The 109,633-nt window shown below is 44.6% G+C and overlaps 5 protein-coding genes and 1 long non-coding RNA gene across 13 annotated transcripts; 2 read left to right on the top strand and 4 right to left on the bottom strand.

Moving 5' to 3' along the window:
- Positions 1-9,376: 9,376 nt before the first annotated feature.
- On the bottom strand, positions 9,377-10,333 carry LOC147316421 (uncharacterized). The gene is made up of 2 exons (XR_015124480.1): positions 10,303-10,333; positions 9,377-10,230 (listed from the first exon to the last, which is right to left on the bottom strand). It is a non-coding gene; the product is annotated as an uncharacterized LOC147316421 (long non-coding RNA).
- A 6,452-nt stretch (positions 10,334-16,785) lies between these two features.
- LOC147316422 (uncharacterized) lies at positions 16,786-20,807 on the top strand. Its single transcript, XM_086259927.1, has one exon. The coding sequence runs from the start codon at positions 17,307-17,309 to the stop codon at positions 18,531-18,533; it is 1,227 nt and encodes a 408-aa protein (XP_086116053.1). The 5' UTR covers positions 16,786-17,306; the 3' UTR covers positions 18,534-20,807.
- A 6,083-nt stretch (positions 20,808-26,890) lies between these two features.
- Positions 26,891-31,376, bottom strand: LOC147316423 (uncharacterized). The gene is made up of 5 exons (XM_086258159.1): positions 31,337-31,376; positions 28,847-29,167; positions 28,767-28,776; positions 27,864-28,039; positions 26,891-26,992 (listed from the first exon to the last, which is right to left on the bottom strand). Exons 1-5 carry the CDS (start codon positions 31,374-31,376, stop codon positions 26,898-26,900), a joined length of 642 nt encoding a protein of 213 aa, XP_086114285.1. The 3' UTR covers positions 26,891-26,897.
- A 9,756-nt stretch (positions 31,377-41,132) lies between these two features.
- Positions 41,133-50,907, bottom strand: LOC147316424 (clathrin heavy chain linker domain-containing protein 1-like). Of its 5 annotated transcripts, none has more exons than XM_086259934.1 (11): positions 50,497-50,900; positions 50,024-50,211; positions 49,741-49,829; positions 48,080-48,278; positions 46,759-46,874; positions 45,097-45,193; positions 44,904-45,010; positions 44,460-44,631; positions 44,192-44,394; positions 42,678-42,860; positions 41,150-41,852 (listed from the first exon to the last, which is right to left on the bottom strand). In XM_086259934.1, exons 1-11 carry the CDS (start codon positions 50,689-50,691, stop codon positions 41,656-41,658), a joined length of 1,746 nt encoding a protein of 581 aa, XP_086116060.1. In that variant the 5' UTR covers positions 50,692-50,900; the 3' UTR covers positions 41,150-41,655. The 5 variants fall into 5 exon arrangements, with proteins under 5 accessions (XP_086116063.1, XP_086116062.1, XP_086116060.1 ...); XM_086259935.1 differs by lacking the exon at positions 50,497-50,900 and adding an exon at positions 50,327-50,459; XM_086259938.1 differs by having other exon boundaries at positions 41,157-41,852; positions 50,524-50,706.
- Positions 50,908-50,993: 86 nt separating this feature from the next.
- On the top strand, positions 50,994-54,155 carry rps27a (ribosomal protein S27a). The gene is made up of 6 exons (XM_086259944.1): positions 50,994-51,081; positions 51,191-51,255; positions 51,643-51,697; positions 52,510-52,595; positions 53,756-53,887; positions 53,971-54,155. Exons 2-6 carry the CDS (start codon positions 51,208-51,210, stop codon positions 54,118-54,120), a joined length of 471 nt encoding a protein of 156 aa, XP_086116070.1. The 5' UTR covers positions 50,994-51,081; positions 51,191-51,207; the 3' UTR covers positions 54,121-54,155.
- Positions 54,156-55,326: 1,171 nt separating this feature from the next.
- Positions 55,327-96,924, bottom strand: LOC147316426 (bone morphogenetic protein receptor type-1A-like). Of its 4 annotated transcripts, XM_086259940.1 has the most exons (13): positions 96,669-96,924; positions 79,250-79,348; positions 65,908-66,201; positions 60,582-60,744; positions 60,393-60,495; positions 60,197-60,296; positions 60,003-60,090; positions 59,224-59,368; positions 58,693-58,885; positions 58,066-58,363; positions 57,814-57,989; positions 57,577-57,707; positions 55,327-57,221 (listed from the first exon to the last, which is right to left on the bottom strand). In XM_086259940.1, exons 3-13 carry the CDS (start codon positions 65,972-65,974, stop codon positions 57,096-57,098), a joined length of 1,590 nt encoding a protein of 529 aa, XP_086116066.1. In that variant the 5' UTR covers positions 65,975-66,201; positions 79,250-79,348; positions 96,669-96,924; the 3' UTR covers positions 55,327-57,095. The 4 variants fall into 4 exon arrangements, with proteins under 4 accessions (XP_086116066.1, XP_086116069.1, XP_086116067.1 ...); XM_086259943.1 differs by lacking the exons at positions 79,250-79,348; positions 96,669-96,924 and adding an exon at positions 68,805-68,957; XM_086259941.1 differs by lacking the exons at positions 79,250-79,348; positions 96,669-96,924 and adding an exon at positions 67,771-68,113.
- Positions 96,925-109,633: the final 12,709 nt, after the last annotated feature.

Genomic DNA, 109,633 nt, shown 5'->3' on the forward strand with positions numbered 1-109,633 from the left:
AAGACAAACAACACTTTATTTTTATAGAAATAAATACAGTGTAGGCTATAGCCGTCATTAGGTCATTAGTGTAAAAAGATGCATACAAATGGAGGCTCGTCTCCTATCCTGAGGAGGTGAGGAGATCAGACTTCTACCCAGGGGTCTCGAACACCAGTCCTTGAGGGCCGGTGTCCTGAAACTTTTCCATGTGTCCCTGTTGCAACACACCTGAATAAAATTTGTAGATCATTAGCAAGAGTATAGAACTTGACTGAATGCTGAAGTGGCAACCCCTTATCCTACTCAAGTAAATTTAAATAAATGTAAGTGTTTGGAAAAATGTACTTCTAAAATTACTTTTATTGCACTGTGTTCATTCACTCACAAGCTGCTGTAGCATGCATTCAAGTTCTATAGATTCTCGCTAATGACCTACTAATTGTACTCAGGTGTGTTGCAGCAGGGACGAATGGAAATGTTTCAGGACAGTGGCCTTCTAGGACTGGAGTTTGAGACCCCTGCTCCTGCTGGTCTCCTCTCTGCACAATCACACAGATTGTCCTGCCCAATATAACCTGCAGCTGTCGCTGTTGAGGCATTTTGAACAGAAGTTCAATAACGGTGATGCTTTCCAAAAAATAGAGGCTTTTTTAAAATAAATGAGACAGATGAGAATGGCCAGACTTCTTCAAGCTGATAGGAAGGTAACTCAATAACTACTGATTACTTCCAAGCGTCCTGCACCCCGAACCTTGAAGCAGATGGGCTTGTGCAGCAGAAGACCACACCAGGTGTCACTCCTGTCAGCTGGGAACATTTCTGCTTTCTTCTGGAGACCAAAGGAAAATCCTGGTATAAAATGTAATACTGCTCACGCAATACAATAAGTGGAAGAATGTCTGAAACACTTTCTGAGCAATGTGAAACTTATATTTTGAATTATTAAAACAGAAAATGGGACGTTAAACAGTGGGTGTGCTGACAATTTTACAGCAATTCAAGTAAGAAAGAGAACATATTTCTGTGAGGTATGAATAAATTACAGCAAGATATGAAAAAATAGCTTTTGGAGACACATTTACTATTAATCTCAGTGGTGTTTAAAATAAAGGGATCGGATCATATGAAGGAACAGGCAACCACAACAATGGACGACTTCTTGCACAGCAGAGGGATAGGGGAAGTTGCTGACACATCTCCGGGAGTGTATGTGTGAGAAAAGGGACACAAAAGACACATTGAAGGCAACAGTGGCATGACATTCGTGACTGCAGGCTGAATAAGCTGAAATCTATTGTGGTTCTTGTTCATACTGAGACATAGCAGCCTTTTAGTGGGGAATCAATTAGCTGTATCAGACTGTTTTGTTAATCCGTACAATAGTGGTCTACAATCAGTTTTTAAAATCGTTTATCTCTTTTATTTAATCTTTTGGCTCCTGTGGTGTTTGATTGTAAGCACTCAGTACCAGGGGAAAACATTATTGGGTTACCTTATTGACATTGCTTTGGCCTACACAGCTGAATCCTGCCCTCTTTAACAGCCAAATAAAATAGTTTCTTCTCATTAGTCTTCCAATAACATAATTAACCTCACTCGCCTGTCCTCGCCGAGAGATCACATAACTACCTCATATTACTTATTTATTCTTCCCCTCAGCTGTGGACTCTCCACTCTCTACAGACACCCCAGTCTCTCTGATATAAGTGAGAATGGTGTGAGAATATGAGAAAAATAAATTAATTTTATTTTGTAGCACAACCCACTATAGTCCTTGTGCCAGTCTCATGTCTGGATAAATGAGTAGGACTGTGTCAGGGACCCAGGAAAAGTTTTGGCCAAGTCTTTATGCAGCTCAGAATAATTCCATACCAGATTGGTCAAAGCTGGGATGGAGGCAAATCATCCGCTTTGGTGATCCCTTAAATGGAGCAGCCAAAAGAAGAATAGGAAGATACTGGCTCAGAGTGTGAATCATTGGAGCTCAGTTTAATTTAGATATAACTTTTTTTTTTAAACTTTTATTTAACTTTTTTTCCCCAACAAATATAAGACTGGTTCACATCCAAAATAATAACACTACACAGCACTAGAATATTACAACATTATGTCCATAACTGTTGTCCTCTAGGATCCAGTTTATAGGTTACTCCCAGTGCTTCCAGTGGTCTCTTCCATTTGTAAACAAAAATTCGGGAGCTCCCATCAATATAATGTCCCAGCCTGATCAAAGTCATAACTTCAATGATGAGCGACTTCCATAGGGAAATGGAGGGAGGCTCAGCCCCCACCCATCTCAACATAATGCTTTTCCTGGCCAACATTAACAGTGACTGAATTACATGCTCATGTTGTACCAGTGAGACAGGGATATATCCCAATATACACATTAATGGGTTTTCTGTCACCTGATGACCAATGGCTGTACTAATATTGGCGCAGACCTCTTTCCAAAATGACTGAATAATAGCACATTCCCACAAGCAGTGGAATCTAGTGCCCACTCTGACCTTACACTTGAGACAGTTTGGAGATATTCCCATATTATACTTACTATAAATATATGGAGAAATATACACATTGTGCAAAATTTTGTACTGCAGTTCTTTAAATCGGTTACAAACAGAGATTTTGGATGGAAGGAGCAAGATTTTGTCCCATGCCTGTATATCTATTTCACATTTAAGCAGCGTCCCCCAAGATTTTCTCAACCATGCCAGTTTATCCTCGATTAGGGCATAAATCTCGGAATAAAACTTTGATACAAAATGTTTATGCTCCCTATTATCCAAAAAAAATTTCTCCAACCGAAAAGAGGCAGTTGAGATTCGTAATGTTTTAGCATTTTTTAAACACATAATTTCTCAATTGCAAATACTTATAAAACTCAGTCTTTGACATAGAATACTGGGACTTCAAGGATTCAAATGATTTAAACTCACCATGTTTAAAGAGGTCATAAAACCTCTTTACACCTACTTTATGCCATCCCACAAAGCTTGACCCTATGTTTTGTGGCAGAAGGTCTGGATTATTTATAAACGTTGACAAGATATTAAACGGAAGACTACTGTTAAAAATTTTTCTCAGTTTTCCCCACGTCCACATAGCATTATATATCAGTGGGTTATGCTTTATTACGTGAGGTAAGTCATTTAGACGTTTCCCTAAGAAGTTAACAGGTGAGGATGGTTTACATAATACTTCCTCAATATTTAGCCATGGCAGATCAGAATGTTCATGTATCCAGGAAGAAAGAATCCTCGCTTGTATTGAGAGGACATAATTTTCTATGTTTGGCACTCCCCACCCACCCAGATCTTTCGGTAACTGTAGTGTCTCCAATTTAATTTTGGGTTTTCTTCCTGCCCAAATGAAATCCACCATAGCCTTGTTAATTACTTTAATATCTTCTGATTTCAAGATTGCAAACAACATGCCTGTGGGATATAATATTTTCGGTAGGATTACCATTTTAATGAGATTTATTCTTCCCAAAAATGATATCGGAAGTGATCTCCATCTTGTCAGCATCTCCCGAAGATCTTGAACCATTCCATTAATATTTTCTCTATATAAGTGTCCAACATTTGGTGTAACTTTAACTCCCAAATATACAAAACCTGATGGTGCCCAATGAAAGGGTTTAACATATAAAGGTTCATTATCCCCTCCACTACACAAAGTCATTATAACAGATTTATCAAAATTTACTTTGTATCCAGATATAAGACCAAAGTCCTTGATGCACCTAATAAGAACGGGTAAAGAGTTAACCGGGTCAGTCAGTGTCAGAAGAATATCGTCTGCATAAAGCAGAATTTTATGTTGTCTATCCCCAATTTTAACTCCAAGAACACTTGGATTTTGTCTAATGGCCATGGCCAAGGGCTCGATGGCCAAAGCAAATAATAGTGGTGACAATGGGCTACCTTGTGCTGTACCTCTGCTCAGTGAAAATGGGGAAGATAACAAGCCGTTAGTTAACACAGATGCTATTGGCGATTTGTATATAATTTTGATCCACCCCAGAAAGTTTTTTCCAAACCCAAATCTTCTCATTATTTCAAACATATATTCCCATTCAATTCTATCGAATGCCTTTTCGGCATCCATAGAAACAACAACCCCAGGGATCTGATGAAAATTTAAAAAATGAATAATATTAAATAGGCGTCGAGTATTATTATAAGAATTCCTCCCCTTAATAAAACCTGTCTGATCAGCATGCACGATAGAGCACATTACTTTTCTAGCCTAAGAGCCAGTATCTTTGAAAGTATCTTATTATCAGCACCAAGAAGGCTAATAGGCCTGTAAGATGAGCATGACTCTGGATTTTTATCTTTTTTAGCTATCAATGTTATATTAGCCTGGTACATAGATTCTGGGAGTTTCGATTCTTCAAATGCTTTATTAAAAACCCTTAATAATAAACTATTTAACTTCATTTTCATTACCTTAAAAAATTCTACTGGGAAACCATCTGCCCCAGGACATTTCCCTGACTGGAGTGCAGATATAGCTTTATCCACCTCTATCATTGTTATGGGTGACTCCAGCAGGCTTACCTGATCTTCAGAAAGCTGAGGGAATACTAAGTCGTTTAGGAAGAAGCCTGAGTTAAGCCTTGTTATGTCCATCTCAGATCGATATAGGTTTGTATAGAATTCTCTGAAGCACTCATTAATCTGACGGTTTCCTACTTGTCTTTCACCATTCACATCCACAATAGCTGTGATAAAGGAACTTGATGGAGTATTCCTTGCAAGACGAGCCAGAAAGCGGTTAGGCTTACTAGCTGATTCAAAAAGCCGTTGTCTGGCAAGAAGGACATCTCTTTCAGCCTTTCGCATTATCAAATTACGCAAAGATGTCCTGGCAATATTAAGCTCACTTAATGTTTCAGCTGATTTTGTTACATAGTATTGTTTCTCCAGCTTTTTGATATTATTCTCGATCTCTAACTGCCTTGTTAATCGTTGCTTCCTTTTATGACTTGTGTATGAAATAATCATCCCTCTCATGTAAGCCTTATAGCTATCCCATAAAGTTCTCGTGTCTATCTCCTCTTTATCATTTATTTCTAGGAATACTGTTGTTTGCTCTGTTATGAAATGTATAAATTTCTCATCCAAAAGAGACAGTGTGCTCATCTTCCAAGACCTAGAGCGCTCAATATGTCTCATGGGTTGAATGGTTAAGACAACAGGAGCATGGTCAGAGAGACCTATATGACCAATATTTACCTGCTGAACTAACTGACTGATACACTTGGACATAAAAATATAATCTATACGAGATGCTGACAAGTGAGGGTTAGAATGGAAAGTGTACTCCTTAGATAGTGGATTATAGTGTCGCCAAACATCTATAAGGTCAAGCTCATTTATAATTTGCCAAAGGGCTTTGGAGTTTTTGGTCAAGATAGATTGTGGGGGAAATTTATCCATTTTAGGGCATAAAGCACAGTTAAAGTCACCCGCTAATATTATATTAGCACAGTCCATGTCCACTAATTGACTAAATAATACCGTATAAAATTCGCCATCCTGTGCATTCGGCGCATATATATTACCTAGGAGAACAGTTTCCCCATGCAACATCCCTTTAACCAATATATATCTTCCTTCATTGTCCTTGTGAGTGGCTATAACGTTGAAGGGAAGATTTTTGTGTATAAGGGTAATAACCCCCCTTTTATTTGTGGAGTAGGATGAGAAAAAAATTTGACCAACCCATTCTCTACAGTATTTTCTGTGTTCATCATCTGTCAAATGGGTTTCTTGCAAAAAAGCAATGTGAGTCAAATCTTTCTTCAGAGAATTTAAAATGGACTTTTTTTTCACCACATTGTTGGACCCTTTAACATTCCAAGTACTTATCTTAACTGACATATAGGAAAAGTAATGTATATATTGTGCTGTTTACATATTTAACCAAATCTACATTTGACCAGTCTGAGCCTATTAACCAAAATAATTGAGCATAAAACAAGAACACTGGTTCCCAGCAAAACCTGAACACAAAGCCTGGAAACCTCAACCCTCCCCAACACAAATAACACAAAATAACAAAAAATAAATTACACATCTAGATGTACCCTACTCTAAAGTACAGCTGTGGGGGGCCACAAACGCGTAACATCCCTGCACTGGAGTCTATGTCAAAAATCAAAGTCTCTATACCTTAGCTCATTATCAATACTTTAATGCTGTAAGCCTCGAGTTTGTAACTTACGTTACAATGACGCTGTCGTGCACCAACAGTTTATTTAGGTCTTGGCAATTTGCTCACATAGTCCTTGACGTCCTGGGTGGTCGCGAGGGAGATGCTGGTGCCATCGGGGTTAAATATTTTAATGATGGCTGGATAAAGGAAGGAATATTTGATCCCCGCCTCTCGGAGAGCTTTACGCGCATTCGCCGACTCCTTTCTCTTTCGAGCCACCTCGGTGGAGAAATCCTGATAGAAGGATACTTTTCCTGCCTCTGTGTTTACGGTACCTTTAGCCCTGGCAGCCTGGAGAATCCTCTGTGTATCGGTGTAGTAATGAAGCCGGACCAGTACTGCACGCGGTCCCTCCGTGCCGGTAAGCTTCATAGGTGGTCCAGTGCGATGGGCTCTGTCGACTGTAATGGCACCCTGTTGAAGGCCCAGGACTTCTGGTATCCATTTTTTTAAAAAGTCCACTGGTGCTCTACCCTCCGCGCCTTCCTTTAACCCGACAATCCTCACGTTCTGCCGCCGGCTCTGATTCTCAAAGCTTTCCAGACGCTCCATGGCCTTCTTAAGCTGGGTCTCGAGAGCGGCAATACGTGGCTCATTTGTAGCCGTGACATCTTCCAAGTCCGAGACCCGCTGCTCCACTGTTTCCATTCTATCAGATTGTCGAATTTCTCAGTGAGCTCGTTTATTGGCTTTATGACTTCGGATATCTTGATATCCATATACTTAGATATGTTAGAAGTCACCTTGTCCACAATCACGTCATCCCGCAGTGTACTTAGTGCATCCTCAGCGTCGCACATGGTCTCCTTTTCGGGGCAATTGCTAGCTACCAGGTCACTGCTAGCTTTTGCTTTGACTCCACGTTTGCTCATTTCTCTCTTTTTGCTTGATCCAGGGTGTGCGAAAAACTCATCTAGAGACATTATATAGATATTCGAGGCAACTTGTTGGCAAAAATGAGCTAAAATACCAATATTTTACAGCTGTCCAGTGCAGAGCTCATAAACTCACGTCTGCTCAGCTCGACGCATCACGTGACCCCCTCAATGTTAGATTTTAAAATGGACAAAACTTTTAAATTCTGTCCTATAATTTTATCTTTTTTTTTCTTTTTATGTTATGGCTGTTGGGAGTTGGCCCAACTTAGAAGTGATGGAGTTGATCCATATCCAGGAATTCTCGGAGGGATTTTTTTGACATTGTGAAAGGGAACATCTCTGGGCATTTCATACTATATTTCCATAGATCATATTCTGATCTAGATCCTATCAATTTTATAGGGATAATAAATAATAAATGTTAACAATTATGTTTTTATTTGTGTTTCATTCATTTTATTATATTTTTACACATTTATGAACCTGATAAAAATGAGTACAGTTGTTTCATGAAGCTAATCCAAAAAATTGAACTCCAACCATGCAGCCCTGTAAGAAGGATCCTCAATGAAGCCCATGTTTTTAAAGAGCTTGTAGGACAGCACATTGTCCTCTTCTATGTAGCAGAACACCGGGTAACCCTCAGCATGGAGTTTCTTGGCCAAAGTGCTGATCACGATTTTGGCATAGCCTTTCCCTCTGTGCTCTGGCAGCGTATACAACATTCCCAGAGCACAGTAATCACATACGAGTATCCAGGACACGGGCTGACCCTGGCTGTCTGTGATGCAGCATGATGGGAAGTTACTGATTAGGTTTTCAATCTTCCTGTAACCCTTCTCGTCTCCTCCGAACTTCCAGGTTTTATTCACCAAGTCAACGTGGGAAAGATTAAGAGACGAAATCCTCGACTCAAGCTCACTTAAAAAAAAAGGAAAAGAAAAGTTAGATGTCGCCTTTCTCACAGTTGGGGCTGAAAGCCGACAGCTCGCTGATTCTGATCTGTCGGCGGGTCCGCGCTTTGTGTTCACGCCCTTTATGCGCTGATTCTAAAGCTGTTAGTTTGATCTCTCTCCAAACAATATTGACCGAACCAGCAGCAAAAGAAGATCCAAACGCTTCACATAAACATCGTCATGAATTCACTCTTTTACTGTTTTGCTTCCATTGCGATGCACAGCTCTCTCTCTCTCCCTCCCCCTCTCTCTCGAACAGTTTCGCTTTCTTCATTATTCGCTTGCTTGTTACGCACCAGTCTACTGTTGTTTACAGCGCTGTCAGCTGCTGTTTTTTCCTTTTACATTCTTCCGAAAAGAAAACCTCATTTCTGCCGTTCAATACTGAACAAATTGAAACTTTTTAAAATTATTCAAAATGCAAAATGCTTAGCCATGTCTCTAATAAAACCGCTGTAACGTCAGAGGTAATGTTGACTAATTAATGGTTTTCTTTCATTTTTGATGTACTGCAGAATATTTTTATAAAATCCCAGGCCAGGAAAATCACCTACATGTTTTTCTGTGTTTTATCTTCAGCTACTTTGACACAAAGGCATCTGCTGTGATGCTCACACCTTGGATAAAGTCTTGAGAGTGTCAGCTTCCTTTTTATAGATACAAAAATATGTAAATGTCCTGATCTGAATTATATCTCTGACTGTCAAAATTTCCCAGATTTAAATCGAATCGAATTAAATCGAATCGTGGATCGAATCGATTCGGGACCTTGTGAATCGGAATTGAATCGATTCTAGAAATCAGTGACGATACCCAGCCCTAGACAAAACGGCTCTTCCAATGTTTTCAGCTAAATCGCTGGACATGCTGGTAGGGAATAGTCGAAGCAGCTCATGGCAGTCAAAAGTGACCGTAAGAGGAGCGCAAACACAGAACCTGACCGCGACCGGCACACTAGCGCGGGAGGTTTTCTTGAAGCTTTTATTTTGGTATTTCCGTTGACCCGTACAATAAATTTGCATATTAGCTAAATATTTAGTTTCCCGTAACATTTAGATTTAACATTTAACATTTAGATTTATATATAACATTTAGATTTAACATTTAGATTTATATATAACATTTAGATTTAACATTTAACATTTAGATTTATATATAACATTTAGATTTAACATTTAACATTTAGATTTATATATAACATTTATGTAACACTGATGTAGCGCTAATGAGTTAATACAGGCTAGGGATTGAGTGTGATTATTATTAATCAGAAGATTTAGGAATGCCACTGGAGCTGATGGGCAGTAATTAAATACACACAACACAAAATGCTTTTGCAGGTACCATGTATTTAACCGAAAGCAAAGAAAATTAAGAAAAGAAAATGAAAGCTTAAATAATCATTCCTGCTGTAGCTATTTAATTAATAGAAAAACCCAGTGGGGGTGCACAAAAACAACTAAGCAAATTCTTCTGGCTTATACCAAGCAATATAGATTCTCAAAAAAAGTTCCCCATAAATAACACATGTTAACATCGAAAACACTGATCCACACTGAAGTCCATGAGTTTTATCTGAATATCCATGAGAGATGTCCAAGCGCCATTGTCCATAAACGGGGGAACTGGTGTGTATGATTGTGGAAATCAGTGTATTCGGAAATTACGGGACAGAGCGTCGCCTTTGATAGCTTCCTACCAGTCCAGTGGAAGCTTCAATGCAGAGTGAGTCCTGCTCCTAGCCGTTCATTGGCTCGCCATCCTTTTCCATACCCAAAAAAGGTTCACCTGGCCTGCATTAAATAAACAAGGCCAATAAGAAATCACAAGAACAACATACAAAAATGTCAGCCAATTAAGCTAAATACATTAAGTTGTTCTTGTTCCTGTGTACACAATTTATAAAAATAAACAAACAATATATTGGTTAAATATAATATTTCTAACCAATAAGGATTTAACTGAAAACATTTCAACTGCTACATACATACATACTATGTAGCTCCACAACATTTGTTATTCAACAACTATCAGTCAAATCAAAATCAAATTGTTTGGACAGGCAGCAGCCGATTAGCGTCAGCTGGTAGCAATACAAACAGTCAATTAAAAGTTCAAACTCACCAATTCCGTTCTGTTCAGTGCACAACAACATTATGGCTCTGGCTCACAGTAATCAGCATCTAAGTTGCATAAGTTAGTTGGTGTTAAAAAATGCATTAAAACGGGAAAAGCAAATGTTTGCCAATACACACCTGCAACAGCTCTGTCACCTGGCTTGCCTCCACGCATCTGACGGGAGGAAGCCGGGACAGGCTTACTATGACCTACATGCCATTCGATTGGCTGAGCAAAGTCATGTGGTTGGAGTCATGCATTTGTGATGCGTTCAATGGCAGGAAATAAGTGCAGGAAATTACTCTGGGTTACATTTAGATTTAACATTTAACATTTAGATTTATATATAATATTTAGATTTAACATTTAACATTTAGATTTATATATAATATTTAGATTTAACATTTAACATTTAGATTTATATATAACATTTAGATTTAACATTTAACATTTAGATTTATATATAATATTTACATTTAACATTTAGCATTTAGATTTAACATTTAAAATCCTGTTTTAAATATGAAAAGTTACAAATATTATACTAAATGTTGTAAAAAATGACTCGAAAAAACATGTTTTTGTAAGATTTAGAGCTAAATGTGGAAAAATGTTGCTGTTAATTTCGGCATGTTTCAGTTTACAAACGGCGCCCCATATTATCGTACTGTTGTTAAAAGTTCGTTAGTTTTGGAGCAATGGAATTATGAAACAAGTTAGTCCATTGAGGAGCCCTGTACAACACGTCTTCACATGGCTACCAGACACGCCCCCCGTCATTTTGTTATTATTCAATTCAGAACTGCCCAGACCAGACACAGTGACGTTTCACCAGAATCCCTTTGATCTCTGGTCTTCTTTATGACATCAGCACACGAAAACCTATAAATAGGGGAGAGGTTCTCACTCTTGGCAGTCTTTCAAAGAGAGTGGAAGAATTCACTAGGCAGGAAACTACTGGAAACTTGCGTTTCTGACACAGTTGACGGTATTTTTAAAAAATCTTTTAGTTGGTACAGAGATTTAGCATCAACTTCAATTTGAAATATGAGTCTGTCAAATCCTGTTGTATGCAACATGAGAGCCGAGAACGAAAAACTTAAACAGCAAATCAAAGAGCTGAAAAATGAGAATAAAACTCTCAAACAACAAAACTCTACCATACGTGACCTTAAAGTCGAGAACGCCGACCTTAAGGAGCAAAAAAGAGAGCTCATAAATGAGAACAAGATTCTCCAAAAAAACATTGAAGTTCTCTTCAAACGAAGTGGGTTCTCTAAAAACAAGAGGAAAAGAGACCTGCAACTAGAGAATGAAACAATTCACATCAGAATTCAAGAGCTGGAATATTGGAACCAAATTCTAAAGGATTTAAACAGCTCCAAAACCAAAGAGATCCAGCAACAGAAAGAGGTGATGCAGGAAATGGAGGCAGAAATCAGAGAGTTGCAAAGCAGCAAGACAGGCTTGGTTATAAAAGTGGGAGACATGGAAAAGGACAACCCGTCTTTAAGAGAGGAAAATGATGTGACGGTAAAACGCATGTGTGAGCTGAAAAGGGACTTTGAAAAGGAAAAAGATGACATGCAACAGGAAATACAGGCTGTTAAAACTGAGCTCCATCAGGCAAACACAGCCTTTAAAGAGTTACAAGAGAGTGAAGAAAGAAAAAGGATCATGAATGAGGAAAACAAAACAACGGACAGTGAACAGCTCAGACAGACCCTGGAACTCCAATGCTTTGCACATGAAATTGACATATTGAGGCATAACGAACTTCTTGAACAGGACCTCCAGGAGCTTTTCAAAAGGAGTGGTGATTCTCAAAAAGAACTGAAACCACACGATGAGGGTGTGAAAGGAGAATCACGGATCTCCAAAGCCACTGAGAAAGACTCCCAACATGATGTTAACGTGACCAACAGAGAAAAGGAGTTTTTGTACCATCAATTTGAGGCAGTGAAAAGAGAGCTCCTAATTGAGAACAAAATTCTCCAAAGAAACGCTGAAGTTCTCTTCAAACGACGTGGGTTCTCTAAAAACAAGAGGAAAAGAGACCTGCAACAGAAAGAGGTGATGCAGGAAATGGAGGCAGAAATCGGAGAGATGCAAAGCAGCAAGACAGGCTCGGTTATAAAAGTGGGAGACATGGAAAAGGACAACCAACATGATTTTAACAAGACCAACAGAGAAAAGGAGTTGTTGTGCCATGAATGTGAGGCACTGAAAAGAGAGCTTGTCAAGAAAAATCTGTGTAATGTACAGGAAGCCTTGAAAACAAGACATGGCGTTGGGAGTCTGAGCTTGGGTTTGCAAAGTTTCACAGGAAGCACATAACGATCTGATAAACAACTACGATGTCCAAGTTGACATACTCAAACAACAAAATAAGGCCTTAGAAAATAAGGTTAGTGACCTTACCAAAAAGATGTGGAATGGACGGGAAGCGATGAGACAAATGGAAAAGAACTTTCAAGAACAAAGGAAGCTACTCGAAAATCTCCGAGGAGAATTCGAGGAAATTTAGCACAACTACGACTTTGGCCCTCCCTATTAAAGCTGGTTAACGCAGGTTCAATAGGGCTATAACTTAGACAATGGAAGTTCATTTGATTTAATTGGCCCAAAATGAGTGACTGCACCCAGACACTCAGTAGCAAAAAAATTACAGAGATTCAAGAGAGAAAACTGTTTCTGCATAGACTCCTATAGTACTGCAAGTTGTGTCATCGCTTGGTGTCCTGCATAGAGTGCAGGTTTAAGGTATCTACGTATCTTTCAGAATTAGAAGCTATGCTGCGTCAGGGGTTATAACAGCTGTGCCCCCCCCCAACCGGTCGAGGCAGATGGCCGCCCCTCACTGAGCCTGGTTCTGCCGAAAGTTTCTTCCTGTTAAAAGGGAGTTTTTCTTTCCCACCGTCACCAATGGCCTCGATGACTGATAACCTTCACAGACACTGTCATCAAGGGTTTGCTCACAGGGGATCATCTGATTGTTGGGGGGTTTTCTCTCTTATATTGTATGGTCTTTACCTTACAATATAAACAGCCGAGAAGCGGCTATTTTTGCCATCCGGTGCTTTAGAAATACATCTTAGCTGAACTGAACTCCATAACATCTGGACCGAAATGCCTACACACAACGGTAGGCATTTCAATCAAGAGCTCTGTCCAAAACGTTCAATGACAAGCATCAGCACCAGGATTGTTTTTTAGCTCACCAACAGTTTTTTATTGTAACTGCAACTTTGTAAGACTGGGTTGGGAGATGTTCTTGTGGTGAGCTTTTATTCACATAATTGGTTTCTTTAATAGTGAAATAAAATAAATTTGTATAACTGGAAACAGCGTTCTCATGTGTGATTATCACATTGTATTCTTTAAACCATGTAACAGAATATATAATATATATAATTTACTCATAGTCATATTAATGTCTAATGTGATTGAGTTTCCTCATCTCTACTTATGTGCTGATGTGTTCACTGAGGCCATTGTATGGTCCATTTTGGCTGCATTTCCATGTTTTAAACATGAAATTTGCTTATTTAAAGGGTGTCTCATGTATCTCTTATGCAGAAATATGTGTTGCCTAGCTGGACAAATGTAGCACAGGTCTACTATTATTGGCCTAATGTATTTTAACAATCATTTCAGCATCCAGATAATCTCTTTCATACTCCCTTAGATGAATTTAGCCTGGTTGTCATGAAATAGGCATTTGAAACAATAACTACCAGTATCTTCGAATGTGTGTGATTGCACTAATCCTACACATTCTTTGCAAGACAACTGGGTGCTTTTATGTAAAGAATGATCTGAGAACACTGAGGCTAATGAAGTAACAAGAGAAACATAGTAAGTAGTCTTTCAGTTTGCATGATCAATTTTGATTATTGTTCATTTTCATTTACCATGTCAACATGTTTTAGAGCAACGTTTTCTGATTTTGAGCTCTTTTAGGTGTAAGTCATCGTCAGTGATCACCCTAAGCCCAAAGCAACACCAAACATGGGCAACCAAAATGCATCATTTTGTTAGCATGTAATTGTTCTCCCAATTCTTAGAAATCAGGAAACAACAAAAATAACAATTTTAACTTACAGACATGAAACACTCCCCCACCCTGGAAAAAAGTCCATTTTGCCTTTTACAAAAATATAAGGTTAGTGTAATGTTAGATTTTGCATTACTACCTATGACTGAGACCTCAAAGGTAATTCCTCGACTGCTTCAGTAACAGCCTGGTTGATTTTAACAAGTTAAGTAAATTTGCGGTCAATTTAGACTCAATTCAAAATCTCCTACTTGGGACGAACACTAAATGTAAATAGCTGACTTTCTAAATAAACCTATCCATCTTTGCAAGGTCAATTTTTGCTTTCACTAAATTCCAAATGTTTAGCCATAATTAGCTTAGCTGTCCTACTCTTGTTACTGCTCTTTCCTACTGCTGTTACAATCAAATGAACATCTCTGCAAAGATAAATTAGCTGAGACCTTAGGTTGATGGTAGTTACTAGCAAACACAGAAACGTACATACACTATATAGTACAGTTCTATGATACATCACCAAATAGAACAATTTGTGGCAATGCAGACAAGCAGAGAAACAGTTTAATTAGTTGAATTTGTTCACTTGATCGGAGGTGTGTTTCCTGCAGATATACAACATCGGATCTCAATGATTTTAAATGAGTAAAAACCCTTGTGCGTTTAACCGGATTATTTATACCTTTAACATTCCAGCTTATAAAACGAAGAGCAGATGCCTTTGCGAGCTTGCCATTCAGGTACCAAAATGCAGGTGCAGAAAAAATATGTCCCAACCTCTGGAATAATAAATCTTTCGTGCTTGAATCGATACGGTCCAATATCGTCTTTTCAGAGCTAGCAATAGCTCTCATAATCTCACTCATGTCATGGGGTGGTGCCTCCGGTCTGTCCTCAGCATGGTCCTGTCAGGATCTGACGGCGCCCTGACCGGTCGACCTGCCAGTGTGTGTGTATATCTGTGTGCGTGTGTATGTGTCTCTCCTATCGCCCTGTCTTCCCCTCCGGCTCCGCTGTGATGTGTTAGGAGGTAACCTAGCAACAGGCTACCTCCGACCCGGAAGTGCTGTCGCCCGGAGCTGCCGCACCTGCAGTCAATCCACCAGCTGCTGCCAATCAACTAGTAGCAGGGCTACTTAATGGTGTGGCTGAGCGACAGACAGCGCTGGAGTATTGCACTAAGCCTGGTAGTGTTTTTGAGTCGCTAACGTTATTGAAGTGCTGTCTGATAGTGATGGGCAGATGAAGCCCCATGAAGCACTGAAGCTTTTCATCCAATTGGTTCACCCCAACGCGAAGCTTCATGAAGCTTCATTTGCTCTAGCAGGACACCTACTGGACGTAAAAATAATAGCTGGCATGAATTTGAAGAGTGTGGCATTTTGCACACAGCCTGTAAATGTCAACAACAAAAGGAGTGTGTAAAACATGTATATTGTAGTGATGCAGTATACTGTGTATATTTATAGTGGCAGTATGGGAAATGATTATTTGGAAATGCTTGAAATGGAAATGATCATTTACTGTGAGGTGAGGTGTGGTTGGGGTGTGGACAGTAGTTGTGCTTTTGTAACGTTGAGGTATGGACAGCTACACACTGAGGCTTTGAGCCTCAGTCCTGCCTGTTCACATTTTATTCTGTAAAAACTAAATTTTCACTGCTTTTATGACCTTTTTAGTGGGGAGAACATAGCTGGGATTTAATGATTTAACAAATCTTTTGAATCCTTTGTCCTCCACAATGCTAAATGGCTGGGAGTCCTCAATCACCATGCTGACCAGGTCTTCATCTATTTGAGATTGTTCTCCTGAGGAAAGACAATAAAGACAAAGCACAAATATAAATATCACACACGTAACTTATAACAGTTGTATAATATTGTTATATCATTTAGTTACATTACTGCATGCTATATTATCATTGCATTTGATGGCTCACCTGGTCTTGCTCCACGATCGGTGTCCCCCTTATTCTCATGCAAAGCTCTGTAGTGCCTAAGCATGGATGAGGTGTTGTTGTTATATCCCAGCTCCCTGGCACATAGCAAACACTTCACCTTGTACAAAAGTCAAGACAGCTCAACATAAATTGTATTGCACCATCAGTATCAGGAAAATACATCTTCTGTAGAAATTTACATACCTTGTTGGGAGGAATAAGATCAAAATGTTCCCACACAGGGGAGGACATCCTCCTCTTCTTAGCTGGCTCCATTCTCTCCTGACTTTCTCTCCTCACTCTCATAAACCTCCAAACGGTCTCCAAACTCTCTCTAACAGCAACTCTCCATCAAACACCCACATTTTGAATGAAGTCTGAGGGGTTTATATCGCTGTCATATCTCGCGGCAAAGTTCGAACCACTTCATGAACCAGTCACGTGGTACAGCCGGGCAGCGAGGCTTCGGACGTCATCATTTTCAGCTCCTCCCATAAATGAAGCAAGCCTCGATACGCGCATCGTGGAAGGAGGGACGCACTATCACCATTGTTGCACATTTGAACTGTTGTCACCTTGCTGCACTGTAAATAAATGCACTGTCATTATTTCTGAGCTCCGCGCCTGAGTCCACTCTTTAACAACCGTGACAGGTCCGAGGCTTTTGCGGCCTGCTCTTTCCCCGATCTAGTTTTGCTCATATTTCGTACACCGTAGCCTTGAAGATGTAAAAAGTGCCTCAGAGCAGCACACGGGCGTGTTATCGTACTGTTGTTAAAAGTTCGTTAGTTTTGGAGCAATGGAATTATGAAACAAGTTAGTCCATTGAGGAGCCCTGTACAACACGTCTTCACATGGCTACCAGACACGCCCCCCGTCATTTTGTTATTATTCAATTCAGAACTGCCCAGACCAGACACAGTGACGTTTCACCAGAATCCCTTTGATCTCTGGTCTTCTTTATGACATCAGCACACGAAAACCTATAAATAGGGGAGAGGTTCTCACTCTTGGCAGTCTTTCAAAGAGAGTGGAAGAATTCACTAGGCAGGAAACTACTGGAAACTTGCGTTTCTGACACAGTTGACGGTATTTTTAAAAAATCTTTTAGTTGGTACAGAGATTTAGCATCAACTTCAATTTGAAATATGAGTCTGTCAAATCCTGTTGTATGCAACATGAGAGCCGAGAACGAAAAACTTAAACAGCAAATCAAAGAGCTGAAAAATGAGAATAAAACTCTCAAACAACAAAACTCTACCATACGTGACCTTAAAGTCGAGAACGCCGACCTTAAGGAGCAAAAAAGAGAGCTCATAAATGAGAACAAGATTCTCCAAAAAAACATTGAAGTTCTCTTCAAACGAAGTGGGTTCTCTAAAAACAAGAGGAAAAGAGACCTGCAACTAGAGAATGAAACAATTCACTTCAAAATTCAAGAGCTGGAATATTTGAATACAGTTCTACAGGATTCACAAAGCTTCAATAGCAAAGAAATTCAGCAACACAAAGAGGTGATGCAGGAAATGCAGGATGAAATCAGAGAGCTGCAAAGCAAAAAGGCAGGCTATGTTATAAAAGTGAAAGGCATGGAAAAGGACAACCAGTCTTTAAGAGAGGAAAATGATGTGATGATAAAACGCATGTGTGAGCTGAAAAGGGACTTTGAAAAGGAAAAAGATGACATGCAACAGGAAATACAGGCTGTTAAAACTGAGCTCCATCAGGCAAACACAGCCTTTAAAGAGTTACAAGAGAGTGAAGAAAGAAAAAGGATCATGAATGAGGAAAACAAAACAACGGACAGTGAACAGCTCAGACAGACCCTGGAACTCCAATGCTTTGCACATGAAATTGACATATTGAGGCGGCATAACGAACTTCTTGAACAGGACCTCCAGGAGCTTTCCAAAAGGAGTGGTGATTCTCAAAAAGAACTGAAACCACACGATGAGGGTGCGAAAGGAGAATCACGGATCTTCAAAGCCACTGAGAAAGACTCCCAACATGATGTTAACGTGACCAACAGAGAAAAGGAGTTGTTGTGCCATGAATTTGAGGAAAAGAAAAGAGAGCTTGAAGAGGTCAAGAAAAATCTGTATGATTCACAGGAAGCCTTGACAACAGAAGACATGGCGTTGCAAACCCAAGCTCAGACTCCCAAAGTTTCACAGGAAGCACATAACGATCTGATAAACAACTACGATGTCCAAGTTGACATACTCAAACAACAAAATAAGGCCTTAGAAAATAAGGTTAGTGACCTTACCAAAAAGATGTGGAATGGACGGGAAGCGATGAGACAAATGGAAAAGAACTTTCAAGAACAAAGGAAGCTACTCGAAAATCTCCGAGGAGAATTCGAGGAAATTTAGCACAACTAGGACTTTGGCCCTCCCTATTAAAGCTGGTTAACGCAGGTTCAATAGGGCTATAACTTAGACAATGGAAGTTCATTTGATTTAATTGGCCCAAAATGAGTGACTGCACCCAGACACTCAGTAGCAAAAAAATTACAGAGATTCAAGAGAGAAAACTGTTTCTGCATAGACTCCTATAGTACTGCAAGTTGTGTCATCGCTTGGTGTCCTGCATAGAGTGCAGGTTTAAGGTATCTACGTATCTTTCAGAATTAGAAGCTATGCTGCGTCAGGGGTTATAACAGCTGTGCCCCCCCCCAACCGGTCGAGGCAGATGGCCGCCCCTCACTGAGCCTGGTTCTGCCGAAAGTTTCTTCCTGTTAAAAGGGAGTTTTTCTTTCCCACCGTCACCAATGGCCTCGATGACTGATAACCTTCACAGACACTGTCATCAAGGGTTTGCTCACAGGGGATCATCTGATTGTTGGGGGGTTTTCTCTCTTATATTGTATGGTCTTTACCTTACAATATAAACAGCCGAGAAGCGGCTATTTTTGTGATCCGGTGCTTTAGAAATACATCTTAGCTGAACTGAACTCCATAACATCTGGACCGAAATGCCTACACACAACGGTAGGCATTTCAATCAAGAGCTCTGTCCAAAACGTTCAGTGACAAGCATCAGCACCAGGATTGTTTTTTAGCTCACCAACAGTTTTTTATTGTAACTGCAACTTTGTAAGACTGGGTTGGGAGATGTTCTTGTGGTGAGCTTTTATTCACATAATTGGTTTCTTTAATAGTGAAATAAAATAAATTTGTATAACTGGAAACAGCGTTCTCATGTGTGATTATCACATTGTATTCTTTAAACCATGTAACAGAATATATAATATATATAATTTACTCATAGTCATATTAATGTCTAATGTGATTGAGTTTCCTCATCTCTACTTATGTGCTGATGTGTTCACTGAGGCCATTGTATGGTCCATTTTGGCTGCATTTCCATGTTTTAAACATGAAATTTGCTTATTTAAAGGGTGTCTCATGTATCTCTTATGCAGAAATATGTGTTGCCTAGCTGGACAAATGTAGCACAGGTCTACTATTATTGGCCTAATGTATTTTAACAATCATTTCAGCATCCAGATAATCTCTTTCATACTCCCTTAGATGAATTTAGCCTGGTTGTCATGAAATAGGCATTTGAAACAATAACTACCAGTATCTTCGAATGTGTGTGATTGCACTAATCCTACACATTCTTTGCAAGACAACTGGGTGCTTTTATGTAAAGAATGATCTGAGAACACTGAGGCTAATGAAGTAACAAGAGAAACATAGTAAGTAGTCTTTCAGTTTGCATGATCAATTTGGATTATTGTTCATTTTCATTTACCATGTCAACATGTTTTAGAGCAACGTTTTCTGATTTTGAGCTCTTTTAGGTGTAAGTCATCGTCAGTGATCACCCTAAGCCCAAAGCAACACCAAACATGGGCAACCAAAATGCATCATTTTGTTAGCATGTAATTGTTCTCCCAATTCTTAGAAATCAGGAAACAACAAAAATAACAATTTTAACTTACAGACATGAAACACTCCCCCCACCCTGGAAAAAAGTCCATTTTGCCTTTTACAAAAATATAAGGTTAGTGTAATGTTAGATTTTGCATTACTACCTATGACTGAGACCTCAAAGGTAATTCCTCGACTGCTTCAGTAACAGCCTGGTTGATTTTAACAAGTTAAGTAAATTTGCGGTCAATTTAGACTCAATTCAAAATCTCCTACTTGGGACGAACACTAAATGTAAATAGCTGACTTTCTAAATAAACCTATCCATCTTTGCAAGGTCAATTTTTGCTTTCACTAAATTCCAAATGTTTAGCCATAATTAGCTTAGCTGTCCTACTCTTGTTACTGCTCTTTCCTACTGCTGTTACAATCAAATGAACATCTCTGCAAAGATAAATTAGCTGAGACCTTAGGTTGATGGTAGTTACTAGCAAACACAGAAACGTACATACACTATATAGTACAGTTCTATGATACATCACCAAATAGAACAATTTGTGGCAATGCAGACAAGCAGAGAAACAGTTTAATTCGTTGAATTTGTTCACTTGATCGGAGGTGTGTTTCCTGCAGATATACAACATCGGATCTCAATGATTTTAAATGAGTAAAAACCCTTGTGCGTTTAACCGGATTATTTATACCTTTAACATTCCAGCTTATAAAATGAAGAGCAGATGCCTTTGCCACTCCATACTATTCATTCACTCTCACATTCACACACTGGTGGAGGGAGCTACAGTTGTAGCCACAGCTGCTCTGGGGCAGACTGACAGAAGCCAGGCTGCCATATCGCGCCATCGGCCCCTCTGGCCAACACCAGTAGGGAAGTAGGGTAAAGTGTCTTCCCCAAGGACACAACGACCAGGACAGAGAGCCCAGGGATTGAACCGGCGACCTTCCGGTTATGGATGCAATTCCCAACCCCCTGAGCCACGGTCGCCCGTAATAAATAAATAATAAATAAAGGGAGAGTGGAGGATTATGGAGAAGCAGAGAGAGGACTGTGTTGTGAGACGGGCATTTGTGCTGTAAAGCTGGGCGTGTTGCCTGCTTGTCTATTTAACAGTGATGAAAATGATATTAAATAAATCTCTTAGTGTGTTAATACAGGAGGCTACGGACCTGGACCAACCGCCCACCACAGCGACCAGAGCAAAATGATAGTGATGGGAACCACACCCAGCAAGAATCAGCACCAGGAGAGAAGTAGAGGAGAAACTAAGAGAAGCTGTAACTCATAAAATCGGGTTGAAATTTGGGGCCAACGGACTTGTGGAGGTTGGGAAAGCGTCCGGAGCATCGCAACAAAAGGTGAAACAAAAACACACAAGCAGAGAAACGTGAGAGAAAAGCTCCTTTTAAGGAAACACCGGCAAGGTTAAAGCAGGGAAACTTAACCTACACCTGTTGTTAAATGATGAAGTTTATCCACTACTAACAAATAAACCCTCTGGGTTGCAGGACAACAACTTAACTTCAAAGAAAAAGAAAAGAAAGAGACTGGTATGACCAACCAGTGATGAGACAACAAATTCAGTGGTTAAGAGTCAAATTGTGAGATGTTTCCTGCTGATTGAACAACACAAGTGAGTTACTGACGGAAGGAAAATTCTCTTTTGTGCTTTTAAACATGATCTTAAGAATTTAAACATGTACCTGCGTTGTCCTGTCAGCTTGGTGGGCTATGAGTTGATTATATCGTGAGAAAAAAAACAAATAAAGGGGAGAGAAGGCTGACACGGCCTGGTCCGGTGTCTCTCCCCTCTCTTTGTGACACAGCCAACACAACATCATTTTCCTGTTCGTCTGTTTTTGTTTTGTTTTTTGTTTTTTCTCTGTATGTTTAATTACAGGCTGCTTTGCCGGCCCTGGAAGCCGAGGCTGACCTGGACTTCTGCTCTCCCCTCTACCATCTTTGACGTGACCCTGACCAAACGCTGCAGCAGCTGGACCCACAACAACAACCTGAAAATGTCAACAGTGCAGCAGGAAAAGGATCTCATGCAGCGGAGACGGAGAGCGCCAAACCTAAGGCCCGCTGTTACGTTCTTAGGCTACGTCCACACGTACACGGGTATTTTTGAAAACGGAGATTTTCCGTTTTCGTTTTAAAAAATAATCCCGTCCACACATAAAGGCAGGAATGAAGGAAAACGCTGCTATGAACATGCCAAAGCAGCAGGTGGCGCTAGATTCCTAACCGTGCAGAAATGTTGGCCAATCAGAAGTCTAGAAGCCTCGGTGGGAAAAAGTAAATAAAGCTGGGGCATAGAAGCAGAACCGAGTCGTATGTGTGGAGGGACAGTAACTGTGTGTATATGTAAGCATGTAAACACTGCAGAGAGTAGAATTAACAGTCTTGTAGAAATTCATTTCACCGAAACAATAACGTGGCGCACAGTGTGACGTCAAAAACTGCGCACACCTTTGACGCTGCGTTTTCTCCGTTTTTCTTGTCCACACGTAAATGCAAAAACGGAGTTTTCAAAAATCTTCGTTTTCAGTGACCAAAAACGCCGTTTACGTGTGGACAAAAGGTGCAAACACATAGAAAAATCTGCGTTTTCAAAAATACCCGGGTACGTGTGGACGTAGCCTTAGTCTAAGCGTGTATTGAACGCAACAAGAAATTGGCCCCACTCAGCACCACCCAAGAAAGAACACAAACAGTCGAATCTTTTAAAGTGCTAAGCAGCCATTTATTTGCTTCAGTGCCAAAAATAACAAACATAACTCCCTGATGGCCCCTACGCTTTCCTACACAAATGAAAACCAACCAAAATACAATTCACTTACCTAACTTTCTAACAAAAAACAGGAGAAAACGTAATTCTTCTCACGCCTACTAGGCTGCTGCAGTGAACAATATATACAAGGTGAACAAAATACACAATTGCTATTTTACAAATCTATTTACAAAACTAAGATACTAACACCAGTCACACACACGGCTATACTTGCAAATCAATAGGCAAACGCTGCCGATCTCCGACCTGTATTCCCATGTGATGTTATTGTTGTGTGTGTGGGGGGTTCTATTCCACTGCAGGGCAACCTGCATGTGGCCAATAAAGCCTTCATTCATTCATTCATTCATTCATTCATTCAAAGACACTATGAAACAACGACTCAAAAACACATGCTATTTGTTGGATGATGGCAGCGAGTAGAGAGAGGGGGCCAAGCAGCTGTCATCTGGTAGTTAAATACTGGAGGTGATTAGCCAATTATCCAATCCAAGGACAGGAAGAGACTCCACCCAGCTACTCAGCAGGCACGCCCAGGTGTCCGACTCCTAAAAGAGAAAGGGGGAAAAACCCACAGCCATCCTCTGGTGGGAGGAGTCACACATAAAACAAACACTGACAACATTGGATCATCTTGATCATCTTCGTTCGGCGAGATATATTGTAGACATTGACTTTGAGTGCAGAGGATGCAAACACGCTTACACACACATGGATTATGAGTAGAATAAGTCTCTGGGTCAGAGAGTCCTGAACATGATATTCTAAACCAAATTTGCATCACTAGAAGAACAATGGATAACAACATTAGATTATCAAAGCTAGGCAGAGAGGTGTTTTGGTTTTCTGTCTCTTACAGAGGAAGGAACAGACACCAGACGAGGTCACGGAGATACGAGGATCCTTCGCAGCAGACACAGACACAGAGATGGCCGAGACAGCAACTGGGGTCAAGTGTCATGGCGTTTGGGCTCCGGCTAGTCACCTCGAGAGGATGGATCCCATAAACACAGCAATAAACACGAAGGGGTTGGTGAAAAACCAGGAACAGCAGACCAACGAGGCTCGAGAGGCTCTTGGTAAAAAGGGGGACACGGCTGTGACCCCTGAATACACAGATCACTGTTTGAAATCAGGGCAGAAAAATCCCCTGATCTGTGCAACGACCGAAGGGTGGTCTAACCCCGGAGGTCGAAGAAAGAAGAGCAGAGAATCACCCCACTGGAAGACACTGGTAGCTGCAGCAATAAAGTGAAGGTTAAAAGCTCCTTGGACAGAGGTTCTAGACTGAGTACGTTTGAAAGGTACAAGGTGGCACCAAGATGGGGGTGGGAAACTGGAGTGCAAAATAAAGCTGTGGGAGAACTGGGGAGTGATGGGAGTGTCATCTGTACCTACTGTTGCTGTTGTAATCATAGTTTTTCTTACATCTGAACTGCGCAAACACAGAGGTCATCACACATATGCTCCACCCGTTAAAGGGGGACAGAGGGCCTCAGGGCAACACTGGATTATGAGGTGTAAGTGATCTCTTTAAAAAGAGATCAAAGGGGGAATTGTGAGATTATTATATTATCTTATGCCACGTTAGACCCCTAATTAAAGATTGTGAAATTGTTATGTAGTTTAGTTTGCATTATTCTCCTGAAGAGGTGATAACTATTACACTTATTAAACTGATTTTTATTACATCAGACTGCTGATTCATTGTGAATGAATGATGTTGTTTATGATGCACGATACAGCTGAGCTATAAGAAATCAGAGAGTCAGGACCTTATTTGTCTGATTAGAAGAGAACAGAGACCGGAGAGGTTTTCTGCCCCATGACTAGGCAGAGGGGGGCTGAAGCTAGAAGTATGTGAGAAACGCTCAGACACTTCGAGATCAGGCGGACACCCTCCCGCGCTCATCTCCCCTCCGGATGGTTTATGCTCAGAAGTGTTGGAATAAAATGATTGTTGACTGAGCATTTACACCGAGTGTTGTCCTTCCTTCAGCCCAAAGATCAAAAGAATTGGGAGGATTTAACACAATGCATTCTGGGCAGTTTGTTCAAAGTCTGACCATTCTGCACTCCAGATGGGTCGATTGCGTTAAAAAATTTTAATCGCGTTAATTGTGATTACGGCGCTAACGTGTTAACATTTACAGCTCTACAACAAACACAAAAACAGAGCACATCATGATAGAGACTTATAATTTGCACCGATGTATTTTCTATTTCTTGCTGTGTTGATTTGTCTGCTATTCTCAATGTATGAGAAATTATAATGGCTGATTGTTCGCCATTTGCATAGGGGAGGGGCCACAGAGGGGCCAAAGAACATGAAAAATACTAAATCAGAGAATATAAATGAGCAGGTCCAGTGATGATGGTAAATCTGCTCTCCTGCAAAGATGTCCAGTTTGTTCAGCTTCCATCTGTTACATTCACATAATCATTTTCCTCATCAGTGCTTTCAAATTCATCCTCTATGTTGACATAATTGTGATCGTCAGATTCCTCGTCTGACACGCCTGCTTGCTCTGCACATTTCCTTTTTATCTTCACCGGCTCAACATTCATGTAATCCCTCTCTTCCTCCTCCTCCTCCTCCTCGTCATCATCCTCCTCATATCTGTTTGTGGCAGCGACTGAAACACAAGCAGCAGAACTGAGTCAGTAAATATGAACAGAAAAACACAGAAAATGGTTTTCGTCATGAAACAAACAAATATTTGATTCCTTGTTGAATTCATAATGAGCAGTATGTGTCCGGTTTCATTATGAAAGACAAACAGCTGCAAATTCATGTGCATTTTACTGATTAACGGTTACCAAGCCAGCATTAACTACACCCGAAGCCCCAGCCTGACTTCAGCCTCACCACTGTGGGAAGCACAAAAGCCTGTGTGAGGATGTCGGGGACAGACTGCTGACCTCTGCTGTAGCTGGAGTGGGCTGCAGGAACATCAGCGAGCAGCTTGAAGACAAGATGAGACCTGTGTGTGAGATTATTCTCAAACGGATGGAACAGTGAGGGGTAACTCCAGAACTACACTGGAAGATCTCTTGAAGGATCTCCAAGCAGCTGGGACATTACCCTGCAGCACACACAGGTACTCCTGCTGAAGAGCTCACGTCCATGTGAAGTTTGTCAATGAACACATGAACGATTCTGATGAGACCAATCTGAGCTGTTTGAATGGAAAAGAACGAATTACTGCATCGCACTGAGGGAAAGACAGGAAATCTTAGGCAGGGAAAAGCCTCATGGACGAGTTTTGACCCAAAACATACGACTGAGGCTATCAAGAAGTGAGTCATGAAGAAACACATTACAGCCATGGAGCAGCCTGGTCAGTCTCTGACTTTAATCCAATAGAAAACCTCCAGAGAGCTCAAGTTTTTCTAGAAACCTTAAGGATCCTCTGCACGGATGAGAAGTTTAAAATCAGCTGAGACGTCCACAAATCTGGTGACCAGCTACAGGAAACATCTCACAGCTGAGCTTGTCAACAACAGTTAGTCCAAGAGGATCAAACACTTCGTTCCTTACGGGGCGATCGTGGCTCAAAAGTTGGGTGTTCGTCTTGTAATCGGAAGGTTGCCGGTTTGAGCCCCACCTCTGACAGTCTCGGTCGTTGTGTCCTTGGGCAAGACACTTCACCCGTTGCCTACTGGTGGTGGTCAGTGTCCGGCAGCCTCGCCTCTGTCAGTGTGACCCAGGGTAGCTGTGGCTACAATGTAGCTGCCATCACCAGTGTGTGAATGTGTGTGTGAATGGGTGGATGACTGGATGTGTAAAGCACTTTGGGGTCCTTAGGGACTAGTAAAGCGCTATACAAATGACCATTTCCCACTAAAATGCACATTTATTTGTAACTGGGACAGAATGTCTTCCACTGTTAAAATAAACCTGCTATAAAATGATCAATTATGAAATTATACACTGATCATTTATTTCTAAAAGGTTAAAATGGTGAATTCAACAGAGTGTCAGATACTTATTTCCACTGTATACTGTTTGTTCTCATGAGCACAGACTTTGGATCGGGATGTGGGATCAAACCGCCTGGCTCGTCGTCTTCTCCAGAGGACCAGACAGACCACCAGCAGGAGCACCAGGAACTGCTGACGCCACCAGCAGCCACCAAGGAACTACGAGAGAAAACGATTACAACATGTTTCTGGGAAATCTGCAACATGAAAAGTGATGCTGTATGAGCAGTTATGTCTGTGTAGGTTGTCATTCATCCAGGTAATGGTGGTCAATCATGTGACTCATCACATGAGCCAAGGTGAGAAAAAAGGCGTCTGGGGAGCATCTGAAAACTGGATTATAGGTGCCAGGTGTCCAAGCCCCGCCCTCTGTTCAAGGATCACAGTGGACTCCTCTTTCAAACCGCCTGTCTTCTCTGTCCAAAATATCCTCAAAGAGTGACCTTTGACCTTTAGATGCAGACGTACAGCTGAGTCTTGTCCTGTCGAGGTGGCTCTTCTATGTTGTGTGTTTATGAAGTGTTTGGTGTCTCCAGCGTAGAGGTCTGAGCGCTCCTCACTGCAGCTACATTGTTGAGTTTGTGTTTGTGATGAAGCAGTTTGTGTCTGAGTGTGTGGCTGAGTCTAAACTGGGACGTCGTGCTTGGAGGAGACTCTCCTGAGTTCCTCTGATAAACCTGCCACATAACGGAGGATGACGTCCTGTTTATCTAAGGACTTAGAAGTGAAGACGCCTCATGGATGAGAGGTGAAAAGTCTTTCACTTTCTTTCCAAGCTCTTTAGAAAATTTGAAGGTGCTTCGTGTCAGGTTGTTGAAAACTTCATATGTTCACATGTTGAATGGTTTAAAACGTCTTTCCATCAATTTTCAGATCTAAACAGGGTCGTAGAAGAGGAGCAGTCCTCACAGTGGACAGCAGAGTAACCCTGTAGTCACAAGTATCTATACATACATCTTTGTATTTATATGTAGAGCTGTTGAAACAACATGTATGTTCAATCTGGATTTGAGTCCTGTGCTCTACTCACATGTGATGATGAGATGAATTGGTGCCGACTCAGGAGAAGTGAATGTCCTTGATGGCAGCAGTAACTCATACACACAGCTGTAGTTGCCCTGGTGTTCATACTCAGCTGCAGGGAAACTAAAGCTGGCTGAGTGGTTGACTGCAGGCTCTGTGAGGTTCATGCCAGAGAAGAAGAGCCTGAAACGTCATCTACATCTGTAGCTACATCTGTAACAACATCTGTAACTACATCTGTAGCTACATCTGTAACTACATCTGTAACTACATCTGTAACAACATCTGTAACAACATCTGTAACTACATCTGTAACTACATCTGTAACTACATCTGTAACTACATCTGTAACAACATCTGTAACTACATCTGTAGCTACATCTGTAACTACATCTGTAACAACATCTGTAGCTACATCTGTAACTACATCTGTAACTACATCTGTAACTACATCTGTAACTACATCTGTAACAACATCTGTAACTACATCTGTAACAACACCTGTAACTACATCTGTAGCTACATCTGTAACTACATCTGTAACTACATCTGTAACTACATCTGTAACAACATCTGTAACTACATCTGTAACTACATCTGTAACAACACCTGTAACTACATCTGTAGCTACATCTGTAACTACATCTGTAACTACATCTGTAACTACATCTGTAGCTACATCTGTAGCTACATCTGTAACTACATCTGTAACTACATCTGTAACAACATCTGTAACAACATCTGTAACTACATCTGTAGCTACATCTGTAACTACATCTGTAACTACATCTGTAGCTACATCTGTAACTACATATGTAACTACATCTGTAGCTACATCTGTAACTACATCTGTAACTACATCTGTAACAACATTTATGCTACATTTAATTTCATCATTAAAGTAAAGAACACTTCTATAACTACAAGTACAAACACTCATTGTAAAGTTTAACCTCATGGATTCATGTTGTGACTGATGTTTCTATTCACATGTGATGATGAGATGAATTGGTGCTGACTCAGGAGAAGTGAATGTCCTTGATGACACATTTATCTCATACACACAGCTGTAGTTGCCCCGGTGTTCATACTCAGCTGCAGGGAAACTAAAGCTGGCTGAGTTTGTGACAGCAGGCTGTGTGCGCTTTTGGTTTGATCCAGAGAAGAAGAGCCTGAAACTCCCTGCAGTATAGTTGGAGTTAATGGAGCAGGTAAACTCAAAGCTGGAGCCTCCTGTGATCTCTGCACTTCCGTGTCCCTGCACGTGTCCTCCATCATATCTCAGGTGGATTCTGGGCCGCTGCAGTGACTCTGTAGTAAAACAGAACAAAATGAAGACCTGAAACCGTCTGCACCAGTTTGCCAGTGTGGACGTTAAACATTTCACGTTTATTCACGTCTTCCTCTGACTTTCTCACTGCATTACAGAATTTTAAACCATCACCTTCACCATCATCATCAAAAACTAACCCCTCCCTCTCAGCACAGCTTATGATCAGCTGATATGTTCCAGGTTTTACATGCATTATATACATTTCAGTTATTCATCCATCTTCAGACGCTGATCCAGATCACAGAGACTCAGCAGGAGGGTCTCCTCTCAGGTAGAGTTTCCTGAAACAGCTCACAGGAAGCTTCCTCGTTTGATGCCTAAATATTAAAATGTCTCAGTTTAAATGTTTCATTCACTTTCTGTGTTCTAATGTTAATAAAAGATGGATTATTTTAGACAGCATCTCAACTTAGGGCTCCAGGAGTGAGTGTGCGAGCACATTCATGGCCATAACTGTACAATGTGAGTCTGTGTGAAGAGACAAACCAGCATATTTATGGTGTTTGTAGAAACTGGTGTTGTAGTGCAGCTCATTATAGACAACCAGAGCATCATCTCAGACTGTTCTCCATCATTCACAGTATCTGACACACCATCACAACCAAACATCTCTCACCTGAACAGAGGACCCCAGCGTCCTCATGATGTCTACAGTAGGGCTGATATCTGTTGAGATCACACTCACTTAGAGACCTTTCATGTCCTGAACAGTTCACACGGCTCAGCCAGATCGGCCCGGTTCCTTCACCAAAGTGAGCTTTTGTAGTGGCTCTCAGTGCTGTTCCACAGTCTAACTGTCTGCAGACCACCTCAGCATCAGTTAAGTCCCAGTAGTAATCACCAGTGTTGGTCAAGTTACTTGAAAAAAGTCATCAGTAACTATTTACTGATTACTTCACCAAAAAAGTAATCCCGTTACTTTACTGATTACTTATTTTCAAAAGTAATTAATTACTTAGTTACTTAGTTACTTTTTAAAAACACGATTTACAACCTGAAGAGGTGATAGAGTGATAGATCTCTCAGCCCAATTCTACTTTTTCTGCATAATCCATCATACAAAATGTAATCAAATGGAAAATTCTTTTTTTTAAACTTGTTTTATTAGTTTTAATCTTTTAACTTTATGCATCAAGCAAAAATTTAATTATATGCAACATTCTCTGAGTTGAATAAATTAGTTTAACATTTAAACCTATTTTCTGCACATTCCAGCACATAAAATAAAATATTTCTGTGTTTACACTCAGTCTTTCAAATAGATGCAAGTAAAACACAGCAGAAAATAAATAAAGTCAAAACCTCAGCGGTCCTGTTGCTCTATTTTCACCTGTAAAGCAGGAGTGGGGTAGGCGGAGGTTTACCCTGGTGCAGGTGTGCCGCGGTCAGTGGAAGAATCCGCGAGTTTCTCTGTGAGTTTCCCATTACGTCGTAGCTACTCGGTGCTTGTTGGAAGTTTAGGGGTTTTTTCGCTGTAAAAAGAAGTTTTCTTCCCACGCACAGCGGACACTAATGTTTTTGTCACTTTTTATGGAATCAAACTCAAAGTAAGGTCAGTACTTCCACGCTTTAAACGCTGCACGCTCATACTCTCTCTGCACTCGATATGTGATCCATTGTTGATCTGCACACAGCTGTTGTCACAAACGTCGCACTCACTTACGTCACTGTCGTGAGACATTCTCGCAAAAAATCACGGTTTTAGTAACGCAGTAACGCAGCGTTCCTACGGGAAAGTAACAGTAATCTAATTACCATTTTTGTAATAGTAATCCCTTACTTTACTCATTACTTGAAAAAAGTAATCAGATTACAGTAACGCGTTACTGCCCATCTCTGGTAATCACAGATTGTTCCCCAGGAGCCACTGTGATAGATTTAAACTCTTCCAGAGCAGCGAGTCGACCCAGACCCAGCTAATCTGATCTGAGGCTCTAACAGAAGAGAGAAGAGCGTGCACAGCATTTATGTCATGTTATTTACACCAAACTTTATCATTTAGACTCATTTTGTCAAACACGACTGACCTGCAGCAGCTGACACACAAGAGACTGTAGAAAAGAGAAATAAGGCTGATTATTCTCTGGACTGTAAAGTGAAACATGCTGAGATAAGAAAACTACTCAGTGATGTCAAATGCATCTCACCTGTGGCCAAAAAGAAGAAGTTTGTCTGCTGTGTCCACATGGCTGAGACACACAAGAGTGAAATGAGCCGTCAGTGGCAGAAAGCTGCAGATAAGCCTGAGCACTGTGGCTTTAAGACACTTCCTGCTTTCTTATATGTTACCAATGAAAAACATACATCATGGTGTTCATGAACCTGTCATATTTAATGTCATATATGGAATAAAAAGAAGTCTGACTGGTAGGGCTGGGAGACACACCCTCAAAATTATATCATGAGATGTCAAAGAAGTGAACATACTAAACTAACTTCACCTTTAAACTCCTCAGAAGCTTCACAGCATCGTCTCGTAATCAAACTGAAAAATATTTTTTTCCTGTAACTGTTGTTGGCGTTTTGAAAACGTTTCTTAAAGCTCTGCTGTTCCCCCCGTTTGAGTTGACGTCATACACTTGGCTCAACGATGTATAACTGCATCAGTAACTTTCATCCAGCGTTTGCTTTCCCCGTCATACGATGTATCTAACAGTGAAATGATGCTTCACACGTGGTTGCTTTGCCCCCACTTCTCCCATTCTTTAATATTTAATATGTATAATGTTACATTTTGAGGTGTTGTGATGTTTCTGTTCAATCAAAGATTATTACTGGGAGTTCACAGGAAAACAAACTGCTTGTCTCAGTAAAACCACCAAACTGACGGAAAGAAGCAGAGAAACAAAGAGGAACCTGCAGATATTTCAGACCCAAACCTCAGAGTGTTACCGCGGACAGTCTGTCCAACATACTGCAGGGGTAATATCTTTAATTCATGTATTTATCAGCTCATTTATCAAGTTATGTTTAGGTACAAAAACATTTTATTCATGTGTCAGATACAGGTCACCTGTAACACATGAAACAATGAGACAAAGACAGATGCTGATCATTTATGGTTTGTAGAAACAGGAAGTCGGTGTCTCTAAATGCAGCTACAGCTGTGGCCACATGTTCAAATCCTCCCGTGAATGTCATGGTGATGTTGTGCTTTTAGAACGGCTCTTCTTCCAGGGTCGACTGTACAGCACACATCTCTAATAACTAAAAACAAGAGCCACACGTTTGATTTCAGGTTTTCTCTGCTCAGATACACATGCACTAATATTTGGTTAAATGTGCTTTAGCGAGCTGCACCTTGGTCGGACACTTGTGTATCACTCCCTCTGCCCCGATCCATCGTTGTCAACTTTCTTCAGTCAAGATGAAAGAGACAGTCCTGAAGGAAGCATGGTGTCGAAGCTCTCAGCACAGAATAAGCTCCTGTCCTGTGACCATGACTACACAGAAGCGGTGGTGCAACAAAGATGTGAGGAGCGCATTGAAAACCAAAGGCATCGGTTCCGTCTCCCTATACAAAGCTGTGGGTCCACTCAGACTTACAACACCCCAGGTGAGGCCGTCCGTGAGCTGCAGCACCGGGTTCGAGGTGGACGAGCCTCGGGATCGTGCTGGATTCAACACCGCAACACTCAACCAGCTGGATGACACATCACCATGGCAACGCGTCACTCAGCAAAACAAAGAGGAAGCTGTCAAACGTGTGCGCGAGCGGCTTCAGGATCTGAGGTCTGATCACACTGAGTTTTCTTCGCCTCTTCATTTGAGCTCGTATTTAATGTTTGTGCATCAGAGACATGAAAACAATGATCTGAGCTGTGCTACAAACTACAGTGTCATGGCTGTGCTGTGGCAGGCAGGATGATTACCCAAACGCGGGAATTTTAACTGAAAAGAGCAGCTTCATTGCTGCAAATAATTCTTCACAAATACAGGAAACAGAACCAAAAGCGAGGAACTAGAAATATGAAATCAAACCAAAACCCGGAAACAGAGAGCTAGAAAACTACGAGCAGCCCGGAGGAAAAACACACAGCAAAGAGGATTAACAACACGACAACAAGCAGGCAAAGACTGAGGACCAAAATACACAAGCAGGTAACAAGAGGATGGGGAACACGTGGAAACTATCCATCCATCTTCATCCGCTTTATCCGGGGCCGGGTCGCGGGGGCAGCAGCCTAAGCAGAGAGGCCCAGACCTCCCTCTCCCCAGCCACCTCCTCCAGCTTATCCGGGGGAACTCCAAGGCGTTCCCAGGCCAGCCGAGAGATATAATCTCTCCAGCGTGCCCTGGGTCTGCCCCGGGGCCTCCTCCCGGTGGGACATGCCCGGAACATCTCACCCAGGAGGCGCCCAGGAGGCATCCTTGTCAGATGCCTGTGGAAACTAATCAGACATAATGAGACACACTGCAGGACAGGGACTATCAAAGTAAAACAGGAAGCACGACATTCATAAAGATGCAGACGAGACACTGAGACGTGGAAACATGAAGCACAGAGACAAAAGTAACCAGACACAGGGAAGACGTAGTGACAGAGAACCAAGACAAGCATACAACACACGGAGACGAAAGGAAAACAAGATCACAGAACAAAAGCTTCCCTAGAGACACGACACCTGGAACACAGGGGAGGCTCAGAAACAGGAAACCAGAAACTCTCAAAACAACACAACAATCAAAGAATAAACCTTAAACCAAAAACACAGCAGACTGTGGCATATAGTCCAATATCTATTTGAACATTGATTAGAAGTTTTACATCTCAATTACTGCAAAAGGACCAGAAACATTTGTAACAGTTTTAACTGATGAAGATCAGTGCAGGTTTATTCAGGACAGACAAACTCCAGGAGACACAGGGAGAATCACACACAGCATGAGGGAGATCACAACGCTGACACAGAAACACTGGGCTTAAATACACTGGGAAATAACGAAGGGAATGAGACACAGCTGGGAGAAATCAGACATAACGAGACCCAAGGGAAGCAAAACTCAATACATTCACGTAGGACACAGACCTTCAAAGTAAAACAGGAAATGTAACATAGACGCAGACGTGACTAGGGAGACAGAGCAACTAAGAAACACAGAGAACAACAACAGGGAGACACGGAGGGCGGCTACGAAATACTCAGAGAACTAAAGAGAATACAAGAGACCCAAACTAAGACACCAGACTAAAGAATAAACTGGGGCAACAAAGAGAACTAAGATCATAATACAAAAACTCAGAGACACAAACTCAAAGCACTGGGTCACCGACTCAGGACCGTGACACACAAACTTAAAACTGCACTTCCGAGCTGCACCACTTACGCCCCTGTGCAGCTGGTGTGATAATGCTTATGTACGGTGGAAAGATGTAGAGACCTGCGGCTCTGGCTATAAAATTCAAGCAATATTGGGGAAGGGGAATTTGAACTCCTCACTTAAGAGTAAACTAGACCCTGTCACTGGGGTTAGGGTTAACCCTCTTTAGAAACATGGCTCTTTCTTGCTAAACAACTTAAACTGGAAAACTCTTAAAAGTTACTAAGGTGGATTGGCCTGGGCGATGGGCTCCGACCAGGGACACGTGACTCTGTATTTCAGGCCTGGATGAGAAAGGGTTCGACAGCCTTTTGTGTGAATAGAAACAATATGATGGGGAGTTTTCAGGACCTGAAAGACACATTTGGCCTTAAAATCATGACCTGTTTAGAAATCTCCAGTTAAGACATAAAGATGTAGACGGTGCAGAACTGAAACCAATAGTTGAAACAATATGTGGAGCTTGTCACCAAAGGAACACTAAGATGATCTCTAAACTATACCGCAGTCTGAGGGCTGCATCACTTTATGTAAAAGCAAAATGTGAACAAGAACTTGATGTCACTGTCACAGAAGAAGAACGGTATCAAGCCTGCGGTTCACTACAGACCTGCTCAAACTCTCTGCGGTGGACAGAACGTGACATTAGGTCCTTTATCACTCCACATGTGAAGAGCAAAGAGCCCACGATGGGGGATGCTACCTGACCACAGCTGTATCTGCATTTAGACACACTGACTTCCTGTTTCTACAAACCATAAATAACCAGTAACTAATTACTATTTTCAAGTAACTTGACTGACACTTTACGGCTGATGGTAAACTCAGTTGCCTTAGTAACACCTTGATATCTTTACCAGGCTATTATAAGTCGATGAAAGTTATCTTTGCTCTCATTGGTCGCTCCTTTAAACTTCAGTTTCACTCACATGCATCTTATCAGCAGCGCCTTGTACAAAAAGTCCTTCACACCTGGTCCTGACTCTGCGGTCAGAGTGAGAAGGCTTCAGCCTAAAACCAGTATACTTCATTTAAAAAAATAAAACAACACTTTATTATATTGTTGGATAACTGTTTCTGTACTTATCTATGGCACAACCAACATATGGCAAAGGCATCATTGTAGAAAACAATGCTGGCCGTCCGTGAACACACACAGAAGTAGATTCGTCCTCATCCTGAGAAGTCATCTCACACATCCTCATTCATAAATCATGTTCTGGAAATAACGGACACCAAACAAAATGCAAACACAATCATTAAATCGTACACACATCCTACTGTTCTTAGTCTTGGTAAATACAACATATTTTAAGACAATCATGTCACAGAAAATTCTTCTTTCACTCTTTGCCTCAGTCTGCTTTGGTCTGGTTAAATCCTTACAGCACAGGTGAGAGGATGCAGGGGTGTCTATAATTTGCATTATTTCTAATGACTGTCCAGCAGGGGGCGACTCCTCTGAATGCAGAAAGATGTTTGTGATCTCTGAGCTTAGTAAACACAGTCGCTAGTTTCAAAGCCTTAATAAATAATCCTGATGTTCCAGTTCTGTCTAAGGAGCAACAATATCACACACAGACTCAGCAAAATGCTTATTTTTTATTTTGTTATCATTACTATTTTTACTGATTTAGTAATAATTGTGCTTTAAGAAGTAAAACGGCGTCACCATGCTTTGGGTTCTTCATGTTTTTCTTTTGGCAGTTTAGCAGAGATGTGCTGAACATGCTGAGCACGAGGCTCATGATCTGCTTGTGCTCCTCGTCTCCTCCCACTTTGAGTCAAACGTGAACTTTTCCTTTGGCTTTTTTCACCTTCAGTCGCACTTCTTCTTGGAGAAGGTTCGTTGTACATTGTGCTGGTCCCTTCCAGCTGGTGCTCATTTTGTTGGACATTTAAATCTGCACCAGAGTTCTCATGGATGCAACAACTTTAAATAACACACAACGTTGTTACTGAGCAGGTGCACATAAACATATAAATACACACCTACGCCAGAATGCTGTTTATAGACTTCAGTTCAGCGTTCAATACAATCCTCCCCTCACAACTCATCAGGAAACTGACAGACCTGGGCATCAGTTCCCTCATCTGCAAATGGTTACTGGACTTCCTGACCAATCAGCCCCAACATGTCCGGCTGGATAACCACTGCTCATCTACAATCACAGTGAACATCGGTGTACCACAAGGCTGTGTGATGAGCCCTTTCCTCTACTCCCTCTTCACCCACGACTGCAGACCTGCCGATGGTTCCAACACCATCTTTAAGTTTGCAGATGACACCACGGTGATTGGCCTCATCAGTGACAATGATGAGGCCGCCTACAGGGAGGAGGTGGATCGTCTGGCTGAGTGGTGCGACACAAACAACCTGCTGCTCAACACCGAGAAGACCAAGGAGCTCATCGTGGACTACAGGAGGAATGCTGACCCACATCCACCCATCCACATTAAGGGGACGGCTGTGGAGCGTGTGAGCAGCTTCAAGTTCCTGGGAGTCCACATCTCCGAGGATCTCACCTGGACGACCAACTGCTCCAAGCTGGTCAAGAAGTCTCACCAGCGCCTCTTCTTCCTGAGGACTCTGAGGAAGAACCACCTGTCCTCAGACATCCTGGTGAACTTCTATCGCTGCACCATCGAGAGCATCCTGACCAACTGTACAACAGTCTGGTACGGTGTGGCGTGAATGAGATATGGTGGGTCCAGGGATCAGTGTTTTGAGCCATTTTATTTAGATCACAACACAACACACCCCAACCCCTGAGTCCCCCCGTGTTTTTAACTTGGCGGGTGTGATTAAGGATGCCATGCAGGTGTGTCCGCCCTCCCTGCACGGCACCGCAGACCACGCCCCACCACATATGGGAACTGCTCCGCCTCGGACCGGAAGGCCTCCTCTGACCTCAAGCTATTCCAGCAGCAGCACAGCTCTCACTGCCTCTCCACGCACCCGCCGTTGTATGTCCTCGCCACGTACTGGTCGACCAACCCGCACCAACGGTGGGCTCCTGCGTCTCCGAGCCCTCTCTTCAAATCACCACCTGCTGTCACCTCTCAGGTGTATCAAATTAGTAAACAGGGAAGGGCAGAGTCTCTTCAGGACAAATTAACAGATATAACCAAAACACGCACTACAAAAAATAAATAAAAACACTCCACATTTAAAACACAGCAAACATGCAAAGCAAAACAACTTCAAAACAAAATCTGTCCTTCCCTGGATGACATCCTCACTCCCTAACATATAGCCAAAGTATTCATTCCCTGTGTCTGTATGGTTTCGCTAGCTCAGCTTAGCTCGTAGCCGACTTGTTAGCACCATGGCTACTTCACCTGTCCCTCCTGCACTTTCTTGCTCATTGTGTCAGATGTTTAGTTACTCCTCGGCCTCCTTTAGCAGTAATGATATCTGTAACAAATGTAGCATATTTGCAGCTCTGGAGGCCAGGATTACTGAATTGGAGACTCGGCTTCGCACCCTTCATTCACCCGTAGCTAGCCAGGCCCCTGTAGCTGGTGCAGCCGAAGATAGCGTAGGCCCCGCTAGCTGTTCCCCGGCAGACCCCAAGCAGCTGGGGAAAGAGGGCGGCTGGGTGACGGTGAGGAGGAAGCATAGTCCTAAACAGAAGCCCCAGGTACACCACCAACCTGTTCATGTGTCTAACCGTTCTTCCCCACTCGGCGACACACCCGCCGGGGGTCAAACTCTGGTAATTGGCGATTCTGTTCTCAGACATGTGAAGCTAGAGACACCGGCAACCATAGTCAATTGTCTTCCAGGGGCCAGAGCAGGCGACATTGAAGGAAATTTAAAACTGCTGGCTAAGGGTAAACGTAAATTCAGTAAAATCATAATTCACGTCGGCAGTAATGACACCCGGTTACGCCAATCGGAGGTCACTAAAATCAATATTGAATCGTGTGTAACTTTGCCAAAACAATGTGGGACTCTGTAGTTTTCTCTGGTCCCCTCCCCAATCAGACCAGGAGTGACATGTTTAGCTGCATGTTCTCCTAAATTGCTGGCTGTCTGAGTGGTGTCCCAGAAACGATGTGGGCTTCATAGATAATTGGCAAACCTTCTGGAGGAAACCTGGTCTTGTTAGGAGAGACGGCATCCATCCCACTTTGGATGGAGCAGCTCTCATTTCTAGAAATATGGACAAATTTATTAAACCCCCCAAAATATGACTATCCAGAGTTGGGACCAGGAAGCAGAGTTGCAGTCTTACACGCCTCTCTGCAGCTTCTCTCCTCCTGCTACCCCCCCCCCCCTCCAAAAACCATCTCCATAGAGACTGTGTCAGCTTCCAAAAAGACAAAAAACAAACTAAAAACCAGCAACAAACAACTTAAACATAAAAAATCACAAAGAAAGAACAATACAGTATCCACATCTGAACCAAAGAGTAAAACAGTGAAATGTGGATTATTAAATATTAGGTCTCTTTCCTCCAAGTCTCTGTTAGTACATGACTTAATAATTGATCAACAAATTGATTTACTCTGCCTTACAGAAACCTGGTTGCAGCAGGATGATTATGTTAGTTTAAATGAATCAACACCCCCGAGTCATTCTAACTACCAGAAACCTCGAAGCACAGGCCGAGGGGGAGGTGTGGCAGCAATTTTTCACACCAGCCTGTTAATCAACCAAAGACCCAGACAGACTTAATTCATTTGAAAGCCTGATGCTTAGCCTTGTCCTCCCCAGTTGTAAAACTCAGAAACCAGTCTTACTTGTTATCATCTATCGTCCACCTGGGCCTTACACAGAGTTTCTGTCTGATTTCTCAGACTTTATATCTAATTTAGTTCTGAGCTCAGATAAAATAATTATTGTGGGTGATTTTAACATCCATGTAGATGCTAAAAATGACAGCCTCAACATGGCATTGAATCTGTTATTAGACTCAATTGGTTTCTCTCAAAATGTAAAAGAACCCACCCACCACTTTAATCACACTCTAGATCTTGTTTTAACATATGGCATAGAAACTGAACATTTAACAGTGTTTCCTGAAAACCCTCTCCTGTCTGATCATTTCCTGATAACATTTACATTTACAATAATTGATTACACAGCAGAGGAGAGTAGACTTTATCACAGTAGATGTCTTTCTGAAAGCGCTGTAACTAAGTTTAAGAATATAATCCACCTACTGTTATCATCTTCAATGCCCTGTACCAACATAGAGCAGAGCAGCTATCTGAACGCTACCCCAACAGAGGTCGATTATCTTGTTAATAATTTCACCTCCTCACTACGTACGACTCTGGATACTGTAGCTCCTGTGAAAACTAAGGTCTCAAATCAGAAGTACCTGACTCCGTGGTATAATTCTCAAACACGTAGCCTAAAGCAGATGACTCGTAAGCTGGAGAGGAAATGGCGTGTCACAAATTTAGAAGATCATCATTTAGCCTGGAGAAATAGTTTGCTGCTTTATAAGAAAGCCCTCCGCAAAGCCAGAACATCTTACTATTCATCACTGATTGAAGAAAATAACTTCAATAATTACTTCCTCCAAACCATCAACGTGTCTTTTAGACCCCATTCCTACAAAACTGCTCAAAGAAGTCCTGCCATTAATTAATGCTTCAATCTTAAATATGATCAACTTATCTCTAATAATCAGCTATGTACCACAGGCCTTCAAGCTGACTGTAGTTAAACCTTTACTTAAAAGTAGAATGGGAGGCAGAGCGTTCAGTTTTCAGGCCCCTCTTCTGTGGAACCAGCTTCCAGTTTGGATTCAGGAGACAGACACTATCTCTACTTTTAAGATCAGGCTTCAAACTTTCCTTTTTGCTAAAGCATATAGTTAGGGCTGGACCAGGTGACCCTGGATCCTTCCTTAGTTATGCTGCAATAGACGTAGGCTGCCGGGGATTCCCATGATGCATTGCATTTTTCCTTTCCAGTCACCTTTCTCGCTCACTATGTATTAACAGACCTCTCTGCATTGAATAACACTTGTTATTAATCTCTGTCTCTCTTCCACAGCATGTCTTTATCCTGTCTTCCTTCTCTCACCCCAACCAATCACAGCAGATGGCCCCGCCCCTCCCTGAGCCTGGTTCTGCCGGAGGTTTCTTCCTGTTAAAAGGGAGTTTTTCCTTCCCACTGTCGCCAAAGTGCTTGCTCATAGGGGGTCATATGATTGCTGGGGTTTCCTCTGTATTATTGTAGGGTCTACTGTACGATATAAAGCGACTTGAGGTGACTGTTGTTGTGATTTGGCGCTATATAAATAAAATTCAATTGAATACAATAATTATAGTTTTTACAACTGTTTAATAATACTCACAATTGTACATCTACAATCTGTATAGTTTTCATATTTTTAACCATATGTATAACCTTTCATAGCCTGTACATACTTATAGTTATAGTATATTCATAACATACCTTCATACCGTTCACATTATAACATACCTATATTACAGAATATGCATCTATTCTATCTATATTATGGCTAAAACACTTCTGGATGGATGGAAACTGCATTTCGTTGCCTTGTACTTGTGACATGTGCAATGATAATAAAGTTGAATTCTCTTTTTTTCTATTCTATTCCAATCTATCCATCACTTTGTGCATGATTTTAAATATATATTGTTCTAATATCACAAAACAAATCAGAAGCAAAGAATGAAGACACGTGGAGACTTCCATGAGCAGCATAAAGCACAGCCGGCGCCTTCAGAGAGGCGAGGTCGTCCCAAAGCTCGCTGCTGCACTCTTTGATACCTTTCAGCAGGTGCAGGTGTGACTGCGGTTGTTTCTTATAGTTTCAGAATCTCCTGTTACTGTTTTATGCTTCACACCTGAGTGTTTTCAGCTGAAGCTCAGAGACTGCAGAGAGGAGCTCAGGTGTGATCCTAAGGGTGAATAAATACGTGAATAACAAGATTCAGACCAAAAACAACCAAAAAAAAGTCAGACGACTCTTTGCAGACTTCAGACGTTTTGTTTTGTTTATTGTGCAGTTATATCTTTGTGCCAGATTAGACATTTTAGTGAAAGCCATCCTGATTGGACACAAGGTGCTAACATGGAGTTAAAGTCTAAACTACCAGAACCTGTCTGTTGTTTCATGAGAAGGAGAAAATCTGCCTTCAAGTCCAGTCTTCACAGGTAAACGTGCTCCATGAGCCGGGCTCCCTCCGGGTCCGGGGTCACAATTCTGGTCCCGCTCTGACTCAGCAGGACGGACAGGATGGCCCGGCTCAGGTCGTCCCGCTCCAGCTCGGAGCACAGAGACACCACGTGGGTCCACACGTCCACCGAAGAGCCGACATCCCCCACGATCACTTCCTCTAAAGCCCCTGAGAAGACCAGCAGCACATGTATGTGTCCCAGAATCTTCTGTCCAAGCATCACGTCACAGGTGCTTTTATCCAAACAGACTGCTAACAAGTCTTATTTCATTGGCTGTTTTTAACAGCAACTATTTATCTGTCAGGGGACTCAGTAAAACCATTCCTCATCTTTCTTTCTCAACTTTAAAATAAAATGCAAAAACCCAAACAGTTCTCAGTTTGGGGCAGTCACTGTGTTACCTGTAGTAGGTGGCATGAGGCCACGCCCCCCCCCTCAGAAACAAAAGCCACATATGATGAGTTTACACATCTGAAATAATGACCATCCGAGCCACAACAGTGGGCAGCTTTGGGTGATGTGTGGGGCTGTGTGGGCACAGCATCTCACCCAGTGACATGTGGACGAATCGCCTGAAAGCACAGATCAGCTCTGGTCTGTCTCTGGATTCCTGACTTTTCTTTTTATAAATAAACAGAACAGCTCATCGTTCCTCTACCAGGAGATTATAGACACTGCGTTAGCCTGCACAGCTGCAGAGGGAACAGCATCTGTGTACGTCACTGTGGATTATCCTCTGCAGTGATCATACAGCCTGCGTACATTTTGAATAAACATATAATACAGGAGGTAACGTGCAATAACACTTTAATGTTTCACAGGCTGCTGTCTTTACTTGTTAGAACTGTTCTGTAGTAGAGACGAGTCCAGAGTCCAGATGTCCCAGTTTTAGCACGTGTGTGTCACCGCTCACGTGTGAATCTAACACTCGTGGATGACTTCGTTGCAACACTTCTATAAGGAAGTGACCCGACGCCGTCTGCTCCACCCACCTCGCCCTCGGCTCACGAAGCTGTCTAGGAGCTGCAGCGCTACGGGCCGCCGCTGAGGGTCCGCCAGCAGAGCGGCACAAGCCCCGCCCACAGACAAGATGGCAGCACTGTCCTGCAGAGGCTCCGTCAGCAGCTGGAGGAGAGAGAGGCTGGGCGAGCGACACAGGACCCACATGCTGTCCTCTGAGAGAGAGAGAGAGAGAGAGAGAGAGTTATAACTCTCAGGGCGCCGTGAACACAGCCGGTGGGGCTCGGTGTGGATGAGAGCTGAAGCTGCCTTACATGTAGGACTAATGCAGAAACCCTCGAACTGCACGTGCTCAGTGAGACTGAAGCTCTCTGATGCTCTCTGATGCTTTACAGTTTATTATGATCAAACCATAATTATTTTGTGACGTTGCTCCTTCCACCTTTTCACACTTTCTGTGTGTGTTCGGACAGAGGTGGGAAGTCACCGAGTACAAATACTTAGTTACTGTTACTGTACTTAACGTCACATTTACCTAACTGATTTGTTAGACTCAAAATAGACTGAAATAAAGTTCTTTTTTTTCCATCTTCTAATATTATTTTATTACACTAATATAACACAAGGCTCAGTTAGCTTTGTGTACAAACAGCTTCCTGCAGAGCTGGTACTTTGTTACTTAAGTAAGGAAGGGAGGCTGATGCCAACTCCCACCTCCTCGACCTTTAGGACATGGATGAGGAGGAGGATGACTCCACCTTCCCTGCCCAGCAGTGTAGGCCGCCGAGTGCCTGTACGAGGTCTGCAAACGGGCTGCTACAAAGCTGGGTACCTCATGGCCAGCTGCCCAGGATGCAGAACGTGACCTGTTTGATGGCAGGAGGCTCCCACCAGCCTGCTCACCAAAGCAGCTTCTGCATGACAGTAATGACCTGCTGTTGGTCAAGCCCTTTACAAGCAAGCATCCAACCAAGCGCTGCTCTAAGCTCGAGGTGCAAGGGATGGGTGAGCTGGGGCTGCCCGAACCCCCGGCTGTGGAGCCTTCAGTGCTTCATCACCTTCACCCTAACCGAAGGGCGATCAGCTTCCTCCTGCATTTCTTTGCCCAGTGAGATAGATCGCCTCACTGCATCTATTTTAAGGGTGTACAAATATGCTGCACAGTCAGTGTGCTCTCTGGATGCAGACACACTGCTGTCGGTATATCAGGCACTCGTCAGCTGGACTCGGGGTCCCCAAAGCCAGCCATGAAATCCCCCTCCAGGGGAGCTGTCCTAGGGTGTGGGCGTGTAATGGGTCTATGACGGAGGTCATAGATGCAGCCTATGACCCGCGACCAAGGGTCTCTTTGGCCCAGCCCTGGAGACAATGACAGAGACGAGCTCTCGCACTCTGTGTCACCCTCTCCTCCCCCACAGATCTTTCATCTTATTAATAAAAATGACCCAAGACGAGACGCTAACGTTAGCCTGGAGCAGAAATGTCCTCACTGCACTGGTTTAACACCAAAACTGGTCCTCACAGAGACACTTCCACACACACAGACCTGCTGTGAGGTCCTCGCAGTGCTTCAGGAACTCGGCAGCACTGTGGATCAGCCCTCTCCTGCACATGCTCAGTGCGGCCTTCCTGTGCAGCCTGCAGGCCTCATAGATAATAGTGGCCAACGTCAGACACAGGTCAGCCACGCCGGGGTTCTCCTGAGCATGCTCAGTCAGGATGTCGCCCAGCTCCTCAGTGAAGGTCAGCCTGAGAGCAGAGAGAGTGTAAAGAAGGAGAAGCAGGGAAAGTGATGAAACTGACATGAAACTGACTTCTTATGGGTGACGGCGTAGCTGACGAGCTGCAGGGCGCCGCTCTGGAGGGCACAGGAGACGCCCTGGAGGGAGAGCGGAGCCGACAGCTCGCCATCGGCTCCAGCAGTGAACAGCAGCGCCCAGAAGAAGAGAAACGATGGGGAGAGCGAGCCCGGGAGGACCTCCACACCTGAAATAAGACAGAGGTCGTCACACACAGCAGTACCTTCATGAAGCACCACCAGCTGCAGTTCCTCTAACGTCCACCAGAAGCTCCAGCAGTGGGTGGGTGTCCGTAGACCAACCTATTTACCTGACAGGTTTATAAGACGATGACTTCCCACCTCAGCTGCACTCACAGGGTCTCTGGGATTGTTTCAGTGCTTTGGGTCAGACTAATTTCATCTTTGCTTGAAATCAACATAATCAGAGCCCTGATAACTGTGCAGGTGCTGTTCCCACCTTTGAACATCTCCATGGTGTCGATGTTCCTCAGGACTCCTCGAGGAGCTCTGGCGGCGATTAGAGCGGCGTCCTCGTACTGAGCCAACTCAAACAGCTCGAGAAACCTGAGGACAAAGGAGAAGCAGGAGACGGGCACTCGTCACACACACACACACAAAAACTCATCAGAAGGTTTTTGTGGAAGCAGCACCTGTCCAGGTAATCTGACACAAGTTCAGATGCATCAGCTCCGGCCGGCTCCTGGTCCTCAAACAGCTGCTTGATGCTGCAGATGTCCTCGTCCGTCCCTGCAGGACAGAAACGCCATCTTTACAGTCACAGTCTGTCCACACTCATGTGTCAGGACAGGTAAAAGTCACCTGGTCCTCTCAACCTCTTAAAAGAATTTAAACGCAGCCTCAGATGAACAATAGCATGTGACAGCGTGTCATTATCTGCTTCCACAGGGGAGCGGCTCAGGTGCTGCCTGACCGTCAGCGAGTGACACGCCTCTGTAAAAGTAGATGTTTTGGCAGTTTGCAGGTCTGCATCGCTCAGGCGTGCGAACACATCAGCAGGACAAAGATCTGAGCACAGCTGCAAGTCTGCAACAGCACGTCTGCATGGAGCTGAAGCGACGCTGTAGAGAAGAGCGAAAACTGCTTCACAGTGATGAGACTGATGATGTCACATAGAAACCATCACTGGATTGCTTCTGGAGGAGGAGCTACAAGCTGCTGGATCAGGGGGCGGAGTCGGTTTGCTTTAGTTTCTGTCAAATACATACTGACGTGATGTCATATGTCACATGATTTTGTTCTTCTGAGGCTGCATTCATCAAATTTTAAGACCTGATGATTTTGATCTTTACACGTTGTTGGAATTGATATTTCTTATATTGTCATTTGTGCTAAAATATATAGATCATTGCCTTTATGTGTCCATATATGGCTACCGTTATGAAGAAAAAGCCAGACAGTCAGAGGATTTATCTTCTAACATTTCCTTTATCTGTGTCTGTGCTGACAAAATGTGCTTTCTTTATTCAGAGTGCAGCTTAGTCCAGAGATGTGTTACACATTTGGAAAGCAACATGTTCTGTTTCTTTTAAAGTCCAAGACTTCACACCTTTAAATGTTCGTCCGAGATATGACTTATTACAAGTTCCTGTTTTTATAGTTTAGCAAAACGCTTATTTCTGCTTTTCTGCTTTACTTGCATGCCTCATACACACAGTTTAAGTTCACTGAAAGGTCGAATGTCTATGTATAGTATAGCTGGACAGACACACACACACACACACACACACACTTGTAATTGCATATTCATGAATGATTGCTAGCTGACAATAAAAAGGGCTGTAGCGAGGGAATCAGTTGGAGTTGCTTGGACAGGCGAGTGACAACACTGCTCTCCAACGCTCCCCTTGCACGTGAAAAGTCCACTAGTGTCTGTGTGGTTGCTTTCAGTAACAGGTTCTGTTTACCAGCAGGGTTGACTTAAACCCAACACATGTCCTGATATGTAAACCCTTAGAGGTGACAGAGGAACGTTGTCTTTACCAGGAAAATAAACCCTAATTAGAAAATATAAAACTATGTTCCTCAGCAAAAAATTCAACATTTTTAGGATCTACTTAAAATAAACTGGAAAAAACAATTATACAAGTAAGAAAAGATGTAAAATATGTTTTAATAAAAATCTATATCCTTTTTTTAATATTGAGCTAAATATCTCACCATTGTGGAAGTGTGTGGTGACGTGAAGCAGCACAGAGAAATCATTAATTGATGTTTTACCGCATTCGTTCTGGAGGTACGCAGGGATCACTGACACTGAACCCAAAACTCTGCTGACTGCAGCAGCGTCTCACCGTCTGCCTCCCTGATGTTCTCCAGAGTGGAACCCACGAGTTCCCCCAGAGGCGCCGGCTGACCCTCCTCCTCCCAGCTGCTCAGACAGTCCCACACGCTCCTCAGACGTTTGTATCTAGAGACAGAGAGGTGATCGTGGTCTTCAGCGGCTGAGCCTCAAATCCAAACCACACTTGGTAAACTCAAACCTGCAGTGACTGCTTTGGTCCACTTGGGGGCAGCAGACACATCACCTTTAACTTTGTGGTGCTCTGTATCAGCTGTTAGGAGCATCATCAGGGGTCAGACGCAGGTTTTGCATGTGGAAACAGTGGAGTACTGAAATACTGTGCAGATACAGTTCATGAGAATGAGATTCATCCTCGTGTCATTTATAATCTGCAGGTTCACATCAGGTCGCTCGTTTTGTCAGTTTTGGTTGGTTCACCTTAAATATTAAGATGCTCTGATCATCTCTCTTTTACTTCCCTGCAACTTTTGTTACCTAATATTTCCGCTCCTCGTCTGACTGCTTATAATTCGGATGCGTTTGTTTCTGTGAGCGTCAGTGTGATGAGATCCAGTCTGAATAAACTGCGACACGTGGCGCTCGTACCTGATGTTGGATCTGATTCTCAGAATTCACTGGAGCAAAGTTACAAAAGTGCATTCTGGGTAAACTTTAAAGGCTGATATCAGCCTGTGGGAAGGATGTTAGAACATATGCAAGGGTTCATTGGTTATCAGGCTGACCTCTGACCCCGACTCCCTCTGGTCTGATTCTGAGGTCGTTCTTTCTCCAGGTTGTGTTCAGTTTGTAAGGACTCGTTCTGACTCTGGATACTTTGCTTCTGTCAAACTGTTCTTTGGTGCAGACGATGTTCAGGATGTTGTTCTGTGAGATCAGCATTAAAACAGAGCCGGAGCCCAAAGTCAGGTTTGTTTTTATTAAATCTGATTGCATGCTGACTTTCTGTCTAAAAGCTTTGTTTCCTGCTTTCATTATTTTCAATAATCTGTTTCCTGTTGGTGTCAAACATATTTCCTCATCTGCTCCTGCAGGAGTCTGCAGAGGTGCTCAGGAGGAAGAGATTCCCCAACCTTTCAAAATAAAAGGCACCTTTTTATCAAACTGAGATGATGTTTTTTTTCCTTTTAGGCATCTGGTGAAGGAGGAGCTTTACTGCATGACTACATCGTTGTGTTACTGACTTCAGGTGAAGGGTCCTTAATCCTTTAAGTAAAAATTCTAAAATATTCTGCACTCGTCCAGCATGAAGTCTTACTGATGACCTGCATATGTACAGAACTGTATGACTTCCTGTGAGTTTCTGCTCTTACAGGACTGTCAGGTGGTTGTTCTCGGCACTCAGCTCGTCTCTGCGGCATTTGGCGGCCTGCAGCTCGGCGTCCAACTTAGTTTTGACCTCCAGAGGAACACAGTGACTCTTTCTGTCCAGCAGAGCGTCTCTCTGCACCTCCATGTCCTTCAGGTACCCGTCCAGAGCCTTGGGATCCTCAGACTCAGCCACTGTCAAACCTGCGAGATGACACCAGTGTGGAGATCAACCCTGGAGGACCTGACAGAATATTTAGCAGCTATGAATGACAGATCTGTGAGATCTACAAACACTACCACAGAGGGGTGTGTTGTGTTTTTGGAGGTGCTGAGACCCTCGGGCAGCACTGCTTTAAAAGCAGATCTGATCCTGAGGTGGAAACCACTGCACGGGCTGAGGCACACATCTGAAAACCCCTGGCATCGAACACAGATCATCTCTGCATCCACACATGGATCCAGAAACACTGCCGCTGGGCCTGAGCTCATTCAGCATGTACGATTAAGGCCCAGCTAATATGTTGTGTACGCTGCACTTTGAGCTTACTGAGACAGGACAAACCACTGTGAACGATCACATTATAAACACTGTGAACCGCTCCTGAAACAGGGAACTGCTCTTCATCCCAGCTCCAAGCAGGCGTTGCCGATTTGCAACAGTTAAAAACTAACAACCTGATTACCCCACATGCATATTTTATGAGGTTTTTTTACTCAGAAGCACCACTGCAGGACTTGGTTGTGCATTAGCAACAAAACGTTTAATTTGAGCCTGAGAGGGTTACATGTGGTATCCCCCAAGGATCCATTATAGGTCCTTTCCCGTTTTCATTAAACAGGTCAGCAGCTCCGTCTTTCAGGAACAGTGTCAGTGTTATAGTAGTGGGTTCTAGCCACCTGCCACGCATATCAGGAACTCTTTGACTGTGTGGATGAAATCCTGAATGAGAAAACTTTACCTGAACCACCGAGCTCTACAAATACCCGAACTACATGTTCAACCCACATCTTTGAAATGTAGCTGAGCATTTGAGTTTTTGTGTAAAGTTCTTTGACTTTTACTTTAATCAGATCAGTGAAGAAAAGCTTTCACCAACTGAAACGTTGTAAGGTAAAAGTCTGTTTGGTCTCTAAAGGTCTACGTCTTCATCAGCTCTCAGCTGGACCTCACTGGAAGTATCCTGGCAGCCTCGTTCTGTTACAACACAGGTGGAGAGCCTGACAGCAGAGTTTGCAGAAACTTCAATTATCCAATAACCTCAGTTAAAGGTGACAGCATGTCCATGTCCACACCCCTCATATGTAAACAATGACCAAAAAGCCGAGACAACAGCAAAACGTCTGTACTGCTAATCCATAATATTCCTTCACTCTGTAACATAATACACATCAATTAACTTCATATTTTACTTCCAGGACACTAAAGCTCAGCTATTATTATATTTATTCATTTGAATCTTTTTTTATTTGAAGGTTTTTATCATTTTGTTCTAGTATTTTATATTCTTTTAACATTTTGTTGCAGTTGTGTATTTTTGCTTCACTTTAATCATGTCCTTCGTATTTGTGTCTGTGGAGATGTGACATGCTAACATGTCTGCCTTGTATTTTCCCCTCACAGGCTTTGAGGACCCTGCGTTAACTCATCTATCTGAGGGTGTACCGGGCATCCATGTGCTCTGCTCTTTAGAAGTTTTCTCTCTCTCGAGCTCCTCCTGAAGTTCTGCTGTTTCCCTCTGAAGGGTGGAGATCCTGCAAAGAGACAAAAAGCATCAAAACAAAGGAAATGGAAAAATATCGACTAATAATTGTTGTTTTTTTCAGACAGTGTTTTTCTCACCTTCATCTCTGACAATGGTGACTTTTATTTACACATAAATCCCTGGAGGAAAGTTAATGTAGTCTACATACAGTGAGTCTTATTTACACAGACAGCCGTCACTCACCGCTCCCTCAGGTGGGCGGCTTGGCGCTCACAGGTAAGCAGTGATTTCCGGCGTGACTCGGAGGCTGCCATGGTTAGCCGTGCCGCCCTGGCTTCCTCCTCCCTCCTCTGCAGCTCCCTGATGGTGCTGTCATACTCCGACTTTACGGCCAACAGAAGCCTTTTATAGGCTGTTGCTCGTCCAATCACCTGACAGAACCAAGAAGGACACAGGAAAAGTTCATTTTCTTTTTTGGTTTAATTTTTCTCATTAATTTGTTTTTTTCTCTTTTGTAAATTGTCGAGTTTTTTCTAATAACTTTACATTTTTTGCAAATTCAGTTTGCATGTTTTATTATCAGGTAAATCTGTCACCCCGGGTTTTCCCTTAAAAACGGCAGTGGGGGTTTATACGAGTACCAGGGTCTTCTCCTTTTACAGAGTTTTTCAGATTTTCTGCTTTCCGAGTAAAGTTGCATTTTTGAAGAAGTAAACCTGTCCAGTTTTCCTTTTAAGTAACACCTTGCTGAATACGGAGCGGTGGACGGTGTATCGGAGCTCGTCGGGACCCTCCCCGGGACATTGCAGGCACTTCTTCTCGTGCTCCATGAACTCGTTTAAAGACCGGATGAAGCTCCGGTCGCTGTCAGTCGTCAGGATGTCGGCTGTGAAACGTGAACTGCGGGACATTTGTGCATCGGACGTTGTTCTTTACGATTATATTTTTAGGCTAACTTTCCGTTTAGTTTCCCTTCTTCCCACAATTTCAAGGGAATCCTCGCGTCGCCGTGGTTACCGCGAAAGTGCACCTGGGAAATGTTGTTTTTAGTAGATGAGTCGACTTTTTCTTTAAATAATCATCCAAATGATCATTAAAGTGTAAAGAAAATCGACATTAGCACTAAAAAATATACGTGGGAGAAAAAAAGACGCCAGAAAATGACTAAATATAGTGTTTGCGTTGTATTTTTGATCAGGCACCGGAACGGCGACCCTAACCCCTGCGAACGCGTGCAGAAAACCCCGTGTCTGGAGAGGAAAGCCCTCTTCTCATGATCCGCCATTAGGAGCAGACCGGTGGTAAGCTCGCGCTCTGTTTTTTGACGGGTTTTTGTTAAAAATCGGCACTTTTAAACTGACGTTTGGGCTCCAGCAGAGACTAAAGTGTCCTGTGTGTCTTCCCGTGCAGGTGGATTGAACGCCAGGATGCAGATTTTCGTGAAAACCCTTACGGGGAAGACTATAACCCTCGAGGTGGGTGACGGGCTGTGATGGAGGGCAGCGGCGTTCACGGGCTGCCGTTAACCCGAGTTTTACTTATTGTGGAACTAGATTAGAGCGGCCGTTTGTACACGTAACTGATAGGTGCTGTGTGTTAACTGCAGCCGTGTGTTTGGAGGCGGTATCAGGCCGTAAAGTGACGCTGTACCGAAGGCTAACGGCTAAGCTATCCAGGGCAGTGTAAACACGTGGAGCGGGCGCAGCAGCTTAGTGCCGTGCTCGTAAACCCCTGATTAGTTGTAGTTAGTTAATAAAAGTGAATGTGTCATTCGTGTTTAAAGAGTTGTAATCTGCATGTGAGTAGAGCTTTGACCGGAAGCGCGTGCTGTCCCGGCTCACCTGTCCTCTCTGCTTCCACAGGTTGAGCCTTCAGACACCATCGAGAATGTCAAGGCCAAGATCCAGGACAAGGAGGGTGAGTGAGCCTGGCTGATTACTTTTACTCTATTACTTTGTGCATCATCAGGCCAGGAGGCGTTTTTATCCTAAAACAGGTGAATGTGGGAGGCTGAGCTGCAACGAAGCTTCCTGTGTTTACCTGAAAACACGTGATGAGCTTCGTGTTTGTAGAGAAACACAGACTGCTCGAAATAAGAACTCTTCAGAAATCACGTGTGAGCTGTCAGGGGTCGTAGTTCAGACTGTTTATAGATCACAGACCGCAGCAGGAGTCCGTGAGGGAGATGGTCGGTCTTACAGATGCATACTGAGGGCTTGGAAAGCATCATTACGGGGGTGTACGGGGCACACTTACAGGAGCATAAGTGTCAAATAACCAGGACAAACTGATGTTTAAATGTGAGTGAAACTTCCTGTGGGACGAACAGAAGTGCAGCTGTGTAGAGACAGCAGGGTGGTTGGTGATTAAAATAATCGTGTCAGTGTTTGAAGCGTTCGGGCCGCCGTATTTAAATAGGTGAAATGTGTTCGCCATCATCAGCACCATGAAGCTGACACACGAGCATCACTGTCAAAATCATTTACAGTCACAGATATGTTCAACAAGCGGGACAGTGATTTAAAACGTGCTGTCACAGGGAGGCGGAGCTTCAACCATACTGCGTTTCTGAGGTGTGTGTGTGTGTGTGTGTGTGTGTGTGTGTGTGTGTGTGTGTGTTTCTGGAGTCCAGAAACCAAATGTATGCAGCAAAGCACAGGAAGTTCAAGTGCTGATTGATTACTGGGGTTCAGTGATGATCCTGATCAGCTGGTGTTTGCTCTCTGCAGGAATCCCTCCCGATCAGCAGAGGCTGATCTTCGCCGGGAAGCAGCTGGAAGATGGCCGCACGCTCTCCGACTACAACATCCAGAAGGTGAGCCGGGAACGCCGCCCCAGAGAAATGAAGGCTTTTCTGTAAATGTGGACTCAGAGTTCAGTTTGAGATTTAGAGCCAGCGTCATTCAAAGGTCATCTGATGAGCTGTTGCTGTGTTTTTTAATTTTACCTCTATTTTGGGTTTAATCGAGTTCCCAGAGCAGGGTTTAGATCAATTCTAGCTTCTAGCTGCATTTGGACAGATGTTGGAATAAAAACATCTGGATCAGAACCTCTTTGGAGCAGTTGGTTCATAAATTCAGACCAAAGCTCTGTGGTTCTGAGTCTGAGCTGTAATAACTGGCTCTGCAGTGGGACGTGTCGTTACTGAGGCCTCAGATTCAAACAGTTGGAACTAGAAACAGATTCGTGACGTGAGGCAGCGTTGGCTCACAGCACGAGGTCCAGATGACAGGAATCCGGTTTTCATTTGACTTTTGGGGGAAAATCCAGGTCTGGAATTGGTAACTGGGTCAGCTTTGGAGTCTGTCGCCCCCCGGTGGCTTAAATGAGTCCTGCAGGCTTAAACCTCCAGTCTGAATCCTCAGTGGATCCCACACAGGCTGTGCTGCCTTCAGCGGTTTCCACCTTCAGGACTGTGCTCGGGTGCAGCCAAGGAATTTTGCCTTGGCTGCACCCGATTTATGGAATAACCTCCATCGCTATACGCGAGTCTGATTCCATCCATTCCTTCAACCCACTTATTTATTCTCGCCTTTTCTACCAGTTAACGCTTGTTGTTAGCTTAATGCTTCTTATCTTCGGCTTATTCTTAATCATTTGACTGTTTTATCCTTTACACTTAGTTTTCTTCTGCTTTTGTTTTAATGCCATTCAGCCTGCCAGCATGTTTTGGTACCTTGCCATAGCAGTCATCCTTCCCGGTTACTTCATCCTATTCTCTTGCATGTTAAGCACTTTGGTACACCACTGGCTTTTAAATGTGCTGTATAAATAAAGTTTGTTGTTTTGTGACTTTTGTTTGAAGGCATGAATTAGATGCAGCAACATCAGCTGTGTCTGCCAGGTTCTCCCTGGTTTCCTGTCACCCTGACCCATCTAAGGGGCGGCGTTAAATTCAAGTCTCAAACTCGAGCGTGTTTTTACGCGTTTGTGTCGTCTGGCGTCCCTCTCACGCCTGTTTCTTGGTGTTTTCAGGAGTCAACTCTGCACTTGGTGCTGAGGCTGCGCGGTGGTGCCAAAAAGAGGAAGAAGAAGTCCTACACCACCCCCAAGAAGAACAAGCACAAGAGGAAGAAGGTCAAGCTCGCCGTGCTCAAATACTACAAGGTAAAAACGCCACCGGAGATGCGCTGGAGTTTGAGTTTTGTGCATTTTCGGTTTCATTAAAACCAACACTTTTCCTCCTTCAGGTGGACGAGAACGGTAAAATCCACCGGCTGAGGCGCGAGTGCCCCGCTGACGAGTGCGGCGCCGGCGTGTTCATGGCAAGCCACTTTGACCGTCACTACTGCGGGAAGTGCTGCCTCACCTACTGCTTCAACAAACCCGAGGACAAGTAGACAGGATGATAAATAAAGAAATGTTTGACTAAAAATGGTGACTGTGTTTCTGTTAAAGTAGTTTAAACGGGTCGTCGCTAATTTCAGATTTGAGCTTTAAGTCGTATTTTCTGTGACGTGAGAGGCCTCGGACACGTGCAGCTCATGTGAACAGCCAGATTTACTGATGTCAGCCGTTCTCCAGAGTTTCAGGTGTTTATTACTCGCAGGTCATCAAAACTAAAGTAGTGGAAAGGCCGTGCTGCACTGCAGTTTGACTTGTTAAAACCTCGTCATGCAAAGAGTCAGGAGTGCTTGAGTCACGTGGATATGGTGGCACTTTGATACCAACGTCACTGTGACACTGCTTTAACTGCTCACAGCTGGAAACGCACCACAGCTGTTCACCACCTGTAGTTGTCACATGACCAGGCTGCTCAGCGAGTGATCACCTGGAGATTCCTGCAGAATCAACAAACAGAACATTTGGAAGCTCACGACAAAGTTTAGATGAAACCAAAACTGACTGTAAAATCAGGGTTAATCTGTATTAGTACGATTTAAGGTTGAAACTACAAAAAACTTGAGTAATTCTTTAGTCAAAATTATAAACTTAAGTTAAATATTAATTCTAATGCAACAAGTTTCAGAATCAAAGTTCAAAACTTAAATGGAAATTTAAGTTTCAGTCCCAGGATCATTTTGTCACTGACATGGGATCAAAAACATTTTTAAAGTTAAAACTTTTAAAATGTTGAAGTATCCATGTCAATGCCAAAATTTAAAACTTGGATCACATGAATCCTGTAGTAAAGTTGATCTCTTTATTGGAAATGAACATTTAAAATCTTGACTAGATTTTTATAGGATTTTAAGGTATGTTTTTAAATAAATCTGAATTACCTGAAAATCGTATTAGTGATATTTATTAATTAACCTTTGTTTTCCATTAGAAATAAAATATTTTCTCCAATAGTTTTTATAAATTAAAATGAATAACTTCAAATGGGAAGTTACAAAGTTTGAGTTGGTAAAAGATGAAATGTAATAAGTTACTATTTTAATTTTGACTAAATCTCTCTGAATATTAGCACACTGACAACATGAGAAGTAAAATGAGAAAAGTCAATCCCAAATTTCTTTTGCTGGTAGAAACAAAAAAGGGATTAAATGCAGGATTTTCAAAGTAAAAGCTCGGGTGTGAAAGAAGCAGAGCGACGCTGTGGCTTTGTGTACTAAAATAAGAGTATTTATTTAAAAATCGGTACATTGGACAGACTGTATATAGAGTTTTCATTTCGTTGGTAAACTCATAAGGCACCATACCAGATGCTGTACAAAACACCAACAGCAGGAAACAAAAAGACTTTTACATATTCAAGATTATTTCTATACTGAGCTTTAATTACAGACACACTAAGGTTACTGCTTAAATAGCTGCTGTACGAACGTTAGCCTCATTCACGAGCAGCCAACATGCGAACCCACTGCCGCCGACACGAAACCGCTAACAGCGACCGTAGCCTAGCTTAGCACAAACTGTTAGCTTAGTGGCACCGCTGCTAAAACAGCAATTCTTACAGTTTAATTTCTACGTGTCCGAGAAACCCTATAAACACATCCAGAGTTGATGAGGCGAGGTTTTAGTCTTTGTGCTAAGCTAGGCTAAAAACATCCGGAACCAGTTTCCCAAATATTCCTAATGATTAAAGAAAACTCACCAGCAATAAGCCAATCAGCTCGAAGGGGACCTGTTCTGCTTTCTTACTTTCTGACTCACATAACGACCAACTTGACTGTATGCAGTTTCATATGATGACATAAACTTATGTAAAAATAATCCATGTCTTGTTGAGTCCAAACCTCAACAACGCCCCCCTCTGTGGACTTCCTCATCCACAGGGGCCGCGCTAGGGTTGGTCCAGAGTCAATGAAATCAAAGTCTTAAATATAATTCAACCCCGATGGCTCACAATTGCCCTGCAGACGAGCTGCAGTCAAATTTATTACACTGCTTTAAAAAGGAGTGATAAAGCGACCCCTCGGCAGTCTTCCAGAACCTGGCTAATCAGAATAAAGTCAGGCTTTGGGAGGTGGGCCTTAAAAAGGGCAAATATCCCATAAAACCGGATTACTTTAAAAATAAAATAAGCCAGATTTACAGTTCATCTACGCCAGCAAGAGGTGGAGGAACTCTCGAACATAAGGTACTGCCCCTCTGCTGGCTTCCAGAAGGTGGCCAATCAGAAGACAGTGAGCTGTGTGAGACAAAAGAGTACTATTTCAAAGGGTTAATCATACTAAGCCACTCTGAGCAGAATAAGTCCCCTTTCAAAGCGGTTACGTCGCTGAGATTTTCGTGAAGGTCTTCTTCGGGTTTGGCGCCACTTTGTTTTGTTTTTTTTAATTTCATCAGACAGACAGACGAACAGGACGGCAGACGTCTCCGTGCTGACCCCGCGACCTCCCGCCGGCGTCTCCGAGGAGTCGGCCGGACGTCAACACCACTGCAGCATAGTGTTCTGGTTTGAACTCCTCTCACGAGCAGGCACGGCATCTAAAGATAACGTTTATTTACACATTTAAATTCACATGTTATTATAGTACCTTATTCTGCTTATATTCAACTAAGCGTGGAGATGATATCTTAATATGGCAGGAGAACTCAGTCCTGAAGAGAAACAAAGAAAACATTTTCAAACAGGCGGAGGTGGAGGAAGCTCGGCGAGGTGGGTCCTCAAATTAAAAAAAAAAAAAAAAAAAATCTCAGTTCATTCATGAGGAATGAAAGCTCCGCCCCCCCTCAGGAAGTCGTCTGTATCTTTTGTTTGGCTTTCACAGAAAGCGTCACTCGGCGCAGAGAGAGGAGGAGGAAGAGGAGGAGACACAGTTCAGCCCTGAGATGGGTCCTTTGCTCTTTTAGCTCCTCCCCTTCATCCCCCTGATGAAGAGGCGGTCTGGGGCGGAGGTTGAGGTGAGTCTGGAGGAGGGTGGGGTCAGATCTTGATGTCCTGGGACTCCACCATCTTGGCGAGCGTCTTCTTCACTCTGAGGATGGTGAGGCGGGAGGCGGGGTTATGAGCCCAGCACTCTGACATCAGCTTCAGCATGGCCCGGAGGCACTGCGGACACAAACACGCCGTTAAAGGACGAACAGGAAGTCACGAGAACACAGCCGCTCTGACACCATCATTGTGACACCCAACTCTCTGCCGCCGGCACGGGAACACTTCCTGTCTGACCGCATCGCCAACGTATTTATCCGCACACACAGTTCAGACATGAGGATGGCAGAAAGAGACCGGCGACAGGTCAGCGGAGGAATACGTTTGGTGGTTAGGTCAGATAGGAAGTAGTCCTGGTATTGGCTGCTGTTTTGAATCAAAAGCTCGAACTTTCCCATCAGGCTGGAATAAAACAAACATCCTCGACAGTCGGGAGAGAGACAAAGCAGACAGGAAGTAGTCCGAGCCTCACCTCGTCGCTGTTCCAGCGGTTAGACACCGTCGGCCGCAGGCCCTTAACACACACCACCTCCAGCATGTCCTCATACGAGGGGTCAGAGGGCACCGTGTCGTAGTACGGCAGCTGGTAGTCCTCCACGATACCTGCACAGGAAACAACACCTGTATTAACGTCAGAGCGGCTGACGCGCCCAACAGCGGCTGACGTTCTTCTTCTGGTGTGTGTGAGTGTGCGTTTGTTTGTGCGTACCCCCGGTGACGCAGCGTCGGGTCATCTCCCAGACGATGAGTCCGAAGCTGTACATGTCGGCCATGATGTAGGCCTGGAAGTGGTTCTTGTTGAGGCTCTCGTCGAGGACCTCGGGGGCCATGTAGCGTCTCGTCCCCACCCGGGTGCTCAGGGGGATGTCCACTTCGTTCGTGTCACTATGGCAACACAACGAGAGGTTAGGTCAGCTGAGGCCAGAACAGCCTGAGAATGCACCACGGAGCAAACGCGAACCTGTTGAACTTGACGGCGAGGCCGAGGTCGGCGATGCAGCAGGTGCCGTTCTTCTTGATCAGGATGTTCTTGCTCTTCAGGTCGCGGTGGGCGATGGCCGGCTTGCCCTGCGTGCCGTAGATCTCCGTGTGCAGGTGGCAGAGGCCGCAGGCGGCCGAGTAGGCGAGCCGCAGCAGCGCCTGCGTGTCCAGCGTGGTCAGCTTCAGGAAGTCGTACAGCGAGCCATTCTCGTGGTAGTCTGTGATGAGGAAGAGCTGCGTGAAGGCGCCCGTGCCCTTAATGTCCGCCGCGATGAAGCCTGCAGAGGAGGAAGGTAAAAACATCCACCTGACATTATTTACTTTATATTCGCCTCAGGCACCCGGAGACCATTTCTTATTGGCCCGTGGTTAACGCGGTCTCTCTCCTCCGACACTCTGAACTTTCATGAAGCTGAAATAATCGTTCAGCTGTTTCTGCTGGGCAGCGGCGCCGTGCATAATCAAAATTGGCGTGTTGAACGCTCTGAGTCCTCGGGCTCGGACGGCATCATAAAGCTGCTCAGAACCCACGACTCGCTTACCGCGGGTCACATGACCTGCACCGTAACTTCGTGAGAACGTGGGCGTGTTTGGCGCACGAGCCTACCGAGGATGTTCTCGTGCCTCATCAGGACCGTCTGGTAGATCTCCGTCTCCCTGAACCAGCTGGCTTCCTCTCGGGTGAAGAAGACTTTTACGGCGACCTTCTCTCCCCTCCAGCGGCCCAGCCACACCTCGCCGTACCGCCCCTTTCCTATCTGACGTACCATCTGGATCTGCTTGGCGATGGTCCGCTGCACCTGAGGACGCAGAAAGGAAGTTTCAGAAGGGCGCTCCGAGTTTCCTGGTCGTTAACGTGGTCTGTGACCTTTGACCCGTTTTAAAAACAAAGCTCTGTATTAGTGTGTGAGCCTCTTCTTTGACCCTCGAGCGTCCTCCGCCGCAGCCAGCGTCGCCGTTTTTATCAATGACAGCGATGACATCACAGGTGAAACAACCTTCACTTGTAATCAAACTGAAACTACCAGATAAAATAAAACTCAAAGAAACAAAAATAAATTCTAATAGAGAACAAAGTAAAGTCACTGCTGGTGCTGACTGTTCTTTAAATCAGAGCAGGTGTGTTTGTAGCTCCTACCAGCAGGGGGAGCCCTGAGCCGCTGCCTGAGCTCTGAGACTGATGAATGAGGTCTCTGAGCGACTCGCCCTCCCGGATGAAGACATCGTGCTCCTGGTCCTTATGGTTCTTATGATACCGCTGCCGGTCGCTCTTAAACTTATACCTGCACACAGACAGACAGACACACACACACACACACATCTCAGTTTGATTCATCAACAGTTTTACAAAAGGGTCCAAAGTGAGCATAATAAAAATGTCTGTGTGTGTTTACTACAGGTAAAAGTGAAGAAAATGTAAACAGGAAGCTGTCAGTTTTACTCTGAGAATGACTCCAAAATAAAAGCCTGAGCTAAGGAGCACTTTCTCTTTAACTTGACGTCTTTTTTTTAGGCTCAAATTTGACATGAAATATTTGCAGTTTTGCTTTCTGCTCACTTTCAGTCACATTATTTTGATTTTACTCGTATTCATTTCACATGTGATTTCCTGATGTTGCTGTTAGTTACTTCATTATTGCCTTGGATGTGTTAGTGTGTGTTGTGTGCTGGTTGAACCATTTAGTGACTGATCATTACGAGCAATAAGAATTCACTACACCAGCCCACGTCAGGTGATTTATGCACGGCTATCGTCCTATCAGACATCAACAGGAAGTGAAAGCCAATGAGCTACAGACATGTCTGCGTTCCAACTAAACTGAAGTCTGCATCGCCGCCTCTCCCCGCCGACAGCAGCAGGTCCAACAGTCTCTGCTGACTCGTAGGTGTGCCGGTCGCTGCCAGGTGAGCTCTTACCTGTAGTAGTAAACCACGGTGATGCAGATCAGCGTGCAGCAGCAGACCGTCATGGAGATCAGGAAGGCCAGCCAGTGGGGGCTTCGTTCTGCGCGCGCGCACACACACACACACACACACACACACACACATTAGTCGCCTGTGCGGCTTCACGAGCTCACCTGCTTCACACCTGCATCTGTGTTCCACGTTACCGGTGGGGGCCAGCGGGGGCAGCGTGGGCTGCAGGTCTCTGTTGCACAGGTCTGTGTTGCAGCACTCGATGGTCCTCCTGGTCTGAGCGTTGGGGGAGTCCTGCCGAGCAAACGGAGCCAATCACAACAGCAGGTCAGGAGGGAGGAGACACAGAGGCGAGAAAAGTGACAGACACGCCCACACAGACCGGCTCACCTTGCACTGGAAGTGAGAGCCTTCATACTTCATGCAGCCGGAGGTGAGCTGCACATCTCCGTGCTCGTCCTGCTCGATGATAGCGAAACACTGACCGTTCGTCCTGAAGACAGACATCATCATCATCATGATGGAGCAACGAGGACTCTACTCAGCAGTGACAGACTCTACTGCGCTGCTTCTACTCACTGGCAGGTGTAGTTGATGGCGTCGTCCGGGCAGTGACCCGAGCAGTAGCAGCTGAGGGATCGAGGGAGGTCCTCAGGTGCGATGGTGGGGCTGTCGCCAGGGCGCCGGGCCTCGGGTTTCACCCCCGTCCCCTGCAGGACGTGGTCCGGGTTCTGACCTGCGGCTGGACACGAAACAAACAGAAGTTAAAACATTTTTTAGTCTTTGGTGACGGCTGAGAGCAGCTCGGAGTGACTCCTGCAGGAGGTGAAACATTCTCCTCCATCAGCTGACGACAGCAGGAGCAGGACGGCTCCGTATAAGGACCACAGCAAACAAGACGGCGGGTCGGAGATCGCCGAGCAGAAATAAAGTTTGACGGTTTTTATGGGCGCGAGTGAATAGAATAGAAGAATAGAATAGAATAGAATAGCCTTTATTGTCATTGTACAGAGTACAACGAAATTGGAGTGCCACTCCCTTGGTGCAAGTTTCAATAATAAATATATATGTAAAATATAAAAAGTACAAAAAAACAATCGTAAGTACTCAAACAATAGTATGTACAATATATACAGGATACAGCATTAATATAATGACAGTGACGGTATGAGTGGCGGCTCGCCTTCAGAGAGAGGATCAAAGGCAGAGACGGGGACGATGGTTCTTATCAGCTGTCTGCTCTTTATCTCAGTCCTCCTCTAATCCCCGCGCCTCCTTCTGCGCTGACGCCACCGCTCTCCTTCACGTTACTCCTCCTGTATTTGTCTTTCAGATCACTTTCAAACACCTCGTCACCTTCCTTCCTTCCTCAGAGTAAAGACGGCATGTGGACGTGCACGCCGTCATGCCTGGACATGAACTACCTGCTGGTAGCTCACCTCCAGTCCCGCCCTCCCCCTGCCCCTCCCCGAGAGTCGCTGTTACCGAATCACAGCTTTCATGTGCTGATCGTTTCCGTTTCCCTCCGAGAGCAACACAAAAGTTCATCCTGAGCAAAATCACCTCAAAGAAACTGATCATGCGATCATGTGACGGGGTAAAACAAACACCTGGATGCAGAACAGCTGGATCGTCTCTCTCAGCTCTTCAGTTATCGTCTGTTTCCTGTTTTTATTATCTGAAGTTGTGAAAGCGTGCGCCTGCGACGCCTCGCAGCACGTCATCACTTGCTTCCTGTTCGTTTTCTTTGGGGAACGCCTCTCGCTCTCACATGTTTGGACGTTCCTCCTCCTGCAAGGCTCGCCGTCGAGGCGGCCTAATGTCGCTGTTTCTGTTCGGACCACACCGGCTGCTCCAACCGTGCTCCGCCCTCAAGCCGCGCTGCCACTTTAAGAGCACGCAGGGGGAGTCAGATTACCCAGCGTCCTCTCTGCCAGACCTCAGTCTCCACTCCGGCGGCCGGCACAATTATTAAGCACACATGTGGACAGAGGCAGAGCAGAGGCTCCACCCGTCACTGCCTTTCACCCAATCAGAGGCCCGAGGGGGCGGTTCATGAGGGCCTTCAGGTCTAGACAATGATGACATCACTGCTCGCCGATTTTTTTTCAGCAGAAAAAAAAAAAAAAAAAAAAAAAAAGACTTTAAATGATGGAGACGGTTGTTTGAAAGCTGAGATGAGCTGCAGTCGCATCAGTCTGCTCACTGATTTCTCCTGTCAGATGATTTCCAGCTTTTAGATTTTTAACTTAAATTATTTTTAACCTTCTGGGTGAAAAAGCTCAGCTTTATAATTCACACACTGAACCGTCTGCAGTCTGTAATCAAACACACGAGTCTTTAATTACTGCCTGTGCTGAGTCACAGTTACCTGCCCACCACACACCTGAGCTCCCACATTATGTCCTAATCCCGCTCTGCTCGCCGTCACGCCAACATCAGCTCTTAACTTATTTACAATAAACAGCTTTAAGGTTTGATTGATTTTAATCTCACACTTGTTTTAAACATCAGCTGTGACCGTTTGAATATTGAGCAGAAACACACGACTCCTCATTTATGCTCTAACTCCACGTGTTATTTTATTTATAATCTCTTCGTCCTTATTCCCACTGTGGACTCGTCATGAAACATGGTTTCCTGTGTCCCGGCTGCCTCCTGTGGGCATCACTGTGACCTGAGTGCTGTCTGAAGGTGGAGGCCTCCATCTTTCCTTCATTCTCAGTGGTGACAGTTTGTCTCCTGTAAGGAAAATATTCCCGTGAAACCATAGAAACGGGAATATAACCCTTTGATCTAAACCATGTGGATCCTCTCACTCGGCTCCTCCTTTGTTTGTCTCCACTTTTACAACGCGAGCCCGTCGAGCACCGCCTCCCTCCCTTCCTCCTCCTCACCAACTTCCTGCCGGGGATGTTTATGCATTCGTGTTGCCAAGGTGACAGAGCAGCTGAAAAGCTTCCCAGCGAGCTAATTAACAACCTCGTTATAACCCTACAACGAGCAGCGCCGTGGAGAGGACGCGAGGAGTCTGAGGAGGAGTTAACACGGAAACACGGACGCAGCAGGAAGAGCGCGAGGAGCTGCTCCCAACAGCCGCGGCGTCGTGCTGCAGGAGGTTTGTGGATTCACTGTGATGTCACCACAGCTCTGTACCAAGTCAACCACTGCTGAGAGGGCGGGGCCTCGCCTGACTGACAGCGCTGACGGAGGAGAGGAAGTCAAAACTAGAAGCAAACAAAGTCTCTCCGCAGCAGCAGCTCCGCCCATCAGTGTGAAACCGACCATCACGCCTTCCAGCGGCACAGCAGCTCGCAGTGCACACGGCACGTCTCCGAGGACAACGGCGAGTGTGATGGCCCGTCAGCCCCGGGGGAGCAGCTGGTTTGGACCCTGCAGCTCGCCGTCTCATCAGGAAATCTGCTGGCCAATGAAAGACAACCATGGACTTGACCCGCCCATCCACAGGCTCATCTTTGGTTTCTTCAACATCCTCGGGATAAAGATGGCCAACAGACGGCAGTGACCTTTATCATAACTCAAAGATCAGATGAACGAATGACTGAGCCACAGCCTGACAGCAGGTGGGAGAATGTGCTGTGATTACCTGTGTTTATGCTGCTTTAGAGAGAAGCCCCGCCCCCAACATTCAACTGACTCTGCCCTCCAAAATAAAATACGAAGTGTGCCGCCGCCGCCACGGCAGGGTCCGCAGAGAGGAAACAAACACCGCTTCCAAGGGTGAATAAGTATCCGGAGGGATTGACGGATATTTCCGGAGAACAATGGCTGTTTGGAGAGTGCAGCGCCGCCAACAGCTCGTACAGGAAACGGTTAATGTGCAGAGAGGAAGTGAGAGCGGCAACAATCAGTTCAACAGCTTCCTGCAGGGAGGGGAGGGGCTCAGAGCGCCGCTCCAGCCCTCGCTGTGAAGAAAATAGATCCGCTTTCTCCTCAGAACAACGGCTCAAATATTACTATGAACTTATTTTCACATCCAGTGTCTTTAAAGTCACAGGTGTGTGTGAGCAGCTAACTCAGGTATGATGATGTCACAGCGAATCGTCACGGACACGGGGACACGAGCTCGGGACAGCAGAGCATCTATGACACATTTCACTGCCCAGCGTGTCTCAGCTCACCTGTCGCAGGTGTACAAGGTACTTATTGAAAGATCCTGACTGATCAGTAAAAACTCGTCATTGAACAAACGCACACACAGTATTAAAGGTGGACGCAGTCTCCGTTTGAACACGACGAGCTTTTCACCTGGCCACCAGGGGGCGCTAGCTGTGGCGCCCAGGAAGTCGTCCCTGTGTCCGACCTCGACTCTTTCCTGATGGTTTATGGGCTCAGACTGAAGACGGCGTTTTTGGTAAATTTACAGACACTCAGAGAGCTGCTCATTGGCTGACGAGCCTCCGTCTGAGTCAGAGCAGTGACGTTAACACGTCAGCTCCACCTCGCCGTCACTTTGTAAACGTCACAGACACAAGTGGCTTCCTGACGGAGTGAAGGCGGAGTCAGCAGGCGAGAAGGTGGATGGAAAAACAGTTTGATAAGACGGCGGAGAGTCGCTCCCTTCCTGAGATTACAGCCGGCTCTTATCAGCGGACTCTGGGTGTTTGGAGGTCAGAGAGTGGCGAGGGAGGGGACGACCTCTCTCACATCCTCTAACTCAGATCCACGCCAAGCTGGAACGCCTCCTCCGCCCTGAGACAAAGTTACAGAACAAAGGACTCAAACATAAGGCCCACGGGCCACAACCGGCCTTACAAAGGGTCCAATGTGGGCCACAGGAAGGAAAATGTGGAAATGCCAAAGAACCCGGCCATAAAGTCGGAACTTTTACGGCATTTTCATCGGTTTTACAGCCTTTTTATTAACGCCTGTCTGTTTCTTTTCCCCCACAGTTTACAGTAAAGTTACTTCCACACAGCGATCGATATTTTCTGTACGTTTTCTTACTTCCTCAGCCCAAAGCAGCGTGCAGACGGCACATCTCACGGACTACATGTGTCTTCATCAGCTGTCAGGTTAAAGCGGTTTAAATGCATGTTTATGATTATAATACATTTAAAAGGATCCAAACAGCAGCTTCAGTGAAGCTCGTCTCCACCTGCAAACATCGAGCAGACGTCGGCTGCCATCGATCTGGAAAAGTCTCCCCTGTGAATAACCCACAGATGCCGAATTCAATGTGCGGGAAGAAGCTGCTGGGAATATTTTATCGGAAGCAGGAGGAGCGGCGTGACATTTCTGTTTCTGTCCTTATCGGTCGGCAGACACTTAAAAACAGCTTAAACAAAAGGCTGCTGTGTGCACAGGGAGGGGGGCGCCGCTTACAGACGAGCCCCACGGCGACTCTGTATGCTAACGTCGCCTGAAGTAGCGCTTATCTGCCGAGGACAAACTGAAGGGTTAATGAGTAACCGAGCAGCTCGTGGGTCAGAGAGGACACGTCTGAGCCCAGCGACACTAACTGGGACCATCGCAATCACACAAAAGACACGAGAAACGATTAATAAAAAAAAAAAAAAGATGGAGCTCAGGTGGAGTCCATGTGACCGGGAGACAGGAAGCTGTCACCAAACCGCAGCCTGATGAGGTCACTGGCAACAAAACGTGAAGCAGGAAGAGCCCAAGCTCAGTGATTAACAGCAGCTAAACTTTCAGAATAAAAGCACAGGTTTGTCCACTAATAACTGGATCATGTAGCTGACATATGAAGCCTTAAACATGTGGCCTTTCACTTCCTGTTTCTAAGTCTGACCCTGTGAGAAACACGCTGCCTGGTGCTGGTTCTGATGACGGTCACCATCATCTCTGTCCGTTGTGTTTCTGTGACACTGAAAAACAAACACTGGCACAGCTGCTCACTCCAACCAGCTTTTAAACATCTTACCGTCAGTTCTGAGGGACAGCAGCAGAGCGACGGCCGTCACCGCCACGCAGACCGGTAGACCTGGCATCCTGCAGCAGGCCCGGACCGACCCGACTGGGTCCCACACCGTCAACAAGACCTTCTGATGTGCCGGTCTGGGCGTGGAGAAGATAGTGTTATTGTTCTACGGCAGGAGTCTGAGGAGCAGGGAGGAGCTCCAGATAGAGGCAAGGGGAGGGTGGAGGTAATGGGGTGAAGGGCAATATCACAAAAACAGGTCCTCCTGGGTCTCACAGGCTCTGTGGGTCCAAAACCCTGAAGAAGAGAGAGAGAGAGAGAGATAGGGGATTCAGTAAGACTTCAACATCAGCTGATCAGGAAAGCCTCAGGGCGAGAGAGCACTACAGACAACCCTCTTTTATTATAATTAGTTTCATTATTCATCTCTCTGGTGTTCGAACACTGTAGCTGCTCACGATTCTCAGAGGAAACATTTCTGCGCTCTTCCAGCTCCAGAGCTTTCCTCCCTGCTCTCCTACGGCAGCTTTGCATGATTCTCCGGTGAAAATAATCCTCCTTTATCTGATCCTGGGCCTCGACGCAGCCCCTCAGTTGATCCTGTACGAAACGAGCGGCTTCAGCAGCTTTCTGTTTCTGCAGCGTTGTAGTTATTAACTTTAATAACACTTCTTTCAAAAAAAAGGTGCGTTTCCAAAACACTTCCACACACACACACACACACACACACACACACACACACACACACACACACACACACCAACAGTTTGGGCCAAAACATTAGAATCACCTGCTCACATGAGAGCGATGATGATGATGATGAGAGCATGCTCCTCAGCGTGCCGTGACCTAGTGACCCTGGCCGCCCGGCGCTGGCCTCCAGGGCCCGACTAACTACCCGACCATTTGTCCGGGGATGTTCTGCAATTACCGACGCTCGGGTCCTGCGCAGCTCTAATAACGTAACGTCGCAATTAGTGGGCGCCGAGAGAGGGCCAGAGGGGTGTGCGAGGGAATTAGCGGCGATGCGTGGCCGGTGTCTGTCACTTTTTATTTGCCCTCGGGCCTCAAACGGGTCCGACCTGTGACCCACTTTTCACACATCTCCAGAGAGACGGAGAACAAAGACGCACACACGGGACGGCGCCCAGGGCGGGTCGAGCGTACACGACAAACACGGCTTCAAATCCGAGGACAGGCATCGCTGAACGGTTTATTAATATTTACTAAACATTAATGCAAGAAAGCACATTTAGACACATTCTGCTGTTTGTCTACACAAACAGCAGAATGTGTCATCATGTATGGAAGGCTGAAGCTGCCAATGTGACTCATGACCCATTTAATTAAATAATGCTTAACATTATTTATCATCACTGAATTATTGATTTGGGGGGTTTTGGCTCCTCACACTCCCACAGCCACCCACCCAAGTCAACCCCACGACACAGTCTGAAGTACACCCATTTTCATAACTGCAATAAAGTCATAAACAAATCTTTAAAACTGAAAACAAGCTGAATCCATCCAATAAACCTCTGTGTTGGTGGGACACAGGAGCTGTGCTGTGATTGGTCAATCTGTTATTAGGTTTTATGCTGCGAGGCAACGGAGGTAAACTATGTGCTAATTCCACTTTAACAGAATTACAACGTTTAGCAGGAAGTTAGCAAGTTAGTTCCACCTAAAGCTGATCCACGATGTTCTGGACACGAACGAAAACAAAACTGGACGGCGTGTTAGAGAGACGACATCTTTTTACCCTCCAGTCCCGCCCTGCCCGAACATTCACACTCAGGATTTACTAAAGGTGTGTGTGTGTGTGGGCGTCTCTGAGTCGATATCACAGAGTGAAAAATTCTTCACCTCTTCGTCACAACAAAACCTCCAGTTTGTTTGCGGCTCTTCGCTCCATTTAAAGCCGACGGCGTGCGGCGATAACGCCGTCAGACGGGGCGGGCAAGTCGAGGCAGGCTCGGGACAGACCATCTGCTGCGACCCCCTCGGCACAGGAAGCACGCCTCCCCCAGCCGGTAATCGCCTGACACGTCCACTTCCCTTTGAAAACACCCACGGCTGTTATCACAACTGAAACGCACAAAAACACACAAAGTCGCCGTGGAGACCAAGACGCCAGAGAGACAAACGACTGAATCTGTCACCTCGCAGGAAGATCCTCAGACGCAGTTCACAAACGCTGCGGGTGAACTTTCACTCCTCCTCCTCTTCCTCATCGTGTTCAGACTCGTCTCCAACTTCTCGCTCTGCTGCAGTCAACAACAAACGCCTTTCTTCAGCATGGCGCTCATACCAGCAGATATCAAACTTCCAACCCACTGCAGGCCGAGATAATCGGCTCAGACTCGGGCTGCGGCGGCCTCCTCATCCTCCTCATCCTCCGCAGCTGTTTACAGTAAACAGGCTGAACTTACAGCACAAAACCCTCCAGCAGCCGCTGGCTACAAACAGTCTGTCCACTCAGGTTCGTCTGCACAGCGACGCCTTTGAGCAGCACATGGTTCAGAAGAACCAACCACTCAGGTAACCAATCCACACACAGGAACTCTGGGCTACTGCCACATTAGGACGTCCTCACAGCACTCCCACGACTCTGAGCATGAATATTCATCGATGCTAACACGAGAAGAAACAGTAACAACCATCTGTGAAAAGAGCAGCTGAGCTCCAAGCACCAATCAGCACAGAGGTCTTAATCACATGACAGGAAGTGTGCGCAGGTAAAACCAGTGTTTAAAATGGTAAATGGCCTGCATTTGTATAGCGCTTTTACTCAGTCCCTAAGGACTCCAAAGCGCTTTACACTACATTCAGCCATTCACACACGGTTTAAGAAGAACCGCTTCACGTAGAGCAGAGAAAGAAAAAACTCAACAGCTCACCTGAAATTCTGCATTTGAGCCTTCAGGGCTTCAAATCCCTGCGTCACCTGCGTAGCTGCACAGGTGCTCTCCGACGTCCACAGATGCTTTTTGCCCATTATTAAAATTTAAACGTAAACTCATCAGTGAGTGCTGGTACATAATCTGCACACCGAGCTGCACACATGTAAACTGAGCAGGTACTACTCCTGTGTACTTCTATTCTCTGTGACCTGCGACCCTGGAGGGGCCCTCTAACCCTACTTTGGGAACCAGCTGCCAGATTAAATCTCTTTCTTTACACAAGTAACGAAACACTGTGGATGTGTTCAAAGGAAGAGAAGCATTCAAATCTGAAGCAGGAGAATAACCGAATGAAAGCACGGGGTGAGATAAGAGCAGAGACCTTCGCGTGGGCACGTCATTTTATGACTCATCAGCTGTTATTCATCAGCTTTGAAAGGCCAGAAAACAAAGTTAAAGGTGATGTTTGCAGATTTATTCACTCTGGATTTCCCCAGACCCGTAAAACAGAACGTCTAAATTCAAAAACAGGTCTTCCATAAATGAAGGTGCTGCCTGCAGTGGGATTCAAACCCACACCCTAACCCCTCCCTCTCTCGTCTCCTCAGCTAACAGAGGTTAATGTAGCGTAGCTGCTCTGGCGAGCTGGACGTCACGCCGGCGTCCTGGAGGAGGAACATTCACCGTGATGGTGGGAATGAAAGGAGGTATTGTTGGCGGTCCCACCTGTACAGAATAAACCGCCCTTATAGGGAACCACTGAGCCATAGCTGTCCCCCCAGGGGAAGGAATTTGAGGTCACGCTGCTCCGGGGATGCTGGGAAATTTGGTGGGATGAAACCCAAGCAGCGGGTTAAGACTTGTGGAGAAACAGTCCTTTAAAAGGCTTTTATGGAACAGGGCGGCTTCGGGTATAACAACTTTTCATTCGGCCATAAAACTATGAAGTAAAATGATATCTGTGCTGGAGGCTCAGGATACACAGTTTTACTCTGATTACTTTTATTGTTGCTGGCGTAGCTTCCTGTCTGACAGCTTGTTCTGGATGCTCTCGTGAACGTCAGCGTTTCAGAGCTCAAGCTGCTTTTGTACTTGTTTCAGCTCCACGATGATGATGTCAGAATGACCATAAATGGGGCTGATTAATGATTTGTTTTTGGCGTTCTGTGGTCAGGGTTTCATTTACCCAAATATAAAAGGCGTTTCTTCAAACAACAAAGATTCGTTAACAGCTGTGCCTACATGTGCAGTCACAGCCACGCTGCCCAGTTAAAGGCAGGAAACCCGATCCTGTGGTTGTAGCTCCTGGTATCGATGCAGATCGCTGGACGTTTGTGGAGAGATCTTCACAAATACACATCAAGCTGGAATCACAAAACCTGTGAGTCGTCTTAGTGTTCTAAAAAAGCACTCACAGGCATCCTTGTGGATCCACAGAAGGATTTTCAGCTCGGATCTGTACGTTTGAGTTTGGCCTGTCCCAGTGCAACCAGAAGCAGACCGGCCTGTGAGTCAGCAGGTAAATCTTTTTTTATTTTTTAAGTATTTGATGGCAGCTTTCAGCACTTCCCCCACTTCCCGTTACAGGAAAAACAAAAGCCGAACATGTGTTGTTCAGTCACGTGGCCTAAATGTTTCAGTCAGTTTTAATGCTACCAGCTCGCTGAGGAGAGAAACTCCCGGGCAGCTCCACTCTGATTTACAGACCTTCCAGCTCCTCCGAGAGCTGTAAAAACGCTGTAAAACGACACTGGATGCTGGCAGGGAGGGAGAGGTGGGGTGAAGGCATTAATAATCCAGCCCCAATACTGCCCCCCTCTCGATGGACTGCAGGGTGAGGGGCCAGACATCAATAATCAAGCTTTAATGCGCCTCCACTTCCTGTGCTGGAGGAGCGGCGGCGACAGACTAAATAAACACTACTGAGAGCTGATTGGAGGAGCCAGCAGCTCCTGCGCTCAATAAATAAATGCAGTAATGAGAGAGATGGGCATCAGGGGCGGTGGTGCAGGAGAATATTAGTGGGACTGGGGTGGAGGGATGGACGAGGTGCTTTTTCCTTCTGCTGAGTTCCATCAAAATCAAATCAGAACCTGGACAGGCTGAAAGAATATTTCTGCGAAATCAAACGGACATTTTTCTAACCTCTCAGTCTGAGCTCCACTCCATCAAACTTTCCACTCGGCCTGAACGAGCTGATAAAATCTGAGCCGTCGTGAAAATCAGGATGAAAAACAAAGTGGATTTAATTTCACACATGCAAACTCAACGTTTCAAGAATCTGCTGAAGGAAAAAGATGCTAAAACATTCAAGTTACTCATTTCATGTTAAAAAAATGAAAATAAAACCATCTGAATAAGGACAGTGGACTCTAATGTGTTAAATACTTACAATTATCATTTATTTCTTACCCGACACCAGCTCGGGCTGTTTGTCAAAAGCTCTGAGGTAAAAACATGAGCCCCGTCGTTCTGTCCTTTTAGCCCAAGTTTGTATCGAAGCACGTCTGTGACAGCGAGAGCATCAAGGCTGCCTGTTCTCAGTTACGAGGCTTCCTGAGCCGATTTCAGGAGGTCCGTCCGTTAGCTGCAGCAGTACAGCTGTGTCCTCCTCGAGTGAGCGACACCAAGAAACCACCCACATGTGTGTCCCACAGACCCAACTCAATTCAAACCTCTCCTCTCCTGTATCAGGCCCTAAACGTATTTAACATGGGAGTCTGTGTTCACTGCATCATTCCATGTTTGGCACTCATCACCACCTGCACTCATGTATATATCTATCTACTTAGCACTTTTAATTCTTATTTTTTATGTCTATTTAAGCGTTATATGACAGTATGTTTGCACTAAGCACCGCAGCAATTTCCTAATGTTGTAAACCTGCTCAACATTTGGCAATAAAACCCTTTGATTCTGAGTCGATGGGGACTGACTGCTGGAGCCTCCGGTGGACACTAGAGGAACTGCAGTTTGAGCTGCTCTGGCGTTTGGTTTGGGGCTAAGGCCGTCCTTATGGTCGCTGCGTTGCGAGAGTCTCGGGTGTCACGTGACCATCCTCACATCGTGAGGCCATCTTTGCAGTGCATCGTGTGAGCACAGTCATGCCTGTTTTTGGCACGTTTAATGACAATGCTGCACAGAAGCTCAGAGACACACGGATGTTGGAACTGTTTGAAAACTTTTTTGTCAAAAGAATTTTGTAAAAACAGTTTCTGGTCTTCTGGTTTTGACTTCTCTTCATCAGCACGTGTGACATGCTACTGTCTGAGTGGTGATGTCTATCGTTTAGGAGAACACTGCAGCGGCAGCGAAGGCTCTACTGGCACCATAAAGCCTCGTCTGAGCACGGGAGCCTGAATGGTCCAAACTGACCAGCTACCCTAACCCTTTATCCCATCACTCCCTCTCGTTCTTTCCTCCTTGCTCTCCTTTGCTCCTCATCTTACTCCCTCTTCTCCTAGCATGCTCCATTTGCTGCCTTCCCTTCTCCCCCTCCTCTCTCCCATCCTTCCAGCTTTCCATCAGGTTTCTCTTTCTCGCCTCATCTCTCTCTGCCTCCATCTTGGCCCCGTTCCCCGGCCCCTCCAGGGGCCCCCTCCTTGCAGGCGGGCCTCTGGGTGCTGCAGCAGCCTCCTGTTGGTGTCGGCGCCCTGCCTGACATGCCTTTCAGGGCCTGGGAGACTGCAGGCCAGACTTTCTGGCTCCACTGCCATTGTTTGCCTGGCTGCTCTGTGCCTCTTCCCTGGCGATGGATTAGCATAAGAATACCCAGAATACCCCGAGCCCCGGTGAGCAGTGCTGCGGGCCTCTTCCCCCCTGCATCTTCCTTCTCCTAATCCTATTCTTCTCCATCCTTATTAGAGCTGGGCGATATATCGAGTTTTTAAAACATATCGATATATTTTTATACGAGATATAAGATGTGACAATATCCTTTATATCGATATAGTCTATGTTACGTTATAATTATAGTTGTGGAGCCGCAAGTTTGCCTCTCTTTCGTCCACTTTTGTCTCTACGCAACGTTACTCCGCCTCGCCTTCACTGAAGACAACTCCCCCTCCTACCCCATCGCTTCACGTGCAGGCAGCGACAAGACGGACACGGCAAATCTCCGTTAACGAGTTACTGCGCATCGCCCCATGCGTGGGGCTGGACGGCGTCAACGTGCTAACGAGCTAAACATGCTAACGAGCTAACCGCGCTAACGAGCTAACAGCGCTAACCCTAAAATCCTTTCATTCTCTCAAAAGTTGATAGCGCGCCTTATGTATGAATTCTGGTTGTGCTTGATGGCCGCGAACCGATTTTATGTGGTACACGGCGCTCAGCAATCTGTCAAAAATGTTTGAGTACGACTTTGGTAAGCTACGGAGCTGCACCGCTTGATAGATTGTCGGCGCATTACGGCTACCGAGGAGCTTCGCGGAGTGATACGTACTGTGCATCAACGTAATATTACCGTACTGTGTGTGTATAAGGACCATAAATGGCACCTGTAAGAGACGTGGTTATGAAGCGGATTTCAAACTCCAGGCTGTCAGTCACACAGTAAAACTTGGGAACAGAGCAGCTGTGAAACCTGTCTGTCTTTGTTATTACGCTCAGCGTCTTTTAGTTTACATTTTGACTGCACAATTGTGAGCTCTTTGTTTAGCACAAAAACAACCTTGTTTTCTTTTATTTATGGAGCATTATTATTTAATGAATGCTCATAATTTAATTTTGAGTAATTTTTCATGTACATCTGTGCTGTATGTTAATAAAAGTGCCTGTGTGACATCTGGGACACAGCTTTGACTAAGAACTCTCTTTTTGTTCTTACTTTATGGCTTAAAAAAAAAAATCGAGATATATATCTTATATCGCCATCCAGCTAAAAAATATCGAGATATGAATTTTGGGTCATATCGCCCAGCCCTAATCCTTATCCTCCATCTAATCCCAGAAATTAACTCAAACGCACCTTTTCTTCTTCTTCCGTTGGGTTTATTAGCACTTTATTAACAGGATGAACTTTAAGCTGCCATCAGGTGACCCTACATGCAGATGTAACATGACGTCAAGGCCAAGAGCAACTCAGATGTCTTCCAGACTCTTATTAAGTAAGATTTATCATGAGAGGGCTGCCAGCACAGACACAGACTGCCAGAGCTTTTATTCTGAAAGCATCTTTCAATTTGTCGATGACATCACAAAGAGCTGATTTTAGTGTCCGAGTCTGACCCGTTGGTGCGCTCGCAGAAGAAAACGATGCTTTTGGTTTAAACTGAATGATTTGGGGGAATTGAAGCACAGAGTGCCTGAGCCTCACTTCAGTGGCACACGCCCTCACCGTGTGTGTGTGTGTGTGTGTGTGTGTGTGTGTGTGTGTGTGTGTGCGCACGCGCGAGGCAGAGCGGGCAACAGCGAGGCTTAATTTCATTAGAGGCCGACAGAGGATCTGCAGAGCGGCTGCAGCACCAAACCGGAGGAGGAACATTTACTTCAACTCTTCATCATCGTGTTACTGCAGCACAGATTACCCACAATCCACAGGGGCAGCGCAGGTTTACGGGATCTTTTTTTTATTTTTATTTTTTTTATCAGTACGATCCGTTTATTGATTACGATCAAAGCTGGAGACAGAGGCTAACACGGGTCCCAGTTATATGATAATACAGCAGATCCGCTTAGTTCAGGATCCCTAAGCGTTTTTAATCATGCTAATCGCCATAGAAACAAGTCCATCCATCACTCCCAGTGCTGTGTGCCACGGCTGAGTCATAAAACAAACACACTCGGATCATAAAAACAACATTATGATCCTGAATCGCACGCCTGAGGGGAGAGGACGCTCAGGCAGCCGTCCCAGTTAAACCAGTTACCTCCACCAAAGTGGCTTCATGGGAGGTACTAAACATGCCGACCCCAGCCATCACGAGGTACCCCCCAACATCCAGATTTACCCCCCCATCCTCCCCCCAGGTCATAAATCCAATCAGAGGCACAGCAAACAAACACACAACAGCACTAAAAGTAAAACTTCTCAGAGACAACGGCTCATCGCGCACACGCGCGCGCGCACACACACACGCGCGCACACACACACACGCGCGCACACACACGCGCGCGCACACACACACACACACACACACCTCAAATCAGATGCATAATGAAATCATATATTTAATATTTCAGTCTGAAGGTAAATAAAGCAAACTGCATTATCCAAACCCAGTTTATTTCTATAGCACGTTTAAAAACAACGTTTGCCCAAAGTGCTGAACAGAAGCACAAGATACAACCACGGACACTCACATAAAACCATATCAACTCAAGCCAGTGTGAACACTATCGAAAAAAAGCTGCGTTTCCAAAAGCATTTTAAAAACAGGAAACGAAGATGCCCGTCTAATATTTAAAGGCAGCGTATTCCAAAGTTTTGGGCTCGTTCTCTACGTTTAAGCCTCGATTTTGGGACAACAACAGCAGCTGATCTGAGGGTCCGTGAAGGAATATAAGGCTGAAGTAACTCGGAAAGGTATGAAGGAGCAAGACCATTAAGGCATTTATAAACCAGTGTTAGGGCTTAAATTAATTCTGTGATGAACAGGAAGCCAATGAAGAGAAGACAGGACAGGTGTTACATGTTCATAGCTGAAGACGAGCAAGAGATCGTTGGCCGACTCCAGAAAACAGCATTACAGCAGCCAAGCCGTGTTGAGGCAGGCATGATTACCTGCAGCTCTCCTCTCAGTAATTTTCAACTTTCTGAGCCCCGCCCCATCTGTCCACAAAAGCCCCGCCCATAAACCCCATCCAAAGCTCAATTCACATGGGCTTCATATATAGCACCAAATCAGTCAGCGTGAGGTAAAGACCTACAACCACACAGAGGAAACCCGACACTCTTGGCAACAGTGGGAAGGAAAAACTCCCTTTTAACTGTCTTGTGTGATGCACCCTGCAGGGGCACGTGGAGCAAAGTCTGTCTGCCCATTTATCACTTTTATAGCCAGCAAATTAAATAATCTGTTTCTGAGCGAGAGTAGGATTTCTGTTTGTAGCCACAGTCAGCTGATCTCTGCTGCATTTCGATTAACAGCCTCCTCCTTCACCTCCCCCTCAGACTCGCTTTTCACTCCGCCCTCCCCCCATTCCTCCTCCAAATGTTGCTGGAATGTGGGGAGCAGGTAATGGAAAACACCGACCCCCACCCTGCAGCTCTCCGGGCCAGGAAACCAGCGTCCTGCTGGCATTTCACCACACAGCAGAGGAGAGGTCCAGAATTTTAGCACATATTTGAAACACAGAAAAACCTGTGAAAAATATAAAGAATCACAAAGGAGAACACGACAAACGTTAGGAAGTCAACCAGTTCAGCTCGTACTGAAACACTTCTATCATTGCTGAATGTAAACGGGGTTAAATGGGACTGTGCTTTACGTTACTCTCCCCTCATGCTGGATCAAACAACCTCAGCTTCCACACTTTCCTTCTTTAAACAGAGCGTTTATCACATCCTGCCACAGTTATCACAGATCTTTGGCCCATCCATCCGCCCTGGGCTCCTCTCTACAGTTATAGTGAAGCCATGCTACAAACAGAAACACTCTCACTCTCTGGACGTCCTCTTCCAGTAGGGGGGGTCACGCTCAAGCTCATCCAGAGAAAACGAGGCTCTATGGAGCTTCTGGAGATGTTCACCATGTTAGACAGAAGCAGGTGGGCTCTGTTCACTGACGACCGTCTGTTTCTGTTTGGTGGGATTAACAGAAGTTCAGACTGGCTGCACAGCTCTGCACCAAAGTGCACTGAAGGATGTGCAGCTTGTTTCTGGTGGAGCTAAAACCGTCTCATCCCAGTATGAAGGAGGGGAAACTACAGAGACCTGAGCGCCAACAAGTTTTCCCACACACAATACAACTAAAATATGACGGTAACTTTGTGTGTGTGTGTCTATGTGTGTGTGGGTGTGTGTGTCCATGTGTGTGTGGGTGTGTGTGTCCATGTGTATGTGGGTGTGTGTGTGGGTGGTCTGGTCAGACTGGACTGTGCAGAGAGGCTGGATGGTTTCATTCACCGTGTCACGCTGAAAATGCAGCCAGGCCACAAACGACACGATACAGGTGGTCCTGTGTGTGTGTGTGTGTGTGTGTGTGTGTGTGTGTGTGTGTGTGTGTGTGTGTGTGTGTGTGTGTGTGTGTAAACTGCAAATATGGATATAAAAATAAACGGAGCCAAAAAAGTGTGTTTTTTGCCAGTGTTTGTTAAAGAGCCATGTGACACTGTTAATGATGCCCTGCACTCATCAGTGTATCACTCAATGACAGATCAGTGTTCACACTAACCAGCACTGGCCTGGTTCAAGCACACTGGTCCATCATCATATAGTAGGGTGTATTTACTGGTCCAATCACGATTGAGCAATTAGGCCTGAGGTACAAAACGTCACTGAGATGTAGTTTAGAAATCACTGATCGTGAGTTTCAGCTAAAGCTCATAAATCTTCTTTGCATGGACGCCTGGACGTTAGACTAACAGCTGGGACATCTCACTCATGGCTTCACTGCAGTTAATGATGGTTAATCAGCCAACCAGGTCAGTGCTCATCGTCAGCACGTCCACTGAGGTGGCTGTACAGTAATGACATCAGTCATTAGTTTAATTAACATTTTCACAGCTTCCTTCTGTCGACTCCTGAGAGCAGGAACGATGTGAGGCCTTAAATTATTTCAAAACAGGTGAAATATACACTTTTAATCTGTTGTTACTGCTGCTGCTTTCATCTCTCCACGTTTGTTTATCTCAGATCCATCCACGAGCTGTGATGAACTCAGTTTTCCCCGAGCATTCGTCGCCACTCGTGACTTTCCTCGAAGTATGTGACTGCGTGCTGAAACCAGGCCGACTGCTGCCTTTGTTTCAGCGCGCGGTGACTCAGGCGTCTGAGTTTGAGCTCGCTGACAGACCTTCAAACAGAGCCGGCCAGTCTGCAGCACCAAATCGCTCCCATATGTCCCCGAGGAGCTCTGCCCCCCCACCTCCACGCTTCATTCACATGCGGCGGCGCGCAGGGCAAACCTGACAGGGTTCAACTGCAGTCAGGATTCCAGCTTTAACCGAGTGACAAAGAACATGTCAACAATCTCCAAAAATAGCAAACGAATGTCAGACGCAGCCGATTACGTGAGCGTCTGATAAAGTGTTCTCTCAGGCTGACTGCTAATGGCCGTCCTGTCACAGATAGCTACGCTGATAATAAAACACTAACAACGAGCTGGCTTTGCTGTTTTTCAGAAACATCAGTGAATAACCGACTGAAGGAAGCCAAAGAATCAGACCGTCTGCAGCTGTAACACTGCGTCGCATCAAAGTTAACCCTGAAGGCAACACGAGCCAAACACAGAGATTACAAACAAACAGGAGCTTCAAGTTTTTTCACTTTTAACAAAAGAGGAAAAGAAATGAAAACGTCTTCATGCTGAACACCGTCCGGCAGTCCTCGCAGCACGTTACCTGCATCACTGTCGACCCGATTATGATTACAGAGCCCAAAGAGCAGCGAGGCCACCTTCATCATCATCATCATCATCATCATCATCATCATCATCTTCACAGTAACTCATTCCCCTGCTGAGACCTGAGCAGTATTTCGATATTAGTTAGAGCCCTAATTTGGTGTGACATTACATAATGCCTCTCCAACTCCTGTAGCCCCGCCCCCATCACAGAAAACTGTTTTTTCCATTTTAACGTGTTCGTCTAATCCTTTCAAACACCCAGTGACACCAGCACTAACTGACCGAGGCCAGCCGGACGCAACGGCAGCAAAGCGGTGCGAGCATGCGTCCCCGCCCACTCTGATTAGGCTGTACTAAGGTGTGTGTGTCACGATTCAGCCCAAAAATATCAGACAGAAGCGCCGAGCTGACAGGATCCTCCTTTCCAACCTGACTGTCAACATTTTTGACCTTTAAAAGATCAACAGCACAGAGACGATCAAACCGGAGAACACAAAAAAAAACTGTCATTGAGGGAGATTTAACCTTTTACACACATTCCAGAGCTTTTCTTAAACACTTCCCCTACAACACACACACACACACACACACACACACACACACTCTGATGGAGATGCAGCCATCGGCTTGCTGTAATCAGTGCTCTTCCTGCTCTGCTGTTAATCAAACCACATGACAGCTCCAATGACCCAATCAGAGCCTGCAATTAAAAGCCAGGAAGCCTCCTGATTGGCCAGCCTTTTCTTAAACAACCCTAGGGTCAAAGGTTAATCTCCTTGAAGCGCAAGACAGGCCCAGGCAATCAGAGTAATCACCGCAGCCGTCCACAAAATATAAAGTTTGTTTGTATTTTCTGCAGATGTGACACATCAGTGTAGTGTAGTGTAGTGTAGTGTAGTGTAGTGTAGCGTGTGTGTGTGTGTGTGTGTGTACCTGACTGTTGAGTCCATGGTGGAATAATGTGCCTCTCGGTACACGGCTCCATGGGAAACGTAGTGTAGAAGTCAGATCAAGCCAACATCACGGCGGCAGCTGAGAGAGAGGAAAACAACGACATGGTTATAACTCAGTGATGATCATACCTGCAGCACGTGTACCTGATTAACATCATCAATCATCATTAAGGCGGCAGCGTTTTCTGCCTGGCTGAAAACCCAAACAGAGGTCAGGAAAGCACGGGTTCAAATCAGTCCGGATCATCGTCCTCACTGACTGATGAAAGTGTTCCCAGGAGCCTCGAGGACCAAACGCCACCTTCCAAGACTGTGCACCCTCTGAAGGACCACCTTTAAAAAAAAAAAAAATCCTCCTTAAGCTCTCCGGGCATGAACGCAGCTCATCATTAGCTCAGTGTTGATGTCAGATAAGTGGAACAGCGTGGCTGACAGACGGGGAGCCTCCTCCTCGCCTCCTCGGGCACAGAAGCCTTTTTATCTGAGCGCAGAGGCCTCCTCAAAGGAGGCTTTATGCAGCCGAGGAGGCCCATGTCCTCAGAGCAAATTAATATTCACACCCAGAGAGCCGAGAGGAGGAGAGTCCAACACCGAGGACTGACAGGAAGCTGCTCACACCACAGCCAGTCTGACAAAATAAGAGTCAGGTCCAAGTCCAGAAACCAGAAATAATAATTGTTGTAGAAGTAACAACAACAACAACAAAAAACAATAACAACAACAGCCACCTGTTGCCTTTTTTTCTTCGGCTCGAGTTGAGTTAAACAGCGAGTGAGTCTGAGCTTTAATGGAGCTTAAAATCCAGTAAAATCACTCACACACACACGTATATAAAATATATATGTAAAAAAATAAAAATCACATTCAAACTGTGAAAGTAGTCCAAAATGCTACAGAGCAAATTACTAATCACACAAATCTGAACAAACTGCTGTAAGGGTCAAAGGTCAGGGCCCTAAGTGAGCAGTCCCTCCTCCTCACACTACACCTACGTGCAGCTGCCAAAACTAATACTCAGCTAGAGGTTCGGGCTCTTACTATGGTAGGAAAAGCATTATGTCAGTGGGATGTCCCCACGAAGATAGCAAACCAGACGCGCGCGTGTGTGTGTGGCAGAAAACCGTGTCAGCGGTGAGTTATTATAGAAGAGAAGGGGAGAAAATAGATGTCCGAGGACGAGAGCGGTCACAAGCTTGGCCGACAGGAACACACACACACACACACACACACACACACACACACACACACACACACACACACACATTTATATCCTTGTGGGGACATCTCATTGACATAATGCTTTCCCTAACCATCAAAAATGAATGCCTAACCCTGACCCTTACTCTAAATACCTAACCATAACCTAATTGTAACCCTGACACTAAAACCACATTTTGAGCCTCAAAAATGCCTTCAAACCTAAGGGGACCAAAATCCTGGTCCCCACGAGGGCTGTATGTCCCCACAAGTATAGTAAAACTACCAATTTTTGGTCCCCATGAAGATGTTAATACCCGTCCCGACTGACTGGCTGACTATGGAATTGCATAGTGACAACAGTATATCCTTACCAGCTGCACTTTGTTCTCCACTCTCATCCTCGTCGTTCAACTCCATCCCCAACCCCGTACTGGTACACTCATTAAAAATATGGGGCCAGTTTAGGACATACTTTAACCCTTTAAGACCTACCATAGAACCAAGTTCGCCAGAGCTTATATTATATTTTTACATGCTGTGGAGCCATTTTTGGGAGCATTTCAAGTTGCTATACATCAATACAACCATTATAGCCCAAACTTTAATAATATGTCTGCATTAGGTGCATAGTAATTACATAAATTGCAAAAAAGTGCAATAAACTACAAAAAAATTGAAAATCGTTTGTTTTTTTAACATATATTTCTAGTTAGAGAAATTTAAGAGGCTTATCCCTCAAAACTGTAAATACAAAAAAGTTACACAAACTAGTTTCCCACCACAGGAAATTTATTTTGAGTGTCTTCATAGTTTTATTTTTGAAATACACCAATTTTTATATACTGCAGGAAAAACGAAAATAAATATTATAGTGCAAATTTGCAAAATAACAGCATATGCATCAAAATAAACTATTTCCAGCAGTGCAATATGAGTCCTAAGCATCCCAGAAACGACACAGAAAGTCATAAAGTCAAACATAACTTTTTAAAACACATAACAAGTAAAACACAAGCTCATAAGGCCCCGATCGTAAAAAACTACATTTCCGCAAAATGACGTCACTTCCGGTTTCGGGCAGGTCATGCGGTCATGTGATAGTTCGCGCTGATGGACGTAGGAAGTGTTACAAACAGCTGATGGATCGGCGAAGCGTGTTTCTGGAATATCATGTTTTTGTTGCTGCAAGTGATTTTTATGCAGTTTTTGCAAAGCTATATGTGGAAGGAAACTGTGACCGAGGACAAGCTGATGGCATAAGATGTAAGTACAACTCCTCCAGTTTCATATGCAAAAAAAATTATTGCGCTAGCTTACTTGGTTGCAGAGCTACCGGGATTTAAAAATAGTTACGCAAAACAGAGCGTGCCCGCTCCGATCGGCTGTAAAGGGTTAAACTCTTCTCAGCCCCATCTAACCATCTCTTTAAACCTTCGACCCAGGACGGTGGGTTTGTGGAGCGGCACAGAAGTGGAATTACTTGCTTTAAGGACCTATTCATAGCCAACAAACCAGCATCATTTGAACAACTTGCTAACAAATATATTCTTCCACCATCACACTTTTTCAGATACTTGCAAGCCAGGCACTTTATTTGTTCCCAGACTCCAGGCTCAAGCCTCCACTATTAGAAACTATCCTACGACTCAATCCAACCAACAGAGGGCTGATTTCCCTGCTTTAGAATAAAATGTTAAATTTGAGACATACCTGTCAAAGGAGCTTGCAAAGAAAAGCGTCTGGACTTCTTTAAGTTGCTTGAAGACGTTTCACCTCTCATCCGAGAAGAGGATGAGAGGTGAAACGTCTTCAAGCAACTTAAAGAAGTCCAGACGCTTTTCTTTGCAAGCTCCTTTGACTACGATGACCTGGATGACTGAGAACCTTCACAGACATATTGAGACATACCTCTTTATCCAAGCTCAAGACACTGTAGGAAGAAGACCTAGACGTAACCTTCTCTGACGAAACATGGGCCTCCATACTCAAACATGTCAACACAACATCATTATGCGCCCGCCACTGTTTAATCCAGTTCACACGGTGCATAGAGCCCATTTCTCAACATCCAGACTGTCCCGTATCCATCCTGAAATCACTCCACATTGTGACAGATGCAAAACTGCTGAAGCCTCACTGGTCCACATGTACTGGTCTTGTCCCAGTCTCGTTCAGTTCTGGACAGATGTTTTTCATACCTGTCCAGGATTCTCAGTGTGACGCTGGCCCCCTTCTTGCTCTGTTTGGCATCAGTGGGAATGAGGTGCTTCTACGCCTCTAAAAAAACAGACGACATCTTTCTGTTCCCTGTTAGCCAGGAGGGCAATCCTACTGAGGTGGCAGGACGCTCCCCCCCCACTCACAAACTGTGGTTATATGACCTCATGGCGTCAAATAAGACACTCACTCCAGAACTCTACTGGGAAATTTCAAAATCTATAAGAATTTTTCAGCAAACTCTCTTATGTCAGGTGTGGAAATCAGTGTTCAGGTGTCGGGCAGTGACCTGGGTGGGAATGAATGGGATTATTTTGCAGGGATTGTGTTACTTTGGGAAATATCATACATCTGTTTATATTTCCCTTTTTCTTTCTTTTTTTCTCCTTTTATTTGACAGCTGAAGATACATTTCTGAACCCACTTTACAGCCTAAATGTACTAGTTAACCCGAATGTACAGATCTGTAATCCTTTTTTCTTCCTGTTTAGATGTATAATATATATGTTTATATGTATAAAAGGAAAACCTCTTAATAAAAAGACCTAGTTTAAAAAAAAAAAAAAGTGCACATTGGAAAAGCCGTGAGGGAAACAACACGCTTGCTTGAACGCTTTACCATGACTGCGTGAAACTTACAAACCGCTTCCACTCTGATAACCGGACTCGAGCTGAAATCAATCGTTTTGACCAGATGAGCTGAACTGAAGGTCTCAACGACTCAGAGCCAGAAAGTCCTCGTGGCGATGTTTGTGTTACTCTAAGTGAGATCATCTGTTCTGATCCTCTTCAGTCAGAAGGGCGGTTAAATAAACGCCTCACACAGCCAGTTTGATCCTGGCGTGGACATCAGTCACATGTCAAAGCATTCCTCAGCTGCATTTCTGCTCGGCCTTTCAAAATAAAACTCCAAACTTTATTTAAAAACAAACAGAGATCCTATGGCAGTAAGACAAATGTGGCAGTGTTTACAGGTCTGTGGAGACGCAACAGCGTGGATGTTTATGGTCATAAGGTGGAGGCTGTTTCCTTTAAGAAGTGAATGAGAAGCAGCCCGCCATCCATCCAGTCAGGTGACAGTGAGCTCTGGGTGAGTGCTCATGATGCCCGTGATGATTTACCGTCACGGCGAGCTGTTTACACCAACCAGCTATTTAAAGGAAGCCCGACAGCCAGAGAGAGGGAGGGAGAAACAGCAAGCTGCTCAGTTCATGCTGACTGCATGTTATTAACACACACACACACACACACACACACCTCTCCGAATTATTCTTAGAATATAAACATGGATTCAGATGGGAGCTGAAATTCATTCTTGAAGAGGTTATTTTGGACATTTAACTAAATTCAAACAGGTAAGTTACTCAAAACAGAAGAACCTGCCTGCACAGCCTGTCAGTGAATATCAGCAGCCACGCTATTGGTCAGATAAGGACAATAAACAGATCTGGACGTCCGGTCCACCTGCCTTTAGCTGGAGCTGTAGTTCTGATAGTGTACCTCATGCACACCTCTCACAGCTTTGGCCTTGACGTCGTTCCTCCTGTCCAAAACAAACTGAACGAGACAGTTCACAGTATTGTGATCACCTGACGTGTAGATGTACTAGCAGTTTAAAAACCTGCCTTATGGCCCACCTGAAGACTCATTTTTAATAATCAGCCGCCACCGTCAGCTCTGCTTTAAACTGGGCTTAGAGTGCTCCGGGGCAGCTGATGTTTACACGCAAATTCCAGCGTTTGAGTGACGTGTGAGATGCTGTGAAACCACAGTCTAACAGGAAAGCAGTGAAACCAGTCGTCCTTGTGTGAAAGCAGACGGGCAAAGCGCCCGAGCTGTGCCGGCACATAAACAAACACATGGCAGGACCAGAGAGGAGACGAGCTCAGGAGGAGGTCTGTCTGCAGCGGGGAGAGAAAACAAAGTCCAGCATTTAAACGCCGCTGAAGCCTCGCTATAGCGCTTGTGCGTCTGCTTCGCCTCAGGCCACACTGCGTCAACCTGATTCCCAAAGAAACCGCCAGTGCCGCTGGCCACCAAACTCGCCGTTTTACATCACCACCCCCGAACACAACAAACATCAGAGGATCGACCCTGAACGAGGCGCTGCAGCCCGACAATCAGCCGTGCGTGTGGAATACTACAAATGCAAACGCTGCCTTTGGTCACGGTGCTTACGAGGGGCGGTCAATCGGAAGACAGCTTCCTTAAAGGGGGAGGAGCTAAGAGCATCAATGACGTTTTAACCTGACCCAACCCTCCTGACCTCAATTCTGCACTTTGATGATGTGACTCGTCTTCCTGTCGGATGCTCTTAGTGATGCTCGGGCAGATTACAATTAACATGTGGAAACTGCTCCAACTGTCTCACCTGCAGCGGTGACAGGTGTACTGAGCTGTTCACCTACATTTTCCACAGCGTCGGAGTCTTCAGCGTGCACCGCAGGACTGGACGGCGCTGCAAGGAAGTGGAAGCAAAGCGTTCAGATGTCCCACGTCTCAGATCCCAGCTTTCACAAAACCAACAGAGGAAGACGAGCGCAGGGATGAGACACTAATGGCATCAAAGCGAACAGCAGCCGGCAGCCAGAGCTAATTGAAATTAACGAGCAGAAACCAGGAGGGAGCGGCGCTGTGTTCACAGACCCTGGGCAGAGTGGGAAAACTGAGGGGTGCCGGTCGTACAAGACAAACCGACTGAGACAGAAAAGGACCGTAAACACTCGGCTGTAACGGCTCGGTCCTCAAACAGTTTGCATAGTTCAGCTTCAGATTTATTTTCAAACTTCTAAAGCACTTAAAAACCAGACTCTGCTTATTTTCACCACTTAAGAACTGGCAAAAAAAAGAGTGGGAACAGGGCAGTAAATGAAGAGGGAGCGCCAATGTGACACTCACGCATAAGATTTTCTGCTTTGACATTAAAAAGACGACAAAGAAATCCAACCTTTACTAATACGTACGACAATGTGCTTGATACTTGTGTCTAAACTAACCCGACGACGTTTGTAGCTCAGTCCAGCAGACGCCTCCACCTGCACTCAGAGCAGATTACAACAATTTCAATGAAGCTGATTAACGATGAACTGTCGTTCTCACATAGAGAAAGTGCCGTAGAAGCTTTCGGTCTTCTGAAACTCAAAAAACTTGAGCCCAAACTCAAACACACCCTTCACAAAAAACAAATAAAAAAAGTTGAATTTATGAGGAAAAAAGATCTGAGTTTAAATGAACGTGTGATTGCTGGATGCTCGTGATGCTGTAACAATTATTTCCCCCGAAACACAAAAACAGATTGTACGGTTACCTGCTGACTGTCTGTGTGTTGGTAGCCTGGGCTGCTCAGGCATTTATTCGCTGTGTAGGTCTATAAGATTCAGCCGTTTCTGAGAACAACCCAGTGCACACATTAAACTTCGTGCAAAACTGATTACTGCAAACAGCATGAAGGCTGGAGGACCGAGGCAGAGATCCACCGTCACCTGAATCCTGAGTCCACGATCGAGGTGGGGAGGAGACGGCTCCGTTAACGAGCTGGACACGGAGGGGAGGGGTCAGGATGGAGGTCAGGGGCCATCACCACTGCCCCCACCAGCTAGGAGGATTAGGAAAAACAAATCTGCCTGAAGAATGAAGGAGGAACTGAAACAGACGTCTGACAGTTCTTCCTATGAATCAGTCAGACAACCTCAGACTTCCTTTAAACAACAACAGATTTCCTAAAGGAGACTAACTTCAACTAGTTAACTTCTGCTAAAAACAAACTGACAGAATGAAGTCATACTTATGTAGAGAGCTGTGGTCAAACAGAACTAAAGAAATCATTTCTGTCTATAAATGTCCAGGAAATGTGTGTTTGGTCTGCAGATGCTCCAATACATCATCTTTACTTCATGCTTGAAATTTCACTTCAATTTTCTTTACACAGCACCAAATCACTTAAAGTAAAGACCCCACAATAATACCAGAGTGAGACAAACTTGACTGGAGCCAGTTGGTGACACCAACTCTGCTTCAAACACTGTAAAGTCTTGTTTTGTAACGAGGTTTTGTGATGAGGGGACAGAAAGCTCCGATTCCTCTGCTGTGGTTTGGTGAGACTTCAGATATCTGAAGTCGAGGAAATCAGCCCTGTTCGTTGCAGTCACATGACCGCACGAGTAATCACATTTAAAAGAGCCGGTTTGACGTGAAGCAGAGAGGGTATTCATCTGTCTTCATGGGGGGGGGGGGGGGGGGGGGTCTGCTGAATTATTTACTGGGATGGGTGGTGTGTATTTAAAGCTGAGATCGATACCACTGAAGGTCTGCTGGAGCCGCTGGAGGAAGGACGAGGTCGAAGCATAGAGGAGGTTTCGACCTTCAGCTGATGTCGATAAATTCAGCTATTTGCATTCATCAGTTTGGGAATTCATAGGGAGCATTTTACACTACGTTCCAACATCCAACAAGCTGCAGGCTTACATGCTTACAGAAGCAGCGGGTGGGCAGCTCAGTCGTTCACACAGACTGCTGCAGGCCAGTTCAAACTATGTTCTGACAACACAAACCTTTAACACAACTCTCAGCATCACAAGCTGAAGCTGAGGCGTCTCCTTCAGGGTGATTTACATCATACATCGTTATTTTCCAGATTAAGACACAAAACAAGTTCTGGATCAAAAACAGGCCAGAAGAGGAAGAACATTAAACATTACTTGTAAAAAAAATGTTTCATTAGTTCAGCTTTGTGTTAAAATATAAATATTTCAAAGACATTTTTCACTAAATTACAAAACCTGAGTGAGAAAGAAAAATCATCTGAATCACCATCAAAGATTTCACCTAGAAAAATCTCCAACCAAACTTTTATTATATATATATTCCTTAAACAGTATTCATTATAAATCAGCCCGAGCCCTCCTCGGTATCCAAGCAGCCCATCAGGGGTCCTCGGCCCACACTTTGGGTCACCATGTTAGAAAAAGTAACGCATGGACACAAACTGATTCATCTACACCCGAGTGACCTCTGCCACAAATCCAGGAGAAGGAAAAACGCTCAGGAGGAGGACATGAAATCTCTCTGCAGGGACGGAGGTGAAGAATCGTCCCTCTGTGCGCTCAGCTCCCATTTACTGCCTTTATTTATCTGCACAGAGGCTGGCCGCATGGAGGGGGAGGGGGGGAGGAGGAGGAGGGTGGATTGCATGTTTTCCTCCCTGGCTCAGCCACTCTGTCTCCAGGCTGCTGGGGGGAGAGGAGGAGGAGGGAGGCGAGGCAGACAGAAGGGAGCGCTGGAGATGTGAAACCCGATCTCCTTTCCTCCTTCCTACCTTCATCCCTCCTCCTCTTCCTCCTCCAGCAATGCCACCTCGCCAGAGAGCCTCCGAGACTCCGAGTAATCTGATCCCCAGCCTGCCAGACTGGAAACCCACTCCGAGAAAAGGATGGAGGGAGGGAAGGAGGAGGAAAAGGAGAGGTGGAAATAGAGCAGAGGAAAAGGGAGAGATCCCCGAGCTCAACCTCCGAGGGTGGAAAGTCTCCCAGGAGAGGGAAAACTGAGACGGAGCGCTGGGAAGGAGGAGAAACAGATGGGGGGGGGAAGCTCAGTGAGTTTGTAAAGCAGCTTTTAATAACAGCTGGGCCCGAAAAGGAGCCTGAACAACCAGAAGACTGCTTTCAGCTCTCCTGTGTGCTCGCTGCTCACCATCAGCCTGCCTCAGTGTTTAAGGTTATCGTGGAGAAATAACGCCAGCACCAGACAAACACCCCGAGCATCAAAACGACACAAACTGAGCATGAAAACCCTAAATCAGACGCCGCGAGCGTGTCGCACAGCAGCACGCCAACTTTAACAGAACATCTGATTCCAGCAGCGAGCTGGGCCGTGAGTTTTAAGGCCCCACCCACCACCGACCGCGTCACCTGACGTTGTAAAACCAGCGGCTAGCTGCCGTGTCACGATGATTCACAAATAATGAATCATTAACAAATCGCCTACAGTTTCTGCAGCCGCCTGCGCCTGATATTAATAATTTTGTGTTCTCGTTTATACTTTCTTCTGTTGGGCGACTGCACGGATGTGAAACAGCGACACACACGTCGCCAGCGTTTCCTCTGACCACCTCGTGGCTCACACCGCTCAGAGTCCCGGATCTTCTGTTATTCCAGTTTTATCCACAAAAACAATCAGACAGGCCAGAGCTGCCTGTTAGTCCACACACTGCTGCTAAAAATAATGGTTTGACTTTTGAACATTGAAGCTGGCAAACATGTGATGAGACTGTTGTCTACTGGTGGTGGTCAGAGGGCCCGGCCTCTGTCAGTGCGCCCCAGGGTGGCTGTGGCTACACTGTAGCTGCCATCACCAGTGTGTGAATGTGTGCGTGACTGGATGTGTAAAGCGCTTTGGGGTCTTTAGGGAGTAGTAAAGCTATACAAATACAGGCCATTTACCAAGAGCTGTTTACGACATCTTAAAAAGCCTCACAGACGTGTTTCAGATGAAGAGAAAAGTTTCTGCTGTTCATTTTTTTTTTTCATCCATTATCTAATCCTATTTAACCCTTGTATGGTGTTCGGGTCTGTGAGACCCGTTTTCAGTTTTTCTCAAAAGAAAAATTAAACAATTAATTATTTTTTCAACCTGAAATTCATTGGCTTTGGCTTATTTTCTCTGAATGACCTCATACTGTACCTCCCCCCATGCATTTACATTACATACAAGGTGTTCGGGTCCACTGGACCCAGGTCTAATAAAAGTGTTGAAAGTGTAGGTCCTGTGTTCCCACACTCTGTCCTCCTCCTTTCTGGTGCTGCTGATGGTGTTTTCTTCCCCTCCTGCTCCGCACAAAGTTGCAGCATTGTTGAAAATTCAACTATAAACACCGTCTGCTCTGACATTCCCGCACATTTTACCCTCTTTCTTGAGGGATCCAAATTTTATTTTCTCATACCCTGTCCCACCTGCAAATTAGGGGCATAATACTATAAATAAGACTTTGCCAGTGTGGTTCTTTATCACAACTGATCAAGATGGCAAAAGATTATCTGCTGCGAGGGCCATCCAATTGATTTTGGAAGAGAGAGGAGCTTCGGATGATGATGTTGACAAAGAGGTTTCAGAATATTTCACATTTCTGAAAATTCAGAGTCTGACAGTGACTTTGAAGAAGAGGATGAGGTTGAGCATCATTTAGTAACAAAACGAAGACGAGTACCCCATCTACAGCCAGCTCCAGGACCAGAACAAGCCCACCAGACAGCAAGTGAAGAAATATGGATGTCAATAACTGGTGAAATTGAATGGTCTTCTTGCCCAAGAAATGAGCCACCCTGCAGAGCTGTTACTGTGATCAGCCAGGGCCAACACGGCTGACAGGTACTCATGTGCAGGACATCAAGTCTTCATTTGAGCTTTTCATCCCAGATTCCATCCAGAAAATTATTCTGGATTGCAGTAATCTAGAAGGAAGGTGTGTTTTTGGAGAGAGGTGGAAGGAGACCAAATTAATCTAAGAACCCCAAAGGCCTACTTTGGGGTTTTTATCCTTGCAGGAGTTTTAAGGTCCAAAGGGGAATCGACAGAATCCCTGTGGGATGCAGAAACCGGCAAGAACCTATCCGTGCATCAGTGTCTCTGGAAAACTTCCACAAAATTTCCAGGATTATCTGTTTTGATAACCGAGACGACAGACCAGCTCGACGGCAGAGAGACAAGCTAGCTGCCATCAGGACAGTGTGGGATAAGTGTGTGCACCACCTCCCCCTGTTTTACAACCCTGGGCCTAATGTCACCATTGATGAGCAGCTGATGCCATTTAGTTGTGAAACATGTTGCTTCACGTGTAAATGTGTTGTGTCTTTACACTCACTCCACTTGATTATAACGGATTTATTTTTTTATAACATTTTATAAAAAAAAAAAAAAAAAAACGAGAAGCACATTAATTCATAAATGTGATCTAACAAAGGTAAAGGGAAAAAATTAACCATGTTTGCTGTTCATATGGTTTGTAATTGGGATGAAGTAAACATCTGTTGAGTAATTTAACATAAAATTGTTTGATAGTGTTAATTTGGAAAGCCAAAACTCTAGCGGGTCCACCAGACCCATGAACACTGGCTGAGTAACAAAAATATGAACACCACACAAGGGTTAATAACAGACAAACCAGCAAAGTAACGCGTTCTTCCACCCGAGCCACACGGCGAGTCTGAGTTTTAAAATTCAAATACAAGGACAGGGCTTATCTGTGGGACAACAAACTTCAAAAGTCAGATTTATCTCCATCATCTTCTTTTCTTTATAGTTTGAACACAAAATTCCCACAAACACAGTCTGACGTGTGTGCAGGGATGGCATTTTCCTGTATCACAGACTCAAACTGGGATTTTTTAGCCATACCACATCAACCACCATCACAGCTACGGCCCGTCTCCAGGGTGATTCACCTCCTCTGGTTTTCTTTCTGAGCGCCTGAGAAGACATAACCGAGGGCGCGGTGACTCACGTTGCGGTCACGACGATATACCTGCTGCTCGGTCCGTGGCTTTTTGTCAGACCCGGGGACCACGAGTAGCCGTTTCCCACGTTGAGCAGTTTCAAAAATGGTGGTTTTGATTTTCGTGATTTAGACGCGCTCGTGACTCATCGAGTGACGCCACTGACCAGCCAATCGATGGCATGCAGCCTGACAACGTCACATTTTAATATCTGTACGAATCGCTTTGGGACCCCTGGCGAGCAGGTACTATGACCTAATGGAAAACCCTGAAAACCGCGGGGAGTCGATCCGAGCAGGTACGAATGGGAACGGGGCTCAAGTGTAGTGGTGCAGGCCGGGAACAGAGACGGGAGCAAGCTCGTGGGGGAAAGAGAGGAAATGAGTGAAAACGTCAAACGAGCACGTGGCTGCATTTCAGTGATACTCAGACTGCAGAGCTCAGCAATGACAACATCAGCAGCTGGATAAAGGTTTCCAACTGGTCCTTCAACTCACGTGTTCTCCATAGTAGCAGAAATGCATAAAAATGAGGCTTTTATGAAAACACTGAATAAAAATGACTTCTTGAAAGACAATAAATGTACAGTTCAGTATACGAAGTGTGTTTGACTGGCAGAGATGAGCCATGGCTGAACGGGACTCACAGGCCTGAGTGTGCACTTCAGAATTATTCAATGTTTTAAGTTCAGCTAAAGTCAGTTTTATTTGCAAAGGACCAACTTACAAGAAACAGTCACATTTAAGGTGTTTTATACTGTAAATACTGACAGCCCAACAATCAGACGACCTCCTGTGAGCAAACACTTGGTAACAGTGGGAAGGAAGACCTCCCTCAGGCTGCGTCCACACTGGCCCAGATAGATTTGAAAATGGCGTTTTCGTCTGAAAACGCTCCGCGCCCACACTAGCGTGTTCAGTTGTTTTCACAGAGTTGTGCGTCCACACTGAAATGGCCGAAAACGCTTACGTTCCAGTGCTGCACATGTGTGAAGCGCAAGAAGATTTGCCCTGCCTCATTTCTGTCTGCCGCTTATTTACTTCCGTCTCTTTGAAACGTGGCAGCAGAATGTTGAGGAAAAGCACCGAGTTTGTTAAATGGACTCACAATGAGGTGGAGTCGTTGCTGCGAGTAACACAAAAGTACAAAGTTGCAAAAGCGAGTGAGAATTAGAAAAAGGAAGAAAAGCTCTGGAGCAGACTGATATGAAGTCTCCGTTTTCTCTGTCCACACTGCGACACATAAGCACCTTCAAATGTATTCGTTTTCGAGAGCGTTTTCAAAACGCTGTTTTTTCCTTCGGGGAAAACGCCGTCTCAGTGTGGACGGGCGGCCAAAACGGAGAGAAAACAGTGTGTTTTCAAACAAAGACGCATTAGTGTGGACGTAGCCTCAGGCTCAGGAAGGGGAGGCCATCTCAGACTGCTTGGAGGTTGGGAAGGTTGTGTGACCTGGACCCCATTCACAAAAGAGCTCACTAATGCCCCCTCCCCTTTTGTTTGATAAAAAGTCAAACTTTCAAAATAAAAGCGTGAGGCTTGTCCGTGATTAAACGGACGACTGTTTGAAGATGACAAACACACCTTTGCACACTTGGCTAAGAAAATGTAATCTGTGGCTGCACAAGGACACAGGGTTCAGCTACCCTGCAAGACTCCATTAGCATTAACTGGTGTTTTTCTGTACACTGGTCTGGTCCCAGTGCAGAGGACTGGTGTCATTTTATAAGTATAGATCATTTAATTATGGGATAACAGAAGAAATCACAAATCCCTGGGAACGTCTTTAGGTTTCAAGAAGACAAAAAGAATTAAAAAACAAAACAAAAACAACTTTCACTTGAAACTTTAAAGAGTTTTTTATGTTTCTTTTTGTTTTAAACTATAAACATGACTCAAAAAATAAAGATTCAGTGGTTTTATGACACAAAGAGGAGGAGGTGGTGGAGGAGGCGGCGACTGCCAGTCTTATCTTTTTCAGACCCCCCCCTTCTCTCTCTCTGTTTCTCTTGTTGTGGCCTCGCTCACTCGCCTGCTGTCAGTGTTATTTCGGTTACAGCGATCTGGGCTTGGCTGAGGAATGTACAGCTGCCTGACATACGGATAATACTAGATTTTAATTTCTAACACCCCCTCTCTGCCCTGCCGTGTGCCTCTGCTCCCTATCAGGGAGGAGGAAGAGGAGGCGGCCTGCAAAGGTAGAGGCTGTGAGAGCAACAACGACATCGATGCTTTCTGTAGACCTTTTTAAAATACAGGAAACTTAAATGATGCTTTATATTTATTATAACAGAGTACGTGAGGCTGCAGGCAGGAAAAAGGAACCTGAAGACATCATTTGGTGGTTTCAGCCGTTTACACTGTGGAGGTTTGGATGCGTGCACAGACTGTCTGGTTTCTGTTTGTTAGCATCTCAAAGCTAACTACTCAACAGACCACAGACGGACATCCAGCTTAGACACCCTTAGACTTTAAACACAACACTCTTTAAAGACTTTGGATGCACTAAACAGAACTCAGACACAGTTAAAGCTTCTAAACATGTTAAAAACCCCTACAAGGCTATATACACCTTTACAGATTCTACAGGCTTTTAAAAATACTCAAACAGGCATTAAACAATATTAAAAGATTCTGTACCATTAACAGAGTTAAAGACGCAGCAAAAGACAAAACAAAGAAGACGACCCAGAGGGTTGGCATCTACTTTCGGCAACATTTCTAAAGCTTCTTCTTCCTGATTGTCACTGAAGACCTTTTAATGACCCATATGCAGGAGGCAGATAAATGCCAGCAGCCAGGTCTCACAGGGGCAGCCAAACAGGTTTTCCTCCTCTCCTCAGCAGCCATTAAAAGACGCCACCTAAAGCGATGCGGGTCAAAAATGTTTATCTGAGGCCCATTCGAGGCATCAGCAGTCGGCTTACAGTGAAAATAATATGTGTGTTATTATCCCTGCATCCATATTCAGTAAGCAAACATGCAAACAACCAGGAAATCAGCACCAAACACCCAAATACTCGTGTATTTTGTATATCTAAAGGTTGTGGTCTAATAATCAAACAGACGGTCGTTAGCATGTACGAGGATCGCTTCATGCAGGATTTTACTGCAACCATCCCAACACGCTGCAGTTCTCATGCCACAAACTCTTCAGGCGATGTTCGACCATGTGCCTCTATAATCATATCATCGGCACCAACGCTGGTATAAAACTTGGACTGATATTATAGCGTCATGTTGTCATGTTTAAGTTCCCTAATGTGTGCAACAGCAAGACAAGGCCAGACATGTCTGAGAGCGAGAGCAGCCTGTGATGATGATGATTTAGTACCTAAAGCAGGAGCTACTTCAACACCCAGCACACACCATCGAGCAGATGCTGCAAATCACATGTAAACACATGTAAACTCCAGTGCTAACGCCTCGTCACTGTCTGTAAAGTCACTGCTTTTACATTTACAGACGCTGCTGCAGAGATGCAAGCATCACTGGTAGGATGATCCCAAATGTTCTAGAAATATTGTGACATAACTCATATCGCCCACTCCTGCTGTAAATTAAACTAATGTTTGGCAATTTCATGTCATTCACCCACACAAGGCGGGCAGTTCGGGCTTCAGTGTTTTCCCTGCACATCTGGACTCGCTCTGCCTCCAGAGCCAAAAACGCTTCAACAGTTATTTTTACATTTCACACTAACGTCTGACACAACGACTCTGAAAACCTCACATCACATTTCATCTTAAGAGAATTCTAAGGACTCTAAAGACCACTTGGATTAAATTATTATTGTTGTGACGTTAAATCTCCTCTTTATTATTTCTGCATTGGTCATCAATGATCAAACACGACAGGGGTGAGTAAACGCACATATGAGCTGAACATGACAGAGCATCGTTAAAGAGCTCACACACCGTTTTTACTGAATAAAACAAACTGGTCCAGGTAACTGTGCTCGCTTTTACCCACATACTTCTCCTACAGTGTCGGCCTCGTGTTTGAGATTTTCATATGAGCAAACACCCTGAGAGTCTGTGCTGCAACGAAACCTGGAGGACGTCTACTGAATCAAGGCCACAGATGAATGTGCCTCATGATTGGGCTGTTCCAGTAATGGTTTTATATACAGGTGATTAAACTGTTCCCAGTATGAGCTGCCAGATGTGGTTGAATGTTAGATCCTGCAGTTTAACAGAAACCGTGAGTTAAAAATCAAGCCCCCCCCCCCCAAATGTAAAATGAGTTTGACACACCTGGATTAGAGGACGGCTTCACTGTTTCACACAGTGCTGGGCAGGTGGATGTGCAGGTGTTTAGTTTTTTATTAGAGAAAGGTGTGAATGACATCACATTAAAGGTGCTCAGGAATCAGCTGCCTCTCCGGGAACTCTTTCATCCTGCTGTTGCACTACAGCAGCACTTTTTTAAGCTGATTTAAAATCTGTGATGTCTGATAAACAGATTATTGGAAAGATTACTCCCATGTCCGCGCATTTTAAAAATAGGAAATGGCCTTAGTTTAAATTTAAAGTATTTTAAACAAGTACTTTAAGATTTTTTTAAGGAGGTACAAGAAAATAAAAGTGACTCTTTCATGCTGCCTTATAAAACCTCTCAGATTGCAAAGACATAAAAGCCGCGATAGTTAATCGATTAGTCGATCAGTGAACTGTATTGATTATGAGCTGCAGACACGTGAACGATTAAAAGCGAGAAACATGGCGGAATAAACAAGAGACAGAACTAAGATCAAAACCACCTTAAAACACGCCGAAGCAGCCTGGAAACCTGGAGCTCACAGGTGGCTTTACCTGACTGCTCAGGTGGGTCAAAAATCAGAGTTTAAAGCAGGTAAACATACAGAAACACGGCTGCCCAGCCCACGATGCTAACCAGGTTAACAACACTGAAGGTCAGCAACGAAAAGCGCCGTAAAAAAACTTTGACAACAAACTTTAACCAGTTTTTCTTCTTCGTTTCAGCACCTTAAACCCGCTCAGAGCTAACTCGGAGCTAGCAGCGCTAACAGGAATGCGGCTAACCGAGCTGGAAACAAATTCTCCCGAAACAAACTTCACCAAACGCCCCCGAAAACACCCCTACACCCCAAAATAGTCCGAATCTAGGGTTTAAATAAAGCCCCTGTGAGTTTAAAGCGATAATCTGTCACTTTTTAAATCAAAAACGAGCCAAATTTCTGCTGCAGCAAAACTACAGCCAACTTTTTTTTTCCACGACAGCAGTTAGAGAAGGAGGGGATGCGTCTATCTGCTGGCACAGAAATAAAATCTGTACACGGATAAAATTTAATTCTCATTTTTTAACTTACATCCACAGTTAAACACACTAAAATTATTTTACACCCACACACACACGGGTCTACTTAAAGCTGCTTCACTGAAAAATAAAAATCCTAAGGGAGTGCGTGTGCTCCAGTAAATAGACGACGCTCAGATCCGCCGTCTGGACTGAAGTTTGGGATCGTTTGACTCACCTTTCTTCCTGTGTCTTTACTGTCTCCTGGATGTTCGAACCTTTTTCCCCCGCGTTACTTCATCCTGTAAGTCCGGTTCGAGCTCGCGCCAGCCTCCGTTATCCCGCACAGAAATCTATATTTCCAGACGTTTTTCGTTGGCGTCCCCCGCTCCGTGCGCTCCGCTCGCCTCTGCGGGTTTGCGCTGCTGTTGGACAGAAAAGCGAATACCAGGCAGAGATCGTCTCCTGAACTCGCGATGACTCACTGTGCAGCACAAAACACCCAGCCGAACTTCCGGTCGGAACGAGGGGTGTGTGGAAAATTTGCACGCGCTCACTGTTTCACCTCTCAGGTAACTTCAGAGGACCTGAGGTTTTGAGTGGCCCAGGTGTGAGGCTCTCGCGTTCTCCTATTTTCACTCCTTAAAAAAACCCAAACAATTATTTTTCTATTTTCTTCCTTTTTCTCTTTGTCCAGCATTATTTGCATCCTGTGTACCTGAATGACCTGCAAGTTAGAACATGTGTGTAGTATGAAGGATTCATTAATAAGTGCAATGTTATGCGTGCAATTGAACTGAATTTGCTGGAGGAACCCACCCGATGGATTAATAAAGTTTTATCCAATCCAATCTAATCCAGTACTAGGAAGTGTATTACCACCCTCACTATGATTGCTACATTCCTTCCTTTATTTCTATTTTCCTTTTTTTATTTGCTTTGTCTATATCTTGTAAAAAGTGTAACTTGACCTGGAGGGCTCTGCACAATAATTCCAGTGTGCATGGACTGTTGGTCCTGTGCGCAAATTGCAAATAAAAACCTTCAATCTAGAAATAGAATTACCTGGTCCTGATCATCAGAATCAGAAGACTTTATTTATCCCCAAGGGGCCAATTAACCAACAACAGAGCAGCACAACGCTGAAGACAAGGACAATAAGAAGAGGCAAAAGGAGTGAGATAATAAATAAATAAAAGTATATGGACAAATAAATGAGTGCCTCAGTGGTTGTGATTTGGCTTATGTTAATGAACTATGACATAAATCATCACGTTCGTTATGACTATAAAGAACTGTCTTCTTTTGGTATTTTCGGGGGCAAAGGAAACACATGTTGTAAAATCTCATTCTAATTATTTCAGTCTCAATGATTCAGCAAAATAAAAAATAAAGAAAGTATAAATGCTGAGCTTCACCATTGCAAATAATAATAATAATACTATTATATGAGGTATATGTAATACTGATTCAAATGCTAATTTAAAACAATAAATAAAATGTTATTAATTCAAAACATGGTATTTGATGATACAAATGTATGTTTGGGCTTCCTGTCGGTTCTAAAAGCTGAGCGACATATTTTCTTTTTCTATCTTTACAAAAACACATAAATACACAATCCTCCGAGTCAGCATCGTATCTGAGGTTTTGTTATACATCTGGAAAGTTGATTTAAAAATAATTTATAAACTTACTTTATATTTTTAGCCACTGGCAATCTGGGGCTTTAACAAAAATAACTGCCTAGAAAGTCAGTGATGTAGTCTAAGAGCTGTTTTTGGTGGCAGAGTGAGATCTCTTCCCTTCTTCACTCCTCTCTGAGTCCAATCTCTGCTGCTCAAAAACCCGCAGGCTTTTATTTTGAAATGCAATCAGGAGAGGGTACTAGCTCCATCTGGTGGCTCCAAAACGAACAGCATTATCATCGCTCAACAAGAACGACGATCGTTATCATGATGACGATGGTCAGACGATGAGGATGATGATGAGTATGATGTGTGGGTGTGACAGTCATGTGTTTCGTTTGGAGTTACAGAAAACTGATGACAGATAAAAATGAAAGAGATTTGTTTCTCTGAATATTTGCTGCCTCCAAACCATCAACCTGTCTTTTAGACCCCATTCCTACAAAACTGCTCAAAGAAGTCCTGCCATTAATTAATGCTTCGATCTTAAATATGATCAACCTATCTCTAATGATCAGCTATGTACCACAGGCCTTCAAGCTGGCTGTAGTTAAACCTTTACTCAAAAAGCATCTCTAGACCCAGCAGTCTTAGCTAATTATAGGCCAATCTCCAACCTTCCTTTATATCAAACATCCTTGAAAGAGTAGTTGTCAAACAGCTAACAGATCATCTGCAGAGGAATGGTTTATTTGAAGAGTTTCAGTCAGGTTTCAGAGCTCATCACAGCACAGAAACAGCTTTAGTGAAGGTTACAAATGATCTTCTTATGGCCTCTGACAGTGGACTCATCTCTGTGCTTGTCCTGCTAGACCTCAGTGCAGCGTTCGATACTGTCGACCATAATATCCTATTAGAGCGATTAGAACATGCTGTAGGTATTACAGGTACTGTGCTGCAGTGGTTTGTATCATATCTATCTAATAGACTCCAGTTTGTGCATGTAAATGGAGAGTCCTCTTCACCCACTGAGGTTAATTATGGAGTTCCACAGGGTTCAGTGCTAGGACCAATTCTGTTTACATTATACATGCTTCCCTTAGGCAGCATCATTAGAAGACATAGCATACATTTTCACTGCTATGCAGATGACACCCAGCTCTATCTGTCCATGAAGCCAGATAACACACACCAATGAGTTAAACTGCAGGAATGTCTTAAAGACATAAAGACCTGGATGGCCGCTAACTTTCTGCTTCTTAATTCAGATCAAACTGAGGTTATTGTACTCGGCCCTGAAAATCTTAGAAATATGGTATCTAACCAGATTCTTACTCTGGATGGCATTACCTCGGCCTCCAGTAACGCTGTGAGGAACCTTGGAGTCATGTTTGACCAGGACATGTCCTTCAACGCACATATTAAACAAATATGTAAGACTGCTTTCTTCCATTTGTGCAACATCTCTAAAGTTAGAAATATCCTGTCTCAGAGTGACGCTGAAAAACTAGTTCATGCATTTATTACTTCCAGGCTGGACGACTGTAATTCATTATTATCAGGAAGTCCTAAAAACTCCCTGAAAAGCCTTCAGCTGATCCAAAATGCTGCAGCAAGAGTCCTGACAGGGACTAGAAAGAGAGAGCAGATTTCTCCTGTTTTGGCTTCCTGTTAAATCCAGGATTCAAAATCCTGCTCCTCACATACAAGGTCTTAAATAATCAGGCCCCATCTTATCTTAATGACCTTGTAGTACCATATCACCCTATTAGAGCACTTCGCTCTCGCTCTGCAGGCCTACTTGTTGTTCCTAGAGTATTTAAAAGTAGAATGGGAGGCAGAGCCTTCAGTTTTCAGGCCCCTCTTCTGTGGAACCAGCTTCCAGTTTGGATTCAGGAGACAGACACTATCTCTACTTTCAAGATTAGGCTTCAAACTTTCCTTTTTGCTAAAGCATATAGTTAGGGCTGGACCAGGTGACCCTGAATCCTCCCTTAGTTATGCTGTAATAGACGTAGGCTGCCGGGGATTCCCATGATGCACTGGGTGTTTCTTCTTCACTCACTATGTGTTAATAGACCTCTCTGCATTGAATCATATCTGTTATTAATCTCTGTCTCTCTTCCACAGCATGTCTTTATCCTGTCTTCCTTCTCTCTCCCCAACCAATCACAGCAGATGGCCCCGCCCCTCCCTGAGCCTGGTTCTGCCGGAGGTTTCTTCCTGTTAAAAGGGAGTTTTTCCTTCCCACTGTCGCCAAAGTGCTGCTCATACGGGGTCATATGATTGTTGGGGTTTTTCTCTGTATGTGTTATTGTAGGGTCTGCCTTACAATATAAAGAGTTTGAGGCGACTGTTGTTGTGATTTGGCGCTGTATAAATAAAACTGAATTGAATTGAAATCAGGTCCACAGGCACCAGACGTCCCCTCACCATGGAAACAGGTGCACACACACACACACACACACACACACACACACACACACACACACACACACACACACACACACACACACACACACACACACAGAGGTGTAATCAACAAGTTAAATTTATAATCTTTGATATTTTTAAGAAAGGTACAAATGCAACATGATGTCTCCATGAGCTGATTTCAGGTTGTTTCAGGTTCAGATTTGTCAGTTTTTGTTCATAACAGATGAAAACAAAGTGATTTTGTGAGGAAGAGCCAAAGCAGCACTCAGTGTAAGGATCTGTATCACTCTGCTCGCCTCAGCTCTGTGCTTCCATTTTCACACTCAGCCACAGTAGCTTTGCATGATTCACAGTCCAAAGAGAGCACCGACCTGACGGAGCGGTCGTCGCTGCCGGTGACAGCCAGAGGCTTTTTGGGGTGAACGTCGAGCGCCCACAGCTCGCCCTCGCTGTGTCCCTGCATGATGAGCAGCGGCTTGTCCCGGTCCCGCACCATCACCTGCACAGGTACAACAACTCAAGAGCAGGTTTTCACATTTTAAAGCACCACATCACGCACGTTTCAGTGCCGATCTGAGCTGCTAAAACTGCCTGACATTAGAAACTCTTCACAGTTTTGATTAATGAGAACATTTTGTTGCCTGCGTGTCAGCAGGAGGTCTTCACAAAAATAAAACTCTTTGAAACGCGTCGCCGCAGGGAGGGAACAGCGTGAGGTTTCGTCTTCTTCCTCACCTCAAAGATCTCGCTGTCCTGCGTCCCTGCCAGGATCCGGTCGGCTCGCCAGCAGACGCTGCGAATAGACAGACCTGAAGGAGGGAGGAGAGGAAAGGAGAAGGTAAGGTGACACAAAACTGTCAAAACATCAGGAGAAAGACAAAAATAAAACCAGTGGAGAGGAAAAGAAGCAAACAGGAGGATAAAAATGGAAGACGACAGCGCTGCAGAGGAAGCAGGTCCTCGGTCTTGATGAACTCGGTGGTTAAATCCACTAAATAAATGAAGACGAGCTCCGCTGTCGCTGGCTGCTGGAGGCTGGAGAGGTGGCGGTGCAGCCAGGTGAGGGTGGACGGAGCTCCATGAACCTCTGGACTGCTTCGTTTTTTATTTTCACTTTAAAAGCACCAAAAATGATTCGGTTAGTTTTAGGAAAAGAATCCGGTTCGACTGAAACGCACACCTGCACTACAGCAGAGACACGTGGACACTCACATCATTCATCTCAGTTCAGAACACCCCCAGGAGGAGCGCAGGAGGTGTCTGATCAGAGGGAGATCTGGACTTTGTGAATGTAGTTCAACCTGCTGACTCAGCTCAGCTTCAACCTTCGTGTTTTTTTAAAGTTTTGCTGCTAAAACTGCTTTTTTCCACCATCGGAAATGTAATTAGCAAAGCTGCTCAGCAGCTCAGCGCTCGCCAATTAAGAGCATCTGCTGTGGCTGATGGCATCGCTCAGCATGTGATGTTTTCCTGTAATGTTGTTAGAAACTCCAGAGGTTCAGCAGCCAAAACAGGCCGACAGCAGAGGAGTTTGTGAGGCACGTGGGAAATAACTGGGAACGATTATTTTTTCTTCAGCTTCAGACGCAGGAAGAGCGCGGCGCACCGCGGGAGAGGAGAAGGAAGCAGAAACAAACCGACTTCCTGTCCACGTACAGAGCAGCGAGAGGCGAAGAGGACGGGCTCGTCGTCTCATCGGGCGTGGAACTCCAACATTTTTAGGCGCCGATATATTAGCAGCCTTTCAGACTAATCCACCATGAGATGGCAGGTTTGTATCTGTTGGGTCACGTCGGTCAATGTCAGAACTCGGACGGATTCAAACCGTTGAGCGTTATAAGAACCAAGGAGAATCATGCAAAGCTGTCCTAGAGCAGGATGCTCCCACATTTCCTGTCCACAGATGTCACAGCGACTGGTTTCAGGATGTTTTTGAGGAGATGAACTTTGACGGTTAATCAGAAGCTCCATCGTGTCTGCAGCAGAGATGTGTTAAAGAGGAGAACTCGTTTCAAACTGACAAAACTTTTGCCTCCTTCCTTTCATCTTTTCTTCCTTTTTAACTTCTTCCTCAAAATCTTCAGAGAGGAGATTTTAAAAGGAGGCGGTGGGATTAATGGCTCGCCCTCGAGCTGCTCCTGAAGGAAGAGCGTACGTCTGCACCTCCTGCTGGGCAGCGACATTTCAGAGGAGGGGGAGGCGAGGGGTTCAAACAGCCACCACCTCTGGATTTGAGCTGAAAAATAAAGATGAGAAACCTCCTCAAAGAAAATCAGGTCATTTTAAAACCTTCAGCTGACAAAGAACCGTCGGGATGTAAGGACCGTTCCTCCTCATTGTTTAGAATAGAGATAAACCCGCCCCTCCCTCCCACCTGAGCCCCTCCCTCCCACCTGAGCCCCTCTCCGTACCTTAACTTTGCAGCCTCAAACGAACCTTTTCTGTTAAATCGTGTTAGAAGCTGAGACCTCGTCCCTGTGTGCACCTGTGTGATGCAACACTGTCACCTTTGCTGCTGTAATGACCTGCGGTGACCCCGTGACCGTACCTTTGTATCCCTGCTCGGCCTCTCGCAGGTCGATCTTAGTGATGGGTTTGAAGTCGACGTCCCACAGTCGGATGCAGCCGTCTCTGCCGCCCGTGGCGAAGCCCTCCTCGCAGGAATACATGCTGAAGATACCGGCCTGAGAACACACACGCATCCACACAATGAAGCAACGATGGACCCACGTCAGCCAGACGTGCAGACGAGTGTCACGCTGGCCTTCTGCTGCGACGGGAAGCAGAGGTGAGACTCACGCTGTGGGCGGACTGGACCGTTCGGATCAGGTTGAGTCCCTTCCAGACGTAAATGTCTCCGTTAAGCGCCCCGGAGTACGTGATGTCATCTTTAGCCGAGGCCACACACAAGATGGTCTGCAGGTCGCCCGTCTTCCCGAAAATCCCCCGCTTTGGTGTGAGAGCGTTACCGCACAGGGACCAGAACTGCAAACACAAACGGAGGCGGTCAGGAAGGAGACGGGGAGACACCTTCTTACTGTTCGAGGCCAGATCTGCGTCCTAGACGCAGATTAACGATGGACTTAGTTTCAAAAGCACATGTAAAGAGTGAGGGGAGGCAGTGGCGTGTCTAGAAAATTTTTGTTGGGGGGGCCAGGTAGGGGCACAGATTTGGAGAAGGGTGGCAGATTTAATTGGCAGATAATGTTTAAAAAAAAAATTCTACCAACCCTTAACCATAATTCAATAATCCTATAAACCTAATAACCAAATGCACTTTTAACTCTTATTAGAATGAGATTTTAACCACTACGGTGCAAAGTTTTTAGATACTGCGTTGATAAAGTACAAGAGATACAATCAGTGCTTTGTCAGTGTTTACTCAGCATTCAAGGACAGCAATATTTGCATAGTATTTTTACTGACATATAGTGCACATATGTTTTGGGCAAAAACATTTTTGAATATTAAAATATGAACATTTGTAACAAACAATTGACAAATTAGCCAATGCAAAACTTTATCTGCCTGTTAAAAAAAGAAGATAATCTTCTCACAAACTGGTGTTTGATTTTGAAACAGGAAAAAAGTGGAGAAACAAATGAAAAGACTAACATTTGAATAAAACCTGAAAGCAAGTAAATACTTTCTATGCTGCCTTATGGTAAACTTTGGTAATATTGATAAAGAACAACACTGGCTGATGATAAAATACAGTCAGCTGGCATGGTGACACTGCCAGTATAACCTGCAGGGCTGGACTGGGACAAAAAAATTGGGCATTTTTACTACAGACCGACCCACCAGGTAGTAAAGCCATAAAGACTTTGACTGAAAACAAATGCTGTTGTGACAGGTCATAACTTCTTACCTGAAGTTCAGTTCACCTGACACTCGGACTGGCGGCTGTCTCGGGTCTCTCCTCCTCCTGCCTCCCCTTCCCTCATCCACCTGCTGGCCTCTGTGGAAGCCCCGCCATAGCCACCACCAAACAACGGAGTTATTTCTACACATCGACCTGCATCTGGCCAATCCACCACCTCTCATTGTTCATGCCGTTACAAAAAAAATAAAAAATAAGTCAAATAAGCCCGATGGCCAGTCCAGCTATGTTAACCTGCAACCAAATCTGCAGCTCCATACAGCAATGTTACGACTTAGATTACATCTTATAACTCATAACTCTTATGTTAGCTGCCCTCAGTAGCATACTGTCTGAAATATTCGACGGCTGCAATAATTCTTTAAGTGTTATTTTTTTCCTTGGGATTGTAATTTAAAGTTTACTAAACTCAACAAACTTAATATTACTTACCGGGACATTTATTCTGTCCTCATTTTCTTTCACCGAAAAATTGTTTCCTGCAGTGCCGTCTTTCGCGCTTGGCTCTCCTACCTTTGCTAACGTGATGCTCATAGCTCAGAAGCGATGCTGCATTCACTTACACTCGGATATCTGAGCTTCACCGTGAAAACATAATCGGACATTTGATATTTGATTGAATTTTATTGTTTTGCCTTTGGGGTGGCACCTGGGGTGGCCAGTCTGGTTTGGGGGGTGGCCTGTGCCCCCCCAGGCCACCCCGCTGGACACGCCATTGAGGGGAGGGGCTAACTGAAAGACCAACGGGCACCAGAAGTGTCAATCACACAGTAGCCCCGCCCTAAAACAATCCCTCCCTTTTCCTTCTTTCTGACTCTAATTTATGAAGCACAGCATGTTTTACTGTGTCAGCACAAGATGTCCCAACAAATTCAGCTCAGACCACCACAGTGAGCATGTGAAAGGTTAAAGTTATGCTATGAAAATCTGCCGCCCTCCCTGTCTGCATGAGAACCAATGATCACCTTGACAACGGCTACATCGCAGTTCCCTCTGCAGAGTTTAAAACTAAACACACCTGAGCTTACTTCTTCACAAACACAGAAGCAAACATGGACCACGACCTGAAACACAAGCCTAAAAAGAAAAACGGGGCTAAGGACGCTAAAGCCAGTCATGAAGTGGCCACCATTCATGGAATCTACAGGCCAGAGGCGTTGGAAAAGCTACGTGAAGATGTGATGAGCATCATTGAACATTTCATGGAGGATGGCTTTCCGGTTTTAGACCGCTTCATGGAAGAGTTTCTGGAGAGCGATGGAGACACGACAGAAAGTGACGGAGATGCGAGAGAAAGTGACGGAGATGCGAGAGAAAGTGACGGAGACCCGGGAGAAAGTGACGGAGATGCGAGAGAAAGTGACGGAGACCTGAGAGAAAGTGACGGAGATGCGAGAGAAAGTGACGGAGACGCGAGAGAAAGTGACGGAGATGCGAGAGAAAGTGACGGAGACGCGAGAGAAAGGGGTCTGCGGAGGGAACAAGGAACCCAAACAGAGAGTGCCGAGGACGCACCTGCGAGAGGGTTACCGCGCATACCACTGAGGAGAACACTGAGAGCACTGGGAAGGAGGCTCCAGCAGGCTGGGGAAGAGTGATCTCCACCAACTCACCGAGCACGCTTTGGTCGTGTTTGTGTTCAAAACAGCAAATAAAAAAGAAAAAACAATCTAAATTGTCCTGGATTTGTCTTGTATTTAAATCCACAGCAGTGAACCATGTAAAGGTGCTTTTTGATATCTGGACTGGACTCTGATTGGATGAGAGAAGCTGAGCTGGGAGTTGTCTCCAGCTTTTATATCTGCTTCCTTCTCGGCTCGTTAGAGATATTTAATGACGGGCGTTCAGAGGAACTATTTTATTACCTCGAGTGAAACTAAGCGGCTACATGAAGGTGGAGAAGGTCAATGTGCTGACCAGTCATATTTCTGGGTAGGAGGAATACGTTACAGATTAACGATGGACTTAGTTTCAAAAGCACATGTAAAGAGTGAGGGGAGGGGCTAACTGAAAGACCAACGGGCACCAGAAGTGTCAATCACACAGTAGCCCCGCCCTAAAACAAGCCCTCCCTTTTCCTTCTTTCTGACTCTAATTTATGAAGCACAGCATGTTTTACTGTGTCAGCACAAGATGTCCCAACAAATTCAGCTCAGACCACCACAGTGAGCATGTGAAAGGTTAAAGTTATGCTATGAAAATCTGCCGCCCTCCCTGTCTGCATGAGAACCAATGATCACCTTGACAACGGCTACATCGCAGTTCCCTCTGCAGAGTTTAAAACTAAACACACCTGAGCTTACTTCTTCACAAACACAGAAGCAAACATGGACCACGACCTGAAACACAAGCCTAAAAAGAAAAACGGGGCTAAGGACGCTAAAGCCAGTCATGAAGTGGCCACCATTCATGGAATCTACAGGCCAGAGGCGTTGGAAAAGCTACGTGAAGATGTGATGAGCATCATTGAACATTTCATGGAGGATGGCTTTCCGGTTTTAGACCGCTTCATGGAAGAGTTTCTGGAGAGCGATGGAGACACGACAGAAAGTGACGGAGATGCGAGAGAAAGTGACGGAGACCCGAGAGAAAGTGACGGAGATGCGAGAGAAAGTGACGGAGACGCGAGAGAAAGTGACGGAGATGCGAGAGAAAGTGACGGAGATGCGAGAGAAAGTGACGGAGACGCGAGAGAAAGTGACGGAGACCCGAGAGAAAGTGACAGAGACCCGAGAGAAAGTGACGGAGATGCGAGAGAAAGTGACGGAGACGCGAGAGAAAGTGACGGAGACACGAGAGAAAGTGACAGAGACCCGAGAGAAAGTGACGGAGATGCGAGAGAAAGTGACGGAGATGCGAGAGAAAGTGACGGAGACACGAGAGAAAGTGACGGAGATGCGGGAGAAAGTGACGGAGATGCGAGAGAAAGGGGTCTGCGGAGGGAACAAGGAACCCAAACAGAGAGTGCCGAGGATGCACCTGCGAGAGGGTTACCGCGCATACCACTGAGGAGAACACTGAGAGCACTGGGAAGGAGGCTCCAGCAGGCTGGGGAAGAGTGATCTCCACCAACTCACCGAGCACGCTTTGGTCGTGTTTGTGTTCAAAACAGCAAATAAAAAAGAAAAAACAATCTAAATTGTCCTGGATTTGTCTTGTATTTAAATCCACAGCAGTGAACCATGTAAAGGTGCTTTTTGATATCTGGACTGGACTCTGATTGGATGAGAGAAGCTGAGCTGGGAGTTGTCTCCAGCTTTTATATCTGCTTCCTTCTCGGCTCGTTAGAGATATTTAATGACGGGCGTTCAGAGGAACTATTTTATTACCTCGAGTGAAACTAAGCGGCTACATGAAGGTGGAGAAGGTCAATGTGCTGACCAGTCATATTTCTGGGTAGGAGGAATACGTTACATTTTACTTCCACATTTCTGGAGACGAGCACAAAACGACGATTTCTGCGTTACCTTGATGTGCTTCACGCCGCAGCTCACCAGGCGGCTTTGCTGAAACGGATCCCAGCAGATGTCAAAGATCTGGAGAACAGAAGAAACGTCCGTTATCGGGTTTATGTGAAAACGCGTGCATGCACAGTGGAAGTACGATGAGAAGGAAACACTTTCAAACTCTGTAAAAGATTTTTTATTGAGATCTGATTGGTGTGTGGTGCTTCACGCTGATTTTCTGTCCCGCTCAGACGGCACCGCCCAGAGGCTTTGCCAGACGGCGGCAAGCAGCGAGGCTTAACTGCAGAGGAAGCTGATTGGTGCACGCTCTCACCCTGTCCGAGTGTCCCGTGGCCGTGGCCAGGATCTTCCCTCTCTTCCACTCCCAGATACACACCGTGTTCTTGGCGTCCAGGCCGACCGAGGCCAGCCGCTGCGGAGGAGAGACGAGGACGGTTACGCATCCAAAATGTCTACAAACAATTTAAAAAAGAGGCTGAACGTGCAGAAATCTGACAGCTCATCTGCTTCATACGTGCAAAAGCTTAATCCAAGCTGACAGAGGGCGGGGCTCCCTGCTCGATTAGCCTGACGCTCATGTGACGTGTTTGTAAGTGTAAATATAGCAACTCTGCAACATTTCAGATGAACTCAAGTTTATTTCTAACGACCAAACCTTTAAAGCGTTTTCAAAGGTTTGCTTGGAAAGGCTGAGGTCAAACTGCAGGAATGTCTTAAAGGCATAAAGACCTGGATGGCCGCTAACTTTCTGCTTCTTAATTCAGATAAAACTGAGGTTATTGTACTCGGCCCTGAAAATCTTAGAAATATGGTATCTAAGCAGATTCTTACTCTGGATGGCATTACCTTGGCCTCCAGTAACACTGTGAGGAACCTTGGAGTCATGTTTGACCAGGACATGTCCTTCAACGCACATATTAAACAAATATATCAGACTGCTTTCTTCCATTTGTGCAACATCTCTAAAATTAGAAATATCCTGTCTCAGAGTGACGCTGAAAAACTAGTTCATGCATTTATTACTTCCAGGCTGGACGACTGTAATTCATTATTATCAGGAAGTCCTAAAAACTCCCTGAAAAGCCTTCAGCTGATCCAAAATGCTGCAGCAAGAGTCCTGACAGGGACTAGAAAGAGAGCAGATTTCTCCTGTTTTGGCTTCCTGTTAAATCCAGAATTCAAAATCCTGCTCCTCACATACAAGGTCTTAAATAATCAGGCCCCATCTTGTCTTAATGACCAGTGTTGGTGAAGTTACTTGAAAAAAGTAATCAGTAACTAATTACTGATTACTTCCCCAAAAAAGTAATCCGGTTACTTTACTGATTACTTATTTTCAAAAGTAATTAATTACTTAGTTACTTAGTTACTCTTTAAAAACACGATTTACAACCTGAAGAGGTGATAAAGCGATAGATCTTTCAGCCCAATTCTACTTTTTCTACATAATCATCATACAAAATGTAATCAAATGGAAAAGTATCTTTTTTTTTAACTTGTTTTATTAGTTTTAATCTTTTAACTTTATGCATCAAGCAAAAATGTAATTATATGCAACATTCTCTGACTGGAAGAGTTTAACATTTAAACCTATTTTCTGCACATTCCAGCACATAAAATAAAATATTTTTTGTGTTTACACTCAGTCTTTCAAATAGATGCAAGTAAAACACAGCAGAAAATAAATAAAGTCAAAGACTCAGCGGTCCTGTTGCTCTATTTTCACCTGTAAAGCAGGAGTGGGGCAGGCGGAGGTTTACCCTGGTGCATGTGTGCAGCGGTCAGTGGA

The sequence above is a fragment of the Aulonocara sp. 'chitande type north' Nkhata Bay genome, linkage group LG13 (genome assembly GCF_057382095.1).
Source record: "Aulonocara sp. 'chitande type north' Nkhata Bay isolate Kocher_YH1m ecotype deep benthic linkage group LG13, A_spYH_male_GT1.1, whole genome shotgun sequence".
NCBI lineage: Eukaryota > Metazoa > Chordata > Actinopteri > Cichliformes > Cichlidae > Aulonocara > Aulonocara sp. 'chitande type north' Nkhata Bay.

What these genes read in the sequence shown, in the direction of transcription:
- LOC147316422 (XM_086259927.1), top strand. Translation starts at nt 17,307, where the DNA reads ATGAGTCTGTCAAATCCTGTTGTATGCAACATGAGAGCCGAGAACGAA.
- LOC147316423 (XM_086258159.1), bottom strand. Translation starts at nt 31,376, where the DNA reads ATGTGGACACAGCAGACAAACTTCTTCTTTTTGGCCACAG. An exon ending in CTTCTTCTTTTTGGCCACAG is followed by an intron (nt 29,168 to 31,336) that starts GTGAGATGCATT and finishes GTTTTACTACAG; the next exon opens with AGTCACTGCAGCGGCCCAGA. An exon ending in AATTCATCTCATCATCACAT is followed by an intron (nt 26,993 to 27,863) that starts GTGAGTAGAGCA and finishes TTTCTCTCGTAG; the next exon opens with TTCCTTGGTGGCTGCTGGTG.
- LOC147316424 (XM_086259934.1), bottom strand. Translation starts at nt 50,691, where the DNA reads ATGTCCCGCAGTTCACGTTTCACAGCCGACATCCTGACGACTGACAGC. An exon ending in TTAAAAGGAAAACTGGACAG is followed by an intron (nt 50,212 to 50,496) that starts GTTTACTTCTTC and finishes TGGTTCTGTCAG; the next exon opens with GTGATTGGACGAGCAACAGC. An exon ending in GTGTCAGATTACCTGGACAG is followed by an intron (nt 45,011 to 45,096) that starts GTGCTGCTTCCA and finishes CTTTGTCCTCAG; the next exon opens with GTTTCTCGAGCTGTTTGAGT.
- rps27a (XM_086259944.1), top strand. Translation starts at nt 51,208, where the DNA reads ATGCAGATTTTCGTGAAAACCCTTACGGGGAAGACTATAACCCTCGAG. An exon ending in GGAAGACTATAACCCTCGAG is followed by an intron (nt 51,256 to 51,642) that starts GTGGGTGACGGG and finishes CTGCTTCCACAG; the next exon opens with GTTGAGCCTTCAGACACCAT. An exon ending in CCGACTACAACATCCAGAAG is followed by an intron (nt 52,596 to 53,755) that starts GTGAGCCGGGAA and finishes TGGTGTTTTCAG; the next exon opens with GAGTCAACTCTGCACTTGGT.
- LOC147316426 (XM_086259940.1), bottom strand. Translation starts at nt 65,974, where the DNA reads ATGCCAGGTCTACCGGTCTGCGTGGCGGTGACGGCCGTCGCTCTGCTG. An exon ending in ACCGTGGTTTACTACTACAG is followed by an intron (nt 59,369 to 60,002) that starts GTAAGAGCTCAC and finishes GTCTGTGTGCAG; the next exon opens with GTATAAGTTTAAGAGCGACC. An exon ending in CCGACGCTGCGTCACCGGGG is followed by an intron (nt 57,708 to 57,813) that starts GTACGCACAAAC and finishes TTTCCTGTGCAG; the next exon opens with GTATCGTGGAGGACTACCAG.